The 107,500-nt window shown below is 43.2% G+C and overlaps 5 protein-coding genes across 7 annotated transcripts in view; 3 read left to right on the top strand and 2 right to left on the bottom strand.

Annotated features, from left to right (window-relative positions):
- Positions 1 to 27,103: 27,103 nt before the first annotated feature.
- Positions 27,104 to 37,948, bottom strand: prodhb (proline dehydrogenase (oxidase) 1b). Its single transcript, XM_076269896.1, has 14 exons — positions 37,618 to 37,948; positions 36,712 to 36,920; positions 35,154 to 35,188; positions 34,904 to 35,053; positions 34,677 to 34,741; positions 34,439 to 34,555; positions 34,021 to 34,094; positions 33,757 to 33,838; positions 33,414 to 33,506; positions 33,037 to 33,183; positions 30,474 to 30,649; positions 29,992 to 30,090; positions 29,127 to 29,215; positions 27,104 to 27,842 (listed from the first exon to the last, which is right to left on the bottom strand). Exons 2-14 carry the CDS (start codon positions 36,915 to 36,917, stop codon positions 27,655 to 27,657), a joined length of 1,521 nt encoding a protein of 506 aa, XP_076126011.1. The 5' UTR covers positions 36,918 to 36,920; positions 37,618 to 37,948; the 3' UTR covers positions 27,104 to 27,654.
- A 3,139-nt stretch (positions 37,949 to 41,087) lies between these two features.
- scarf2 (scavenger receptor class F, member 2) lies at positions 41,088 to 59,083 on the top strand. Of its 3 annotated transcripts, none has more exons than XM_076269539.1 (11): positions 41,089 to 41,951; positions 44,796 to 44,854; positions 44,958 to 45,059; positions 45,408 to 45,927; positions 46,273 to 46,491; positions 46,681 to 46,809; positions 48,061 to 48,164; positions 50,229 to 50,343; positions 50,771 to 50,895; positions 54,429 to 54,578; positions 55,439 to 59,083. In XM_076269539.1, the coding sequence occupies exons 1-11, from the start codon at positions 41,797 to 41,799 to the stop codon at positions 56,587 to 56,589; spliced, it is 2,829 nt and encodes a 942-aa protein (XP_076125654.1). In that variant the 5' UTR covers positions 41,089 to 41,796; the 3' UTR covers positions 56,590 to 59,083. The 3 variants fall into 3 exon arrangements, with proteins under 3 accessions (XP_076125655.1, XP_076125654.1, XP_076125653.1); XM_076269538.1 differs by having other exon boundaries at positions 41,090 to 41,951; positions 54,426 to 54,578; XM_076269540.1 differs by lacking the exon at positions 54,429 to 54,578 and having other exon boundaries at positions 41,088 to 41,951.
- Positions 59,084 to 67,498: 8,415 nt separating this feature from the next.
- selenoe (selenoprotein e) lies at positions 67,499 to 70,311 on the top strand. The gene is made up of 4 exons (XM_076270986.1): positions 67,499 to 67,615; positions 67,753 to 67,829; positions 69,519 to 69,597; positions 70,168 to 70,311. Exons 1-4 carry the CDS (start codon positions 67,499 to 67,501, stop codon positions 70,309 to 70,311), a joined length of 417 nt encoding a protein of 138 aa, XP_076127101.1.
- Positions 70,312 to 72,147: 1,836 nt separating this feature from the next.
- Positions 72,148 to 74,931, top strand: LOC143106884 (transmembrane protein 17A). Its single transcript, XM_076271362.1, has 4 exons — positions 72,148 to 72,274; positions 72,674 to 72,777; positions 72,887 to 73,000; positions 74,605 to 74,931. The coding sequence occupies exons 1-4, from the start codon at positions 72,148 to 72,150 to the stop codon at positions 74,929 to 74,931; spliced, it is 672 nt and encodes a 223-aa protein (XP_076127477.1).
- A 19,185-nt stretch (positions 74,932 to 94,116) lies between these two features.
- Positions 94,117 to 107,500, bottom strand: part of cabp7a (calcium binding protein 7a) — a 16,818-nt gene continuing 3,434 nt past the window's right edge. The window contains exons 2-5 of the mRNA XM_076270403.1: positions 95,964 to 96,107; positions 95,644 to 95,756; positions 94,705 to 94,855; positions 94,117 to 94,247 (exon numbers count right to left, since the gene is read on the bottom strand). Coding sequence (XP_076126518.1) covers positions 94,117 to 94,247; positions 94,705 to 94,855; positions 95,644 to 95,756; positions 95,964 to 96,107 — 539 coding nt within the window. The remainder of the gene's footprint in view (positions 94,248 to 94,704; positions 94,856 to 95,643; positions 95,757 to 95,963; positions 96,108 to 107,500) is intronic.

Below are 107,500 nucleotides of genomic sequence, written 5' to 3'. Positions count from 1 at the left end.
ACCGGCATCCAGGGCCACCTGGACCAAACTGGGCAACCAGCGTCTAGGGCAACCTAGACGAGCGTCATGAGCCGGGCAACCGGCGTCCAAGGCAACCTGGACAGTGAGCTGGGCAACCAGCGTCTAGGGCAACCTAGACCAACGTGACGGCCGGGCGACCGGCATCCAGGGCAACCTGGACCGAACTGGGCAACCAGCGTCTAGGGCAACCTAGACGAGCGTCACGAGCCGGGCAACCGGCATACGGTGCGACCTGAACCATGAGCTGGGCAACCAGCGTCTAGGGCAACCTAGACCGATGTGATGGCCGGGCAACCGGCGTCCAAGGCAACCTGGACAGTGAGCTGGGCAACCAGCGTCTAGGGCAACCTAGACCAACGTGACGGCCGGGCGACCGGCATCCAGGGCAACCTGGACCGAACTGGGCAACCATCGTCTAGGGCAACCTAGACGAGCGTCACGAGCCGGGCAACCGGCATACGGTGCGACCTGAACCATGAGCTGGGCAACCAGCGTCTAGGGCAACCTAGACCGATGTGATGGCCGGGCGACCGGCATCCAGGGCAACCTGGACCAAACTGGGCAACCAGTGTCTAGGGCAACCTAGACGTGCATCACAAGCCGGGCGACCGGTGAGAAGTGACCTGAACCATAAGCGTCGAACGAGCTGGGCAACCAGTGAAAAGGGCAACATGCCCATGGCTGACACTAAATCACCACAAGCTACCGGCATGCTGGGTCCCAATATGTTTCAGCGATTAGTGCAAGGCGAATGCCAGAATTTAACCACCGCCACCAGGATTTGTGAAGGTAAAATGAGGTACCTGAGTTAACATGGGAGAGCAACTTCTGAGCATCGAAAGTGTCAAGAGGAGTTAGTTTGATGCATACTGATGGATGACGTGGATAGCCCTTTTTGGCCGGCAGTCTTGGCTGCGCCGATGCGGAATGAGTGAGAAGTGAACCTCTTTGGAGAGAGGTTACATTTAAGCAGCACGTTAGCTAGATGGCTGCTGAAAATCAGGTAAAGTGTGAGCCGTAGTTTAAGGTAGTGAACGGGGACCAGGGAAGCAAAACATGGTTAGGGTTAAAAGGTTAAATATGATGTACTCAGGATCAATGCAGGGGAATAGAGCTTGTGGTTGCAGATGCTTGGGACCGGAGCAATGAGTTCTTTGATATGGGTGCTTAAGTATATTTGCATCGAAGACATGTGGTTTAATATTTAGGATAGATGAGCATTATGACTAGTTTTGTAGAAGACTAGTGCTTGTGAAGCCAGATGTGTGTTCTGGTTCGATAGCTCACCTGCAGCGGCTAGAGTGAGATGAATGCATTGAGCTGCAGACCCAAGGCCAAGATGGATGCGTGTGAGCTACACCTTAGCACCTGCTCTTGGAAAGCCCCCCAAAATAAGATGAGCAGCATCAGTAATGCGAGGGAAGCATGACCTTGCGACGTAGACAAAGGACTACAGGACAATCCATGCCTGTATGTGACAGGAGGAAGAAACATATGTAACTGAAATATGACGAGACAACGAACAGATGAGTGCTGGGGTACCACCATGGTGCTTATGCATCTCAGAGTGCAGAGGAGCTCTGAGAATGACTTAACGTTTAGAACTGGCTGCTGGAGAGACAATGAGTAAAGGTAGCAATGAGGAGAGAATAAGCAATACATATCGCCCGACTGGATGCAGAAATTATATCAGTCATGCGCCAAGCACTGTCCCCTGAGTGATGGGTGGAGGGGTGTGCATTCACGTGACATTCCATTTGGCCAGGACATTTTTAATCAAAGCGACTGACAATGTACCCTGGGAATCCAGAGTTCTCACGGAAGCGTTTGCTCAGGGAGAGACTCGAGTCTGGCAAGGAGTATGATGCACGTAACTTTTGCCCCTTGCATCGCGGGGAACCAATATATCTGTGTAGCTGATATAGCGGGCCAGAGGTGATCTAAACAGATGACAGACGTAGTGTCATCCAATTGTGTCGAAGTCTGGAAACAGGCAGTTAACATTTACCCTATAGCGTTATCCTGAATCATGAGCTGGGCAACCAGCGTCCAGGGCAACCTAGACAGACATGACGGCCGGGCAACCGGCATCCAGGGCCACCTGGACCAAACTGGGCAACCAGCGTCTAGGGCAACCTAGACGAGCGTCATGAGCCGGGCAACCGGCGTCCAAGGCAACCTGGACAGTGAGCTGGGCAACCAGCGTCTAGGGCAACCTAGACCAACGTGACGGTAAACAGGTTAAAGCTAAAACAATTCTCCCACAATGCCAGTGCAATTAAAAACAATTTAGAAGGTAGAGCACAATAACGAAAAGTGCATCAGTGAGTGCCGGTTCTAGACAGGTGATAAGTGCTGGGATTAGGAAGGCTAGTTTTAAGCCGTGCTACAAGAGGAGATATCCTCGAAAGCGCTGGCCTTCGGGAGATTTGTGAAGACGGAGGGATGACCCCCCTCCAGTATGAACTGGAAACATGATCCACACGATTGCGTGATTCCGTGAACCGGCACTGCCATCCCTGTAAGAAAGTAGATGTTAGTGTGATATGTGGAACTGCTTCTCCATTGACGAACTGCATCCCCTCAACAGAAGAGGGGAGGCATGATGCACCTGCAGGGGTTAGCAAATTAAAGATTGGGAGGAGAATGTAAAAGGAACTTGCACGTCCTCCCTGGCGCGATCACTTCGGGTGAGCGTAACTGCCAAAAACAAAACAGCCAAGGCAAAATAGGAGAATGGAAATTAGAGTACACATTATTTGCAGAGGATCCTGCTAAAACGGCTATTCGAGTCAGCAATCAATGTGACTGATGGCGTGACTAGATGGGCTGAAATCACATGGACACGCAGGGACCCGTTGTGTCTAAAGAGAGTGCATGAAGGGCGCAGCGTTGGCCTGAAGGAGACTTGGGTCTGCCAGTGATGATGGACCGCTCTGTTTGACCTGCGAGAAGGAAGGAGTGGTTAGACAGGTGACATGTAGCATCGTCATCGGTAAAACAACCAGCCAACGGCTACGTTGGTAGTCGTGATCAACGAACTTCCAGCATAGGCCACCACTTAAACCACAACTAGCGAAATGTAAAATTGCCGACATAATCATGAACAGCCGGTAACCATTAACACCAATATATGGAGTGCTGAACCGACCCACTGGTGGGCAGTGAGCAAAGTGAGGCCTGCCATAGAATTCCTAGGAACCCAATACAAGATACGGAATCAGAAAAGACATTTTAAACATACAAAAGACGCTAGAAGGATATGTTAAATACACAAATGACACAGCTTCTTAATTAAAAGCTCAACCAACACCATGTGGGCATGAGCCCATCACTGTGGTGTCAGCTCATGAACACTGACATAATACGGGCATTGAAAAGAAAACACCTAGTATTGCCTAGATAATAGCTTGTGTGACATACTTGCAATTGATGACCATGGGCCGGCGTGCCGTCATTTTGGTTCGAGCTTTGGTGTAAGACCCCCTAAAATTGAGAACCCAGATAGCCGAGAACGTCGGGGACGTCACGGCATACCTGGGACATGACAGATCAGCGGTAGCTGAGAGTAGTTTGAGCAACAGCAAGTGCATGCAGAGAATCACCCGAGGAAGGCCGTGTAGACTTCCTACCAGAAGGTATGGGACGCAATCCCAGATGATTAAACGAATGCAACGATGAACTGGCTTCCCGCAGCCATGCACAAGGAGTGATACCTGAACCGAAGGTCCAGCAGACGAGTATAGCCTAGAGCCTATGCAGCCCAACGAGCCGCGAGGCAAATTAAGAGGCTACACAAAAAGACAACTGGTTGACGACGCTCAACCAAGGCAGACATCGAGATAACCACAGTGAGTGCAGAACATCAATTAAACAGGTCTTAATACAGGGCTGGGTTCAACGGCAGCGTGGTGCAGGCTAGCAATTAACAGCACAAATCGCAGGGATTATAAAATCAGCAGGAATTATTGTAAGGTGGCTTAAGTGAAAGTTAAACCGTGTCAGACAAGTCAGTTTGTTTGCTGCCCGCCGAATATCGTTGGCAAGCAGGTTGCATGACTGGGTAGAGTGTAGCCCAGCTCGAGGAGCTTGGAAAGAGAGAGCACGATAACCTTACCAACCAGACGCTGAAGCTTGAGAAATCGTTGCCGAAAACGACACGGGCCTGCAACAGAGTTGCGCGAGGACGGCGACCCGGCAGTAGGTTACCATGAAGTGAAGGCTGCAACAGCGTGAGCGTGACTGGCTCCGATATGCAGAGATTAGCGATGAAGCGACATGCAGTGGCCCTGACTGAAGGACGCACAGGTCTGAACAGCGCAGCGAAGGAGCGCGGTAGGATTGTAACAAGTAACGCCACTGAGGGCAGAAGGGGCGAATGTAAAAATGCAGGGAGCCCAGGTCCACGCGGAAGCCTGAGCTAGGACGTCAAAGTCAGCGTACTGAGAAGCAGAAGCAGTGTTAGGTGGTACATATTTAAAGAGCCCACTGAATTCCTATAGGCTAGAGCTGATTGAATGAGTGAATGATCAGATTGCAGGGCTTTCCCGAAAGTAGGCAAAGCTAAGATTGGCTCCGTGTAAGCATGGGAGGAGTAAGCTACACTACGAGTCTTCCTAGTAGAACTTTCGCTGAAGCTATCATGGAATATACGGAAATTAACGGGAATAAACAGGAATTAACAGGAATAAACTGGGAATTTTTAATCTGGCAAGTTAGTCTATAACAGGGAACTTTAATGCAGTGGACAAAACCCCATCTTGCAGCATAATATTAGTTAAAACAACCTGATTTAATGCAATTTCAGTCAAATTTCACTTTTGTCCTCATTCAAATGGGTGTACGTCATTTTGCATAAACTGTAATGGGACGATTAATCTGTCTGATTAAGCTTGACAACTTATATATAATTTACATAATCTATAAGGTTTAGTTAGGGTGGTATGTTGTGTCATTATATTTATATTTGTTGTACCATTTTCTGGGATTCTAACTGAACAAACTGATAGTCAGTCAATATTCCAACCAATTGGATTTTGTTGTTGAGTGGCGTGGTGTATCTTGGGCAGTTCAGTGGTTTCAGTGTTGCTATCTTAGCACGCTAGTAAACCATAGGCAGAGAATGGGATTCCCGCTAGCATGGTAGCTAGCTTTGTATGCTAAGCTAAGCGAAAATACGAACCAACAAATCATATTGCTTATTACGAAACAAAATTTTAATGTCTGTATATGAAACAGTTGGAATTACCAAAAATTCCCAGTTAATTCCTGTGAATTCCCATTAATTCCCATAATTTCCTTTAATTCCATGAAAGTTTCCAATTTGGAATATTTCCAAAATTCCCCAGCTTAACTTCTCATGGAAAGTTTCCGGTAAGTTTCCGGAAATTTACCGGAAATTTTACGCCCCTTCGCAACCCTAGTCATAGGCCTCAGATATGTTTTACTCAATACTTTCATATGCAGATGTTGATACAGATGTTTCTGTCAATTTACATGCATGTCATTTGAAGTACAAAGGGCAGGTGTGGGCATAATCTGATATTACCAAATTACCATCTAACATGCTAATTGGGAAACGTGACTAAAAATCAACAAATGTTTGCAATAGAATCAATCATAGAGAACACTCAACAACATAATCACTCATAGAGAATACTTGTCACCTCTAAGATTCATTAAAAAAGTTTGGGGAACAGGGCTCTGGACTGTAAACAGAAGTACTATAGTGGAGATATATCTCACAGGCTTGGTCAACCTTCTAGTTATCTTGATCTTAAGGGAAAGCCAGCCAGACAGAGACAGACAGAATGTCAGGCTTCATATTATCTGTGTTTTCATCTATTTCACCATGAACCTTCTATTCCCAAAAGCTGCCATAAGGTGTCAGTTATTGGGTAAGAAGATATTGATTTACTTTATAAGAAAGTTTCAAACTACACTGTGTAAACATCTATGTTTCTGATACGCATCACAAAAAGTCTCTCAAAAAATAGCCTCTCTCTCTCTCTTTGCCTCTCTTTCTCTCACTCCATTTCTCTCTCTCTCTCTCTCTCTCTCTCTCTCTGTGCATGTGTCTTGTGTGTACACTGAGTGACAATAAACCCCCAGTGGCCAAAGCCAATCCCTTATTTATGGGCCAGGCCAGCTGTGTCGACAGGCAGGTGAAACTGTGTCACGCATCCATGTCCTCTTTCATGTGAAAATTTCCTCTCTCCGCAACTGCCCATGACCCACCAACCCGCTCAAATCCTCTGCATACACACACACACACACGCACGCACGCAAGCACAGGACAACCCTGCGAGGGGGAAAAAAAGCCTATTACTTTCCCATTCTGCTGTTCTCTGGACTTCTGCCACTGTAGGCCCTGGCTTTTCCCATATCACATGCATCCTGCATCAATCAGGAGAATCCCCACTTCCCCCACCACCACCTACCCAGTCTCCTGGGGGACACCCCAACCATGACGCATCTTCAAACAGCTGCTCTCACACGAGCCCGGAGTCTCCTCTCCACGTTTTAATTAGCCTCCGAGGGTCAGTGCCTCGTCAGGTGCTGCATTAGCCCGCTCATCAAACCCCGGGCCTGCCCGGTTATGATGCACTTTCTCGCAGGCCGGTTGGGTTGCTATTTGTGCAGCTTATAAATTAAGGGCCTGGGAATAGCCTGGGCGGAAAAAATAATGATGCCGGTCCCTCGATAATCGTCCAAAAAAATAGGACGCGGAAATGTTATACTTGGAGCTTCTGCAGTGTTAACTCCTTTTAATTGGCAGCAAACACTCACCCACGCCTTTCCACAAACAAACAATCCCCCCTCCCCTCCCCATTAACGGGGTGCTCAGAAACGCCTTCAAAAGCTGCACGCACACCTGTGTTATTTTTAGTGTGAGGGGGAAGCTAATTGGTGGATTTATCGGAGGCTCTCTGTGACATGGCAGGTTCTTTAATTATTATTATTATTTATCTGCTCGTCTCAGGTAAAATAACTGGATCAATGTGTGTCCCCTGTATTGATAGGCACATGATTAATTCACCTCCCTGGAATCTAATTAGTCTAACCTGGGCCTTTATAATATCCGGAGATTTCCCACAACCAGAGGTTAAATTGTGCTAACCCATCTTTTCAGAAGGAGCATGGACAAGTTTGGCAGCGAGCAGTAATGTAAACGTCATTAATCATTACTCCATGCCCTGTCTACCCACGGCACAAAGTTGGAATACTGCCTTCTCTCCGACTGAGAAAGCATGGCCCTCCAGTACCCAGTCGACATAATTCATAGTCTTACAACACATCCAAACGTCATTAAGGAGTGCATGGGGAATTTTGACTTAACCATTCTAAAGTGTCATAAGAAGATTTATGTGTTTTTTTTTCATGTTTGCTAGGCAACCAGTGTTTTTGAAACCTAACAACCAACCAAATGCAGACGTTCTTGTGTTAAATGCACAACAACTACTTCACAGCTGTAAGTGGTCTCTAGGATGACTTATACTATATATATATATATATATATATATATATATGAAATGCAGAGAAAAGGACAGCTCACATTCATCTTCAGAAGGAGGCCTTTTTATATTCTCTCAGATATGCTCTGCATTATAGATAGCCTGTCTCACTGAATACTTTGTTAGGTAGGATCTTGTGTTTGGATGATCGACTTCACCAATCTGTGTGTGTGTTCTCAAACTGTACAGCAGTGTGTTTCAACTTCTACTGTCTCATAGTTCAGGTTTCATCACTCATCCAGAAGATGCACCTACTGTATACCTTTGGACAAACTGTTCACTGTATTTGACAGATCATTTGTCATTATTCATTCAAAGAACAATATCTATACAACAAAAACAATATTGGTTCTTTCTTCAAGTCTTTTACAAACTGTGAGACAGAACAGGCTGATCCATCACTGAAGGTAACCCACACTGAGTTTCACAGTGTACTGAATCTCCATCATGCAAAATACTATCTTCTATATCCTTTTTGATGAATTCGCTGACCACAGGCAAATCTCGAAGGTTTATTGATCTAAACTTTTGTCAGTTTTCACTCACTGACTGTATTAAGCATATTGTAAAATGTGTCTTTTGCCAAAGGTTAGGTTACGATGTATCAGGCATACGCGAATAGCTGAGGATAAAGGAACTCTCTCATTGCTTCATTCAAACTATAAAGAAGACAGAGGAGTTGAAATTTGCAAGGCATATAAACGTCTACCATATCTGCGCACAGGGGAGACACTACAATCAGACTCACAAAGATGAAGGCAGATTTTCACACCTTTTCTTGTGTGTGCGTGTCACTTCTCTTTGTATAAAACTCTCAAAGCTTTCTCCCTCACGTTGCAGAACAGATGGAAGCCATCACTTTGTTTGCCAACGAAGACTTTTTCCATTTTCACAAAAGTACAGTGCTAACCACGCAACTCAGGCAGAGGAAAAACTTCCCTGCAGCTTGTTTTCATAGAGGAACTCTTAAAGCACCACACAGACCACTTTGATGAGGGGTTCTTAATAGAACCCCTATAAGCACTCTAACCACTGGCATTATGGCTGTTTTTAACTGTGATGCTTCAGATGTTTTATGTTTAGTATAAAGAACATGGGAAGTGACTATATTTGTCTCTGCAGGGCTCCTGACTGCAATCAGCATTATATATGTATATGCACACAACAGAAAAAAGCCAAAGGCCCATACTACATTAAACAATCACACTGACTCTCATCAGAGAACTATTAACAAGCCTCACACAATGGTGCCTTGGGGCCAATATATTGGCCAAATAAAAGCACTGCCATAAATATGAGTAATTGTGTATGTGAGGGACTCTGGCAAGCCATGTAAATCACTGGGGTGCTCACGGGACAGAGAGCTATACCGAGCACTCATGATTGCTCGCCGGTTGCCGAATCGGTGCTGTCAGTTTTGTCTTTGTTATTCTCCTTGCTGCTGCCTTCTCGAAATCCTAACGGAGGGTACAGTGTGGCAGCTTCATGCGTCTAATCAGAACGACTCTCGAGTTCTCACAGTCCTGCTATGAACTTATGACAATCTTACGAAATATCCCTACACCACATTCTGGCAAGTGCATTTACTGCATCATGACATACTGTATTTGCTGCTATTATACATGTAGAAATGAATACATGATGATATTCATGTTATTTCATATTTCATTATTTTATCCATCCTCAGGTTTTTATTTCTTTCTTCTTCTTCTATTTTAGAGGTATAGATCAGCTCACTCACTGGGCTTACGGAAAGCAGCAGTTGTTGAGCAGATTGCACATGTCCTAAACAAGGTCATTACACGCCAACAAATCACCTATTGATTAAAGAAACAAACAAGCATGGACAGCTAAATAAATTTCCAGATCGATACAGCCACAAAACATCATACAGTAGAAGGGGGGGGGGGGTATAGGCTACGTGTGCTGCCTGAGTGTGTTGGTGTGTGTGCCTGTGTGTGTTACTGGGCAGATGGTCCCCATTCAAGTCAGCTTATATAAAAACTGTGTCGGGGCTAAACTGGGACTGGCTGTTGGAGGATATGAGCGTGACAGTCATTAGGTCCTCATTTGGGCCGCCATCAGTCAGTCAGTTAGCCTCATTATTGATTTTTATCTGCCGCCAGTGACCAGAGGCATGCCTGTCAATCACAGCAGTGACAGCCTCACCTCCCAGACATGCTACTTGTGTTTAATGACACCATGGGTGGGGGTGGAGAAGGCTGTGGCAGACACACAAACACACAAACACACGCACGCACACACACACACACACACACACACACACATACACACACACACACACACACACACACACACACACACACACACACACAAATAGATATGCAGTATATCATTTTTTTACAGTCTCTTGCCAACACCGACGAGTTGAACATGAAACCAAGTCAAGAGCTGTAAAGGAGATGCAGTGTCAATGAAGTGTAGCGTGAGGCTGGGAGAGACAAGCACAGCCCTCCTGAGAGACAGCAGAACAACACGATATAGTGCCTGGATGAGGTGCGAAGCAAAGTTCACAAAGTAGCTGCAGCAGACCAGCTGTTGTGTTGTGTTGTGGTGCTGTGTTTGACTTGAGTCAAGGTTGGGTTGAGTCGAGGTCGTTTGTGGCAGCTATGGTGTCCGGTCGTGGCAGGGGTTGGGGGTGAGGATTGGTTTGGGTCACCATGACCTTGCTGTGCTGTGTCACTCACTAACATGCTAGGACTCATCGTCGGCTCTGGCTCCAGCGGAACCTCTACGTCAGGGAGAGTGTGAGGGAGTGGGAGCACCCGCTGTCACTGGCATCTGCACCATCTGTTCTGACTCAGTACTGTGATGGTGTGATTTACCCCAACACCATGCCCCTCCTCCTCCTCCTCCTCCATTGCATAAAGCTTCTTACGGTCTGAGCCCAGAGGTTAGGGTTAATGTGCCTGAATACCACTCGATTAACGTGCAACCACTTCACTCTGGTACACTGTAAAAAGCAACCAGGTCATCCCTGGGGCAGCTTTTTACCACTACAGCTGGGGTTAGTGACCGTATGAGGCCTGTCAACTGTAGTCTTGGTTTACCTTGTGCAAGTCACTGCCTGATTATTTTTTCACAGCCTTGTTTTTTTTTCACTTTTAGGGTCGAGTTTTAATCAGAAGTGCGAGAGTCTGCCTATGGAGTTCAGGGACTGCATTTTTTTTTTCTTTTTCTCCATCTCTCGCTCTTTCTCCCCTCACTTGCTTTCTCCATCTCTCCCTCTGCCTCTCTACTGTGGGCTCAAGGTCGGTCGCCTAGGAAAGCAACAGCTGGAGCAAGCCTCTAAATCCGCTGCTGGTTTTAAATAAATGTGTATTTATTTTCACTCTTTATTAATGACTCACACAGCGAGTTTTCAAATATGGGTGTCTGTGGAGGATCTTGTATGTACCCATGTGATATTGAAAGAGAGAGAGACAGTGAGTGTGTATTTGTGTTTGTATGAGAGAGAGAGAGAGATAGAGAGAGAGAGAGAGAGAGAGTGACCGAGTGTGGATTTTTATATGTATGACCGTGTGTATACCCCCCACTGTGAGGCAAATATGATTGTTGGTGGGGTAGCGGCATTGAGTGCAGTACTGTGGCGCAGCCTGAGATGAGGCTGTGTGAGTCATGCCGGAGTGAGCCTGGCTGTTTGCTCTTGTCTGATGTGTGTGTGTGTGTGCATGCTTGCATGTGTGTGTACGTGGTGGTGGGGAGGAGGGAGGGCAGGCTATGCTAAGCAGGCAAGCAGGCAGCCCTCTCCGGGCATGTGATTTCCTCTGTGAGTGATGGAGAAGGCTGGGGGGTGGGGGAGGGGGGGAGAGGAGGTGGGTAATCCTGGCCCCGATACATTCATACGTCCTTCCTCACTTAACCGGCTGGATTCAAGCAGGAAAATCAAAGCTGGAGACTTACCCAAAGCCTCGCCCCCTTCTCCTGCCTCCACCACCATTTCCACTGTCACCACTCCTCACTTCTTAACTGCTTATCTGAAAGGGGAGACACATTGATCACAGGCCAACCAAATCTGCCTAAAACCATTTGTGATGCTCGGTTAGCTCTGGGTAATGAAAACTGTTCAGCCATACATGTGGACAGGCGGGGGGGGTGGGGGGGGTGAAATTAATTGATGCTTTGGTTGTTTCTATAGATTCCTCATCTGTATCTCACTTCTTTCCTCACCAGATGCACCTACTTGTATTTCTGCATGTGTGAAGCTAAAGTTGTTTTTGCTTTGCTTAAATCAATGGCAACGAAAAAGGGAAAGTCAGACATGCTCCCATGTGGTGTGCTGCCTCTCTGAGTGAGCATGGTATCCATCACCTCAAACAGCTAGAGAGAGAGAGAAAGAAAGAGAGAGAGATATATTTGAGCTGTTCAGGCTGGTTCAGTACTGTAGTCTACATGATATGCAGGACTATGCAGTATACCCACTTAAAAAGCAACATCTCAGTATACCCTCTGAAAATTGGCAAGATAACATTTGGGGTTGCATAGTATAGCCTACCCACTACAGCTAACTAGACTACACCACTGGGCTGGTTCAACAATTCTCTCTCCAGCCAAAACTATCCACTGATTTAAAAAGATAAATAAAAACCCTTAAGCCCACCGCTGTCTTAGCCCTTTGTATGTCAAAGACAAAAACCTAGCCTACAACCCACAGCGAAAATAATTTAGGGCTGCCAACTTTTCAAATAACCTTGGAGTGAGATTTGGTGGGGCCTTTGCTGCGGAAATTTTTGTTTGGCTCATTCATTATTACCGTACAGTAAAAAAAAAAAAAACGTACATCAGTAGTTCTCAGGTGTAGGGACCAGGGTCCCAGAGTTTAATTAACATTGGTATCAAAGGGATCTACTACTAGGACCTCGGCCTAAACCTGTGTTCATCTGATGCTGTGTCATCCTAAGGGTGTTTTGTAAGAATTTAAGAAATGTTTGTATATTTTAACTTTCAAATGCATCAATCAGGTGCACTTTCAAAATAAAGTCAGAGGTCAGGCTTGCTTATTTGTATGCTTATATTATATTTGCTTACATTTGTGCTGTAGCCTAAGCTGTTCCCTGTTAAATCCCTGTTAAATCCCAAGATGAAAATGCTCATTAACCAACTACTATATTCTTACTACATAAAAAATATTAACGTAACCTAACATATCTTAGTATCAATCTTCCACTAGCTAGCTAGCTAGCATTAACGTGGTTTTTGCACGGTGATTTGCACGGCTACTCGCCACAACTGCTTGTCCCCTTGTATGTATTCTAAAGTTTTGAATACACCCCTCCATAGCATAATTAAGTCCCTTTTGATAGCTTCTGGAGGAAAGTAAATCCTTTATCGACCAAAACGTCCTCAAAGCCTGCTGTATTTCTAATCAAGTCTGGTTTGTTTGTCCGAGTTTTCACACGGTAACAATGGGGGGCGGAGCTTAGCGACAGGTCAATTATAACCATTCACACACAGGTTATGGTGATATTGCAATAAGTTCACAACCACAAAACATATATGGGTGATTCTCCAACTATGGTACTTTTTCTGTCCTTTACATATATTTAAAAAAATAAAAAACATTTCCACTTTTTTATTTTTTTCACACTTACTACATATTTAGGGGAACCTATATATAAAAAATCATTGTTCAATTATGTTGTTTTTTATAAAATATAAGACATTTTATATGCGTTTTTTACTATTTTGCCTCTGTCCCTAGGCCAGACTTTGGGTCTTCGACCTTATCTCTCTTAAAATCTAATACTGATATAATTTTAAATTCAAACAGAAAGTATGCATTATAACCCAATTCATTCAAATCTACTATTTGTTTTTATATTTCTTTTCGATTTGGCATATTTTAAACATGTTTAACACTTGTCCCTTGGGTTCACCGTCATTTCCACACCTCTGCATAAAATGCAATCCCAGGCTCAGTATTCTAGATTTGTATACTCAGTAACCATAGCAACTGACACTCCAGAGGGATCCACATGGCTGAATGAAAGAATGATCCCAGCAGAGGTTAATAAATAGGAGATATATCAAGGTAAATATGAGAAATACCGCGAGTATGTTTATTGTACGTCATTTCTGAACCGCTCATAATTCATTCCGATTGGAAAAATTCTGGATTTTTACAATTTCATTAGGTGTAATTTGAGATTATTTAATGCTAACTCTAAAACTAACACTAACAGGCTAGTCAAACATGAGATATTAGAGGGAAAGTGGGAAATTGTCATTTCCACGACCGTCTTTTCCACATCTGTCTCCATGGTAGTGATAGGTAGACAGGTTGGCTTGTTTTTGTTCGGTTGTGGAAATGACCATTGCTTTTGCCATTGTCTGGAAAAATGTAAAAAAACCCATATTATTCCATAAAAATCAGCACAGCCAACTTCAGGGCAGGTATCTAGGCATACTGGGGAAACAAATTATGCCAGTAATATTTTAATTAAAAATGTTTCATTTTCTGAAAATGTTCAGGTCCAAAAAGTACCATAGTTGGAGAATCACCCATATGCTACATTTCACAGTTCAGAAATGTTCATTTAAGATACTATATTGGTCATTGTAATGGCCATAGCCTATAGCCTACATGCTCTTCCTTTTTCAGGATGTACCCATATCTGGGAACGTATGATGAATGTTTGCATATGGCTTATGTCAGGCTTTATATCAATATTTGTGTCTCATTATTTGATTTTCTTCATGAAGCATGTCAATAGAAGTATATTCATTTATCTGTGTAAGTGGGATTGGCTGGAACCTGACAATATAAGGACCATGATAGTGGGATAATCTATGGCTGAGCAATTTACAAAAATGTATGAACTGACAAATAGTTTACATTAGAATACATTATAATTTCGCCCCAATGAGACTATGTAGAAATGTGTTGCAATTTCAAAACCGGATTACTCAGTAACCACTTATTGCACAGAGGCATGCTTTATATCCTTGTACAGGGCTGCCAACTTTTCAAAAAACCTTGGAGTGAGATTTGGTGGGGCCAACCAAAATGTTGCTGCGTAAATTTTTGTTTGGCTCATTCAGCATTATACCGTACAGTAAAAAAAAACGTACATCAGTGGTTCTCAGGTGTAGGGACCAGGCATGGACGGATTATGAGCTTTCGGGCCCCTGGGCCCAGATGTATTAAGGGCTCCCCACTAATTGTCGCATATGTGGAAGGGGGGTTTGGGGGTACTCCCCCAGATTTTTTTTTATTTGTTTAATGTGATTTCCTGTATTCTGGTGCATTTTGGGGATGGGCAATACTAAATTCAATCAGATTCATAGCCTACATCCTTTATTCCATGCAAAGGCTTGGGCTTCAGGCCCCCCTGACACCTTGGGCCCCTGGGTCTGGGCCCGGAAGGCCCGTGCAGTAATCCATCCCTGGGACCAGGGTCCCAGAGTTATATGAACATTGGTATCAAAGGGATCTAGCCTACTACTAGGACCATGGGCGTCGGAGGCATTGTGAAAGTGGGTTGAATATTTCAGCTTTTCAGTATGGGGGTCCTCCTCCAGAATTTTTTTTTTGGACTAGATGCAATTTCCTGAATTCTGGTACATTTTAACAGGTTATTTAGATACTTCTATATAACAAAATAAAGCCAGCCTACGAAATTAATAAAAAGTAAATCATGCATAATTTAAAAATAACTCAATAGGCTACTTGGCTACGCAATAAGGTTTCCATTACAGCACCGCGGACGTTCAATGAACACATGAAAGCGGATGGTTTGTTTGAAATCCCGACACTCTTTCAACTACATGGAACGTAATAGTGATCATCAAATACCTCCCCAGATTTCAGTGCCCATCAGTCCCAACATTTAACAACATAATCAAACAGTCCAAAAGTAAATTAAATATCAAACTAAACCGAAAATGTCATGCTTTTGAAGGCCTACCAGTATGCCGCTCCAAGAAACGCATGTCTCAAAATAAAACTCGCATAAGAAATAAAGGGCTGTCTCGAATACAATCCTGCCCCTAAAGGCCTGTACTTTGTCTTAAGACCCCAGCCATAATTTGAGGATTTACTGTATCTAAGTAGACAAACTGGCTTCAGATATCCAACAGAGTGAATAGAGATTGTGCAGTCTTAGCTGTGGTTAGTGACGTGATGCTGTTAATGGGGAGTTTTACATAGCCTAGTGTAAACCTATAGGTTATTATTTATTTGGCGTACCTATAAGGCTTTTTACCTTATCAAAAGTCAGGGGGACGACTGATCTCTTCAACACTGCGGGGGATTTGGCGTTTGTCACTGTGTGTGTGACCGAAGCGGAATGGGAGAATGCGTGTAACAAAAAAAAAAAAAAAAGTTTATGAGCAAATGGGAGAATCCAATGAAAATGACAATGAAGCACTAAACAGATGCTGAAAACAGCACTGGTATTTCGCACGGCAAAAGTGTGTGTGTGTGTGTGTGTGGAATTTTTATGGAAATATTTGTGCTGTAGCCTAAGCTATTTTGCACTTCAGAATTATAACCATGCACACACAGGTGGAATAGTTATAGTGATATTGTAATAAGTTCACAACCACAAAAACATATGCTACATTTCACAGTTCAGAAATGTTCAAAAATGTGTGTACATTTCAGAAGTGGTCACCTGTGTTATTCAGCTAGTTTATTTAAGATAATATATTGGTCATTGTAATGGCCATAGCCTATAGCCTACATGCTATTCCTTTTTCAGGATGTACCCATATCTGCATGATGTGAATGTTTGCATATGGCTTATGTCAGGCTTTATATCAATATTTGTGTCTCGTTATTTGATTTTCTTCATATTTTTGTATTAATGTCACTAGGAAGCATGCCAATATAAATATATTAATTTATCTGTAATGGGATTGGCTGGAACCTGACAATATAAGAACCATGATAGTGGGATAATCTATGGCTGAGCAATTTACAAAAATGTATATAGGCCTACTGACAAATAGTTTACATTAGAATACATTATAATTTCGCCCCAATGAGGCTATGTAGAAATGTGTTGCAATTTCAAAACCGGATTACTCAGGAACCACTTATTGCACAGAGGCATGCTTTATATCCTCGCATTCGGTAGGTTTGCTGTTTATTGTGAAATAGGGTTTTCCACGTGTTGTGTGAAGGGTTAGTGAAATATTAAACCGAGAGTAATGGGTAAATGCAAATATGATTAGCCTAAATTGCACGTCGGTTCAATGTTAATTCTCTCGCGAACCATTTATCACAGCAACTTGGCGCTAATATCATTGGAAAGCTTAGATTCCGCACGTTCACATGATGTGTGATATCATATGTATAGGTTTAGTTTAGTTGAACCTCATCTGCCAGGTATTTGACCTACCAGGTTGACACAGAGTGAAAAATACTCAATAATACTCAAAGCATACCTGAAGCCGGGGAAATGCGGGGGGGATGCGCCTGCATGGATGGCTTCTGAAGTAGCATCGCAAATGAGAGAACATTTTGAAAATTCCACAGACAGGGGGTGCTCTTGAACCCTCTCACCGTCTCTGAAAGCATAACCGTGGCTCAACAGGTAGATCTATAGATAGGCTAAACTCATTTTTCAGGCATCTGACCGACCGGGTTGACACTTCAGCGTGAGAAATCGGGGGTGTGGCGTGTGAGCGTGTGAAACTAATCAAATGCGTGTGTCTCACGGCCAATGCGTGAGAGTTGGCACCTATGTTGTATTCGGTAAGGTTTGCTGTTTATTGTGATATTGGGTTTGCCACGTGTTGTGTGAAGATATTTAACCGAGAGTAGCCTAATGAGTGTGCACTGTGTGCAAAATGCAAATATGATTAGCCTATAATTGCATGTCGGTTCAATGTTAATGTTTTCGCGAACCATTTATCACAGCAACTTGGCGCTAATATCATTGGAAATCTTAAATTCCGCTCGTTATGTGATATGTATAGGTTTAGTTTAGTTGAACCTCATCTGCCAGGTATTTGACCTACCAGCATGTCAACATTTAGCTTTCCAAAAACGGAGGGGGGGGGGGGGGGGGGGGGTCAGTATTTATACCGGATCTGTGTTTGCATATTTAATAGCCTACGTTAATACGTTTCATGTGTTTCAACACTGCATTTCAGTCGTTGCTTTTACCTTACCATTACCTTACGCATGCCAGTTATGTATCCACCAGCTAACAGTTTATGTGATGTGTTAATCAATTAAATTCCCAACAATTTCACAACAGCTAGTTCTGGAGTAGGCCATTCAACTAGCCAGCTTGCTTACGACGATACTCAGGCTGCGCAGTTGGCACCCGCTTCCTTATTTGGGTTTTGGATTGCCAAGTTTTAGCCTATGACAAAACGGTTGAAATTGAAAGTGATCGTGTATGTGTAGGGTGTATTTCATACACAATCTGGCAACCTGAATGAATCAATGATTTTAAAATGAAGTTTGATGGCCATGCAAATTACGGGAGTTTTCCGGGAGAAATAACACAACGGGAGGGTGCTGGGAGATGACCTTGAAATACGGGAGAAACCCGGGAAAAACGGGAGATTTGACCGGTATGCCTATCAGGTTGACACTTAAAATAGCCTACTCAAAGCATACCTGGAGCGGGGGAAATGCGCCTGGGATGGCTTCTGAAGTAGCATCGCAAATGGGAGAACATTTAGAAAATTCCACAGACAGGGGGTGCTCTTGAACCCTCTCACCGTCTCTGAAGAGAAGCCCCTGGCTGCAGCTTGCAGATCGGGGCTGGGCTCAATGTGGGGCGGAGTGCAGCGTTGAGCTCAGCCCACCTTCAGCACGTCTTCTCACGCTTCAGGGCCTACCTTGTTTCCTACTGTCCAAGTTATATTTCTCAACATAATCTCTGGGAAGAATGCTTAAATCCATAAAAGCATTTCCTCGACTTCAATAGAAAAAAAACACGGAGGTTAGACTATCGCTGTTAGGCTAACAGTACTGGGTATAGCCTAGTGCGTAGGGGAGAACTGGTAAATTGGAACAGCGGCACAAAAGTAACAGTGTTTAATTCTCAAGATGGTGTAGGTGGGTGATTCTCCAACTATGGTACTTTTTCTGTCCTTGACATATATTTAAAAAAATAAAAAACATTTCTACTTTTTTATTTTTTTCACACTTACTACATATTTAGGGGAACCTATATATAAAAAATCATTGTTCAATTTTGTTGTTTTTTATAAAATATAAGACATTTTATATGCGTTTTTTACTATTTTGCCTCTGTCCCTAGGCCAGACTTTGGGTCTTCGACCTTATCTCACTTAAAATCTAATACTGATATAATTTTAAATTCAAACAGAAAGTATGCATTATAACCCAATTCATTGAAATCTACTATTTGTTTTTATATTTCTTTTCGATTTGGCATATTTTAAACATGTTAAACACTTGTCCCTTGGGTTCACCGTCATTTCCACACCTCTGCATAAAATGCAATCCCAGGCTCAGTATTCTAGATTTGTATACTCATTAACCATAGCAACTGACACTCCAGAGGGATCCACATGGCTGAATGAAAGAATGATCCCAGCAGAGGTTAATACATAGGAGATATATCAAGGTAAATATGAGAAATACCGCGAGTATGTTTATTGTACGTCATTTCTGAACCGCTCATAATTCATTCCGATGGGAAAAATTCTGGATTTTTACCATTTCATTAGGTGTAATTTGAGATTATTTAATGCTAACTCTAAAACTAACACTAACAGGCTAGTCAAACATGAGATATTAGAGGGAAAGTGGGAAAATGTCATTTCCACGACCGTCTTTTCCACATCTGTCTCCATGGTAGTGATAGGTAGACAGGTTGGCTTGTTTTTGTTCGGTTGTGGAAATGACCATTGCTTTTGCCATTGTCTGGAAAAATGTCAAAAAATACATATTTTTCCATAAAAATCAGTACAGCCAACTTCAGGGCAGGTATCTAGGCATACTGGGGAAACAAATTATGCCAGTAATATTTTAATTAAAAATTTTTCATTTTCTGAAAATGTTCAGGTCCAAAAAGTACCATAGTTGGAGAATCACCCAGCTACGGAAACGTAAATAGACAAATATCATGTAATTATGTAGAATCTTACAGCCATCCAAATATGAATGGTCTACTTAAATACGACCAGACATATTAAGAAAAAGGTGCAATTCAAGCATCGCGATTTTTTATTTATTTTTTAAACCGCAACTGTCTGTTTAAGTTTGCTTCGTGAAATTTGAGCGTGTGGACTTCAATCACATGTCATTCATATCTTCAGTCCCTCTGTTTCAAGTTAACATGAGTGCCATTTATATAGTCATTGCAAATGAAATTAAATGAAAACTAGATGTACCGCAGAGCGGTACAAAATATGACCGCCGCCCAGTCCAGCACATTTTTTCCACAAAAAGAAATCACGCTGAAAGGCCTATATGATTCTAACTGTCTCACTAAATTGCATCATCCACACTCAATTCTCACTGGTATCTGCTAGACAACAAGTCCCAAAACATGATTAGTTCATAGATTTCACATGTAAAATTCATTTTATACAACCCCACCTCCATCTTGCCTGTTCATAATTCTGAGAAATTATTGATTGTTTGTGTTATGTTTATGTTATGTGTGTGGGTGTGTGTGTGTGTGAGTGTGTGTGTGTGTGTGTGTGCGTGCTTGTGTGTGTGCCTGCGTATGTGCCTGTGCATGGAAGCGTACATGTCTACTGTGTGAGTATATGTCATACGTATGATTACTGTGAATGTGTGTGTGTGCGTGTGTATCTGTTTGTGCACATGTGTGCACATGAAATGGGTTAACATGACCCCTGGAGGCAAATATACGGAAAAAAAATGGTCATCCTAGGCCCTACAGTTCTCAAGATATTCACAGAGAACTGTGTCTGCCCTACCCTCCTTTCGGGGGGTCCAGTCCAGCGGGGGGGCTACAGATCAAAACGAAAAATGACGGTTCCATGCTATCCATGTGGGGGTACATGCCAACCAAGTTTTGTGTACCCCGGTCTTTCAGTGTCCCGGGAATCCTTGTTGGTGTACGTCACTAAATGTACAAATAAATTATTTTATTGTAAGGCCCCCCATGAACGAAAGTACACAACACTTGGCATGCATTCGGAGGGTGTCATAATGATCCTACACTTTCAATTTCGTGCAGTTTTGACCATGTCAGCCAGAGATATTGTGATGAAAACACCTACATTTTTAATTTTTAACTAGGTGGCGCTATACATGAAATAAGTGTTAATGGGATGGGTTGACATGGCCCCTTGAGATCAACATACAAAAAAAAGGTGGACCTCCTAGGCCCTACGGTTCTCGAAATATTCACAGAAAACTGTCTCCGGCCACCTACAGGCCAGTTGGTGTATAGTAACATAAATTAATTTATTGTGTGGCCCCCCATGAACGGAATTCCACGAAACTTGGCGTGCATTCAGAGGGTGTCATAATGATCCTACACTTCCGATTTCGTGCAGTTTTGACTATGTTAGGTCACAGATACCTGCGATTACAACACCTCATTTTTACTTTTTTGTGTTTAACTAGGTGGCGCTATACATGAAATGAGTGGTTATGGAATGGGTTGACATGGCCACTTGAGATCAACTTACAAAAAAAAAATGGTCCTCCTAAACCTTACGGTTCTCGAGATATTCACAGAAAACTGTGTCTGCCCTACCCTCCTTTCGGGGGGTGCAGTCCAGCGGGGGGGCTACAGATCAAAACGAAAAACGATGGTTCCATGCTATCCATGTGGGGTTACATGCCCACCAAGTTTCGTCTACCCCGGTCTTTCAGTGTCCCGGGACTCATTGACAGAAATTTGGGCATGCGAAAAAGAAAAAAAAAAAAAAAAAAAATCTGACTAAACCTATATGACCACCGCTTCGCTGCGCGGCGGTCATAATAACAGTTGTAACACCCGTCTCTATGGCAAAATGAACTGATTTTATTGCGCGAACACTTCTGATTACAGTTATGTGATTTTTGTGCCGCGATCACACCCAATTAAATGTATGTATAGCCTAAACAATAGGCTATAGTGGCCAATAGCAGACCTTTATCTTGTTGTTGACCATATATTATAGGAATAGCCTACTAAAGAGGGTTCATTGTTGCATGTTCCCTTTGAGACTCGCACAGGCTACTAAAGAAAATGCCGATAGGCTAGAGATAAAATGCATTGATAATGTTATTGCTATAGGCCTATGTTGCAGACTGCATGTAATGATATTTATAGCGTAGCCTAGGCCTACTTAGATTACCCAAGAAACGCCGATGGTGTAGCACAGATTCTAGAACGCTGGGGGGGGGGGAGGGACATGATTAACGTGGGCAGTAGTTCAAGGAGGACACGCTTTTATAGAGTTCAGCATTCGGTTGAGAAAAAATTAACCCCGAGTCCGGGTAAATAGACAGACACAGAGAGGTCAAGGGGTAATGACGAGCTGATTTTGGGCTGAGCTCAACGCGCTCCGCCCCACATTGAGCTCAGCCCCGATCTGCAAGCTGCAGCCAGGGGTACTTGTCTCTGAAAGCATGACTAGTCGATCAGTGGCTCAATCTATAGATAGGCTAAACTCATTTTTCAGGCATCTGACCGACCGGGTTGACACTTCAGCGTGAGAAATCGGGGGTGTGGCGTGTGAGCTTGTGAAACTAATCAAATGTGTGTCACGGCCAATGCGTGAGAGTTGGCAGCTATATGATAATTTATATACATTAGCTTTTCCGCCTGAGTATATTCTATATTGCAAGATGGGGATTAAGCAGTTTACAGTCCCGGAAATGAAAGGAAATGGACGGGTTCTGCGTTGGCGGCGTTATGACAGTGCTTCTGGGAAAAGCATTATGAGGGCGGGAGAGGTGTTATAGGCTACATGTGTGGACGGAGGGTCAACTTGAAGCTCTCCTGGTATACTGACCTCGAATGTAACGACAGTGCAGTGGGATATTACATCGTCTCACATAAGGTTTTCTAGACCGATTATTAGAATTGCCGTGAAAGGAGAACAATGAGAAAGTAATGCTAATATAATACTGTGAGATATTCACTAACCCTCAAGAAAAACTTGTCCTTTTCCCCCTCTCAAGATGAAGCAACTCTCTGACAATCCTTAGCAAGCCTGTGTATGTAGGCCTATATTGTATAGAAATGTGATATTGCTTTCATAGTCAGGCAGAGATGAGAACAATGTGCTCGAATCAGTGATACTGCTCTCCATGCTAATATTCTCTATTTTTCTTGCCTAGAGCGCCATGCGGGACAAACATCCCGCCTAACTGTGCGCGTGTGTGTACATCTGCTCGCGCTCTGCAGTGAGAGAAAGGTTTCTTGTCGTGGGATTACAGGTCAGAAAAAGCGCCATTGCCCCCTACTGGCACCTAGCGGAATCACCTTCTGGAATTCTATCTCTACCTCTGTATTTGCTCAGGCATATGACAAAAAATGTGTGGGCTCTGCCGAATGAATCACTGTTTCTGTTTGGGAGTGGGAGTAGAGGCAGAGAAAAGAGGCAGACATTCTGTTGTTGAGGAAGACACACACACACACACACACACACACACACACACTAGGGGATATGAAGTTGATGAAAGAAAAGGAGATATCAATGGAGATGTTTTAAAAATAATGAGGGTGAAGTAATATGGAGTGACATGGCACATTCTCATTAAGCCTGAGGTCAAATGCACAAGGCTGCACCCTGCAACCCTGTGTGACTCATCACTTCCTCCAAAGAAAACTCAGTAAGCTAAATAAATAAAAATGTGGGGGCTGTCATTGGTATGTTTGCTTCCACACAATTATTCACTTCGAGGTTTCTGCGGTAACCCCGAAGTCAGACAAAATGTTTTGTCAGTTTTGAAATAAGAATGACCCCAATCCTTCCACAGCAATAGCAAGGCGAGTATCAGCACTGGCGTGCATGCCAGGCCGATTCAGATGTTCCACTGCAAAGTCTGTAATAAACATTTCACAGCAGCAGTTCAGAAGTGTCTCTCATGGTCTTATGTTGTAATTCATCACATCAGGTTTTTTTCACCTGCATTTCAGTGGAAGAACCTCTTTTTTCTTAATCTCCTAATTATGCTTTATCATTTCCATCTTTCACGCACAACACAACCAAAGCTGCCAACGACCTCTCAGCGTGTTCTTGGAGCTGGCTGTGTCATTTCCCCTTTTTTCCTACTCCCTCAATCTCCCTACCTTCTAATCTCAGTACAAGGACCAAAGCATGACCCCTATCTAATTAATTTATCACGACTGACTGATTACTGGCTGAAGGAAATTAAGCTTTCAAAACATATTTTGAATGGGTTGATGTATTTTTTTTTTCTTCATCCACTCTCCCTGAGGAAGTCTTACGGGCAGAATACTTCACATTATGTCAGAAAGCAGGAGGATTTTCTTCATTAGCCAGAGCCCTCTACCTGCACCCCCTCTACCCCCGTCCCACCCCCCAAATCCACTCCCGCTCCTTATCTATCTCCCGTGCCACCTTCTTCATAACCCTCCTCTCCCTTTCCTCCTTTCATCAAAGAGCTGCTTGTGCCTTCTGAATGGACCTATCCTATTCAAAGAGAAACGGGGACACCTATCAAAGTATATAGATGAAAGCAGTCTGATGATGTATTATACATGTGCGCCGATTGAATGAAGGGGTGGGTGGGTGGGTTGGGTTGGGTGGAGGAGAGAGATAGATGGAGAAGGAAGAGGAATAGCAGCAGGCTTTTTAGAGGTTTGCAAAGAATGCCTGTCAATTTAGAACGACACTGTGGTGAAGGGAGCGAGATAGAGAGACATTCCTATCAGGATGGCCTCTCTTGCCACCAAATGAAAATCAAATTAAACAGGGAGGGGGAAAAAAGCACAGCCTCTCTGCTGAAGCATTCAAGAGAAAAGGTAATTAATTTGGGAGCGAGTGTGATGTGCACGTGTGTGATGTGCGTGTGTGTGACGTCCCTCACTGCACTTCTGTCACCTTCATCTCGTCACAAACTGCACCACATTTCCCTTCTGGCTCACCTACATACACACACGCACCAACACACACACATATGCACCAACACAGACACATACACACACACACGCACACGGACCAACACACACACACACACGGACCAACACACGCACGCACCAACACAGACACACACACACACAAACCCACCGTATGTCCAAATGGCAATCTGTGTCAATCATCCATTACTATACTGGGAACCACATCAATGACATGCCAATTTGTTTCATAGCCAATGAAGGCTGCCTTTGAAGCTTTTTTGCCATTGTTTCTTGCTTTTGTTGTTGTTGTTGTTGTTTTGCTTCAAATATGGCCCTCAGCAGACCAATGAGATTATTTACTGCGTGCAGCATCTGTTGCTTTTTGCCTACCATTTGTTCACATGTAGCTTAGAGCATGTGGTACTGGTGCCAATACTGCATCAACGGCTCTGATGAGTGGGCCCAGCAGGACTGACCATCACACCCACAGGCCTGATACCCTCCCTCCCCCCCCCCCCCCCAACTCCTGTGACCCTTTCAATGCACCAAATGACCACCAGGCAAGCGTGGATGACTGTGCCACATCGCCAGAAACAATATGACATACCCCTCCGTAGAGATTAATGTGAGATTACGCTGTGGAGATGTATCAGTAGAGTAGCAGTGTGTGTCAGGATCGGCACTTGCGTAACACAGCACAGCCACAGTGACACAGCCAGACGATCGTGTACACTGATCGGAAATGGTCAGATTATGCCATATTCGCAGAACTTTTTTTTATTTTTTTTTATGAGCATTTTAGAACAGAAAATGCACGGCGGAGATGCGTCTGTCCCGCTTAACTCCCATGCTGCACAGTAGTTAATAATGAGACTTACGTAAGTGTGCCATCAAAGAATCAGGGCTCCTTTCTTTTATTACCCATCCAGGGCACCCAGCTCTCCCCTCCCTGTCTCCAGTGCTCAGCTGTGCTGCTACTGAGACATCATGTGAGCAGTCAGCACTTTTCCACACAGCAGGCAGGCCGAGGAGGGCGGCAGGCAGAGAGAAGGCATTAATTGGATGTCTGGCTTCCATTAAATCGTAACCGCGGAGCATTAGGGCCAGCGAAACGTACACTTGCAGTCCATCATGCCACAATGCAGACCCGCGTGCCACGCATGCACGCACACGCAAACACACACACAACACACACACACTACTGGGTTCATTGTAAAGGACTATTTTGTGTGGTTACATATAACTTCATTTCTATTTCAATCAGAAACTCCCTCTTGCTCACCTACACACATGCTTACAATACAATACATGTTTAGAAAGTGCAGGTAAGGTGATATGTGTGATGGGGGTGGCCTGTCTTTTATATGGAGTGACAGGAGTCTTACCGTTTAACCACGCATATAATCAAGGGATTCTTAGCACTGTATTCATCATTACACATACTAATATTGTATGAAGACATGGAGATATTAATAGGAATCAGTGTCTTTGTTTCGGTCTGTAACCTATCTTTATTGATTTGGAAGTTCAAGGTTAATTCCAAAATAAAAATGTTGAGCTTCAATTACTGAAGGTGTGTGTCTGTGTGTGTGTGTGTGTGTGTGTGATATTTTAGACAGGAATTCATAATGTGACAAAAAACATCACTTCTGATTCTGAATTATTTCTAAGCTGGATTTAATTAAATTTGATACATCCAAAAAAAGCATCAAACATAATGTTTGCATTCACACATCCAAGGAAAACAACTCGATGGCTTATTCCATGATACAATCAGTGAAGAGCCATACCAAAATAGCAGTTACAGAAAGTTTTTCAATAACATCATCACAAAATGAAAACACAATGAATTATTCAAAATGCTTCATTTAACATTAAAAAAGATGGGTGCAAATCCATCCTCAGTCAACTAATCTGTTTAGAATATTTTACATAATATTAACATTCACATAAATTATTTACAAACTCTCTTTCTTCATTGTCTCTGCCAAAGCGATAATATGCTGTATAAGCACACGCTGTGCCCACATGTGTGTTTGTTATACTGGGCCACACAACCAATTGCATTATATTAGACTGTATTTCCTTCAGTGCGACAAGGCACAGTTACCTCCAGGGATCTTTACATACGGAGTGTAGCTCAGTGTGGGCTATATATATTTTATGAATAAATGTCCAAAACATAAATACAACATATACGTCACACAGAGAGGCATCGTTATCCTCGCATCCAAACTATTATAAACAGAAAGTGATATTGATGCACTTGTTTACTGCCATTTAAATCATGCTTATTTTTTTTATTGTTGTTGTCCTACTTGATGATGAACCGGCCCATAAAAAAGACCAGCAGAGCTGGACCGCCTGACATTTTAGGGAGCCCTTTTGGAGTAGTAAAGATGCCTGTGTGATATATCACCATTGGCTGCCTCAAGGCATTGTGGGGATGCTTCTGAGCCAGAGAAAAGACAGAAAATAGTGGGTAAGTGAAATATGTGGATGAGACAGAGAGAAATAAAGAGAGAGAGAGAGAAAGAGAGAGAGAGAGAGAGAGAGAGAGAGAGAGAAAGAGAGAGAGAGAGAGAGAGAGAGAGAGAGAGAGAGCAGGCCTAGTCAGAAAAGATAAGAGCAGGAGATGGAAAAAGTGGAGACCAAAATGTGCACAAAGAGGCAATGCTCAAGACAGGCGAGTGCTTTGAGAGGCCATAGAGAACTCTTATGTGAGAGGAGGGTGGGAGGGTGAAGAGGGGGAAATGAAATGATGAGAGAGGGAGGATGTTCAGGGGCCGACAGAAATAAAACCATACAAAAGAAGCGCTGGAAAAAAAGGAAAAGGATTGCGTGAAGAGAGAAGACAACAGGAGAGAGAAAAAGAGGAAAGAGGTGCTGTACAGGAGTGGAGACGGAGACGGAAAGAAACACAGAGCAGCTGGAAAAGAGGGGAAGGCAGAGACTGCTACCGGAGAAAAGTGAGATAGTGACGAGGCAGACAGCAGGCATGCTGAGAAAGAGAAAGAGACTCTGTACATGTGTGTGTGTGTGTGTGTCTTTGTGTGTGTGTGTGTGTGTGTGTGTGTGTGTGTGTGTGTGTGTGTGTGTGTGTGTCGTCCTCAGGCTGGCGTGTAGAACACCTCTCCGCTGGTCATCCGCCTGACCAGCTCCTTCCAGAGCAGATCACGCTCCCCCTGTGCCCCCTTCATGAAGCCGCGGTTCTCCTGGGCCCGCCGCACCAGGTATGGGATCACCTCGTTGACCGGCCCGTACGGCACATACTTATACACGGGGAAGCCGGCCTGGCCTACAGAGAGAGGAGACAGAGAGGATGTGTGAGTGAGTGAGACAGCGAGAGAGAGAGAGAGTAAGAGTGAGAGAGAGATGGAGGCAGGGAGGGTGCTATACACTTATCACAGATAGACTGTAAGAGTAATGGGATACCTCATTCACCTGCCAGACCAAGAGAGTGGGGGTGAGAAAGAGAGAGAGAGGGAGAGGTTGAGAATCTGAACTAGAGAAGAAGAATAGGAGAAATAAAAGGATGTTTCTTGGGGCAAGATGACCTTAAAGAGGCTGTGAGGGGGACCAACCCATTAGCTGTGAAATGTTTTTTCACACAGCTCACAGGAGGTGAACAGAGGAACAGGAGGCAGAGAAGGAAAAGAAGAAAGTCAACTCTAAACAGAAAGACAGAGAGAGAAAGAGAGACAGAGAGAGAGAGAAAATGAGATAGTCACTTTTTCTTTTTTTTTTCTCTCAAAAGCGCAACATGAGACGTTTGTGTTTGGTGGCAAAAGACACCTGTGCTGAGATAATGGTGATTTAGGTGTCAGTCAGCCCACGGGAGCGGATGGGGAGCTCCTGCTGAGCGTGCGCTGAGCAGCCCCCATATCAGTATGCACCGCACCATGCCTTAAGCTCTGGCATGCTCACACACTCCCCATATGCACATAGCCAACCTCAGATGGGGACAGAGCACTGAGAATAAACAGAGAGAGAGAGAGAGAGAGGGAGAGAGAGAGAGAGAGGGAGAGGGGAAGAGAGAGAGGAGGGAAGAAGAGACAGATATCACTGCAAAAAATCCTAGAATTCAAAATCTAAGTGAGTGAATATGTACTTATTTTTCTAATATTTGCTTATTACAAGACATTTTTGCACTTGATTTAAATAATTTTTTGCCTTGTACTAAGTGAAAATCTTCTTGTTCTATTGACAAATCTTGCCAGATAATAATGCTTATTTTAAGTAGTATTTCCACAAAACAAGAAACTTTCACTTGCAAGATTTGCCAGCAGAACAAGAAGATTTTCACTTTACTTATAACAAGGTCAAAACGGTGCAAAAAAGTGCAAAATGTCTTGTTATCAGCAAATATTTTAAAAAATAAGTACATATTCCCTTGATTTAAGCTTATTTATCTCACTTAGATTTTGAATTCTTGGATATTTTGCAGTGTGGTAGTGGAGAGAACAGAGGAGAAAGAAAAGAGAAGAGGACAGAAAAAAAAGAGATGCAGAAGGAGAAGAGGAGAGGAGATGGTTGCCATGGTGCTACTACTTGCTGTTCCATCTTGTTTGCTTCATCTTACCCAGTGGGAAGCTGATCTGATCACACATCCCCAGGAGTTGACCAAAGTACACCTTCTTGTCCATCGGCGCCAGGTCCAACTCGTTCATCCTGTTTGACAGGCACACATAAATGACCAACAGACAAGACAGACAGATAAGTGCTATTACAAATGCAATGCATATCAGGAGTACATACTGCATAAATGGATAGCAAGGGCTAAGACACTGACACATTCTCAATGCTATCTTGAAAAGACTTCAAGAATCAATCTGATGCAGGCAGCTATCCGAGACATCACTTTAATGAGATTCTCTCTGATGACTCACTCGCTTTGTGATATTAAGCTTCTCAGGTGGCTGCGGTGTGTCTAACACATTGATGTATGAAATCAAAATTCACCAATCAGTGCGCATATGAAAGCATTCATTTATGATTGTTAGTATGCGCTAAGAGCATGGGCGAAATCCGGAACCGTTCTGTATTGTAAGAGTCTTGAAAAGGTTCTGCGAATAACCTGATGAAGCATTCATACCCGGAAACCACTTTGAAATTTCCACCTCTGAAGAATCCTTTGCAGCCTAGGCTAGCCAACACACCCGCCCACCCAGCCAGCTCCTTTTATCAGCACATATGTGTGTGTGTGTGTCTGTGTGCGTGTGCGTGTGCGTGTGCGTGTGTGTGTGTGTGTGTGTGTGTGTGTGTGTGTGTGTGTGTGTGTGTGTGTGTGTGTGTGTGTGTGTGTGTGTGTGTGTGTGTGTGTGTGTGTGTGTGTGTGTGTGTGTGTGTGTGTGTGTGTGTGTGTGTAAGCGTGTGTGTTTAGTGGCAAATCTGCAGTCTGCACACGTGTCGGTCTCTGACTGTGAGCCGCTGAGGGCAAGACGTACCTCCTGAGGGTGAACTTGACCGTGTCCAAATTGTGAGAGGCCACCATGACGTTAGCGGTTCTGCTGTTCCCAATCTCCTCCAGCACATAGTCCAGACACCTATAGGGGGTTAAGACAGCAGCAGGGTGGACATTCAAGTCAGTCCCTTATATTGATTCACAAACTGTCGCTTCAAAGGCTTATTGAAAGCCATTGTGTGCATCAGATATATGTGTTTTAAGCATCCCTTTCTTCTTGAATGCATCATAGATTCTACACTGTAAAAGGGAGCAGCAATATTCCATTGGTTTCATCTGCTAGTTCTGTGCTTCCGGGTTTGCTTCCCTCAGAAAGAGGAAGATTGATTTTATCTTATGAATGGCCTAGTGCAGGCTGTGTACTTTTGTACAATCCTTCTGTCCATGGAATCATGAGTGTTTGATGGCATAAAAAAAAATGCTTTTCAGAGGTAAACATGAAAGATAATGGAGAGTGTGTCTCACTTGTGGTACATCTGGTTGGTGGACTCATAGTCGGGGTTGATGGGGTCTTCGTAGCCGATCTCGTCAGCCCTGCTTCTCTCCTGGTACATATACGCCCCCCGCACCAGCTTGGCACCGAAGTACCAGCCGTCACGTCTCGACAGCTCCACGTCCATAGACACATTATCAAAGGCTTCCTGAGAGACAGAGCAGGAAAAGCAGAGAGGAGAGAGAGTGAGTGAGGGAGATAGAGATAGAGAGAGAGAGAGAGAGAGAGAGAAAGAAGGAAAGAAGAAAATAGTGCCAAAATAGAGCCAAAGTTGTGTCTGTCTGCTGGGACTATGCTCTTTTGTCAAATAAAGAAGTGAGATCCGTCATCTTGCACACTGCGGACGAGTGAATCACGACGTGTCACGACTAAGGTCAGACTTTTAATTGCTTCAGGGAACATCATTACAGAAAAATGCCTTCATTCACACTGCTGTGAATGTGAAATTGGAATAAATACCCTCACACTCATTATCAAATATGTTCCGACCTCTCAGTGAAAGTGTTAGACTAGACTGGGTCATTAAAACCCTCTTCTGTTAGATAATGAATGGGAGGATAAAGCTTGACTGGCAGAGTGATGGATAGATCTGTTTGGAGATTATCCATACTCTTAAAATGGACACCACAGATGCACCACACAGCAGAAACCCAGCAGAAATAATACTTTGTTTATATCTCAGGCATGAGCAGTATATATCCCACCGGCCAACACAATTTATAAATTATTATTTCAATAATAATGTATAATAATTATCATAAACAACTGACACAATGAGTCCTTTGCTTTTTTTCATATCTCTTGCACATTATTGCCTGCACATCATTACAATGCATAACACTTTCATCATTCATCTTTAAGAGCCATCACTCAGTACAACTGAGAATGCCACATGCATTCTAAAAAGAAACAGGCCATTTCCTTGAGGCAGATTAGAACGGTCAGCATTTCTAATAGAGGGACTGCTGCTATAAGCTCATGGCCTGGCGTCCTCCAACATGGCTTTGCTCTGTGGCGCTAATGTGTTGCTCTGGCAGCTCAGGCAGAAAATGACACCTGAGGCTCGCCTGTGCAGTATGACTCGCTTCTGTACGCAAATTAAAAGAAGAACTCACGGCAAGCATTTAAATGCCCTATGTTACCAAAATGCAATTACTGTGCACATCAGGCCATGACTGTGTTTTAATTGAAATAAAAATGTAAGACCTTATCTTAGGTGTTCTATCAAATGTCTTATTTTAAGCTCCTCAGTAGTCTGAGATATAGGCTGTGATGTATGTTTTTATGAGTTACAGACAGTTACTTCCACCAATGCTTGTCCTGCAAAATCTGCACTGCATATTCTGAAAATACAGTTAGGCAGTTAGTGAGAGAAAAATAAGGTCTATGTAGAGCTGGCCTTTACCTCAATGGAATTCCTATCATCAAAACAGTAACCACAACATATTGTAACGTCGGTGTCTTCCGGACTGAGTGCTAGCCTCCCAGAATGCAATGTGTGTGAATGCTGGATTGTGTAATGTCGGTTTTAGTGAGTGTAATTGCGTTTACCTTGTCATGTATGTGTTAGCTTGTGTAGTCTTTCTTTAGGTTGTACCTCATGTATTTTGCCCGGTGTATTGTATGTGACAACCCTGTTCGTGTATCGTGCTTGTTTTATTGACTTCCCTTGTGTTCCTATGTAATGGTGTCTTGGTATGTGTGTGTTTCCCGCTTCCGCTAATAAACTATTGATTGGACATCTGTGTGTCGCATCAATCGTTACAATATATTTCATGCAAGATCATAATCACAATAGCCAATTATCTGTGACTCACTGTCACACATTACCAGAGAGATCCAGAGCACACGCACCTGAGTGGTTGCAATTCATATAATTTCATGAAACAGTCAGTCAGGAGAGCTTGTGCACTCTATACTAAAGTGGTGTAATGGCAATAGCTGATACCAAAAGTACAAGGATAACTGGGCCCAGAGCAATTAACAGATTTTAGAATTGTGTAACTAATTATTCTGTACATGCATAATATGAACTTAATATGAATCAAATTAGCAGTCTGATCCAAAGTATCAAAACACCTCAGCAAAAAGTTGACCAGCTGACATCTGGTACAAAGAAAAATGTCAATTTCCATGACCCAGCTGTGGCGCAACTGGCTGGGGCACCTGCACCGTACGCCGGCGACCCGGGTTCGATTCCCGCCCCGTGGTCCTTTCCGGATCCCACCCCTGCTCTCTCTCCCATTCGCTTCCTGTCACTCTCCACTGTCCTATCATTAAAGGCATAAAAAGCCCAAAAATATATACTTAAAAAAAATAATTCCATGACCTGTAAGATATATAAAACGATTTTCTTTTACAAAAGCCACTTTTCAAAACATGGTGACTTTTGACCTCTGAACATATGTTGTAAATTTGTAAACAGTTTTCTGATGTCTTTGAAATACTGTGGCCTCCAGTGGCTAAGCCCATTGCTCAGCGTCTACACACACACATACACACACACACAAAAGCCACTGAGGAGCCGAGACTGACCTTTAGGTAGCACTGGTAAGTGTTAAAGATGACGGGGCTCTCTCTATTGAAGATCCTCTGCATCTCCAGGGTCAGGCGGCTGATGGCCGGCTGGAAGTACGTTTGTTCTGCGTCCACCATCAGCCTCACCTTATTCTCCATGGCATGCTGCAACACAGAGAAAAACAAATCTGTTGACACAACATGCCTCTCCGCCCCTCTGGGAGACCTCATCTGTGGGCAGCCTCACAGGCGGACAACATCAAGGGTGTGTTGCTTTTCCTCCCTTTCTTGATAGACTTTGGATGGGTCACAGCTGACCACCACACAGATAGTGGCTAATAAGAGTCACGGCGTGACCCTGGCTTGTTTGCTCGCTCACCCGCTCGTCGCCCTACCTTGGCTAAGACGTCCATCCTCTGCAGCATCCTCTTCATCTGCTCCTCCTCTTCCTCGGTAAACTTGTTCAGGAGCGGTTCCAGCTGACCTGTCTGGGCAAACAAGCAGAAACACATGCTGGAGCAGCATGATAAGCTGAGCTGCAGCATGAGCTGCCGTGCAATGTTGACATCCGATTTCAGCACACACACGCTCTTTGGCAACAAAATGAATAGCCAATCTTATCTATTTAATTACGTACATCACTAAAATGTGTAGAGAGTTACGGGACTATTTAGATAAAGACGGATCAATATAGCCCTTCATTATCTCCACTTAAATATCCAAACCCACTTTACCTACCTCAAGGTTTGGAACAACGAGAAGATTGGAAATCCTTGTTCTGTCATCTATCAAGCTGTTCCAGTCCAGCAGGTCAATGGTTCTGTTGGAATAAAAAATGATTTGTTTACTCTGCTCAGTTAAATGGACAGATGTAAGACAACAGGCTCATCAATAATGTGACTTTTAGAGCATTGTAAAAGAAAATCTATTTGTCAGTGAGTTTGTGAATGATAATTTTTCATAAGGTATGGAATATACCAGTATATATATTTTTTTTTTTACCCAGACGAGCCTATTTTCTCTCCTGTGAACCAGCTCTGAAAGTCACCCTTGGCACCAAGCTTCTCCAAATATGCCTGCAACATAAGTCATGTAGTAGTAATGTGGCAGACTTCACAACCTGATAAATAAATCAGGAAAAGATCATAATGACCCCAATGATCAAATCATACTGTACATGACACATTTTGATCTCTGTAGTCCAGAGACCCATAACTGCATTGGTCACAGAGTACTTTAAATAATGTACAGTGTAGTATATTTTATACAAGGAAAATTAGCTTGAATAGCTCAATCTGATGCATTTACATGTCTTATGCTAATGAGCATGTTGATTAATGTACACTGTCCCTTTTAGATAAATAAACAAACAAACAAGCACCTTATCAAATCAACTGAAATGTAAAGGCTATATTAATACCTGCAACTTCCCCAGATCGAGTTTTTGTTCCAGCACCTCCACACCTTCCATTCCCTGTTTGGCAGCTAGAAAATTGAAGAAGCACCTCCACTTCACAAGGACCTCTGAGAACTGAAGCTGCATTGACACACATACCAGATGAATGAATGATTAAATGTGTGTGTGAAGTGGCCTTTGCATGAATAGGCTTTTTGGAAATGAGCCTCAATCACTGTAGTATGGACCATATCAATCTCACCAAGAACTGTGGCCGCCCCAGAGCTGTCATCTTGATGGCGGAGAAACCATCTTCAGAACTCCCTCCTATTGCCATTCACAGGAGAGATGGAAAGGACAGCTTTAAAAGCCGGGGCTTTTCTTTGAACTTGTACTCTTTTTCTAAAAATGGCTTAAGAACCACCCAACCCCCTCAGCCCACCCCACCCCCTCTCTTATGAGATGGATATTCATACACTCCCTGTTCACCTGAAGCTTTGATGCACTTGAGGAAAGTCTCCATGTGTTGGTCACATTTGGCCTCGTCAGCATAAAAGTAGGTGCGAGCACCGGTCACACCTCCCCTACGGTCTCCAAACTGTCGGTGGGCCTTGTACTTATTCTCGCGCTGATTCTCCCCTTCATTGCCAAAATGCAAGAGTAATGGTATCCATTAACAACGCAAACAACAAACAAATAGAACACACAATAATGAATAGTACACGGAGCTGATTTCTACCTGGGCTCTCTCTCTCTGCAGCAGACACACATGACCTTCAAGGGAGAAGCAAACAAACCAGAGATTAAATCCGCGCTCTACTATTTACGTTCTCATTTCTATTATGTCCGACAGTTAACAGCGACTTGCACAATGTTTTTTGCCATGCAGGTATTTGGTGGGTTAAAGGTAAACATAAAGTCATTCAATACTCTGCTCAGATGACAGATTAGACTAGCAGACAGTTCTATAAATAGCCTCATTCTAAAACGGGTGCTCCCCTCTCGAAGGTTATGACATAATACGACTAGCACAAAAACACCATGTTCAATACTCTCAAAGGTATATGATGTGACCTATTGAAAGGGCAGGATTCCACGTAACGGCCTGGATCTGTTTCATCAGATCACGAGGCACAGTATGCTGTCACATGACACCCACTTTCCAAGCGTCAATGTCACCGCACACATTCACAAGAGTTGTGCATCGGCACCTCCCACAACCACTCACTGGTCAGACAAGGCTTTGACGTCTGCAGACTCGGCCTGGCTGGCCAGCTGGTTATTATTAGAGAAAAAGAGGGTGGGTAAGAGAGAGAGTGAGAGAGAGAGAGGGAGAGAGAGTGTTAGAGAGAGGTGTACCCTTGAGGTCATGGGAGAACACACGCAAATGATGCCTGCTCCCAAGTGCTAAACTATTTCTTCCCTGCATCATGAGCACCTTGGACAGAAAAACCTCCTTGAGAATGCACGACAGGGAGTTCTTGCGCCCTCTCTGTTACAGTTTTCACAACGCCAAGTCGCACATATTATAGTAATGGACTCATTATACAGCGAGTAGCATAAAGTAGCACTTAAGCAGCACACAATGCCTGTACAATTTTGTTATGACATCCATGGGGAGAATATTTGATGCATGACTGGTTGAAACCGCAGCACTCCTTTACACAAGGTGGAGAAGGAAAGGGCTTTTTATTTGTTGATGAAATATGCTCTTTTAGAGAATAAAGAGAAGAGCTCTCACAAGGATTGTGATCATGTTGTCTAAAACAACATACTATCCTGCTGTCCATTTATACAAGGCTAGTCAGAGTATCTGACTCATGTGCCTTTTTACAAAATGCCAAACAACTGACTGTTTTAACAGCTGCACAGACATCCAATCAGACTGGGGGGGCCTTTACCACATCCACCAATAATCTGCAAGCACACTGTTTACATTCTGAACTACAGATCAAATTAAGATCTATTTTTGATTACTTCAAACATGGAGAGATTTATAGTGTGGCAAATACTTCTGGTTAAATGTGCATGCATTGAAGGTCTGCATTAGTCACTGCTACATATTTTGGAAATGGAATAAACTACTGGGTCCAGGATTTGCCTGGAAAGAGCTTGTGTACCACTGCAAATAGAATACATGTTTCCAAGTTATGCTTTCAATTGATCAGATATGGCTGCATGAAGAGGAGACCGACACCACCCGTACCAAACACTACTGAACGTTTCTGCTTACAGTGTCACATGTCAAGCCCATTCCAAGCCCATGTTTGGAAGTTTTGTTTGAATTGGGTGCTTACTCCATCTCTTTGTTTTCAGCCTCCTCCTTTGTCAAGTCCTCCTCCACACTATAGTCCAACACAGCTCCCACTCCATAGGCTTGGTTCTTCCGAACCAGGGGTTTGATAGCTTGGTGGTCTTCCCCAGCCACAAACTGCCCATAAAAAGTCATCTTCATAAGTCGCTCAAATGTCTTCTGACCCAGGATCTTCTTACTGAGATCCATAATCTGCAAAAAACAAAACTTAGACTATAGTTACAGTTGGATTAAAAGCAGCTAGTGAGGCTTTGCTTTACATCATGCTTTGCTTACAATAAAAGGATGTGCTTCAGCTTGGCAGGAATATGCTCATATCAAATGAAGCATTTCCCCATCTTTAAATCTAAATGTCATGCTTTCAGTGTTTAATGTCATTCAATATCTGAGCCCCGAGTCTTGCATTGGGTGCCCTTTGGTCCTATACTCTTCAAATGTAAAACATTATGTTGTATCAAATTGCCTCTACCGATCCCCTTTTTACTTTACACACACACACATTGTGTACTTTCCTTTGACTTAGCAGTAATCCTACACAATAGGCCTGACTTGAACAAAGCTCCAGGACAGACCATCATTGGGCCAAAGAGAGTTCAAACTGCAGCAGTAATTCCAAACTCTCAATAGACCGTGATGTAACTGGACACCGCAAATGATACAGTGGACAGAATGGCGCACAGATCACAAATAACTTTTAGTTAATTAAAATTATTTATTTCATTGTTTATTTTGAAATATAAATTATGAACCCATACTGACCTTTCTTTTATAAGAATGTTAATTATTAAACAGGAATAGGCTACTGACATTTTTTCTGAAAATAACCAGGATTCACTTTTTGTTCATTTCAGCGTGATTTTGAACACACAGCACATCAGCACGCACATACCTCCTTGTTCTTATCAACCAGGAGGTCATAGGAGCAGAGTTTGAACACAAGCAAACTTCTGAGTAATTCACCCGTGTCTTTGCTCTTGTATGCTTCTTTGGTCTGATTAAAATCAATCGAAATCTTGTTTTTGCTGGTGCCATGCTTCCTGCTCTGCTGGATGAGATCTGCGTGAACGTCGGTTTTGGGCACTGCACCGTCGATATCCGTTGACTCTTCTGAACTCTGGTTCCGTTGCGTGGAAGCAACTGTGGATCCTAATCTTCGGCTGGACACGGCGGATATATTTCTAAGGTTCACGTCTAAACCGGCTCGCGCGAAAACAGGCACTGCTTTGGCGTAAGACATAACTTTTTAGGTGTAGCAGCTTGACACTTCCCCTATTGTTGCTTAGGCATTCGTTGTAGTTATTATGAGGTGCGGCGCCCATGTTTATACATCACCTGCCAAGACCGCCAACGTGATCACACAACGTGAGCGCCGGGTTGGCTAGGATTCTATGACGCTTGACTTTGATAAGGTAACATTATGCCATCAGTTCGTCTATGAATTCGGGCGCGCTTGTAGGTGACTGTGTTGACGCGGGTCCACCACATCATCATCATCATATTGATTACTGTTACAAATACAAGTGTGATAACAAGACTAACTCCCACTAATACAGGGCTCTTCAATTGGCGGCCCTTTAAAAAAAATGTAATCTCTAGCAAGCGCATGAGCTGTTGTCCACTCTTGCATCTCTCACTCGCTTTAGTCCTGCAGCCACTGCACCTCAGCCCATTGAACAAGTTAGGCTACATTACAATTCATTACATTTGTACATTTATAAGCTAAACGTAAGTGCCATAGTTTAGTTTCAACTTAAATTGGCACGTTGGAGTTTATCTACTAATATTTAACAGGTTGCACCACACAAATAGTTTCTGTCAACAATATCGCAAAAAAACATGGGCACAATTTCTGCAAAACTTGGTGGAAAGGTGGAGCAGATCCGACTCAAAGGGAATTTCAAAGTATTTCTATATAGTAGCCTGGCTATTGCCGATGTCCTTCATTTCTTCACGTCTTAACATAAACAAATGCAATTATAGACTAGCGAAGTCTGAAATGAGCCTGTCTAAAAGCCTCTTGGAAATCATGTGGCATGTTCCATTAAATGCGCACTCAATTGCGATTCGAAGCAAAAAGTAGGCTATGATAGCCTAACGAAGGTAAATTGCATATTTGTAAATGGCGACGGCAAAACGTTAAAGTGAATCGTAGACTTTATAATAAAGAAAGTAAAGGAGATGATTTGCACCTCCGTTCACCAAATAAAGGCCGTGGTTGTGTTTCTACAATATGTTGGCACAAAACGTAATTTCTGTCAGAAACCAAGTAGGCTAAACGTTTTCATTGTCATCGTGAACTATGACGATGCCCATGTTCAGTAGGCTATGTGTTTCATTTATTCAAGCAGTGACATTTGGTTTAATGCATGGGGTAACGTGAGGTGCGTCAGAAAAAAGATGGGCCTGTCCCTCTCAAAACATGTTAAAATAGCGTGATTAGCAACCAGAAAATAAAAAAAATCCCGGGGGACACACCCCCGGACCCCCGTGTTATTATTATTAGGCTATTATGACTGGCCTGCCCCCACTGCTAAAAAAAATCTAGGGGTCACGGTCATCTCAAAAATGGTGGGAACGTCAAATGTAACAAGTAGGCCTATTCATGGGTTTCATCAGGTCCCTTTCCACAGGTGTATAAAATCAAGCACCTTGATTATCAATGCAGACTGCATGGTACTTGATTAATACACCTGTGGAAAGGGACCTGATGAAACCCATGAATTCATGGGTTTCATCAGGTCCCTTTCCACAGGTGTATAAAATCAAGCACCTTGATTATCAATGCAGGCTGCATGGTGCTTTGATACACCTGTGGAAAGGGACCTGATGAAACCCATTAATAAGTCAGAAGAGCTACATATGCGACTGATTACACATTTAATTCACCTGAACAGTGTTTGAATCCTGTTTGTACTCACTGGAAATCTTGGACCTAGCAGTACTGTGCAAAGCACAGATTCCATTTGTGTTATCTGTTATCACAGATTTCATTCCATATTAGCCACCATCAACCAGCCAATGATGTTGTTATGCATGTACAAAATACAACATTTGAACACCCATATTGCTGCTGTTGTAATTCATTGTATATACAGCTGTTAATGTGATTACTCATATTTCAAGCCGCATTTCTCCGGCCCCTCAGTTGTGATGCTTTTCATGAACTGGCCCCCATTACAAACTAATTGAATAGCCCTGCACTAATATGTCCTCTTGTTTTGAGGTGGTGGTTGTAATCCATACAGCAGTGGACTCGGTGGCCTCATTAGGGACAAATAGCCAAAGAACTTAACCACATGAATTCCAAAACAAATTTCAAGTTTTTGCCTGAAATTGCACTGTGCCTATTTACGAGGGCATTGTTCCCACCTCTTTTGGGGCCTACCATCAAATGTTTGACCTTTATAGAAATCTGAGAACCTTTGGCTTTCGTATGAAACAGTCAAAATAACTGTGTGATGTACTGACACAGAGTTACAGAGGCTAGAATATAGTTTTTTCTTTCTGCCGGATTACAAGCATCTCTGAACTGACCACATTTCAGCCCTCTAGGTCACTTGATATCACTTAGAAACACAACTGAGCCCTAGCACCAGGTCTTGTGAAGCTGTGTGCAAAAGTAGATCAATATCCTGAATTTCCCCTTGGGGATCAATAAAGTATCTATATATCTATCGATCTAAAAATATAGAATGAAAATATGAGTGACCATTATTTGCCATGGTATGCTCATGCGTTTTGTAAAATGCCTATGGAAACTCCCCATAGGACTTGGGTTATCCAAAATGCATACTGACAATCAAATGCTTACTGCACATGAACCCCTTTGTGTAGAAGCATACTCCTGGTCTGAAATGAAAAGTAAGTCACATCAAAGATTAACTTACTTGGTTGATGTCATTCACACAATGAGGATGTCATGTCATGATATTCAGCGCAGCGGCCTATTTCAAGCATTGCGTATCTCTTAACAATGGAAATAGTAAACAATCTGATGTTTTACTGCATGATAGAAACGTTAAACCTGGACTACAGTCCTGTCCATCATGACCACATGTTACGTCAACGAGGGTTTGAAAGTTCACTCAAGGAGACAGAGGGGGGAGCCGTTGTCTTCCTAATCATTTACATTTTATGTTACCTTTGAGGCCTGCCTGGCTTAATGGTCATATTCCTGAATTACTTTGAATGAGAAAAATACTTCTACTTGTACTTGTACTCATACTGTGTACATTTTTATTTACAACAGATTTGAACGGTCTTTGTTTGTCTGTGGGCTAATGTTTTAGGGACACGGGTATGAGGGAGTTTTGGGTAGGGGAAAAAAATAAGGAAAAGAAGCGTCTTTTCTGTGGCACACCCACCCTGTAGCGGTCGTTCAGTGACTTCTATCAGACCGAGAAATCAACTGTTGCGCACGAAAGGCAAGCTTACTTAATTCCCCATAGCCAGGGCCAAGGATAGGGTAACTAATCAGGAATTTCCCTCTGCCACTCCTGGAAATGAGGGCGACGAAAAAGCAAACGCGCGACGATTCATTTTTACGCCTCCCGTTTCCGCTCAGAAAATGAAAGTCTACAATATACCTATGTGTGTTTAAATGTACAGTCTTTTCCAATGAACCACTGGATGCCTACCTATCTTGAAAAAAGTTGCACGAGGACGGGCGCCAGTTTCCATCGTTCTAACACCAGCAAAGCTATTAATGGATAGTTTTTAAGGATTTAGTTTTTAATCCATTGCTGCGTTTACAAATGGTTGGAGTACTATTCCAGTGGTGGAGTCGCTTGCTGAAGTGGAAACGAAGCAACGAGTAAAACTTTGGGGTTTTATAACTTTTGCGCCCTCTTCTCTGTGGATTGGTGTTGCTACACCCTCTCGCACTAATCGTTCATGGCGTAGACGGTCGTCATATCTTCTTCTGTTTCCGAAGAACTTGGATAATACTTTCTGAGGAGTAAAACTCAAATGAGAGTTTTTCTGGCGTGTGTGGTTGTAGCTTTCACACCAAGAAAGACAGAGGGTCGCAAAAAGATCAGTTTAAAGTTTCTGTTTCTAACTGGAAGGAATGGTTGACAAAAAAGGCGCATGGAAGGATGCTGTTTCTTGTACAATGGAACTGAAAAGTATTTTTACAGTTGCCGTGGTGTTGTGTTTGTTCATTTCCCCGACTTTGAGCCAAGAACTCCATCCTAAGGGTAGGAATGTATGCAAATCGCCAGGGTAAGTGTAACCAACGTAAAGCAATGCTTGGAATAACGGTTTCGAGTTGGGGAAGTAGCCTATTCACGGATGCTTCTGTTTTCTTTTTATCGCACTTCTTAAACTCTTCCCTGAAAGTTATCGACTTTTATTTGCTATGTTAAGCAAAGAAAAACAAAAGGTTTGATGAAAATATACCAGAGTGTTATGCAATGACCTTTTAACGTTTACAATGTCTTATTTTGTAAACAATTTACACCTCAAACGCGGTGGTTTATGGGTAAAAGTGACCCTAAGAAAATACTTAGGATAAAAAATCCAGCATGTTGCTGCAAGATAGAGCTTATTTACATACTGGAAATGTGTTGAGCAGCCACCCAGATGTTCACATCTGGAAATTAGCCCGTGTCAATGATCCTCTAGGGGGCGCCATAATTGCAGGCCACTGCCTGAAGTCGTGGCACAGGTCGTCGACGACTATTTAGAATAAATAAAATATTTTGTTTTCTGCTTTCTGCTGCCGAGTGTTGGGTTATTTGGGATGTTGTTAGACTCAAGCTAGACCCTGTCATGTGTTTAAATAGGTTTGCGCTTATTACTGTAAAATTGAGGGTCATCACTGTGAGCTTTGGCAGGTCTCTCGCTCTTCCAGTGTGAGAGTGTGTGTTTGTGTCTGTGTGTGTGTGTGTGAGAGAGAGAGAGAGAGAGAGAGAGAGAGAGAGAGAAAGAGAGAGGGTGGTAAAGCCATGGCCAAGAAGTCCAGAAAGTTGGTCCAGAATGTGGTCAAGAAACTCAGGGACTTGGCTTGGATGTGGAAGGTGAAAACAGGAGTAAATTATGTAACTTGATGACAGGTAGGCTAGGGCACAGTTTATATGCTGTGAGATTTGATAAAAGCCGTGTAATTCAATCACATGACTTCGGAGGCCACACTATTGTGTTATGTAAACAGGACTTTTTGAGTGCTGTTGGACACTATCCATGTTTAACCAAGTAGTGTAATGATAACAAACCTAAAGAGTGTTGTAAACAGGTAATATGAAGAATATTGACCGTATTAATAAGGCAATTATATCACATTTAGATTTCATGCTATGGACCCAATCTGAACACTATTGTAAATAGACCTCAAACTGTTTGTGGGGAGATAAATAACGGCTCAGCTATCACTGTAGTGTCAGCAGTTCCAGTCTGAGGCCATGTCAAGCCTGGAGATGGAGAGAAAAAAAAACATGGCGCCACCCACTATGATCTTAATCCACAACAGGAAATAGCTCACTATCAATTTTAAATCTCCCTGACTCCATTCTCCATTTGTGTGGCTTAATTTCTACATCGACCCAGTTCATTCAGTGTAGGGCATGACAGGAAAGTCTCCAAATATTTATCGTACTTATACAGAATCTCTTTTCACAACTACAGTCATAAAAATAGTCCTGTTTCGCAAGGTCACACGTATGTACTGTTGAATGATTTTGAATGACTACTCTATTTTTTTTTCTGCCATGCATTATTCATTTCACAATAAAGCGGTGCCTTTTTTTTATCGCAGCTGTAGCATCCAGGCCTTGGAATTGAAAAGTTATTTGCAGAGCTTGGAATTGAAAAGTTATTTTCAAACCATCTTTTTTCAGCCCTTTTGTAAACACGAAAATTTTGACAGCCTCAGCTTTTTACATTTTTTGTAAAAACAAGTTTACGCTGCACACATGGATGTGTGTACACACACACAAAAAAACATTCACCAATGACAAGGGGTGTTAACTACGCCCACAGCGTTTCTGTTCTTCACTAACATACAGTAAGCCCATCTGTTTGAGACCTCAAACAACAAAAACAAAGACATAATGAAGTCACATCACAAGACTGTGTATGAATTATTATTGCCTTTTCACCATGAAGACTTTATCTTAAGTTACGTAAATGTGTGGAACTATAACTCAACTTGCAGTGCAAAGTGCTTACAATGGGAAGGTTGTGTGTTTGAATCCAAGGGAAAACCAACACTGATAAAAAGGGATCTTACCTCTCCCTTAGGCTACCTTTTTTGAACACTAATTAATTGGATGCTGACAATAAATCAGTGATATTAGTAGAACTAGGCCTTGTGACGTTGGAGTAGTGGGTTTTATTGAAGCAGAGAAATCAAGGCTTTGGTTGTGTACACCCCTGGTTAGAGAAGGGGTGGGGGGGGGGGGTTGCAACCAGAGGAAAGCAAACAGTTTTGAAGGGGGTGGGGTGGGGTGATGGCTGAAGGCTGGGGCTTCACTCCAAAGGAAGCAGTAGTGTGGAGAGGGAGCTGGCGGAGGTCACATCCTTCAGAGGAGAGGGAGGGGGCATGTGAACTCTACAGTGTATCGCCATAGTAAGTGTGTATTCCCATGAGAAAAAAAAAGTCATGCAGCCTGGGCTTTGTCAGAAGGCCCAGACATGCCGTCTCCCACTAACACTCAGTCTGAGGAGTGCTAATCACACCCCAACCCAGGCCTCCCTTCCAGCAGTCACTTCATTCCACACATAGATGTGTGGTGTTCCATGACCTCCATGGGTTAATGTTTCAAAGGGCTTCCATTGGTTTAACGTGGAGACATGTGTTATTGTTTGTGTGTGTGGTGTTTATGTATTCAATGATTCAGTGCTGGAAGATGCACTTGTAAAGCATCTGTGATATGCAAGCTTGAAGAAACGTCGCAGATGGCAAGCAGACGTCCCGAATATGTGCTGTAAGCCGCACAAACCGACACAAGTGCAGAGATCAAACAAGGGAGTGGGCTGGGAGCGATATAAGCTCGCAGGCGACGACGCGGCTCTGCTTGCATCTACTCCCCTCTCCTCCTGTAACTGATCTTCTATTCTCTTATCCAGGTCATCCGACTCTGTGTGCTGCGGTGGATGGGCCCAGGCGGGAGAGGAATGCATCATACGTATGTATCTGTCTTTTTGTTGACTAGGCCATGTCTCGATGCTTTTGAAGTTGCATGGTGTTGACCCCACCGACTTGTTTGGTTCCATATGTTTGCCCCTCAGCTCTCTGTGAGGGCAACTTCACTTGTAAGGAGAACGAGGTGTGCGTCAGGCCCAACGAGTGCCGCTGTCGACATGGATACTTTGGAGCCAGCTGCGATACTAGTAAGTAAACACTTTCTGAACTTTCGCATAAACTCTCTGGCAGAATAGCATCAATGATGATGAATTATTGAGATTCACTATCACACACATATCCACGCATGCGTCTGTCATGCTGGCGTATGCCAGAACACAAGAGAGATAAAAAGTGCTTAGATGTGTTTAAAAAGCAAATAATGTGGTGCAGAATCTGCAGATAGACAGATGTGCCTCTTCTGAGATATGAGTGATGATGAGTGATCTCTGGTCACCGCATAACCACTGCTTGCCTTTGTTACAATGGTGGGTGTGACAGCTGGCCTAGAAAGAAAAACATGTGTTGTGTGTGTTTTTTTTTTTTTTTCTCGTCAGAGTGCCCAACCCAATTTTGGGGTCCGGACTGCAAAGGAAAATGCAATTGTTACCCCAATGGGAAGTGTGATGATGTGACAGGCCAATGCACATGCAACCCCAACCGCTGGGGGTCCAACTGTGAGAAGGCCTGCGCCTGCCAGAAGGGCAAGTGTGACCAGGAGACGGGCAAGTGCACGTGCCAATCGGGCTTCTGGGGGCCACAGTGCGCCAACAACTGCTACTGCCACATCAACTCGGTGTGCGACCAGGCCAACGGGCGCTGCATCTGCCAGCCGGGCTGGTACGGACGCAGCTGCAACAGCCAGTGCGCCTGCAACGGCAGCCCGTGCGAGCAGTTCACAGGCCGGTGTCTATGCCGGGAGCGGCTTTGGGGGCAGCACTGCGAGCGCTACTGCCAGTGCGTGCACGGCAAGTGCAACCAGGCCGACGGCTCGTGCACCTGCAAGCCGGGCTACCGGGGCAAGTTCTGCCGTGAGCCGTGCCCAGCCGGGTTCTATGGACAGAACTGCAGAAACAGGTGAGAGGAAGAACTAGAGAAGCATGTTTTTGAAACTTGCCTACTCAGTTCAACTCAGGACAGATATTTCACTTCAAAATCAATGCATGTCTTTAAACACTGTTTTCCTTCTGAGGCTGTAGATCAGAGTGTGTGGTTTTAGATTATATATTGTATATAAATTCCTATTCTGCAACACCTACTGTACATCACATCAGTATTAAGCCACCGAGAACTAATGAATTCATGTCGTGTACACAATTTTTGTTTTTGTCTTGTTGTGGTGTCATGTGATGGAGAAAACATGTGCCAACAGAGGAGTGTACTTCCTTCCTTACACTGACACCAAAATGGCTGCTTCCTCAGGTGTGGCCACTGCAAAGGGCAGCAGCCCTGTAAGGTGACTGAGGGTCGCTGCATCACCTGCGAGCGGGGTTGGAATGGCACCAAGTGTGACCAGACGTGCGCCCCCGGCTATTTCGGGGAGAACTGCAAGGACGAGTGCCCGCCCTGCAAAGATGGCCACTTTTGCAGCCGCATCGATGGCAAATGCTCTCACTGCAATCCCGGCTGGATCGGAGATCGGTATAACTCCTTGTTATTATCACTGTTACAATCTACAATGACTTCTATGCTCAGTTAGAATGACAATACTAATGCATCAATCAAATGAGACAATCAGGAATTATTTTTTACAAGTCATGTACAGTATGTGTACAGATAGTGCCACAATGCCTGTTTACAAGTTGCCTTTGTGAACTCCCTCTCTTGTAGCTGTGAGGTGCGCTGCCCCAACGGTACCTATGGGGACAGATGTGAGAATGACTGCAGCCACTGTTTTAACGGGGAGTGTCACTTTGCGACCGGAGAGTGCCTGTGTGATCCAGGCTTTCATGGGACTTAGTGAGTTGTCATTATTCCCTTTTAACGAGTGTGTGGTGTTTGGGTCAAAATTACCCGTTTTTAATTTTCACTAAAAGAAAAAAAAACATACACACACACAATAAATACACACAAAAAACACATACACACAAGCACACAGAGACACACACATACTCTCACATGCTACAGTTTTTCAATCCAAGCTCAAAAAGTTTCTGCTTTCCTGCAGTCTTTACCTTCTGTGGTGTAGGATCCTGCACAATGGTATGTGTATAGGCTCTTCAATTACAGTCCTTCACCAGCAACATAAGCTAGCTTATAAAATCCTAGTGGTATTTTGCACTTGGATGTCAAATCACCCAGAATGCCCCATGCCCAATGTTTTTTGGTGGCAAATGAATAGCAGGAACATGGTTACTTTCCTAAACAACTGGGCCAAACCAAACCAGTTCATTAAGTAGAGGTATTCTAATGTCCTGCGGATGTCCTTCATTGGCATTTACAATGGACGCATGTGGGTCACCACCAAATGTTCAAACTTTACTGAGCTCTCCCTTCCAACAAACTCCCCCAGCAGTAGTAGTAATAATAGTAAGAGTAGTAATCAGGAATGGGCAAAAATAGATTAAAATGTATTTTCAAAAAAAATATTGATACTGAAATACTAATAAACTACAAAACACACCATGTATCAAAATAAAATACTGTATTTTTAAAAAATCAGACCTATCCACATTGAAACAGGCTCTTTTGGAATGTTTTTTCTTTTCAGTTAATTGAAATGTAAAGTGCAAGCACTTACATCAAAATTTGTGATAGCCATTTATCTAATGCCAGTAATATCACATTATTCTTTGTTGTGTTTTAGTTGACTTTGTCTCTGCTGATTTAATAACGGATATCATCTCTTGTCAAAATTGTTGGCTTTTATTTAACTAAAAGCCTCATACTTACCTCAACTAAAAATACAAAAGTTTAATGACTCAGACTTTTGCAGTCTTTTATCTTTTCATCAAAGTAATATTTTTATAATGTTTTCACATCATGCACCTTTCCACATGCAAAGATCAAAGGGTGGAAGAAATTAATATATGCACGGCATTATTCAGTGCCTTTTGAGTGTCTGTCAGCGTGCAGTTTGGATTAAAGAGCTGCTAGTTCCTCCCCTTTTACAAAAGATTCATACTCCACATTACCTTTTAACATCTCCATCAGTACGCACATTCATCACTCAAAAGACCCCCTTTGTTCTATGTTTGCAACTCTCCTCAGCTGTAATCTCACCTGTGAGTTTGGCCAGTATGGAGTGAACTGTGCCCAGACCTGTCCATGCCACGACAGAAACTGCAACCCTATGTCTGGAGCCTGCAATTTGCGTAAGGAAAACAGCAATCTTTTACACACTGTTTTTTGGCCATAGATGAATGGATTGTGCATTACGTCACTGCCGTGGAGTCTGCATGCAAAATAGTTTTGATACATTCTTGTGTGTTGTTGCCACGGCCCTAATGGCTCCCCCCCCCTTCTCTCTCTCTCTTTGCTGTTTTTTCCATTGTGTCAGAGAATAGGAAGGTAGTGTATCCTGTGCAGAAGGTCAAAACTATTAAGACAGAAACCTCGCCGAACTTCTCCCTTTGCTACAAGCAAAGATGGAAAAGCTTTGGTAGTGGCCTAAAAAACGTTCGCTGTTTGAGATGACTGACATCACTTCCTGTTTGGCTCTGCATTACAGCGTGTTGCTTAAGAGTGGAAGACGTAATGGTCATGCAGAAGCAGAGTGGTCAAGCTGCTATGGGAACCATAAACAGAGATAAATACATGACTTATATTCTATAGTGAGAGATGCCAACGGCTTCTCTCCAACCATAATGAGTCACGCAAACAGTACATCTTAATTAAAACGCAACAAATTCAGTTCAAGGGTATTAGAATGCATTTTTACATCTAACATGGTGGTTCAGTCACATTGTCCTTCATTGCTAGGCTGGCAGTAGTATTTCTTAATACTTATTTTGTTGGAAATCCCCCCGCCATGTTTCTGAAATACATTTGGCCTGAGAGAGTATTGGGTAGGACAGGACATGGCAAGAGCTGAAGACCAGATACAAGAGGCGGTATGTTGTTACAACAGTTTTCCTCAAAACGCTGACTGAAAATCCTTTTTCTCCACCCAACCATATAATTCCCCACTGTGTCCTAAAAAAACAATTGAGAGCGCTTTCCAAAAAAACAAGAAAAGAAGAATAAAACTCTGTCTAGTGTTTACAAAGTCTGCGAATGGAGAAAAATACAGTTGTTACTGGTGACACACATTGTCTGGAGTGTCTTTGTGTATGTAGGTCACTGTAGCAGACACTAGCCGAGGTTTAACACACGGAGGCCTGATGGCGTTTCCAGACCGGTGTCTTATTTTTACGGCTGTGTTTGTTGGCCAGGGGCCTGCATTGGCCCAGTGTGTGTGTGTGTGTGTCTGTGTGTGTGTGTGTGTGTGTGTGTGTGTGTCTGTGTGTGTGTGTGTGTGTGTGTGTGTGTGTGTGTGTGTGTGTGTGTGTGTGTGGTGGGGGCTGCGTGGAGAGAGGCTGTGCAGGAAGGGAAAAGGGATCCTGAGGGGAACAGGATCAGCAGAGGTTTCAGCGCAGCAGCGCTTGTGTCAGGAGGTGGTGATGTCACTGAATCCCCTGACCACCACCACTCCCCCTCACAGACCTCTCCCCCTTTTCTTCATACAGCTGTGGACACAGAGAGCACACTCACGTCCCCAACTCTCTCTCTCTCTCACATGGACACACACACACATCCTACACACACACACACACACACACACACACACACACACACACACACACACACATACACACACACAGAAAGACATCTGTATCCACACACATAGGCTTAAGCGCACTCACACACACACACACACACACACACACAACCTTCACAAACCGAAAGAAGCAAACACTGGCCATTAAATGGGGGGCCAAAGGTCGACCACGCACTATTTAACCTGAGGCGTGTTATTTAGGGGGAATCGTTCCCTTCATTTCCCCCTGCTAGCTCGCTCAGAGACATGCGCTCTGACAATGGCAAACGCAGACACACAATCCTGATGTGAGTGCCATCGCAGCAAAAAACGGCAATCCTTGCTCTTTATTACTAATACAGCAGGCATTAAAAGTCTCCTAAGGTTTTATGTCGGGTCATTAACTCCAGGTGCCGTATATGAGAGAGAGAGCAAAGCGATTGAGGGTTTACCCTCGACATACTTTGCAGGGTACCACAAAACCCAAAGCGTCGGAGGCCAGGAGGGTGTGTTGGCATACGGTTGTGTGTGTGTGTGTGTGTGTGTAACTGGCAGTGTATCGAGCAGATTGGCACACCCCGTGTTATTTTCTTCCCTTTATTCCCTTTATTTTTCCCTTTTTTCTCTCTCCCTATCCCAGAGCCCAACCAGCGGATGGGAGTGATTGCGGCCGGGTCGCTGGTCGCCTTCCTCCTGGTGCTCCTCCTCTGCCTGCTCTGCTGCTGCTGTCTCTGCCACAACAAAGGTGACATCAAGTGAGTGACAGACAGGCGACTGGCAGGGAAGCGTGGAGGGCAAAGCACTGTTTAGCAGCGATGGAAGGGAAGGGTGTGAATATTATGCCATCCATTTTCTGATTGACTGACAGAGAAGACGTGTCAATTCTAGTTTGGATGTTTACCAAACTGAAGGAAAATGCCACACAAATCTGAGAAAAATGGCACACAGAGTCTGCGCAGTGTGTGTATGTGTGTCTGTGTGTGTGTGTGTGTGTGTGAGAGAGAGAGAGAGAGAGAGACAGCGAGAGACGGAAAGAGAGTATGAGAGCATTGAGTTTCATTGTAATATAATGCACTATGGTTAGCAGTGCAGTCTGTGGCTTATTGCGTAACGCCGAGTCTTTATGCAGGAGTTAAGCTTTTTCTTCTTTTTCTTTTTCTCCAACGCTTCTCTCGTTCCCAGCCCAGACCAGGATAATTCCACCAGCAGCAAGAAGGCCAAGCGTCTCCTCTGTGGTCGCTTCAGCCGAATCAGCACCAAGCTGCCGCGGATTCCATTACGTCGACAGAAGCTGCCCAAAGTCGTCGGTATGTCCAAAACTCCCTCTCTCTCTCACACACACACACACACCCACACACACACACACACACACACACACACACACACACACACACACACACACACACACACACACACACACACACACACACACACACACACACACACACACAGGCCCCAGCACAGCTACCCTGTCTGTGTTTATGATGTTTACGGCGAGTGACAGAGTCCAGTGTTTACTTGTCGCCTGCTGAACGTCAGAATGTGTGTACCCGTGCGTTAAATTACAGGCAAACACAGTGGTGGTGTTACGGCAGGCTCCTTAAGAAATAAACCTGAGCCTGTGGATAAAGTTGAAAAGTGTACTGTGGCTACCAAATGTCTATGCCGCTTCATCAGAAAGGCACGCTCTGGTCGCAGGCCATATTATTATTCTTGGCTCTCACGAATGCCATGTGCTCATACTGCCTCAGTCTTAAACACAGTCCACCAAACCCCCCCCCCCACACACACACACACACACACCTCGGTCGCCCCTTCTCCTTCCCTCTCTTTTCCTCACTCGTTTTTTTTTTTCTTTTTCTTTCTCTCTCCTCCCTCCCAGCTCTTATTAAACCACCGCTGGACCGGGGGGTAGAGTGCTGAGAGATCCTTTATCAAAGGCTACACTGTGTCTGGGGCCTAGTGCTCCTGCTCTCTAAGGAGGCTGTGTGGCTCATGCCTGCCAGATCCCCTCTTTAGTACGAAGGGGGGGGGGGGGGGGGGTTAGGCAGCAGAGTCACATTTGTCACATACACAGCCTGTCTGAACCAGTTTGTTAAATACATCTGCAATGCCAAAAGACTGGTGTGAAAAAAGAATGTTTAATCAGCAAATGTCAGAACAAGGTGTTTCGCACACTTTTAGATCTTAAGATAGCGGGGGGTGGGGGGGGACTCATATAAGCACACCATATTTTAACTCTCTCGGATCTTGACAGCAGGGGAAGCATAATGTCCCTATAATTCATTCAGTTCCTGATGGCGTACTGCAAGCTCTGCTACAGTCATACTGGTCTTGGCTGATTTGCTCTCGAAAGCGCCGAATCTGGACAGAAACGCCTAGTGGGGTTGTGCCGGTCTAATCCTTCCCAGAGCCTACAACTAGTTTTATTGGCACCACACCCTCCAAGAAATTACATGATTTTTTTTTAACAAGACCATTGTGCATCTCTGAATATTTTTTGTTATGTTGCAGTTATTGTGCAGTGTATGGTTAGGGAGTGCTTAAGTATAGGGAGGTCTGTGTTTTTTCACTATGTTGAAGCATGGGCCCCTTCTGTGAAAAGATGTCCTTGGCATGGCAGTGCAGAAAAGAATCTGAATGGCAGTGCTTTTTGTTGCCTTAATAAAATGCTTACGGTTACAAAAGCCGTGGAGTAAAAAGCAAATAAGCTTCACGTTGGGGTAATAAAAAACGAGAGAGACACATTTTTGTAAGGGGGTCAAACAGTCAGCCTCAGAGACAAACAATCTCTTTCATCCGCGTGTCACAAAGCAAGACATCCCATAACGTCAGCATGGCCCCGATGGCAAATCGGGCGCGATCCCATGACACAGAGCTCGATGGCAAATCGGGCGCGATCCCATGACACAGAGCTCGATGGACGCATGTCTCAGGCCCTAAACAAGCGTGCTGGAGAACAAATGGGAGAAATGGGTGTTGAAATTTGCCACATGCAATGTCTAGTCCCTGGAAAAGTTTTTGACTGAATAGTAGTAGTCTCTCTCCCTCCCTCCCTCTTTCTCTCTCCCTCTCTCTCACACACTCACTCTGCCCCCCTACACCCTCCACACACACCCCCATTTCCTGTTCAGAGCATGCTGCGTGGCGTGTCTCATTGGCCACCCGCTGCCTTGAGGTCCAGCACTCCTCTGCTGTGTAACTCTACTCTCTGAGGGACACCTAAGACCTGTGCATTCCAGAGAGAGAGAGAGAAAGGGGGGTACTTGGGAATAGAATTGAGGAGCACAAAACAGAAGTTAGACCCGAGGTTAGTCCAATGTGGCACTAGTTCTAAAAGAGCTAGAGAAGACGAGATAGGTGAAAACATTTCCCCTCCCCCACATACACACGGACAAGCATGCATGCAACGCACGCACACACACACATACTTCCACTTTACCCAGGGGTACAGCCTGAGTCTTTATGACTCATAGCGTTTTGGAATATCAACTCATGGATCTTATCCTCGTTTGAAACAAGATGACTCACATTGTCTTAAAGTTAGTCAATGTTTTCCTGTGTAATTAGTTTTCCATCTGCACCAAAATAGCTGAGCCCATGCAAACTTTGTCCAGATGCATCCCCACATTGGGACAGGCTTTTAATTGTGACTCTGAAAGGCTCTGGTTCGCCTTGGGCCATTTAAAATCCTCTTGACTAAACCCCATGCCCTCCCCTCCTCCATCTGATAAAAAAAGTTTGAGGGGACCGGGGACCACCTGCTGTCCCAAGCAGCTGGGTAGGGCGTGGGGGCATTTGACTGTAGTTTTGTTGCGTCAAATATGTGCCTTTGTCTATAGGCCACTGTGAGGGGTTGGGCTCTCGTTGGCGTCCGAGTCGCGCTCCTCTCCCAATGTCCTGTCTGGATCCCCTTTCTGGGGCACCAGTTGTCTGGTGCTCTTACCCACAAAGGAACAAAGACCCTGACTGTGCTCTTTGCCTCTTTTTGTGCCATGATTGCTGTTTACTAAAGATGGGTCACTGTAATTCAAATGTTAGCATTTATGTTGTCAATAAGAACAAATGAAACAAAGATTTATAGCTTCTTGGTCATTTAATAATGATGTGACTGAAGACATATCATCGTACTAATGGAATAATCATTGAATGTCAATAATTCTCTTTCCCTCAGTGGGTTGAACACACAATAAGACAAGGACAGTCTTTGTCACAGTCGGTCCTTTGTAGATTCTCCCTTAGGAGAGCATGTTCCAGTTCAATTACAGGGAAAGTCGGCCTCCTTTGGCACGTTTTTGCGGAGAGCGGAACGGCTGGAGTCACGCGCAATAACGCTGCGAAGCAGCTGATGTCAAAAGTATCCCCAATTTTTTTTCCTTTCCTGCTCTCTCGGCGGGGATTTAGATGTGCCTGAACCACAGGCATCCCACAGACGTCCCCATTCTGTAGGTCAGCAGAAAGCCCTAACATTAAGTATGAGGGAAGAGCTTTCAACTGGACAAAAAAAGCTCTGACCTACATTAGGCAGAGAGAGAGAGAAAGAGAGAGAGAGAGAGCACTCTGCAGTCTCCTGGGAAGCACAGCTCTCAGCCCTCGGCTCACACTCTAACGATGACACCTTGATTACAGACCGGCTTCACTCCACTAAAGCGAGTTGTCACAGTCACTCGACGGCTGTGGCCTAAACTGTTATCATCGGTGTGTAAAAGGTCATGTTTTGAAGGAGGTATTGTTTCACCAAGAATGTTGTGACTCCTCTTTGGGCTTACTATTTGGGTCTGACCCCTTGCTCCTGGGTTTGTTTTCCTTCCCCCCCCCCCCCTTTTGCGTCAACCAGTAGCCCACCATGATCCTGAGAACACCTTCAACTGCAGCTTCATCGAGCCCCCCTCGGAGGTCGAGCCTCACTCCCCCTCCTGGTCCGACCAGGAATCCTTCTCGTCCTTCGAGACCAGCGAGGACGGTCCCGTGTACTGCATACCCCACGAAGGTGAGTCCCAGTGGGAAAGCTCGGTGCACAGAGATAACACTTTTTGCTTATTGGGATCGTTGCCCTGACCAAGCTATCGGGGCCATCAGGACGGGCGGGTTGAAGTTTCGGAGCAATTATGGCGTGACCTACTTTGAGGGATAGCATCGTAGAGGCTGATAGAGCTTATGATAGGCCTTGGCCTCAAGCTCTCTGCCCTTTGTGTGTTTCAGTATACAAACAGGAAATGGCAAGGATGGTAAAGTCAGCACGTGGCACAGGGCCAAGGCATGAGTCACTGAGTAAATTATAGGGGGGGGGGGGGGGCAGACGTGTGTTTTCTGAGGAGTCCCTCCTTTTTCTCTCTTGTTTTTTTCTGGCTTTCTTTCTTCTTCTTTCCATTTTCATTCTGCCTCTAGCTTCCTGTATTTCTTTGTCTTCTCCTTGTGCTTGTTGTGACTGTCTGCCTCTTTGTCACTTCTAAGTGAAGCCATTGACTCATGCTCAAGTGAAGCATTTACTCAGCTCCAGTCATAAGAACTAATTGCAGGCGTCTCTGATATTATCCACCATTTCAATCCTAATTAAGCAGAACAAATGACAAATTAATTAAATTAATTTCAGAGGCATCCACTTTTTTTCCGTTATCACCATATTGATAGTCTGACACAGCTGTACATTAATTTACAGAAATGCACATTTAATAGGCCTGCAGTGCTTGAGCAGATTAGTATTATAAATTTCACTCGTTGCTTTCAGAGGAAAACCCGGGCTGATATGACAAGGCTGCTGAGTTCTGCTCTGTGTTTGAAAATCTCTCCGTTAATGGCTGTGCAATTACCTGTTTCTTCACGTGATGTGTTGTTCCTGTCGTTCCACAGAGACCACTGGAGAGACTAACGAGAAGTGCAGTCCAGCGCCTGTAGCAGAGAGCACAGTGGCGTCCAGCGAGGACGATGCCGGGGAGTACACGTCCCTCAAAGAGACCACCCCAGCCAAGCCAGGCGACGGCAGCGAACAGCCGCTGCTAAAATCCACAGACAGCGAAGGCTCCACCAGCGGCTCCGAGTCGGCCGCTGGCGCCCTCTATGCCCGCATCGCCCGCCTCTCCAAGCAGTCCAAGGAGGACGAGGACAGCAGTGCCGGGGAGGTCAAAGGGAACGGCAAGCCTCCGTCTCCGGAGAGGATCAAGCCTCGGCCGCCCGATCCCTCCACCAAGCCCAAGGTTTCCTGGATCCACGGCACAGCAGCGGGAACCAACCAACCAGACAAAGGGAAGGGAGAGACCCCGCCCGTGGAGAAGAAGAGAAGCTCCTCAGAGGCCAGCGAGAAACAGAGGAGTCGGGAGAAGTCGGGGAAGACCAAAGACAAGAAGAGCCCGGAGCACAAGGCCACCGAGGGAGGCGACTCTCCCAGCAAGGCCAAACCTCACAAGGGCCGCACGGCGGAGGAGCACAGGGAGCACATCAACGGCGTGGTGCAGAACGCCCTGAAGAAGATCAGCAACTTCCACTCGGAGAAGAAGGCTCCCAAGGAGGAGGTGACCCCCAAGGAGCCGCCCAAGAGCCCCAAAATCATGCATCCGCACATGAACTCGGAGGCCGCCACCCTGCTGGCCGCCCAGCTCAAGGAGAAGACCCAGTCCATCAACCGCAACGAGGGACTGGTGGGGGTCAAGACCAACGGGCTGTCGGCCACGCAGGCGCAGCGCGAGAAGCCCACCCCGCCCCAGAAGGCCAAGCGCACAGTCGGTGGGCCCCAGCTGCAGGGCTCCACCAAACCCCTGCTGCCCACTACAGGCAGCCTGCAGAAGATGGTGGGGCCCGTGACGGACACGCCGGAAACACCGGAGAAACAGCCGAGCATGAACGGCTCAAAGACTGTGGAGGTGGTGGGGGAGTCCACGCCCAAGAAGACCCCCATCAAAAAGCCACCGCGGAAGAAAGGCAAGGAGGGTAACCCCCCCGACGCCGAGATCAAAACCACTCCAAAGACAGCAATCATGCCACCTCAAGTAGTGAAAAACAATTAGTGCTGTTCAGTCTCAACGGTGCTGCTTGCTGAACCCCACGGTTGATATTTTCTCATTAGTGACAAACGACTGTCATAGTGTGTCAAGGAAACCGATACAAAACAAGATTAAAAAAAAAAAGGTCCAGGACATATCTGAAGCAACAAATTAACTTGAGAATAATCTCGAGTGTAAAGTACTAAGAGGAATGCTTTACCATACAGTATTAATGTGTACATGGGTTTTGAGGTAATGTTATAAGCTTGGTTTTATATTATAAATTCAAGTGTACGCAAACTATAAGCAGTTCATTTAGTATATACTATACTCTCCTATTATACAAGGTATGTTATTGATGGGTGTTCTAATCTGTGTTCGAAGACAGTGGCATAAGTCTTATGTTTTGTTGAGTTCTGCAGTATCCAGTACTTCCAAGGTGGTTTATGCAAAACAAAAAGATTTTGTTTATCGGCTACTGACCTATCCAAAGATTGGTACTGGTTATGCAGATACATTTGACTTGCCCAATCCAGATCCTGATCATATTCAACATATATAGGGTTAAAAATCAGTTTGTTATCTATAGACCATATGTATCTACAACAAGGTTCGGTTAATACTTGGAACTTGGAAAACTTATTTGGCTCCGTGATTACCCATTTTAGTGAGATGAATAGCCTGTGGGGCTTGAGGTTAGCTCTCTGTCATCTCCAAAATGGTAGCTTCACCCATGATTGGCATTTAATTTTCTTTAGTTCAAAGTGCACACTGCAATTTAATTGTGATAAATCATGCTTCAGTGCGGCCCGGCTGAACTTAGCCGGGACCCATCACGATACCACTGTCAAGCTCCCTCGGACCACTTGATGCCTTGCGTAAGGAGATGTGAAAAATAACCTTTCTGTCAAACCCAAACATGCAGCGGTCTGTGCCATGGCGGTGCAATCAACTGAGCCACACTGGAATTCTTGACCATGCAGTTTAACAGTAAAGTGCCTTTAAAAAGTTAAGTCATGCCCTTAAGCGGTATATGGTTTTAGTCAACAGTGGCCTTTCCTCTTCCCGCTGGGACTGAATGTGTCTGTGTCTCTTACGGACAGGTTGAGATGCAGTTACAATGGCAGTTCCAGACTACTTCAGACTCTGGTGGCTATTACTCAACCAAAGGTGGCATACTTTTTTAAAACTGCATTCCAAAATTACCCTACAGACACAAGACACACTCACAGATACTTGTCTCTGCAAAGATAATAATAGTATTCAGCTTCTTCACTTGAGCCAATGATTCTCAAACGTCTATCTTTCATTGTATCAGCTTATGGAATAATAACACCACAGGTCCATGTAATCACTATCAGTTCCAACCAAACTGTTCAAATCACAGGTATTGATGTTAATATTGTTCCTATGCAAGAGACCACACCGGAGTTGAATGGTACGCGTGGACCATCTCTCGAATGCCGGCCACATACATGCTTAGACGATGACTGTCTTCTTTGAGCGGTTTCCTGCACACATTGTCTCCCTTCAGTCTGTCATACCATGTAATTATGGAACAACACATCATGTTCAGAGTTATAGGCCTAACAAGCACTTGTGGGTTATTCTAAGACCAGGAATACCCTCTCTATTAAATTGAGGACTAGAATCAAATACTAGAAGAAAACTGGAGGCTTTTTGAGTTTAGATGCAATGTATTTAGGTGTTTTGTACTGTCTTGTGCGTCGTCCGATTGAAACCCTAAGAGTGAGTGTCAGTGTGTACAGACAGCAGTATGACATAAAGACCACGTGCTTATGATGTAAAAGAAAAATTTGTTGTTACTATGGTTGCAACTGTTTTCTATAATGGTACAACTATTTAGTCGTTATAATGGTTATTTTTCTACGTTAAAATATTTTGTAATAATATTTTGTCTATGTCTGTAAGCTGTGCTTATGTGATTTTTTGCTATATCATGTTATTTTTACGTTAAATGAACTGGCTTTCATTTTTCTTTATACCTTTTTGTTTGTTTCCTCGTTTTATATATAAACATCAGGTACAAAAATTGAATATGATTTTACAGTATACTCGAGACTTTTTAGTGGTTGTGAGATATTATTTTTGTCATTTCTCTGTGGAGATTCTTGTTCTTTGGAATATGAACTGCATGAAGCAGATAAATGATTTGTCAATTCATATCCATCTTTTCTAATGGTCCACTGGGTTTATTTAAAATTGCCTTTTTCAAATAACTCACTCCGACAAGACCAGTTATACATGATTTTGCACAAATGTCTATGTGAAAACATGCTTTGATTGTAAATGTTTGGAAGACTGATATGAGATTTTGAGGACTGAGATTTTGCTTAAAACAAAAAAGAGAATCTTATATCTAACTGGTCTAGTCATTCATTTTCACCAGTAAACCTGGGTATGTTAACAGAATTAGTTTCCATTTGACAGTGTGTCCTTGTAAATGTGTTGTTCCTCAGTTACTTCAAGAAAATAAAATGAAACTGTAGCAATTGGACACTGTGTTCCTGGTGCAGTTGGCTGCATTGTCATGACTACTAATGCATATAGATCGTCGCCTGCTCATCAAAATTCACGTGATGAGATCCCGTCCACACTGATGGTCAGAGCACGCAGCTCTGCACAGCTCCTTCCCAGCTCCTTCCCAGCTGACCCCTCTGAGCTGTCATCGATATTTCACTGTTGTTTTGGTTTGGTAATCCTCTCTGCAGCCTATTTGAAACCAGCCCTCCACTCTCTCCTGCAATAACCCCTCTTCCTCTCTCTTACCCTCACCGTTGTCCTTTCAGCGTTCCGCCCCTCTCTACTGTTCAGTACACAGGGCCTCACTTTTAATTACTACTGTACGCCCTCGTACATGTGTCCCTCCATAGTCCCACCTCCTAAAAATAAAACAAAACATGTAGCTGGTTGGCCCTTTCACAGAGTGTGAGCAGTTCAGGACCCTACAGCATCATCTCTCTCTCTCTCTGTCTCTCTCTCTCCCTCCCTCCATCACTGCCGTTCTCTGGCTCTTTCTCCCTTGTGTGTCTCCAGGGTGAGGTTTAGCACACGGTCACACACAGGATCATCAAAGGAAGAGCGAGCCACGGCTGGCCTCCACTTCAGGGGACAAGGCAGCCTTTCATGAAGGGGAACAGTCAGGGGTCTGTGCGCGGGGACCCTGCAGTTAATGCATCATGCGCCACATATTTGTTCTCCCTCATTCCGAGGGGAGGGGTGGAGGCACGGTCACCAACCAGCGAGTGGCTATAGGAGCGGGAGCCGCAACGGCAGCCCAGTGCCCTCGAAGGCGTATGCAGATCATGTGACCTGTAATTGAATCCAGAGAGGAAAAGATTTTCGGGGGCTGAGACTTTTGGGCTGGCTCTGCTGACATGGCGCCCCACTAACATGGCTTTTTTTTTTTTTTTGGGGGGGGGGGGTCGGACTTTTTTTCAGGGGTTGACATAGACTAAACAAAGACCACAAATGTTGCATGAGGTTGCGGCCGTGAGAGCTGACCATGTGTGACGCAGCGGTTGACAACCTAGCAGCAGACCTCTGCTTTGCGCGACCGCTGCTGAGCCTGTGAGCAGAAGCCTGTTCCACGACGAGGACGATTTCAGGAGAGTTCTGGAGCACTAAAATCCCTGAATCACTGAATTATGTCAGTATCTCAGTGGTAGGTGCTGATGCTCTGTTGAGCTGTACAGAGAAGCTCTGAAAGCCAAACATCTTATGGGTCTGCTTACATTACACTCTCAACAAGTTATGTGTGCGTTTTAGCCAGGAATGTACATTGTTTTCAGTAGACTTAGCATTTTCTTCCATTCCATACAACTTAAATGGGAACATTACCACAATAAAACAATGTAGGTTATACCAAGTGTGGGTTGTATGGATTGTAGCGTGAATTAAAAAGACAAACACTGGGCCTATACGTGATAACTTCCAGATATGGCAGGGCCGATGTTAGTGGAAAGAGGGGGAGGGAGATTCGTGAGCAGCAGCAGAGGAGGGGGAGGGGGGAGGGGATGAAATGACATGTTGACTGCCAGTCCAAACATATTCTCAAAGTTTGGCCCGTAATCAAGTGCCAGTTCTACAGAAACAACCAGACCTTAAGACTGAGACCTGTAACCCAGCCAACAAAACCCAGGGCCACAGGTCTATTCAGATCCCCTCGTTGTTATGGCAACGGGAACAGATTGCATCCACATCTGGTAGCTATTTCAGCTCCAAGAAGAAGAAAAAAAGTTGAGGAAAAGAAATTTATGAGTGGAAAAAAAGGAAAAAAAAACAAATATTTTCTGCAATGCAAAGCAGAAAGAAGCACGGATAAAGTTTCACTTGAAAGGACTTTAAGTTATTGTTGTTGTGTTTGTTATTATTATTATCCTTATTATCATTATTATTATTGCCATATTATGAACAATAATAATACTACTAGTAGTTGTTGTTTTCAACAAATACCAGTAATTGTATAGTATAAAGTCATTGCAAAAAACAACCCTGGCACGTTTAGCTTACCTCATGCTTTTTGTTTTATCACAGTGTTCAGTGCAGAAGCCTGTGGAGTTGACTAGAGTCTTATATATTACAGATCTCCTCATTCCTACAGGTAAAAAAATATATACTTTTTTCTTCAGTAACAAAATATAACACACATAAATGGAGTGGTCCCGTTTCAGTCGTTTGGCACCCTTGCTGAAGGCCAGTAATGCCTGCAGGCAAGTTTTTTGTTCAGAGGATTATTTGGTCGGAGTATAGCTGCAAAGTCATGGGTCATTTTGGCTTGTTTCTATCTGTTTAATGGATCTTCAAATGCCATAGCGCTCAAGTCAAAAAGAATGTTATTCTGCACTATTACCCTATATTGTCTTGGCTGAATGTCCCAATATACTTATGCATGCCGTTGCCATAAAACGACATTTACTGGAAACATTTGGCACTTGTCCTCAAAGTAAACCACAAAATGCTGAGGTCAGCTTTTAGCCCAGGAAATGGCTCTGTAATCACATGAGTCTACAGCATTATATTATTTCAAACAACGTTTAGACCTCTCATACCATGATTTAAGACTGACCAATCCAATATCAGGCAGTTGCCAAGCTCATTCTTAACAGTACCAAAGCCAAAGTTCAACATCACCACCCAAGGCTACTTCACACTAAAGCATAGAAACTTGTGCTAAGCATCATGGAATGGGAGTCAACACAGAAATGAACAGCTTATATAACTTCTTTTTCTTGAACGCCAATACTGCATTGAAAGCTTAAGTGCTGGAAAGCGTACCCAAGCCCCTTCCATATTTTGACTATGTAATAATCTTCTATCCTTATTATTACGCTTTAGACATGGATAATCAGGTTTGGGTGACTGTTGTCTGCACCTCTAAATTGCAGTGCTTTTTTCCCCCTTTGTCAGCATAATTCTGTGGCGAGTTTATTAAAGAGGATCTGGGGCTAATGGAAAACAGGTCAAACTCTCTCTCTCTCCTTCTCTCTCTCCCTCATTTTCCCTCCACAGCCCCCTCCCTTTTTGTCTCCCACTATTTTCTCCCCCTTCTCTTCCTCTCCTTCTCTCTGACTCTATCCTCCCCCCTCTTCCCTCGTTCTCTCTGTGTAGAGGAAGGAAGCAGAGCGTTGGCTCCAGGTTTCAATTTTCACATACTCTAAAGGCAGGCTGAGCACTCCTCTCTCTCTCCCCCCCCCTCTCTCCCCCTCCCTCTCTCTGCACTGAAGAATAACAGTTCCCTGCCACTGAATGCTCATCTCAAAAGCTCAATTTCAAAACCAAAATGAAGAATCATGACTTTAGTATCATATCAGTATCAAAAGTTTAAAAACCATTGTGCAGAGTCAAGTTCTTTTTTTGGGGGAGCTATATCCACATTCTGTCCAATTTTTCCACACGAGTGGGCAGTAACTGTTTTAAACAACCGGCCGTCAGTCTCATTTCAGTAACAACAGTCCAAGCCATCCATTTCTCATTACTCCAGGTGAGAGCTGCTGGAGCGTCGTCCACAAATCGGGAACGGGAGCTGGATGGCCGACTCAGCAGGCCGGCGGCTAAGCGAGTGAGCGAGCGTGGCTGTGCCGTGGTGCGCATGTGGCAGAGGCCCTGCTCGTTCCGCTGCCGCCATTACGGGCAGCCATGTGTTTCCCATTAGCCAGGGGCTGGATTAGAGAGAGGAGCTGCAGTGGTAGCCCGTGTGCCCCTACTGGAGCTGTGATGTGGTCAGTGCCTGGACATTGAGCATTAAAGCCCTCCTGCATCCGGCATGATGTCACAGGCGATTCAATTTCCTCCAATCTCCGAACATGTAAACACTGGGCCCAGTTGCAGTCTTACGGGGCAAAACCCGCAAAATGGCCCACACTGCAGTCCTCCGGTGAATTCCATTGAGAAGATAGAGTTTCTGCATTTTTTTCCCCGCCAAAGACTTCAGTCCACTGTTCCACAGGAATTCTTGAGACAGAACTAAAACTCAATGCTTTTGGCAAAAGGTTTGGTCAATTATTTCACAGAAATTCTTAAGACAGAGTTGAAACTCTGCTGGACTGAAGATAGGGATGTGCGATATATATCGTCTACAACAATATCTTAATGATAGTTTTAATGATGCACGAGCCGACATTATTGACTGTGTTTCTTAAACTATGGCCGGTCCGTGATGAGGAAACTGCAGGTTCCGCACACAGGGCAGGTCACTGCTAAAGTCAACTTATGCTAGGTGCTTCTACATCATGGAACTGCCAACTAACAGGACAGGAAAACCAAAAATGAGAAATCAGGAAATGTCAGGAATTTAGCAAACATAGAGACATTACATAGTAGAGGTGTATTGGTCATAAGACACGAGGAAACATGGATGGCCGGCATTCTAATCTGTTGCGGATGTGCACAGACATGAAGAGTGCATAGTTATGTTCACACTCTGACAGTTTGGAGTCATAACTCTCATAATGTGAAAGATGCTTAATAATATTCTAAAACTTTATTGTTCCAAAAAAGCATTCTTGAGTGAGATACTGGTGCAATATGAAACTATGAGAAAAATATTGTCTAATTATCATAATAGACACAATCACAGAAATTATTGAGATTTTTTTTGTCAATATTGCACACTCCTAACTGAAGAACTTCTAACACTATAAGAACAGATAAATGGCATGTTGGCAAAGCATCATACAACATGACCACATTTCTAACAACCTCACATTTATGATGGAATCTCATGGTTTGGGGAATCAGACTAGAGTTGTCATAAAATACATGCTGGGTAGTAGCAGCCCCAAGGATCAAATGAAGGTTGCAGCCTCAAGGATCAGCTATCAATTGAAGGTTAATCTCTTGTTCGGCCATTCTTTACGCCATCACATAAACACGCTATGACAAAGTCTGTGGGAAATTTAACAGTCTGGTTGCAGTTAAATGCATGGATTATGTCTGAGCTACTGCATTTGTTATGACACTGAGAGAGCCATGTGCTAATGAATCACACTGGACCAATTATTGGTCCATGTTGAACAAAATGATTGTGGTTACTGTATATGTGGCCTATGTGATGTGGGGTCTCAAGTCCTTCTGTGTACTTCTATCAGATTTATAACCTATATGTTTTAACAAAGCTGTTGACAGGATATTTTGGCCAGACATTTAGAATACAATGTCAGTGGGCCCTGTTTAGACTCAGGGTCTGTCTGTGTCCATATTGCATGTCTCACTCAGACACATTCTAACTGTCAGAAGTGTGCTGGTGCATGTGTTATAATCTCATATCATGCATGAGCTCGATATTTACAAGCTGCCGGATGGACTGTTTCCAAGTTGTTTCCGATAGGTAAGTGACATGAATCAAACTGTCAGTATAGCGCTATGAATGTATGACCCAGTACAAAGTATTCACAAAGAACAAGAGATGAGTAGATGAAATACATAGTGGTACTACTTCAGTCCCAAAAAATCTGTGAGTACCCCCCTTGACTAGTCTATTGCACAAGAGCCTCGTTTACTGTCGGCCATCAGCCCAGGAACTTCAACCCAAGAACTTTGGTCTAAGCTACAAGCACCAGGGCTAAAGTTACTGCTGGGTTTACACTTGTCATGGGCTGTTTTAGCAATTGCCAAAATTCATAAATTCATCAAGACAAGACACTGTGCAACATTCTGCAGTAACCAAGTAACATAGCGATGTGATGTGTAAGCACCCGGTGCTTGATCTGTGACCCTGGCAGTTGACCAGGGCTTGTACTACAGTAGGACATTATTTCCAGGTTCGGCCCCGTTTAAGCCCAGCCCAGGACAGTATAAACCCCTCTTGGCCCAGGAACTGAGTTCAAGCACCAGGTTTGGACCCCAGTACAAACTGGGCTAAGGTGACTTGTGCAGTCTGCTATACAAGGCTAAACGCTAACATAATTCCCTGATTGACCATGACACTACGCTGCACTCTCCGAGCTGATTGTGTTACCAGCCCCCTTATCCCTGAAACGAGACCGACCATAGCTATGGATTTCCGGAGACCTGCGGTTGTGGCCACACGCAGGGCTTGTTTGTGTGTTGGACACGCTAATGGCCAAGGATGCGACAAGCTGAGGGCTGAGAAACCGAAGACCAGGGCCTAGAGGTCCGGTGAAATGAGGGAGGGAAAAAACATGAGAGCTTCCGCTTCTTCCACTGTGTGTGTGGACAGCATGCTGGGAGCCAGTGCTGGAACAGAGGCTCCATCACAGGAGAGAGGAAGAGAGGGAGAGAGAGAAAGAGAAAAAGAGAGGGAAGGAGGGAGGGAGGGCTGCCATAAAAACAGGACGTCTGATCTTTGTCCAAGGATATGTGGCTTTGTCTATGAAGAGTAACTCTCATGAAAGCGACAGGTGGGATATACCCTGGATCAATGTGTTTGTGTTCAGGAGAGGATGTTTAGGATAAGCGTTATTATATCGGCACACACTATATCTCCGGCTCCTTGTTTGTTTTGGAGTAATATGGGCCTTTATGAGATTTTCAGCATCCTTTAAAGAACATAAGCTCCAGAAATCTCAGGGACAAAAAAAGAGGATGTGCCTGCCAGGGTGAGGTCATATACGCACATAAGACTTCTCGTATTTTTAGGATTAATTGAGCTTCCTCTTTTATTCACTCCTTTCCGTTTGCTTTCGGAGCGGAAGTGTTGACTTGGATAAACATTATAGGTTATTAGTCTATCTGGGCCCTGTCACTCATGGATGTGCACACAGCAATAACTGAACTGTACGTGCAGGCAGGCACACATACTCCTTTTGGTGTTTTCCCACTTTTCATCAGGTCAAGGTTTCCTTTTCCAGATGTACATGTAGATAAACCCCGGCCCACTGCATTAAACATGCGGACCAATTTTCCGAACGAACCGCACGGAGCCTTTTGTGTTTGGACTGTAGATTTGCAGAGTAACTCTGGGTCTGTTTAAAATGGAGAGCTCTTTGTCATCTGACACATCATCGCTTGCACACGTCGTCCAGAGTGCGAACGCCGGGGCTCCGTCTTTGCCTAGAAAAGACAGAACGGGATGGTTTTTCTGCAGCATTCCTATCGGGAATGGTTTATTTTCGTTGGAAGCATAATTGTCTGTGGCTAGCGTTTGGAAGTACATTTCGGCCGCCGCGCTGCCAATAAATATAGACTTAGACATTATCGCCCTCTGAGGGTGACCTAGTGTAAATACACTCCTGTCTCCTAATTCAACGGGCACTTTTAGAACCAGACCTCCCATTAATCTGTGGTCATTACCAACACGCTACAGGAACATTTCAACTTAAACCGCAGAACCAAACTCTGCATGATGCTGGTTGTGAACCCCGGTGGGAACCACTTTAAAGCAAGTCAATGTTTGGTGAAATGACAAAGGAGAAGGGCAACTCAGTCTGGCCGTACTGTGGTGGAGTATCAAAGGACTGTTTATTTGCTCTGGGGCTGGACACACACACGACACAATGCATGACATTCAGAGATTTGTTTTATCTGAGTGTAAGACAAGAAAAGGGATTGCTTTATATGTTGCAGGTCATTGACCTTTGACCTTTTCAAAAGCCTGTCAGTGTTTTTTTTTGTTTTGTTATATATATATATATATATTGCCCGTTCACTGCACAATAAGGACATGATGCTAGCATTGATTGAGCGCACACAGCACCCCTTGAGGCACTGAAAAACAGTCTACATGCTGTTAAACAAAGTCATGCTATTAAAGAATGAATAGCATATGATTCAAATACAAAGTATCTTCTCAAGCTGTGATGGCTTTAGTTTTGTGAATAAATCTAATTGAGTCACAGCTGAGACAGCAATGAAGAATGCCGCTCAGGAATCAGATGTTTCTAATAGTGATCAAATTTGCAAGTGTAACATGGAGTCTTTCATTCGCTTTTTTGATTCAGTATCCATCTTTATGTCAGCATTGTTGTGTGGGGCAAGAATGCAGCTGTGAGCACGCACTTCAAGGAGTGGGGCCATAATTCAAATTTGTGCTAAAACAAAGCCTGTCAGCATGGTTATTCATCAACACGAGGGTGTGAGAAAAATCTGCATGCAGCGCAGATGCTTTCAAGGACTGCGAACAACCCAGCAATGAAGAGAGGAGAACCCATTTTTTTCCCTTAAAGGGTATTACACTTTTTAAACTGCAAACTGACAAGCTGTAATAGTACATTAAATATCCTGTGTACAGTCAATTGCATGTTCCTTAAAAATTTAGATTTTAATCCGAATTCCCTTCCAATACTGTGTGGGCCAATGGCACAGTGACACATGCAAAGCCACACGTGGGGACGACGTGTTACAACCACAACGACCACCACCCCCCCATCCACCCTCCATATCTGCCCTCTGCTCAGGTGAAGCCTCAAACCGCAGAGAAGCAGCTGGCAAAGCCACACGGCTAGCCTCAAGCATGTGGGCCACGCTACTGGTCGGACTCCTGCTCCTCTGCTCAAGAGACGGGGCTGCAAAAAACGCTTCCGAGATATCGCCAGGGGAAGAGCTTGTCATAGCCAAGGGGAAACTGATGGTAAGCCATTGGGGCAGGCTAATATGACAGGGACCCCAGGGGTGTTGTACTTGGGGTTGCGCTTTTTTTCTTTCTGTGTAATGTCACGAGCTGAGCGTGCTAACCTGTTCTCAATCTGTCTGCTCCGCTCACCCCAGGCTCCCAGTGTAGTCGGATGAGCCATCAAGAAAATGCCTGAGCTCTACAAATTCCTCATGGAGCGCTGGGCCTTGTAGTATCCTTATTAGAAAACGGCCGGATAAGGATTATGAGCATATGTTGCCTGTAATTACCACATATCATTTTGAGAGCTCGGAGCTTGAGGGTTAGGTAGCGTTTAGCATTCTGCAAATTCACTGCACCAAGGAGGCTCATGTTGATCCTCTTGCAGTGCCTACGCAACAAGACATTCTGAATACATTGGAAATGCTAAATCTGGGTGGAAGCTTTCAATTTTCTGGCTTTGCTTTATAAAATTATTTTTAGTTTAGTCTTTGTAGTTTAGGCTTTTATAGGACAGGATCTATCTTATCTATCTATCTTATTTATGGAAGACGTTTAATCTAATATATCCTACTTACTATTACTCAGGGATGGGCAAAATGTATTTTTAAATAAAATGTTGAATACCGTAATTTTAAGTGTATCAAAGTAAACTACAAAATACAGTAGCCACGCCATGTATCAAAACAAAATACTTTTTTTTTTGAAAATACTAAAAATACTCTATAAAGGGAGCATGAAATCACTTTGCAAACCTTTCATATCTGTCTATTTAATCTATTCCTTCATCACTATACTGACTGTTGATAAAGTGGACAGTGTTTGAGAGCCTTTCTCTGCCTACGAGACATGCCATACATCTACAAACAGTCAACAGATCAACTATTCTGACCTGCCTGTTGCATCTCATAGCCTATTATATCAGAGATGTACTCAAAAAGTCATCACTGAACTTGTCAAGTACTACGAACTAACCACCGAACCTATTGAGAGCCACGGAATGTGGGCTTAAAGCAACCTAATGCAGTTCTATTACCTTAAAATAACAGTTTCAAATTCATAGTACACTTACATATAATACGGAGAATGAAATCTCTGACATTGTCAATGCATGCCCAGAAGGCTTGATATTGCATCGTGTAAAGCTGTTTATCAGATAGGATCAGGACCCTTTTAGTTGTGGGGACCGTGTAAGTGCTAAATGAGGTTATATTGATGCCAAGGGGCATAAATAAGGATTGTTCATCCTGTTGCATTAGGTGATACATGAGGCAACTTTTTGAGCAATGTTGCAGGGGAACTACATAACCGGTTACATGTGTTCTGATGGCTAAAGTTCTCTAGAAAAAGACTTCTGAAAAAACTTGAGCTTGGTGTGAGAGAGGGGGTGTATTGTGTGTGTGAGCAACTTCCAGCAACCAGTCAGAGGCTACATTAATTGTTTTGTATTTTTACATGCATTTTTATGTGTCATCACATCACCAAAAGTATTGTTTTTACCAAAAATATTTGTCAGTATTTTTAAACTGCAAAAATGCACACCTATAAAGTATTTTGATACAAAATATGAAACTATTTTCTTCAACCCAATAAAATACAAATTACACAATACTATTTTCTATTTGAAATACATATTTTAAATACATGTATCATAAACATTGTCCATCCCTGCTATTACTTCTAACTCTGCTTCCATGCCCTTACTGTGGACCTGAAGTTAGTGTTGGGCATTACATCAAATTAATAATTTACAAAGAACTGCAACAGAATTTCAACGCCTGAGGAACTGTACCAGACACCAGCTGGTGCCAGAAAATTGTAAAGGTCTACGATCAATTACTTGCATTATGCTACTACCTAAGCCTGTCAAACTGTTGTTTATTTATTCATATGTTAACATGCCTTGACCTTCCGACTTCAGTCATAATCTAGAGTATGATTCATCAGAGAACAAGAACCCCAGGTTAATTTTCTACAATGATAAAGACGAGGTTGTCAAGGTAAAGTGCTGATTTTTCTCTTCATCATAATCTCTAGTCCCTGTATGCCTACAGCACAGTTCTTCTGAAGTGAGATTTCAATTCTAAATGTTTCATGAGGTGGGGGCCACACTGCATTTAGAACTTATCTTACCTGTATGGAGTTGTATACTGTAGTAGCCTACCTGATAAATCAATAAATTCTGTGGTAAAGTGAATGTTCAAAGTCAGTGTTACAAGACCATTGGATTTCAGTTGCACCAGTGTTAGCCTATAGCCTGGAAAATCCAGACCCTCTGGATTTCCAGGGTAGTTAGCCTATAGATAGAGTAGTACAGTAGCCTATGCTTGTGAGCACAACATCTATGGCACTCAGTAAGTTACCTTTATAATATGTTAAGTTTCTTGATACACTGGAGAGGACCATCCAAAATAAGCGTGTGAGCCTACCGTGAAGTGGCGGATTAAAACAGATTCTGTCCAACTGCCCAACTGTAGTGTAGTAGGCCTAAGAGAGGTCGACCTAGGCTAGCTAATCAAACATCATTAAAAGTTACCAATTGTGTCTGAATATGTATGCTATTTTAACAGACAGTTAAAGTGAAGAAGATGAAGGTGAGGGAAATCGAAAAACTGCTGGACTCCCTGGGCTTCTACAAGAGGTCGATGAAGGGAGAGGACGTTCCCGAAAAATACCAGCACTTCCCTCTCAGGGCACCGCGAGATGAACTGTAATGACACCTTGTGGCCAAGCTTTGCCACTGCACTGCTAACAATGACGGTCAGGACCCAAAGGCTTTAGCACAAGCCAGGTTCTGACACTGATGAATTAAGCATGCTGTTGTTGGACATTGCTGAAATACACTGTACCAATTATTTGATAAATAAATATGAAAAATGGGATAATGGGATATGAGCCATTTATAGTATTAAAGATTAGATAGGAAATAGACTTAAAACAACAATTACTTAGAAGAAAAATAGTCAAATAATAAGAACATAAAAGCATGTTGTTCAGTCAGTGGGTGATGGTGAGGCATAGAGAGAGCATAGGATGAGATTGAGAGAGAGAGAGAGAGAGAGAGAGAGAGAGAGAGAGAGAGAGAGAGAGAAAGAGAGAGAGAGAGAACGAGCAATCAACAGGCCCTGGTCATGAGCTCCTGCCACTGAATGTGGGGTTATGAACCCTGATAGATGTGGGGACAAAAGATCTCCTGAACCGTTCAGTCGTGCAGTACATTGAGATGAGCCATCCGCCCTAGCTACTTCTCTGGCATGCAAAGATGTTGTGAAGGGGATAGATAACACAGTCACCACCAGTGAGTCCCACCTCATGGCAAGCAATGAGCCAGCATTTTACATCGACATTAGCCTACATTATAATAAACAATAGTCATCTAAAAGATTAAAAAATATTCTGCATATTAAAACATTATACAAAATAAAAAATAAAATTAATTATGAACCTATTGAAACATGATGAACCTAATAATAATGTTCATTGCAGTCACTTACATATAGCTCTCTGTCTAATTGTAAAACAAAGCAAGGCCGTAATCATAATATATGATATTCAAGAATTCTCAAAATGCATTAAACATAAATAGACATTTTTGGCTACAGTAATATCACTATCACTCACTTTTATGCAAAATGATCACTTGTTACAAACTAGAAAATGCTATGCTAAATGGCTGAATATCTGACAGAGAAAGGGAGTGCAGAGGTAAGATGATCTCAGTTAGGTAAAGAAACTTGATTACAGAGAACTGCCAGGAAAACACTGACTTGACAGATGTACAGATTGGTCATTATTCTGAGAAATTACGCACTGCCTTCTCTTTCCACCCTTCCTCTCATGTGATCAGTGCTCTTTTTAAGTTGAACTAGGGTAGTGCTTAACTAGCTGCTACAAGCTATTGTTAACTAGAATACACAAGGCCATATCAGTTAATATTGTGTACTGTAAACAACATTCAAACCAAAACAACTGCACCCTTAACTAAGCTTTTTATAGATACCGGTAAGTCAGTCCTTGCTCCTTTACTCACCCCATGCCACCTTCTATCCCTGCCCAATTGGCATCATCATGATGACCCCCCCTCCTCCTCTCTCTCTCGCTCTCTCTCTCTAGGCAGCTCTGAATGCATTACATGATCACATAGAACCTACACAAAGTTATACCCAGAAAGCACATACAGATGTTGCACAACCAAGTTTTTGAAATGATTGAATAAGACCTAATAAATGTGTAATGACTCTTCATACCATCTTATTGACCACTAATACATACACATATTATTTATGTATGGTTAACAATGTGTTCCATAAACTAAAGAGTTACCCATACAAACTTCAACATTGACTTATTAAAGCTGAAACCAGGCGTGGGGAGTGCGATGGCAGGCGGTGAGTGCTGCTTAATCCCATGTCAGACTGGCCTGTCTGATTTAATCTGATTAGACAGGCTGTCCACCTCTAATCCTGCAGCCAAGCAAAGGAAAAACAACCTGCCTGCTCCCGCTCACAACACAGCAGTAAGCAGGGTTGGCCTGCTGAGCCAGGGATAGCATGCCGGTCTTCTACACCCCCCTACCTCAGAATATCCGCCTGGGCTTGGCAAACCTCAGTGGCTCCGTGTTTGCCAACAACAGGACCAGAGATAGCTGCGATTTCAGGGACAATAGCGACAAAGCAGGTATGGGTGAACCCTCTGTGTAATCTCAAGTAAGCATACCAGCACATACTGTACTGTGTGTCTTGAATTTCCCCTTGGGGATCAATAAAGTATCTATCTATCTATCTATCTATCTATCTATCTATCTATATCTATCTATCTATCTATCTGTCTGTCTGTCTGTCTGTCTGTCTGTCTGTGTACACTGCAGACACAAACACACAAAAACACAGCCAGACATTCAGAATGTTATTTCTGTCCTCCTCTGTCCTCTTTTTGGCCAATTACACAACATGTGTAAAAGACTGTTGTTTTACAGTTTAGCAGGCCATTGATTATAGAATTAATATCTGATGTAATATTCAGTTTCAAACGAATCAATGCTTATTCTATTATATGTATATTCTGTGACATTTTCAGACAACGAGGTGGTGGCCCATTTACCTCTGCAAATGTTGATGTACTTCAATATGTATTTCTTTCCATTCTGGTTTATCTCAGAGGTGGTCATGCTCGAGTTAAAGGTGAGTAAGGTGATTATAATGATGTGGTTGATGTTGAATTGATTTAGGTCAGAACAGATGTTTATTCAATTATAATTCTAATTCTAGTGCTGTGGTTTCATCACCACAGTTTGCTCTGTTGCCAACCTACTACCAGTGCCTTCTAGTGACAGGTGTGGTCCTCCTGACCATCTTTGAGATCATGAGAATCTACCTAGGTTATGTTGGCAACCTAGAGGAAAAGGTAAGTGCGAGTTATGAAAATATTTTCTTACAGTTATACAGTTACACAAAATATACTTTGGTTGTATTCACAGCCTGATACATGTTACAAATATGATTCTGAATCTGGTACTGATTGTACTGATGCAGCACTATGTCTGAGGGAGTCTGACTGAATCAGTTTATGAGTGCATGTTTACTCTATGTGCCTGTCTCCTAGTGAATTTCTGTTTTGGCGCCTGAGCATGAGAGTACAGTATGTATGTACTGTACTGTATGCATTTATACACATGTCATGTGAAGTGTGCAGTGCTCGAATTACGTGGGAGCCAGAGGGAGCCGAGCTCCCATAGAGTGAGGATTGGCTCCCATGAAAGCAACAAAGTCAAAAATGTGAGGGGGTCTCTCATATCTGAAGGTGTCTGGCATTGTAATTTAATCTTAAACAACCGCTCATTATCCATCCCTGTGCGATCTCTTACCATTAAAGACGTTAAATTAAAATATAGGCTAGCCTACTACGGGACGTAGGCTAGACCTATACCCTACGCTCTTGAACGCAGCATGACACTTCACCACCACACCACTAGACTATATGAGCAAACCGTATACGATCGTTTTGACAGCACTCGCAAATCTGAAGAAGTCACCCTGCTTTGATGCGAGTGTTTTGTCTATTTACATAGGCGTTCATTGGGCTAGCCTATATGGTTTGATATGTGCTGAAAAGTCCTATTTGCTGTTGACTTGCGCTTCACCTCTTCTATGTTGATTGACAAAGCCATAAATTATGGCCCATAATGCAGCCTACAATGATTGTGTTGTCTGATGATCTGTAGCTATCCTCTGCCATTCAGAGCTCCAGAAAGTTCCCAGATATTTTGAAACACCTGTTAGCAATATCTGATGTCGGAATATTCAATGGCTACCCGACAACATCTCAGTGCAAACTCCAAAATTGTTCGTCTATTAATTTTCCACGGTTCAACAATACTACATAGTTTGGCTGCAATGGCTTATAATTTCTGCCAGTTAGTGCTTTTTCCCTGTGTATAAGTTATACTACATACATTATTGTGTTTGACACTGAGGATAGCCTATCTGAGACGGTGGTCTGGTTCAAATGAGTCACGTTGTGAAATTGAGAATGGCACAGACTAAATCGTTTAGTCTATTTCTTTGTATTGTGAAATTGAAATAAAAAATATGGACTATTACAATCAATAATATGTTGAAATTAATTAAAAGCAATCAATTTATATGAAAAATCTATGTCTGTTGTGTGCGTGTGTCAAGGTAAAGCCTAGGCCTACCGTGCGCATATATTGTACGCCTAGGCTATTAGGCTATGCACGGGGTGTGCCAACTTTTTATGAGATAGAGAGACCCCCTTAAAGACAAAAAGATAATTCGAGCCCTGAGTGTGTGTGTGTGTGTGTGTGTGTGTGTGTGTGTGTGTTGCGATGTGTGTATATAAGGGTGTATGTGAGTACCATGGCCATGTGCGTTCATAATTCCCCCCCACTGAGTTGCTATGACCACTAAGGGGAGCCCTTACTCCTCTCTCTCTCTCTCTCTCTCTCTCTCTCTCTCTCCCTTGCTCCTCTCCACCGCGTCTTTCATCAGGTGCCAGAGTTGGCCGGCTTCTGGCTCCTCACTTTCTTCTTCCAGCTGCCCATCCTGCTGTTCTTCCTGACCGACGAGGCCATTCTCATCGCGCCTCTGGAGCGCGCCGTGCACGGCGTCTACCTGATCTTCGTGCTGACCGAGGCGCTGGCCTCCTTCCTGGCGCTGCGCAACATGAGCCGCAAGCTCACGCTGCAGTTCCACCTGCGCCAGTTCGCCGAGGTCGAGAGCCTCCACCCCATGGACATGGCGCACGCCTTCGCCACCTCCTACTATGGCAGGAGCGTCCTGCCCATGCCCACGGTCGCCGATATGCCGCCCTACTGAGCAGACGAATGCTGATGAATAGTCACTGGAAGGTGTGTGTGTGTGTGGGGGGGGGGGGGGGAGCGGGTGTTATGGGGGCTTACGGAGTCGATTACAGGGAGATAAAAATGCCATCAAAGAGATTAATTACCTCATTGACAAATGAATGCCTCCCCTAGGAGAGACATGCCATCACTTTGAGTGTGGCATGATAATCATCGTGTGGTCCATCAGGCTTGTAGTGGTAGATGGGGATGAGTGTGGCTGGCATGTGCCCACATGGTGGCACTAAAGGATTGTATCAGTGATTCTTTTGTATCTGCAGCAAGGCCACAATTTGTCAAGGACTTATTCAAGATGTATTCCCTTGTTGCTGATTTGTGTAATGCAGCATTCATTTTCATTTGTACCCCTTTCGTGTGACATGTTTTAATATGAACAAGTGAAACTGGTGCTGGTATTTCCTATGTTCATATATAAATGGTTACAGAGGATAGGTGGCTACATCCCAAACTGTGGTTAAAATGGCCCTCTGCAATGAAGAGAAATTCCTCAGGACATAAAATTGGCTAAAATGTAATAAGATTGATTTTGGATAACAGGATTTTTTTCACCTCACATTAGTTCGGAAAAACGTTCATACGGTATAATATGATTGGGGTAAAACAGAAATTCTGCAGGCGGAAATTAAATGGGAATCTCTCTAGTATTTGATGTATGTGGGATTGATGTGGGTCAGGCCAGAAATGAGTCTTAGGGGGGAAATAGACATGTAATTGGTTTGGAGATTAGATAAAGTGGCCAGACTCATGTGTGACTAAAGTGCAGGAATCATTCCATTATGTGTTCTGGGCCCGGCCTGAGAGATCTGGAAACGATAGGTAATGTGGAATTAAGCCAGCCAGATAGGGCTGCATTTCTTTGGCAATCAAAACGGCAAGCTGAGCCAGGCCAGGAGATAGGAAAAGTGGGGAAAGGCTGTCAGACAAAGACTCCTGAGGTGGTCACATAGCTAATGGACACAGTACAAGCACAACGGAAATTGTTCTGTGTTCAGAAACATTGCATGGCCATATTGCCTAAATAATAACTCAGAATTTTCATTGGGGAGGTCATCTGATACATAACTGTCACATTTCAATGGCCTTAAAATTAACCCTGGGAGACAATGAATGGAGATTAAATGTGGCTCTTAAATACGGACGGGAATCCAATAGGACTTACTCATTATGACCGCTGCTAGCGCTGGGATACTATAGGTTTTGTAAACGATTCCTGGGACACCAGAACACTAGCACTCATGAAATGCTGGCATGCATGCAGCACCACTACTCTGATAAGGAATTGAGGCTTTTGGTCTACCACCCCCTAAAGGTCAGGTAGATCGGAAACAGATTGCATTGAATAACTCAATAACCACTGCACCCAAGATTTCAAAATTGTTGTGGTATGTTGGTCTCAAGGAGACACATCAACCCAGCCAATTGTGACTCATTTGTGGTGAAGCGGCAACTTTTGCCAGTATTTAATCGGTAACACTTTCTATGAAGGTTGTATTTATAACGCCCTATGAATGCATTCATAATGTTTTATAAGGTGTCTATAAAGCATTGTAATGCTCATTATTACCATCTATATGTATTCACAAGTCATCATAACCAACTTCATGATGCATTATGACAACTAATTATGAATGATTATAATTTTTATCTGAATAATGCATTATAAATATGTCAAGATCTGCCGACTCACTTGTCAGTTTTATGATGCATCATAACTACTTCTCCCTGCTAAATACGTATAGTGATGCATAAAGAGTTTTGACTTCTACTGTAGTCCTATATATCTATAGCTATAATAATATGTAATAAAGTTATAATAATTGATACATCTCCCTACAGCACACAATTATAAACAGCTATGCAATATCATAAGTGTTATTTGTCAGCTCTAAGTAAAGTGACAAGAATATGACCCTATCATTAACAGATATAAGTTCACTGAGTAATTAAAGGGTGCAATGAACTAAGTACCGAGTCTGCCATCTTTACTCCATATGCACAATATTATAAATTACTATGTTAATGTCATAGGTGTTATTTGTCAGCTTTAGGTAAAGTAGAGCAAATTAGGTATATATATATATATATATATTATAGAAATAGATATAAGATCATTATAAACAAATATGAGGCAAAATGAAATGAGAGCCTGAACATAAGTCTGAACAAGTGGCACGGCATAGTCCTATATTTTGTGGTGGTGGTTATTTTTGGAATAAAACTCACAATGCCACTGAAATCTATCTTATGAAAGATCGTTCGAATCAAAATAGACCTTTGGTTTAAATGAAAATAAAGTGAACTAAATGCATTCCTTTTGTCTTTATGTCCAGGCTCTCATTTCATTGTGCCTCATATTTGCTTATAATGATCTTATATCTATTTATAACAACACCTCATTTGCTCTACTTTACCTAAAGCTGACAAATAACACCTATGACATTAGCATAGTAATTTATAATATTGTGCATATGGGGTAAAGATGGCAGACTCAGTACTTAGTTCATTGCACCCTTTCATTATTCAATGAACTTATATCTGTTAATAATAGGGTCATATTCTTGTCACTTTACTTAGAGCTGACAAATAACACTTACGATATTGCATAGCTGTTTACAATTGTGTGCTGTAGGGAGATGTATAAATTATTATAACTTTATTACATTTACTTATAGCTATAGATATATAGGACTACAGTAGAAGTCAAAACTCTTTATGCATCACTATACGTATTTAGCAGGGAGAAGTAGTTATGATGCATCATAAAACTGACAAGTGAGTCGGCTGATCTTGACATATTTCTAATGCATTATTCAGATTAAAATTATAATCATTCATAATTAGTTGTCATAATGCATCATGAAGTTGGTTATGACGACTTGTGAATACATATAGATGGTAATAATGAGCGTTACAATGCTTTATAGACACCTTATAAAACATTATGAATGCATTCATAGGGTGTTATAAATACAACCTTCATAGAAAGTGTTACCATTTAATCTAAAGGATCAAAGCTAATGAAATCTGATATGCTGCATTAGTCATTACTGGTACATTCACAGGAGGTTGCAATTGACATTAATCCCTAGACATGCATGTGCCAATATCTTTTAAAAGTTTACAAAATTTGCTATGCTGATTCACTGCCCCAGTCTTTGCATGCAGACTAAATTTGGTACAGTTCCATTCATATGGAGCACTGCAACAGACATTCAAAACTGCTTGGACCCCTATGACCACCACTTGTGAATGTGTGCATGTGCGCTTTAAATTCATTCTGGAGCAGCGTCTAATTTGACCTATGATTAATTTATGCCTGTACCTGTTTGGCTTTTTTATATTTGCATGCACACACACATATACATACACACATACACACACACACACACACACACACACACACACACACACACACACACACACACACACACACACACACACGCAATAAACTGTTGCGTAATGGCAGTAGTGCAATGTGGATACAGACGTGCATTTACTGACGAAAGTATATTTTGTTATTACAGACTTGTCAGTGTGAAACAGCACAGTCATTGAGTAACCAAGGTGAGAGGATGCAAGATTTGAGGCTTGGAAACAGCTGCAGGAGTAGGACATTGAGAGGACTTAGTAAGTGTGACTAAATACATGTACAAATAATTGCAGTGGTAGGGGATGGAGAAAACCGAGAAAGGATACTTAATCTTCTTTGCGTAGCAGGTGGCAAAACCATGCAGCGGCCATGTCATTTGGTTCATAAATCATCTCAGGCGGCAGAGATTCTTTCATTGGCATTTTCAACATATTCAACAGAACAGCACTAGCATGAACGGTCAAGGAAATGATTCTGAAATCCTTAAAAATGCACTTAATGTGGTGTACCAGACCCAGTTTGGATAGTGTATAATTTTTGTATTAATTTGAGGCAAGTGAGAAAAGGAAAAACATTTTAGTGAGAGTAAAATGGATCTCCGAGACCACCTTTACTAGTCTTCTCAGACATTGGCTCCTCTATGGTGAGTGATTACAGCACTGGGATTTGGCCTTTCAGTGCTTTTCATCAGCGCTACTTCATACGTTTGGACCCCATCGCTCCTGAAAAGGAATGAATGGAATGTGGAGTTGAGGAAGGTGTGGGGTTTTGAGAAGGTGAAGGGGGGGGGGGGGGTTGTACGAAGAAAGAAAGAATGAAAGAATGAAAGAAAAGAAATCCACCCCTGGAGATTTGGAGCCCATTTGTTGCGTGGCCCTTAAGGATTTTCTTCATCAAATTGCCTGTCTTTGGTGGAGAGCCCTGAATAATAGGCTTGGAGAGGCAGGCCCAGGCCCCTGCCTCTATCTCGCCCAACACATTGTTTCCCTTGTGCTTGCCCACTGCCCTTGTGCATGGGACCACTGCCGATGCAGTGAGCTGAGCATTCATGAGAAGCAACTGTCAGGTCCCATACTGATAGGTGTGTTGTGACATCCTCATCCTCCCCCATCACAAATCTCTAGCCGAGACCTCGGAGGCTGCAGGCAGCTTACCGCAGCTCATTGGAAATGACAGAAAATGCAAGATGACTCCCACTTACTCTTGTGCAGCATTAGTTCATGTCACCGGCCCAGTGACTGGTGTAATTCACTTGTTTCGTAAACCTGCTCATGGATGCAATGTCATCTTCTGTGTCCTGTCTCTTCTGAATGGAAATAAAATAAATAAAGTTAAGAGACAAAGAGAGGTAAAGGTCCATCTTCACTGATATCTGTCAAGATAATCTAGTGTATTTTTCATCAGCCATTGACTAAATGTATAGATGCTACAATACTCTTCAGAATTATTGCCAACTCTGCTAAAGTAAAATCATCTTTTGGAAATTGATCTTAATGCCTTAAGTAAAAAAATGAGGAAACATCCAACCTTTAAGGACACCAATTTTCTTTGTGAATGAATAATGTATCATAACTAAATAAAAGTATTGCCATCTAATGGTCTAAGTATTGGTACTCCTATGTTAAATTCCCATAGAGGCAGGCAGATTTTTATTTTTTAAAGGCCAGTTATTTCATGGATCCTGGATACTATGCATCCTGATAAAGTTCCCTTGGCCTTTGGAATTAAAATAGCCCCACATCATCACATACCCTTCACCATACCTAGAGATTGGCATGGTTTTATTTCAGTTAACCTATTAGCTGGTTTGATTTGCATTGAGCTCAATGAGCATACAGGTGCTGAATGGTTCTATGGGACAGCAGCCTCAGGTTTAACAGCTACTTGTCAGTGAAGGTGAGTTCCAAAGGTGCACCTGTACACAGGAACCCCCCATCTCCCTCTCACATGATTTAATGATGAGGGGTATGTGTGGGGTGGGGTGGTGAGAATGGGAGCCCTTCCCAGAGTGTTTTTAAGGTCTTTTGGGAGAGGCAGCAATCTTTCCTTTCAAACTCTGCCTTTGCCCCTCTCACTCTCTCTTTTTTCCTCTCTCACTTTCTCTCTCTCTCTCTCTCTCTCTGACATGATGTGTAAAATAGGCAATTTTTATGTGAAATGGGAAAGTGATTGATGGCATCACTCAGTGGATGGCTTCATTATGCCATTCACACTGTTTGGATGGACAGTTTCTCCTCTCCACGTCTTTTTTTTTACATCCAATTTTTCCTACTCATTTTCTCAGTGTTGCAAATTCATTATAGGCATATCATTCACAAACTCGCTCCTCCACAACATAGGCTACTGTATACTGTACATATCTCCACTTCGTAGTACGTAGTGTCTTTTATGTACTTTACTATTAATGTCATTTTATGCTTTTGTTCACTATTTTTCTTTGCTTTTGTTTATGTAAAGCACATTGAATTACCCCTGTGTATGAAATGTGCTACATCAATAAACTTGCCTGGCCTTGCTTTGTCTTGTTATCAGTTGTCGGCAATGATTTGAAATATTTTTAAACGGCAAAGAAGGACTTTTCAGCACCACATTATGTTTAAGGCTAGGCTTTGCACTGTGAACGGAATCTGAACTATCTACCTGTCTTCTGGACAAGAGCCAAACATCACAAAACAGACTTAAGCATCAACAAGCCCTGTTAGTGATGTCCCAAGTGTTGTCCAAAATGTCCAATAATGTTTCACCAGAGACTTTACCACAGCAATGAAACACAAGTTGACATGTTGGGGTTCTAAGTTTATCCTAATTATATAGCTCTGTGCTGTTTTCAAACAGCCAAATAAAGTTCTTGGGGGTGATGCAGTATGTCATTGGCAATAAGTCCATAAGAATAAAGAATAAAACTCATGAATAAATCATAGCTAGTGCCCATAATCTCATCCCCAGGTATAATTTAAAATGCAGATCTCACATCAAGCTCAAATGCTTTGTAGTGCAAAGCCTTATAAATAAAACAAGCCTAAAGTTATAGTCATAGAAAAATGGTTAAAGTGTTGTAATTTCACGACTCATAACTCTTAAGTACAGCATTTCTTACCTCCTGTAATCGCTACTGCCCAAACGGCTGTGGGGACAGTGGAATACGTTTTAATTGACGATAATGACATGGAACACCACGGGAAAACCATTATAATTTATGTTTCATTTGAGCGAGAATGCCTGTTCTTTGTGGTGACGACCACTGCCGCAGAAAGAGCTGTAATATATCTCTGGGCTCCATGGTATCTACTGAATGTCAATGAATGCAAAGCTGTGAGGACTAGGGGAGGCAGAGAGGGCACTGTGGATAATTACTTATCAGCTTGCCTCAGTGTCATCCCCGAATTGGACCCCGAGCCCCTGCTCTTCCCTGGTGACACTGAACTCAAAATGGGCCTTTTGATCCGGGAGCTACAACTATTTGTGCATTTCTATAGGGACCGACATCTCAGGTTATGTCTTCACAGATACACCCTGCAGGCAGGCCCAAGCTAAGTTAGCTACTGGCAATGGGGAAAGAAGTGCAATAGTAGGCCTACTGGTTTAATAAATGGTGACATAGGGAGAACGCGGATGAAATGAGTAATAATAGGACAAATAAAAACCAAAACATCATACCGTTAATCCTCGGACATGTGCAGACGCACATGACTGTGTATATACCTTTGTGCTGTGACTAAGCAAGAGTCTTTTCCATAAATAATAAAATCTCAGCAGCCGACATGTCAAGCTCCAGGAGTGTGGGCAGAGATTTGATTTAATCCCAGAGTCGGGATGTCTGTGTGTGACACATTCTGATCTTTGAAATGAGAATTTCTCCTCGTCAACACCTCAACTTTCTCAGTTCCTCTCCTCTGACATCCCCGGAGACTCTTGAGAATTTGAGACAGAATGAGAAAAAAAAATGCATCTTGAATTTTTATCCAGCTAATGTCTGACAAATTAGAGGAGAAATGGGTCACAGGCTAAAAATAAGTTCTGTGGCTGTTGGTGGTGAGAGAATAATGGGGATGTTAGCCGAGCAGCCGAGAAGTAATAAGTCTGCAGAGGAGTTACATTGTTTTGGCTGCATCAAAAAGTGATCACTGAAACTTTCCAGGCTTAACTTCAGGAAGCATATCATTTCCTTTTTTTATATTTTGTTTCAATTTAGTCATCCATCCATCCCTATGACCATCCCTCTATCCATCCATCCATCCATCCATTCATCCATCCATCCATTCATCCACCCTAACTCCAATAAGTTTAGCCATTTACTGCTGCAGAGTTCCCTGTCACCTATCTGTTCACTTTACCTATCATGCATCATCATGTAAGAAGGAAATTATATTCTGAAACACTCCAGGATTAACTTGAGCTGAAGGATAGGAGCAGATTGAACTCATTTACAATATGGCAAAGTGACAGTGGTTAAAGAAGAGTCTCTGTAGAAGCACCACAGGGGAAACACATTTGCTTTTTTCAGATGATCCACCATCAAGTTGACACTTAGTTTAGAAAAATATGCTGACACCCGACGTCTAGTGAAATTTAAAGTCTGTTTGCCGCAGTACAGCCAGCCCAGGGGCGGCCAAGATAAAATAAATTGCTTCACTAAAATGAACTTTAAAAAAAAAAAATCAAAACATGTATTTCGTTATTACTCACCACAGCCAAAATGTCTGGTCGTTTTATTTTGGTTTAGTGCACAGTTGAGATAGAATTGACGGAGGTGTGGATGCATATATGTCTGTGTTTGTGTGAGTGTTGTGTGTGTTGTGTTGCCTCATCAAGTGACTCATACAGTATACACTATAGGCAAGCCTTCCATGTGAATGATATAGTTTCCCTGGGCCTCCACCTCACACTTTGGCCTTACCACTGCTTGCATCTCACTTTAGCACTGAGCTACAACAAACACGCTAACATGAACAAGCATCTGCTGTTGTTTACGTAGTTTAACAGCAGAGCTTTGAAAACACTCTGTGGAGCTACACAGAGCTTAGACTCAGCCCAGTGTCTATAGGTCTATCTCTACTTTTTCCAATTAGTGTTCCGCCGGCTGTATCTCAAAAGGCCACGGCTCTCCTGGCGTGCAGGCAGTTTATATTCCATTAAAAGTGGAAGTTTGAGGAGTCCCTCCATTGATTTATCCCCTTGTCTCCCCTCCCAGACTGGGTGCACAGCCTCACAATGTGGCAACAAGATTAGCATCAGATATTACTGATGCGACAGGCTTAAAAGGTGTCACGGAAATGGGTGACACTGCGCGTAATTAAGGATGAATGAGACTAAGCGTATGTCATTAATTTATGAGCGCTCAGCAGCAGCTGTCCATGATTACATGATATTTATCTATATTTTCGACACAAAACAAAGCAGTCTAAATATAACAACACCAACTTAGCCCCACATAACTGTCTATTACACTAAACAACGATGTGATATGATGACATTTATCTATTTTCTCGACACAAAACAAAGCAGTTTAAATAGAACAACACCAACTTAGCCCCACATAACTGTCTGTTACACTAAACAACAATCTGAATAGACCTTCAGACCTTTAGACATCAGTACCCAGAGATATATAATTTCATCCCGAATCTCATTCTATTCCAATTTGTTTCTTTTTTTAGAGCACCATCAGCTCTGGAGAGACTTTTAATGTGACGCCAGAAGACAACCTGCGCGCAGAGTTCCCCATCCAATGATGGCTCACCTTTAAAGTCTCCTATCACTAAGAAATCCAGCCATGACCCAGGAGTCTAATTAATTGGCATTTTGCTGGGACTCGAGCAGCAAATGGTGGCTGTCGGTCTGTACCAGGCTGTGACGTTAGTGCAGTTGGAAGAAGGTCGTAGAGTCAAGGTCAGAGATCTACTGTTGGGCTCTCCAGAGGAAAGAAAAGCAGGGGAAGATGTGGAGGGGGATACAAGGGGCAGGATGGGGCGGTCAGTGTAATTTAATTGTTTGCGTGTGTGTGTGTGTGTGTGTGTGTGTGTGTGTGTGTGTGTGTGTGTGTGTGTGTGTGTATTTTGCTTCACTGTGTGCTCTGTGTGAAGCCATCAGAATGCAGCTGTGGCGCCTGACTCTCTGCGCTAACCTCCCTCAGCTGGCCCACAGGCGACCGTTGTACTTTTGAGCAAGTGGAGTGCACGCGCGTCATCACCCAACCACCCACCACTAACCCATCACCAGCACCGTCAGCCGCTGCAGCAAGACAAACAGCGCATCTGAGGAGACCCCCCCGCCCCCCTGTAACACTTGAAATGATTCTGATGCACTAGGCGTTCAGTGCGACATACGTTTTCAATTACTTTCCAAAGTCAACACGCGGTCTCTGTTGGGGGGATGGCGCTCTGGCCATCTCTGCAGTCAATTATTGCAAACAGATCATACTTGATTGGTGAGCTCTTCAAAACTAATTGGAGTCGTGCCTTTTTTTGAGATCAGAGCCATCCCCGTTGAATGATTAATAAAGTCCAGGTGCTGATTTTCAGAGGTGGGGGGACTAAGATTCCATCATTAATGCAGATATGAGAGGCTCTCATTCATCTTGGAATTGAGAAGGGATCAGCTTCTAAATCACCCCGGACACGCAGCACAGTTATTGCGAATAGCCATGCCTGTTAATATCCTATCTAACTCACCGAAATGCCGAGGTGTAATGCTTGCTGGGGCAGAACATTCCCATCAGCGCCCAAGTAATTGGTTGTGCCGCACGGCCTTAGACTTGCAGAGTTGGATATTTGTGTGCACCGTGTGGAGGAAAGCCAGATCCAAATTTGCGGCGGACAGATCCCGGCCCTCACATGGACAGGCCACTTATGGCAGAGTTAGACTTTCATTACCGACGAGGCAGGAACCTTCTGAGAATTACAACATTACAATGCTGCTCAGAAGAAGAAGAAAAAAAGAGTTACCTCAGAATTCATGAGCCAGTACCGTTCTTAAGCTCATGTACTGAGATGGATCTTTTTCTCATGTCAGTGGAGAGTGGCACATTACCTTTTGTTTAGTGCCAGTCTGCAGTGCTGGAATCAAACATGAGCTGTCACCGTGTAAAAGGTAAAAAGTGCAACTCTGAAATCAAATGCCACTTCCTCCACTACCAAATATTTTAACTCGATTGGCAAACATAGAATAGGGAGACTTTGCCATTAGCTTCCACATTGTACTTATATTAAGTGTCTCAAGTGAAAGGTTTTATTATGATAGAGGATTCCATATACCAAGGGAGTAATAATAAAAGCCTTTGGACTTTCGCAAGCACCAGGTTGTCTTCAAAAGGTCATTATGAACAACGAACTGGAGAACCAAAGGGTACAAGTCTCTTAAGCCGTGACTGACCGTTTGTGTACAGGTAAAAGGCTATCTTTGTGTTTGTTAGAAGATCTCAAAATTCACTCTGTGGTGGTTATCATCGTTCTGACTCCATTTTTTCTCTTGTCATAAATGTATTTATGCCATACTCCATTTCCATGCTATCATGTTTTATTTATTTACGGATGTCAAATAGCCGGATGGATATCTGTCTGGTACAAAAGGAAGACATTTACAATTTTGACATCTTTGACTTTGGGCTGAGCTTTCTGTGAAACATGACAGACTGGTACTCATATCAAGTTTTTTGATTAACACCATGCCCCTGGACTATTGGGCAAAAAGTTGATTTATGTTGATGGGGTAGGGAATTCCTTGATTTCTTTTCTCGCTATGCCTGTGGGATGGGGAAACGCTGTGATTTATTGGTGTGTGGTGAGGAAATGAATGAGTTATTTTATCTGCTGTTATTTTATCCTTTCATACACACTATCCCACATATGCAGACACACACACACACACACACACACACACACACACACACACACTTGATTCAGTTTTCTACTCTCCAAAATCCAGCTGAAAAAAAGTTTCTTGAAGATATGAATTCAGACTTAACCAAACAATAACAAAAAGATCCCACAGGAAATCACAAGACAACAAAGAGGCCATCCCTATCACCCTATCAGTGTAAACAAAACCTGTGGAAGTAACACAAACAAATTGACCACAGCCACTCTGACACAAGGGGACAAGGCCTGACTCCAAGGTTTAAGGAGCATCTTTGTTGAAAGAGACAGCTTGATCGACGTTTTTTTTTTCCAAGGCGCCAATCCATAGCGATGTTACATTAGCAAGAGGCTCAGAGTAGCAGGACAAACATTGTTGTGAATAATCAGCCCGTGCTTGTCAATTATTTTGAGGAACTGCTCCCTTTAGCAACAGGCCACTGGTCTCAATTTGGAGATTAAGATGGGTGTCTCGCAAAGTAAACAACACAATTGCACTAATGCTGTTAACTTATCTGGGTCACCATCAAGTGATGTGGTTTGGTGTCATGAATTAGTTGCATGACAGTTTCCAACAAGAAATCCAAATTGTAGCTTTACAAAGAAATCCAAGCTCTAGCTTTTTACGGCCAATAATTTGGCCAATAGTACATGTCCTGATACTGTCTATAGCTAATGAAGGGTCCTGTATGCATGATGTAAGTATTGTTGGAATAGTCTGGATGTAATTGCCTACTGAGATGGTGATTTACGTAAACACCCTTATGATATATATTGCATTTCCTTCCACCAGCAGTGCAAAAGAAGGGAGTGTTTCCCAGCATGATCGAGCCCCTGTCTGCAATTTATGCACTCCCACCAAGTAGCTCACCTGCCAGTGTGCTAAAATGATTCATGTGTCATACAGGCTGCTCAAGGTGACATCTCAAACAGGGCTTTCCACCCCCATTGGCAGGGTGTATTTTGATTGACTTTCTACTTCCTACATCCTTTTACCAATGGACTCAGTGTCATTATGTGTACTGCATAAGGCTGTCAAGAGCAGGTAGATTCCCATCAAAGATTTCTCCTTCAAACTAAAATATAATATCTAATGTCTAGCAAACCATATTTAAAAGATGTACAGTGTGTATCATACTGGAATAGAACTTGTATGTTTTTATGTAGAAAAACATGTTTTTAATGCATGTTGTATACCACGATATATCTATGCCTATATCACCCATGACTGATTTACTGATTGATTGATTGATTGATTGATTGATTGATTGATTGATTGATTGATTGACAGACAGACAGACAGACAAATTGATTGACTGATTGATTGAGTGGTTGTTTGATTGATTGATTGACTGACTGACTGACTGACTGACTGACTGACTGTTTGATTGATTGATTTATTGATTGATTTATTGATTGATTGATTGACAGAGACACTGTCTGATTGATTGATTGATTGATTGATTGATTGATTGATTGATATAAAGCATATTGACATAAAGCCTTCTCTGAGCAACCCGAGATACAATTCTAGGGAGCAAATTGCGTCCTTTGTGAGAGAGCCCATCATCCTGTCACTGGACTGCAGTCCTTCTCAGGGCTTTTCATCTCTCTGTGTTATCTGCCTGGAGCACTCCTTCCCTGCCCACCCCTGCCCAGCAGATAAAAGTCACCCCCAGACCTGAATAGCCAGATCTCTCAGAGGAGTGCTGGCATAGCTGTGAGTGCAGTTCTGATGAGGAGCTAGTGGTAGAGTCTGCAGTCTCACATTAAAGGCAAAAATGGCCCACCAACTGTAATGTGCAAGATGATTGATTGAATCGATGGCATCAAGCCAGCGACTCTGACCCGCGGTGAGGCAGAGTGAGATTAAAATGCAATTAAAATGTCTGGCCATGTGAGAAATCGATTGGATCGTTTATTAGCTAGACTAAAAAATGAAATCCTTTTACCCCATGTGTGGTTTGTGGTCTTTCAGTGATTCGAACATCTGAGTAATTTCTCGGCAATCAGCCCATTAGCAGTGCCTCAGGTCAGTACAGGTTGCTGAACTGTGGTATTAAACTTGAGATAAGCCTCAAAGCAGTAAGCAGTAAATCTACATTTCTCAATGACCAGAGGCAGCCTGAGATTGATGCGTATGGCTAATTCATTCATTGTGTGACTCTGGGTGGGGTAAATCATTGTTGTATTTATTTTCTTTATATTTTTACTTTGGTTTCTGCTTACAGTTTGACAAGTGACAGGTCACACATGCACTTGGAGTCTCACGATGATACACTTTGCCATTATGGCTGTGAAGTATAATTGCCATTCATACTTGTCATTCATACCACTGGATGGCTATGGAGCACCTTATGTATTCACACACAGAATATCAGATTTTATTATGACCGCAGCGCAGCGAAGGTTTATATAGGTTTAGTCACATTTGTTTTGTTTTTTTTCTTTTTCGCATGTCCAAATTTCCGTCAAGGATTCCCGGGACACTGTAAGACCGGGGTACACGAAACTTGGTGGGCATGTAACCCCACATGGATAGCATGGAACCTCCTGTTTTCGTTTTGATCTGTATCCCCCACGCTGGACTGGACCCCCCGAACGGAGGGTAGGGCAGACACAGTTTTCTGTGAATATCTTGAGAACCGTAGGGCCTAGGATGACCAATTTTTTTGCGTATGTTTGCCTCCAGGGGTCATGTAAACCCATTCCATATGCACACATGTGCATAAACAGATACACACGCACACACATACATTCACAGTAATCCTACGTATGACACATACTCACACAGTACACATATATACGCATGCATGCACATGCACACACACAGGCACATAAACAGGCAAACACACACATGCACGCACACACACCCACCCACACACCCACACACACATAAACATAAACATGTACATGCACACATGCACACAATTCAAGAATTTCTCAGAATTATGAACAGGCAAGATGAGGGTGGGGTTGTATAAAATGTATATTACATGTGAAATCTATGAACTAATCATGTTTTGGTACTTGTTGTCTAGCAGATACCAGTGAGAATTGAGTGTGCATAATGCAATTCAGTGAGACAGTTAGAATCATATATGCCTTTCAGCGTGACTTATTTTTGTGGAAAACATGTGCTGGACTGGGCGGCGGTCATATTTTGTACCGCTCTGCGGTACATCTAGTTATCTCCCCTGCCGTTTCAGTGGAGCAGTGATTGCTGGTAGCTTACGCAACAGTGGCCCATTGCCTCTTGTTCCACTGACCGATGTGGCGTCCACATGCCATCTTTCACTGACATGCATTCAGGGCAGCACTGGCATCAGTAACTCATGCTGGAAAAGGGAATATCAGTCTCCTGGTTCTAATCTCCCGTCCAGAGCCATGCGGCGCGCTCCATCATCCTCTGGCTCACAGGGACAAATTAGCCACTCGATCACTGTCAATAACATCCAGTCACATTTGGAATCATTGACGCATATTCCTGAACCACAGGTGGCATGTTCACAGGGAAGGGAAGGAAATTACTTACAAAAGTAACGTGAGATAATGGGGGGGATTTGTTTTTCTGTGCACCTGTTTCTAGTTTCTGACAGAGAGGGGATTTTGGTGAGGGAGCTTTGTGAGTGGTGTTGCTGTCGTTTAGCTCACGAGCGAAGATGTGATTTTTCCTCTGTGTGCACGGCACTTGGGGCCCCGAAAAGTTTTCACTTCTGTTGCCAGGGAACCTCAAGTAGTGTGTGCGGGGCGTTTACATAAACCGGAGCAGGATGCAGTCTGTCAGCTCGATGGAGTCTCGTTTGCGACACACTCGCCTGAGAAGTTGTACCAAATTGATTTTCAGAGAGCGAGCAGCCACATAACCTACATGCAAGGTGGCTCAAGATAAAGCTCACCGCTGTTTTTACTCCATCTCCTATCCTCTCCCGCCGCCACTGATGAATCACCATAATTAGAGAAAACTCCCATTCACCACACACCCCTACCACACACACACACACACACACACAAACACATTGATACACAAACACACACACACACACACATGCACACACACACACATACATTTGCAAACACGTCACTATGGCAGAGCAAAAGACTATGCTCCAAAATATTAAGCTTTTGTTTAACCCTTAGAACCCTAAGCTGGTTTTAGGGCATTTTCACTACCTTTATTCATAAGGATTTATTCTAATCATTGTAAGTGCCACACACACATATTATATATTGTTTTTTTCAGCAGAGTCTAGGCTATCCAGATCTGATTTTTAAAGAATTAAAATATAAAAAGCGTATTATACAAATTCTTATATTTCAACATGTATCTCAGCACAGCAAGCTCATAGCTCTACATGCATTTCATGTGTGTGTAGGGCCGACTGTCCTGAATCGGGCAATATAATTGCCATGTTGGAGGGATACTCTGGGGCTGAGCAATTTACAGAAATATGTGGTGTGTGATTTTCGGAAAGATCGATAAACATGGTACCAATGGATAGCCCTGTGTCCCCTCTTTCATCTGATATGCTTGCCATATCGATGCGATCACGGGTTCGCGAGTAATTCAAACGAGAGTAATGGGTGCGCAGGTGAACGCAGAGAAGTATATAAGTACAGTAAATATGATGCAATTTGATTTAATTTCATGATTTTTTTAAAATTTCATACTTGATCGTACAGACAAGTGTGTAGTCTCTTTGGAAAGCCCCACTTCTGCTCTGTCACGCAATAAAGCTTTCATCTCGCTGCGATGAACAGTTCTGGAGCAATGTAACAGAGAAGAAAGAGTGTGTTTTTTGACGCACAATTTTGCGTCAATCGGGTTCTAAGGGTAATGAAACCTATTCCCGGATCATAAGTGATCTGTCCTTTCAATTCTGAGATTAAGTTGAGCAGCTGGAGGATTTAGCAGTGTGTGTGTGTGTGTGTGTGTGTGTGTATGAGTGTGTGAGTGTGTCCAAAACGGAGTGAGATGAGGAGATGAATGTTTTCAGGCTGACCTGGCAGATGGAAGGTCTGATGCTGTTATCAGATACTGCAGTGGGTAACTCCTCAGAGGCCCAGGGAGATGAGATTCATCTTGTAAGATCATGACACACCTAGTGACTTTTTTAAGGTGACGTGAATGGGCCACCGTCCCTTGGGTGCAGATGGGAAAATGGAACACACATCATGTCAAAATCAAAGTGAAGGAAATAAAAATAGCAGTGGGAAATTGGAACTTTGTTGTTTGAGTTCCATAAATGGCCAGGAGTGGGGTTGGTGAAGAGCGTGATAGCACTGTGTATTAACATGCATTTCACTGACATCTCAAAAATGTTCCTAAAACAAAACATGCCAAAACAAAAGGGATGAACGTATAATTTCACACTCAAAGACATTGGGGGCGATTTTAAATAAACTGAATAGACTTAGAGTTTGTATGTATAAATCTGAAGACACTGTTTGATATAACATTTATTTGTATGAAATACAGGTACCATACCACAGAAAGACACAATTTTGTGCACTCGTTTACAGGGTGAGACGAAAAATGTGACTCCTTTTCCTCTATCAGAGACTTGAACCCTGAACAAGTTCATTGATTACAATGTTATGTCACTCGCAAAGAGTAAATAAAACAGTGAATGTTTGACTAGATCAAAGTTCTTGAAATGCTTTTGTTGTAAACACTGATTAGAGAATTGATAAAATGTAAAAGGTACAGTATAAGGCAAAACATTATGTCAAAGAACAACATGCCTTTGATTTTGCTTTTAAACAAAGACTGTATTGCCATAAATGATCTAATAGGGTATTATAGAAATAAATAAATAGTAAAAATAAATTTCATATTTGTCTTATTTCATATTTAGAAATGTAAAATTCATTTAAGATATACATGACTGTTAATGGCACAATGAGTAATGTTTGGTGTGCTATGAGGTTTTAAAGTGCAATAATAAAATAAACATTCCTATTTTTCCCCAATTGTTCATGTGCAAATGCATGGATCTTTCAACAACAATATATGAAACAGTTATATAACACTGTTCAGGTTTTCACACAATTATTTATACACTTACTGGAAAAATCACAACTCCACAACTTCTGTATACCATATTGCTTCAGAGCAGTCAAAAGACTGCCAAACAATGGGTGTTCTTAGGCAGAAATCAATGTTGATACAGCTGCATTAGAACTTCGACTTCATCAATAAAGTAATATACCAGAACTCAGACTCATTTTGACGAGCGCACAGTAAACAAGTACTTTTCTTATTGTCTTCGGATTTTGTTGAAGCTTTGGTTGAGATCTGAACACATTGACAGGAATATGCTTTTATCCTCTACATATCTGAAGTTTTTCAGCCTACATTAATGTTGGGTGATGCCCCCACCTGCAGACCCAAAGATCCCCTGTCAGATCACATCAGATGTTTCAGTAATTTGCTCTGATATTGCGATGCATATTTGATATGAGACCCTGGAGACATTTAGATCAATGTGCAAAAGGATTTAGCAGTGTCTTGATATGGCAGAGTATAAACAATAAACTGAACCGAGATGAGCCGGAGGCGGGATTAAGGTATGATCTCGTCCTCCACGCATACATTTCTGTCATATAAAATGGCAGATGTTTAACGAGCTGATGAGAGCTGAACCTTGAGACTCACACACAGACGCCTTTGCTCTGCTATGATGAAAACATATCCAAATCAGATGAATTATTCAAACATCTCCAATAATGTGGTGAATATATTTAAAATTAAGGGGAATAATCCACCCTGCCTCATGTTAACGTGCCCCCTAAAACAACCCTCACATTCACCCAATAATAAGGCATAACTTTTATGGAGAACATACCTGGGATTCTCTGAAATGGCCTCTGCCTGATGTGTGGTAATGTATATTTGGTGTGGGACCAATAAATGCAAATTATTATTCATTGTGCATACATTTACACTAACTTTTAGAATTATTAAAACTTCAGACCCATTTCAGTACTCCCTGTGTGCATAGTCTGTCCTAGATGTAATTATTCTGTCCTTCCATTACGTCCTGTTTAAATGTCTGCTAACGTTATACTCTGATGCTGACACATTCTTCTCAGTGGTTTGGAATTGGTCCTTTGGCAGTGAGATGTCATGGTGTGCTCAGTGCAACAGGAAGTCCACAGTACCTCATTACGTCACTACAAATAACTACACAACATGAGCATGTCCTAAACAGCCCTTTTTGTTCATGCAGGTGGTTTGATATCTACTACATCATACATATCTCAGTTCTCTCTTTTTTTTAAAAGTTGCAACACAGGTGCTAAGCTAATTGCCTCTTTGTGAGAATACCCGCCAAACCACATTGAATTGTTCACAGTTTTTCATATTTAGTTTACATCATTTCAACATCTTCATTGGGAAATGCTGGCAAACTTACACAAACATTACCACAGAGGGCTTATGTGTCTGAACATTGTTTTCCAAAATAAAACGACTACTTGAAAGGTTTCATGTCTAGATTTCCAGTGTGGTACTTACTAAGAATTGCTGCTGATAACAAGATACAAAACTTGCCATATGCAAGCCCTCCAGGGTACAGTTTGGGTATTCTGCTTAAGCTTTATGTCTACAAAATGCTTCAAAATGACGGCACATCCATGCACTTCATGCACTGAGTGGGAAGATCTCCTGTTGGGCTCCCATGCATCCTCTGCCTTGTCCAGTCCAAAGAAAGCAGAGAGGAGGAGTAAGGGGTCTGAATCACTCCACCAATTCCATCCACTGTGACCTACGGTGCACAACATTGTTGTTTTTTCCTCATTTTATCGCATTATTTGTCTTAAGTTGTTGTTTTTATTACTTTTTTGCTGTTTCTTTCAGTCAGGTAGATGTGATCTCATCAAAGCGTGACGGATCACTCCCATTGGTCCATTGTTTTTACTTCATGCCACTGCGCAGGACCTGATTGGCTGCGATGAGCATGACGCTGATGATAAAAGCGATGGCAAACGCACAGATCAGGCTCTTCCTCACGCATGTCTGCTTGACCTGCTGCGTGGGACTCTCAGCTGCAACAAGAGAAAGAGGGGGAGAGAGACAGAGAGAGAGAGTGAGAGAGAGACAGAGAGATAGTGAGAGAGAGAGAGAGAGAGACAGAGAGAGAGAGAGAGAGAGAGATAGTGAGACAGAGAGGGGAGGGAATATGTGGAGTAAAAAGACAAGCAAAACAAAATGAGGTTTTGGGTCCCTGATCTGGTGAACCAGATCTCATTAAATGTGCTGCACGCGTCTGGTGATGGTGCCCAGCACTGCCATTTTGTCACAACTGCCGCGTAGACATCGCATCACTCACAAGAGGTACAAGCAGCTGAACAACATAATTATGATTAAGCCCACAACACTTTTTTTCTCTCTTTCTCTCCAGAGCAACAACTTCCTCAGAGAGAGCATAATCATGGCTCCAAATCTGACTGCCAACACTGAAAATATATGGATGACGTGCAGTAAATAGATGTGGTCCCTTACTATCTATATCCACCTGGCAGTCCTCGGGGTTCTCGATGTGACTCTCCTCAGTCATGATGATGTTCTCGATGTCTTTCATGGACAGGTGATCACAGAAGGTGTCGTACAGAAGTCTCTTCAGCTCCTCCACCGTGAGCTTCTGCATGTCACACTGAATATGAAAAAAGGGCCTGGGTGTTTATACATTTCATCATCGAAGCAATTTACACCACATATGACCCCATGCTCACATATTACATTTCATTCCATGGTGACGTGTCTCATGGCCTGAAAAAGTTTTTTTTTTTTCATCTTAAAACATATGCAGACTAAATAGCCTCTTCTACCTTTGACTGTTGCATACTATTAATCTGCTGCAGTGTACCTGAATCACTGAAACTTTAATTCAAGGTCACTTTGCAGTTTGAATGCACTAGCTGTAGTCCGCCATTATTTTATATACGCTGCTTGTACTGCAGTATCAGGATATGCCAGCATTGTCTTGTTGTCTTGATTCGTCAAGAATAATACCCCTAAATTGAATTTCACATTTACTCTTGAAACCCTTCAGGAATGGTTTTCTGCGAAAGGATGGAGATCTTTCACAAATTGTACGTCTGATGCATGTCACTGCTCCGCTGACTCAGTCCAGCACTGACAAACAATTGGACGTGATTAGGCTGAACAACACATTACAAGACAAGGTGAACTGCGATGGCTTTCCTATATTTCCTTGTTGTACAAGGACCTTGCCGTGAACCAGCTATGCAAAACAGTACCCATGCCAGGTTTATGGACTTGAGTGATTATGCTTTGTAACTGTTGTTGTTGTGGACGATGTTGTTTCCTCTTTCTGGGAGGGACCAGCATTCCCATGCATAATTTAGTTGGCAATCTACATTGGCACATGTGGTGTCTGTCCTTGTCAGTGATAATGAGAGGCAAGCTGATAATCATTACCTTCCAGAAGACAGAGTCGAAGTCTGTCCCGTTAAACTTGTCTGGCATCCCAGCCGCTGTCAGCTTGGGACCAAGGAGGGTGACGAATTCTTCAAAGTCTACCTGGCCGTCCCCTGCGAAAGAGCGACCCGGAGGGGAAGAGAAGAAAGAGAGGGATAGGAGGGGGAGGGGAGGATGATAGGAGGATGAGGAGGAGGAGGTGCAACGCATAACAACAACAGCACAAAAAAAAAATATTCACTTCTGCAAGGTCCAGATGTCTGGCCTTGCTCTCCCCATTCCCCGCCCACCCCACCAGCCCACCCCAGGCCACCACTCACCATCCATATCGAGTCTCTGGATAATGACCTCCAGTTCCACCTCGTTGGGCATATACCCCAGAGAGCGCATGGCCATGCCCAGCTCCTGCTTGGATATGAAGCCATTCCCGTCACGATCGAACACCTTGAAGGCCTCTCGGATCTCTGTGTGGGGAGATGCGGTCAAAGTTCAGCAACACATGGAATAATTCGCAGATGCCTCCATGAATATTGCATCAGTACATTTCAGACTCATTCTGTCTACTCGGATAACTGACAAGCAACATTAGTAATGGGTTGATTGACAATTTGATTTTGGAGGGATATGTTGGACTGAAAAATGGGGACGTATGCACACACACACACACACACACACACACACACACACACACACACACACACACACACACACACACACACACAAACACACACACACGCACACACACACACACACACACACACACACACACACACACACATTGCCTTGCCACACGGATCCACGACTCATTGTTTCTGGCTATCTTTTGTCTGACACATTTCTATGCAGAGCTAGAGTAAGGGAAAAAAACTCAATCTGAATGGCTGATTGCATTCAAAAAATGAGCTCTGTTGCAACAATATCCTCTAGTATTTGAAAGCATGTGAAAACACTCTCCTTTTGGATGACTGGCTGGCCTCATTGATATGCATTGTAGATCATCGTTCCGTCATTGGCAATTTTCCACCTGTCAAAGTCTTAATGTCAAATACCTAATTATGAAATATGCGGCATTCGGAAAAGTACCCGGCTATAAATCTCTCAACATGCCTACTGTACTGTACACTTCCCTGGACTGAACCGCGGTCTTGACAAGAATACACTGCAGACTCCACAGAATGCATTCATTGACTTTCGAATCCTATCCATCCATCCATACACAGAATGGCAATGCGGTGCATAGATTAATATGTAGATTGCTTTGTAGGGTATCCAAGAAAAACGGGTGAAAGGGGGAAAAAAACACTGCAGTGTAAATTGAACAGATGTGCGTCCCGATAAGCAGTCACAGTGCCAGCACGTTCACACTTCACATAATTGAAAATGGAAGATCAACCTCAACGCAGCATCTGCTGACAAGTTTTGCAGGCTCACTTCATTGGCCCTATCGTCCGGCTGCATTGCATATGAATTCGCCGTCTCCATGCAAGACACGCCTCTCAGTAGGCCAAAGTGATTCAGTGGCCCATCATCAGTAACTTCACTTTTGCCACACGCAACAAACGAAAAATAATGACACCATTTCAGCGCTGCGGATGTGGCATTGCACGTCATGAAAAACAACAGCAGGGGACACCAGCAGAGAAAAAGACTGGTCAGTATATGTAAGCCACAAAGCCTTTTTTTTTTGTATCTGACATGCCATTTACAAAGTCCTGGCTGCCAGGAAGCTTAGTGTGGCTAAGCGCCTTCTCCGGCGGCCCCAGCATTGATCATCTCTCCCGTGGCTGCCAGAGATACTGAGGGCCTCCAGATACCGATTTCTCTTCACCAGCTGGGCTCCCTTTTGTTTATACAATAACAGTGCTCCCCTATCTGCCGCAGCGCAACCTCCATCTGTCTGCTCCACAAAGCAGCTTTCACATAAAAAAAAACCCTCCTCCCTCACTCCAGGAAGGAAAGGTGTTTGAAAAAAAGGGGGGGGGGAGAAAGACTGAGATTTTTTTCTCTGTTAAATAAAGAGAAGAGGGAAACTTTTAATTATTTTTTTTTTTCAGATAATGTGGTTTGCAATGACATGTAGGCCTGAGTACTGATGCGTTACCTAGGAGACAATGATAAAAAAAAATAAAAAAAACTCAGCGAATCAGTCTGGCCATTACCTAACAATGATTAGGTTATTCTCACACTACGGCTAATTTACAAAGACACCAAAGTCGTTGTCAAGCCTCTAACTGAACTTTGAACATAACCCCTTTTTAGATAAAGCACATCAATGTGCACAACAGTCTTGAAATCCTCCAGGGGAAAAATACTACAAAGTCGTTCAAAGATAAAGGTGTAGATGCAAACCAAATTAACTTCAGTTTCTCCTCTTCAAAGGAGCCCCTTTAATCCTCTTCCAAGTACTCCATAAATCCCTTTGAGACCACATGGTCAGGTAATGTTTTAAAAACCTACCCACTGATATGCCATTTAAGTCATTTATATTTCATTCAACAGATACATTCTTCCCATGGCAGTGTTCTGCACTGCTTAAAACCAGACTCCAACATGTCTATTCACCAACCAGCTTCCGCGATCAAAGTAGCAACCAGTGGCATGAAATCAGATACCTCCATGTTTTCAGAATTAGCGCATTACTGAAACTATTTTCGACACTAAAGCACAAAATAAAAGGGAAACCCTCATTAGCAAAGGCATAGAGTACGCCTGGGGCTCGGGACTGGAGAACTGACGTTAACAGACATTAAATGGCTCTCGATTGATTTATGCGTGTTTCTGTGCCATCGTTCTCATCCTCTCATCCAAGCTCTGTGGGAACGGTTCCCCATTGTGGGTCCAGACGAGCCCAAAGCTAAAAACAGTCATATTTCAGACAGTGACATTTTCTTTGATATCTAAAGGTGCAGTTGAACTTCAAACACAGCCTCCTTTACTAGTCCCCATGAGAGCCGATGGAGGATGAAACAGAGTTTAGATGTTGGGCTTCAGAACGTTGCACGTCAGGTTAAGGCTCGATCACAGAGCGCTCGAAGCAATCATGCTCTAAGCCTGTGGAATACAGATAGAGGCCCTCTGTGTTAAATCATGAGTGATAGATCTCTAGAGAAGATTAGGTGGATTGAGGTGGAAAAGATTGGAAAAATCTTTCCAAATGTTAAAAAAAAAAACACCACATACAGAGAAAAACTCATAGGAAAACATGCAACCAACAGTAAAAAACCTACTTAAACCAATATGCTATATGCCTCAGCTAAACATTCACGTCTAAATATAGATGTAAGGTTGTTTCTGCATGTGGTCTTTTTCTTATTACTCACTCTGGGAGATAGAGAAGGTGGGCATGACCCTCCCCAAAGCCTGAGCACTGCTGCGGAGCTTGCTTAGTCTCTCACACACACACACACACACACACACACACACACACACACACACACACATACACACACACACACACACACACACACACACACACACACACACACACACACACACACACACACACACACACACACACACACACACACACACACACACTCATAGATCTGTCATAGTGGCCCAATAATTGCAGCAAACCTACTCTTTATGTAATAGACTGAAAAAATCAATGCCACCAAAACATCACTGACTGAGTGAGTGAGTGAATGAGTAGGTGAGTGAGTGTGTCAGTTTGTATACGTCTGTATTGTGTGTGTGTGTGTGTGTGTGTGTGTGTGTGTGTGTGTGTGTGTTTGTGTGTGGCAGGGTGAGTAGATATTTGGTGTGTGTGACTGTATTTGGTGCCTGTGTGTGTGTGTGCATGTGTGTATACTGTATGCTCTGTGTGAGCATTTGTAAAGCATTAGACTGTGCATCCAAGCAGCGTGTGTGAGGCGGTGTGTATGCCTCCGTAGCAACGCTCTGAGGACTATTTTTAAACATGTGTGGCAGCCCTAATCCATCTTCTGCTGGAGAAGGGGGGCCTCCATGAGAGCCCCATCAGATCTGAATATTACAGTAACCGCGTTTTAACAAGGCTCTAGAGTATTTGGCTGGGCTTTAACTACGGGGAGCCCGCCAAGGCTCCGGAGGGGAACTCATTTTCTTCATTATTCTTATTTTAAACACGGGGCCTTTTTACCCAAATGGAACCTAAATCACATGAAGAGCATGAGCCACAGTAAATTGCCCCTGTCTGCTCCTCTGGCTCTGTGGTGATGGCGAATATGTAGAAGGTGCACTAAGCACAGAGGTAATCTTGCTTTGGCTCCGTGTGATGGCATAAAATACCACCTGTCTGGATACCAAAGATCTTCGAACAAAACAAGCAAGGTGAACCAAAAGCATCCTTAGACAGTCTCATGCAGGTAAGTTACATCTGATTTAGACCAGGTGTTTAGCGTCTCCATTTTGGAATTGGCATGTTGGCATATTACCAAACTAACAGAACTCTCTCAATTTCCTCTTCACTTCATTGAGTAGAAATGTACGGCTACATTCTACCCCCCCCCCCCACACACACACACACACACACACACACACACACCCCTTCACCTCCCTCACTTCCTCAGGATAACTTCTCGGCTGCCGCTGGTTCTGGTCTGTTACCCACCCCCACCCCCCACCAGTGGAGTATGTGTGTGCCCCAGTGCCTGCCCCCCCACCAGTGGAGTATGTGTGTGCCCCAGTGCCTGCCCCCCCACCAGTGGAGTATGTGTGTGCCCCAGTGCCTGCCAGGTGCACCAACCTTTCTCGAGAGGGAAAGCAGAGATATGCTTGATCGGTAACGCACCTCACCCCATGTCAGCTGCCTGCCACAACAATAAACAGAATTGTTACCATCTGACCCTGGATTTTTAATGCTTTCTGTTCGATGGCTTTTTTTTTTTTCAATTTAAATGTGGAACATTTACACCTCTTGGCTATATCCCCGCCCTCCTATCCCGCACCCTATTGTTCTCCATGACAGGCGCTGCTGAGGATGTGAATGTCGAGTGTATGCTTAAGCGCTCCAAAAATTGAAAAAGGCAAGAGACCCCTTTGTCAGTTCACTGCTGGGTAATTATACAGGGACAAAACTTCGTCTGAAGTCGAAGGCTTCTGTCTGCTGTCATTGTTCGGGACACACAAAAGGGCTTTTGGTATTTAGACTGGCATTTGGGAGAAACATGGCATTGAATATTATGGGACGGGGAGTTGGAGAAACAGTGCAGACACTGTTCATGACTTTGACTTTCTGTCTACAGTTTCAAGTAGGAAACAAGGTTTTTGCACGCTGAATCTCTGCAACTTGACACTGAGCCAAGAGCAGCGTTCTGCCAGCAGCACTAGGTTTTCTCACGGCTACCGGTCGCCGTGACGATGCCGAGTTGCGCTCCATTGCCATGGAAGCATATGCTTTCAAAGAGCTCGCGTTTGACCTCGCGAAAAAACACACCGACGCAACTCCCACTCTCTGGGGCCGGACATACCTTCTGCGGATAAATACAGCAGCACTAGGCAGCAGCCGACTGCATCCACACACACACACAGAGAAGCACTCCGCAAAACCGTGCAAGGCAGCCACTTACTGTTCCATTACATATCTGGGAGTTTATAAAAAGAGAAATGCATGCATGTCCACCCCTCTCCTCCACCGCCACCACCACCCACCACTCACCCCATATCCCTCAGTGTAATTGCCATAATTTCACACTTTTAGTACATCCTCGGCCTGAGGGGCATATGGGCATTTCAAGAAATGAAATTTCTGAGTGCAGCTGGCTGCACAGGTAGCAAAACAGTGGGACTCTCCATGTAATAATATTAAAGCCTACGTGGCCTTTAGCTCATTAAGAGCATTAACTCGGGCACTGGATCTCACAGATCTCTGCCTACATTCCAGTTCTATTTTGCTCTCCACCACACCTGTTAGTGCAATCTTTCATAGCATTTGATTGCATTTCACCCGCTATCATAGATTTAGCAGGCAGGCCTACATTGGAACAGTACACAGCACACATCTGTGTGTCAGCAGGCCTACTATGAATGCATGGATTATGGAGAATTTAGCGGATTAATCAGCAGTTACCAAGCAAATATGACTAACTCTACCGTACATTAGTTAGTAATTATGTGTAAATTCGACATGCACCTTAAGAGTATTTGTGTACATCCGACTTCTTAACCAACAGAGATGCTACATCCTCAGTCAGAATGATACAGTGTGATTAGTGAAGATGTCTGGGAGGCAACACAATTGTAATCCCATTATGGCTGACGGATGGTTGGCACTGCATGCTTTAGACCTGGATGACACAGGAAACATGGATATATGCCAATAATTGGATGTACATGTTTTATGTCCTATGTCCAACACCACACAAGTCTAGAGCATAATAATTATTCATCTAATCACTGCTTTTACCCTGGTGAACTCACTCTACTCTATATTTGCGCTCAGAGGTAATAATAGAGAATGACGCAATGATACAATGTGAACAGAGAATATTAGCCACAATAGTGTGCAAACACCGGTTTGACTTTCTTTCATGTTTTCTTCAGGGTGGGCTGGCTGGGGAGTGCTGTCACATTGAGGAATATGGAAAGAATATACGTGCCACTGTGTGTGGTGGTCGCCTGAGCAAACAGAGAAAGGCTCACTTGTGACAGCTGACAAGCCTTGTGTGAGTCACCGCACACATGAGAGGATTGGTGCCTCCATCTTATTACCGTAATGACTTCCTGCGCGCACTGCGTCACACTTCTTCTTCTTCTTTTGTGTGTGTGTGTGTGTGTGTGTGTGTGTGTGTGTGTGTGTGTGTTAGGGGGGAGGGGGTGGAAAGATGACAAGCCTCTTGGTTCTGATGAGGGAGCCAGACATATTCTTTGGCAAGGACAGAGAGACTCTTTTGTAACTGACAGGCCAGCTAACCAGGAGCTCTGTGACTCCCTAGACAGCTTGGCGCTGTTCCATCTGAGGGCTTCTGATGTATTTTACCTGATATCTTTAATATGTCACCTGATGCATGGGGTCTTTGCCATACGGCAATGTTCATGGTACTGTTAGAGAATATGAGTCATGGCTTATGGCTAAGCAGGTCTCTTATGGATAATGCATAAAATGATTATGTATCCTTATTGTACAAGCAGTGAACAACTGCCTATATACATTTCCATGCCCGCATCTAAATCTGTATTAAGGTATTATAGCATACATTATGTAAGCCTTGACACCCCATAATACTGCTGATGGGAAAGGCATCGCCATGGCTTGGCAGACAGATGTGAGGAGAGAGAGATGGCAGCTCCTCCTGTAACCTCCACTACTATCATCTGCAAACCCACAAGCCCACAAGTGTTGATGGATCGGACACGTACTTTGGGGGTTAATAGGACATGGCCGACGGGCTCCTCAGAAGAACAACAAGTGACGGTTGTCTTTGCTTTTGGTGAGGTTTACAAATGTAGTCTGTGGCTTGTGAGTTGGCTGTCAATTTGCTCCGTAGGGGCCAGATTTGATGTATATTTGATGTACAGTAGCAAATCTTTCTCTGTCATTATACATGTGTTGGTGAAAAGCCAGTGATTGAACAACAATTACCCAGTCTGAATATCAATATAGACATTCCAGCATGATTTCCCTTCTGCCCATATACTTAATATCTATAGTTTTTTTAATCAGTTGTGACATGAGTAGCAAAACAGCTGTGAGTTATGACATTGTCATATTCTTCTCTTGTTAAAAGTAGGGTGAATGTCACTGATGATATCCTAGAAATTCATATTCAAAATTAATCTCAAATTCATATAATTTGACATATGTTAGAAAACTAGATGTACAAAATATGACCGCCGCCCAGTCCAGCACATTTTTTCCACAAAAATAAATCACGCTAAAAGGCCTATATGATTCTAACTGTCTCACTAAATTGCATTAGCCACACTCAATTCTCACTGGTATCTGCAAGACAACAAGTACCAAAACATGATTAGTTCATAGATTTCACATGTAAAATTCATTTTATACAACCCCACCCCCATCTTGCCTGTTCATAATTCTGAGAAATTCTTGAATTGTGTGCATGTGTGCGTGTACACGTTTATGTTTATGTGTGTGGGTGTGTGTGTGTGTGTGTGTGTGTGTGTGTGTGTGTGTGTGTGTGTGCGTGCTTGTGTGTTTGCCTGCGTATGTGTGTTTGTGCATGTGCATGCATGCGTACATATGTCTACTGTGTGAGTATGTGTCATACGTATGATTACTGTGAATGTATGTGTGTGCGTGTGTATCTGTTTATGCACATGTGTGCACATGGAATAATGGGTTAACATGACCCCTGGAGGCAAACATACGGAAAAAATTGGTCATCCTAGGCCCTACGGTTCTCAAGATATTCACAGAAAACTGTGTCTGCCCTACCCTCCTTTCGTGTACCCCGGTCTTTCAGTGTCCCGGGAATCCTTGTTGGTGTACGGTCACTAAATGTACACATAAATTATTTTATTGTAAGGCCCCCCATGAACGAAAGTTCACAAAACTTGGCATGCATTTGGAGGGTGTCATAATGATCCTACACTTTCAATTTCGTGCAGTTTTGACCTTGTCAGCCAGAGATATTGTGATGAAAACACCTAATTCTTTGCTTTTTAATTTTTAACTAGGTGGCGCTATACATGAAATAAGTGGTAATGGGATGGGTTGACATGCCCCCTTAAGACCAACATACAAAAAAAGGTGGACCTCCTAGGCCCTACTGTTCTCGAGATATTCACAGAAAACTGTCTCCGGCCACCTACAGGCCAGTTGGTGTATAGTAACATAAATTAATTTATTGTGTGGCCCCCCATGAACGGAATTCCACGAAACTTGGTGTGCATTCAGAGGGTGTCATAATGATCCTACACTTCCAATTTCGTGCAGTTTTGACTATGTTAGGTCACAGATACCTGCGATTACAACACCTCATTTTTACTTTTTTGTGTTTAACTAGGTGGCGCTATACATGAAATGAGTGGTTATGGAATGGGTTGACATGGCCCCTTGAGATCAACATACAAAAAAAATGGTCCTCCTAAACCTTATGGTTCTCGAGATATTCACAGAAAACTGTGTCTGCCCTACACTCCTTCCGGGGGGTGCAGTCCAGCGGGGGGGCTACAGATCAAAACGAAAAACGATGGTTCCATGCTATCCATATGGGGTTACATGCCCACCAAGTTTCGTCTACCCCGGTCTTTCAGTGTCACGGGAATCATTGACGGAAATTTGGACATGCGAAAAATAAAAAAATAAAAAATCTGACTAAACCTATATGACCGCCGCTTCGCTGCGCGGCGGTCATAATAATAAATACAGTGTAAGGATTTACAGTTTACCCTGTCTAAGAACATCATGTCCCACATGGTGATCTTATCCATATAACACTCAAAGGTCTATGCTATCGTCTCATCCAAGGCCTGGAAGCAACTTGAAGTATGAATGTAAGCAAACAATTGTAAATTGGGTTTGGGAGGTAGACCACTGAGAGCCGTTCAGGTTAAAGTGGAGATTTAATTATCATACAGAACAACACAAGGTGACCAGACCTGTTTGCTTTGGAAGCCTAGTTCATTTACATTTAGAGTGTAGGAGGGACTTTGGAACAAGATATAGAACAAGAATTTGAGAAGCTCTGGGTTCACTCATCATGATTGGTGCCCGGTAATACGTCTCACATGTTTTCATGATTGCTTTTTATTGGAATAAAGATTGAAGCTGCATTAACCGAAGAATCATCCTTATTCCTATGAATACACTTGTGTTTTTCTTACATACAGCATAAGACTGTCTAAACAGTCAGACGCCGAGGTACCCGATTGACGTCCTAATTACAGAGAAGTGTGGAGAAATGATATGCATGAAATCCTGCTGAGATGGCTGTATGGACAAACTTCACAGAGAGGGAAAGCTACAGCACATACTCTACAGAGCAGAACGGAGATTTGGAAATACTGCAAATCTATCTCCCCCTCATCAACTTATTCAGCATATGCCCTCACCTTGGACACACACAGGCAGATGTGTGGAGGAGTAATGAATACCAAAGAAGGTGGGAGTGCAAGTGAAAACCTGCTGGGGGTGAACTCAGGACTCCATAGAGAAGCACATGTTGTTTGTTAAAGCATTTAAGTACCGGTATTTAAACATTGACATCGGTAGACATAGACAGATCACCACAATATCATTATGAATAAAGCGTGAATTTGAGACCAATTTTTAGTGGTGCCGTATACAGTAGACTGGTGATTAGCGTAGAAAGCAAAATCATGAGAGGTGGTTGGTTCAGAGACAGGAGTGTGTGAGTGACAGTTTGACTCAGGGGGTTTGTGATAGAGTAAACCAGATGTGTGAGACTGGCAGTCCATTGTCTTGCTATGGTCAAGTTTCTGTTGTCACTTTGGGTTTGTGGCTCTTTTTCCCAAAAACATCTGCATTATCTGTCTGATGGTTTAAACAGGCTGACAGGGAAATAGCTGCCTTCCCAGATTTCCCTGACATGCCCGTGCCTTCGACCCATATTTGTTCCAGGAAACTTTTTAACTAAGTAAGTAACATCCTCACTCAAGCTAGCAACTCCCCCATAGTGCATGGTGCCTATAAATTAAATATTAGTGACACGGGTGATAAGGTGACTTTCAGCCCAGGGAGGCGTAGGGATTCCGCACTCGCGCCCCCTAACCGAATAAAAGAGAGAGAGAATGCAATCAACTGCAGATATTGCCTCTGACCTGCTTTTTTGTTCTTTCAGGAGCCATTGAAGCGCGACCGTCGCACGGCTCCCCACCGTGACTCGTCTGGTAATTGAAAACCCGAGTCTCATCGGCGGGTTTCATCAGTGGCCCGTCCCTCTCACCCGTCGCTCATCGCCACCGCCACCCAACCTGACCTGACACCACTCAATAGCCGCCCTCCGCATTGCCTGCTAGAGGCAATTTGTCCTTTAACAAAAAGACCACTCCAATCAGCCATAAGTGCTCAGCTGATGTGCATACTGAACAAACTATTCAGTCATAATTAATTTTACTTAAGCAGCTGGTTAATCAGTATTTAAGCCTGGCTTGTGGAGAGGTATACAGGTTGTCTTTTGACTGCAAGGTGTGTATACTGTAGATTAGCATTCCAGCACCATTGAAACTGAAGGCTTTTTCACTGAAGCACAAACAAATAAGTTAAATTTTGTTTTGTGAGAATTGCCAAGACAACTGTGTGAGGTAATGGGTTTAGGTTTAGTTGGAGGCAGGAATGGAAAGCGGCAGGAAGACATTTCCTCTTTTGCCTTTCTTTCCTTCTTTCTTTTTTTTTTTGGAGATTGGAGAGAGCTGCCAATTCGTGGAAGCCGAATGTAGTCTGTTCCTGGAATAGAAAAATAAGCAGAGGAAAAAAGTATCTGATGCACCAGAAGTTACCACTGGCATGAAACAAAGACATCTCTCTCTTGCACTATGCAACTATATGCTGTCTCTTGTACTCTTTCTCTACTCCTCTCGCTACTGTAGGAAGCATTCTGCCGTCTGCTCTAAGACAGAAAACTCTTCTGTGTGGACAGAGGGGAGAGGAGAGGACTTGTGATGGCAGCACAAGTGTGAGCAGTATCAGGCTTCCGAGCATGAATCACACACTAGGCTTCCACATCACACACAAGCTGCAGAATCCCTTATCACAGACAAAGCACTGAAGGAAAGGCAGGAATGGAAGAGACTGATGTCCAGTGCAAACACACCAATGCTAGCACCAGGCTTTTTGTGTGCGTGTGTGTATATGTTTGTGTGTGTGTGTGTGTGTGTGTGTGTGCTTGTGTGTGTGTGTGTGTGTGTGTGTGTGTGTGTGTGTGTGTGTGTGTAGGTAACGTTTGCATACCTT

Source organism: Alosa pseudoharengus, unplaced genomic scaffold (assembly GCF_046254945.1).
Source record: "Alosa pseudoharengus isolate Yale_2024_CS ecotype anadromous, Long Island Sound unplaced genomic scaffold, YU_APseudo_1.1 YU_APseudo_1.1_scf_6, whole genome shotgun sequence".
Lineage (NCBI taxonomy): Eukaryota > Metazoa > Chordata > Actinopteri > Clupeiformes > Clupeidae > Alosa > Alosa pseudoharengus.
The sequence above is the reverse complement of the archived record's forward strand: the minus strand, read 5'-3'. Positions and strand labels throughout refer to the sequence as shown.

Coding starts and splice junctions, on each gene's coding strand:
- prodhb (XM_076269896.1), bottom strand. CDS start 36,917: ATGGATCTCAGTAAGAAGATCCTGGGTCAGAAGACATTTGAGCGACTT. Junction 34,742..34,903: donor CAAGTGCATCAAAGCTTCAG/GTGAACAGGGAG, acceptor GAATGGCAATAG/GAGGGAGTTCTGAAGATGGT. Junction 34,556..34,676: donor TGGGGCGGCCACAGTTCTTG/GTGAGATTGATA, acceptor GTGTCAATGCAG/CTTCAGTTCTCAGAGGTCCT.
- scarf2 (XM_076269538.1), top strand. CDS start 41,797: ATGGTTGACAAAAAAGGCGCATGGAAGGATGCTGTTTCTTGTACAATG. Junction 41,952..44,795: donor AATGTATGCAAATCGCCAGG/GTAAGTGTAACC, acceptor TCTCTTATCCAG/GTCATCCGACTCTGTGTGCT. Junction 48,165..50,228: donor GTCTGGAGCCTGCAATTTGC/GTAAGGAAAACA, acceptor TCCCTATCCCAG/AGCCCAACCAGCGGATGGGA.
- LOC143106884 (XM_076271362.1), top strand. CDS start 72,148: ATGCCGGTCTTCTACACCCCCCTACCTCAGAATATCCGCCTGGGCTTG. Junction 72,275..72,673: donor GGACAATAGCGACAAAGCAG/GTATGGGTGAAC, acceptor TGACATTTTCAG/ACAACGAGGTGGTGGCCCAT. Junction 72,778..72,886: donor TGGTCATGCTCGAGTTAAAG/GTGAGTAAGGTG, acceptor TCATCACCACAG/TTTGCTCTGTTGCCAACCTA.